This window comes from Physeter macrocephalus, chromosome 18 (genome assembly GCF_002837175.3).
Source record: "Physeter macrocephalus isolate SW-GA chromosome 18, ASM283717v5, whole genome shotgun sequence".
Lineage (NCBI taxonomy): Eukaryota > Metazoa > Chordata > Mammalia > Artiodactyla > Physeteridae > Physeter > Physeter macrocephalus.
In genome coordinates, this window is record NC_041231.1 from 84,636,995 (window position 1) to 84,766,389 (window position 129,395).

Genomic DNA, 129,395 nt, shown 5'->3' on the forward strand with positions numbered 1-129,395 from the left:
CCACCCCACACACACACACCCCACACACACACACACACACCACACACACACACACACCACACACACAAACACACGCACACCCCCCCACACACACACACCACACACACCACACACACACACCACACACACACACACCACACACACACACACACACACACACACACACACACACACACACCAGACCTGAGGGGACAAGGGGAGGACCCCGACACCGACAGGGAAGGAATGTGAGAGAAGCATCCCATCCTCTCTCCTTCCACAGCAGGTCTCCCCCTAGTGCCGCCCACTAGCCAAACCCAATGAGACGCCGCCGGCAAGTCCCCCCCCCCACGCCCCTCCCAGTGATCAATCCAAGGAGGTCAGTCCCCCAGGTTACAAAGCAGGGCAGGGAAAAGTGAGAAAGGATTGGGGGGCGGGGTGCAGATGGAGAGTAACACAACAAAGGACAAAGGGGCCTGGGGGAGGGGTTAACATGAGAATTCCCACCCTGATCTCTCTACCACAAGCACCTTCCCAGGTGACCCACCTATTGCTTCTGCCAGAAGACAACCCTCCCCCCACAAAGATATGGACATACTCGTTTCCCCAAATAGCTGACCCCAGTGAACTCCCAGGCTCTTCCCCATTTCTCTCTGCAGGTGTCCCTCTGTCGCCTGAGGACTTCCCTGCCCCACCTGCCTGCTCAGGGATGCCCAGTGCCTCAGCCCCCTGCTACCAGGTGTCAGGTAGGAGACCCAAAGGGGTACTAGAAAATTCTAGTTCACATCCAGAGGTTCAAGTTGTCCACTGCCCCTGGTCACCATTTCCCACTCTATCCCTTCCCTCCTCGGAAGTGATACCTTCTCCTTGGCTAAAAATGCAGGAGAGCAGGCTGCCTCGCCCCAAGGCGACCTGGCCTTCCCTGGCCTTGGTCTTTCCCATTTGCTTTCCTTACTGCAGGGTGAGGGTCCCGTCTCACCCTGGAGCTGCACCCAGCACATGTATGCAGCTCCTCTCCCAGAGGCCAGGCTCCACCATTGCTCCTGAAGAGCCACACTTCCACCTCCTGGCAGGAAGGGGTCAGCCTGCTCCTCCCTTCCCACAACCAAGACTTGGACGTCCTAGGTGGATGGAAGTCCAGCGTCCACACATCAAAGAGGCCTTTCCCCCAGGGACTGGGTGCCAGGTCACATTCACCAAAGGATAGGATGGGAATGAGGGCGGGAAGTCTTCTAGAACCTTCCTAGGGGTCTCCCCAGTCTTCCAAGTCACAGAAGGGGAGGGTCCTCGGGCTTCAAATGCATCCAAGGAGCTCCTGCACCCAGAGAAGCAAAATTCAGAAAACCTCTGCCCACGTCCAGCCTAGAGCACTCCTTTGGGGAGAAGGGGTCTCTCCACTACTCCCACCTCCTCTGTGGAGGGCTCAACGCCCCAGAGAGAGGCGGTCTCCATAGTAGAGACTTAGTCTTCAAAAACGGAGAAATGGAAAAAAGAGGTGGGGGGCAGAGCCAAGGGGAGACCAGCAAGGAAACATCTGTCTGTGGGAAAGACTTATAAAAAAAAATAAATTAAAGAAGTAAAATTAAAAGATGGGTGGAGTGAACCTAGAATTGTTTTTAAAAAATCTAAGGTCCCCAGACATATGAACCCCCATCCCACTCCCCTTGAAACCAGAACACAGGATGTAGAGGGTACTAATAATGGGATCCAGTAGACAAGCACAAGAATGCAGAGAGGAGCAGCCCTGGGCATGGAATCAGGAGACTCAGGTTCAAACCCTGGCCTTTAGCTCATTGCTCTAGGACCTGGTGCGAGAGCCGTGACCCTGAGGTGTCTCATTAGCACCCTACAAACCTTCACGGGGGAGAACGTGCTTTTCTTTTTCCCAGCATGTTTGGCCGTGGGGATCCCCAACCCACCACAGTTCTGTGCACACCCAGCCTCCTTCTCTGAAGAGAGCGCAAGCCAGTCAGCCCCACCAGCCCCACCAACCACACTGACAATGGTGGGAGCAGAGGGCCCAGGGCCATGACCTTAGTCTCTCTCCCGGGATCTGTGGACCCCAGACCTGCGCTTCCTTCACCAGCTTGTCCTTCAAGACCACCTCCGTCAGCTTCCTCAGGCTTGACTCTTGGACCCTCCAGCTCTGCATCAGCAACCAAATCACCTGGAGAGTTTTTGAAAAAACGGGTTGCTGGACTCCAACCCCAGAGGTTCTGATTCAGCAGGTCTGGGGCAGAGCCCAAGAATGTGCATTTCTAACAAGTTTCAAGGTGATGCTGGTACTGCTGGGCTGAGGACCACACTTTGGGGACCACTGCTGAAGCTTCCACCCACAGAGTTTCAGACTTAACTGGTCTGGGTGTGCCCCGGGCACAAAGATGGGGGCTTTCTACACCTCATGGCCTGAAGTTTTTGTCCTCAGAGAGATGGAGAGCCTTTTGAAGTTTTTAAATCAGATTTATATCATTGTACTGGATTGCTTTATTTTACCTTTATTATAAAATGTTTTAAACATGTAAAAAGTAGAAAGAATAGTATAAAGATGACAGTATAATAAATAGTCACTTACCCATCTCCCAGCTTCAACCATATTTACTCTCACCCACTTCTCCCTCCTACTGGATTTTTTTTTAATAATGTATTTCTTTTTTAAAAAAACTTATTTATTTTTTACTGCATTGGGTCTTTGTTGCAACATGCAGGGTCTTCGTTGAGGCATGCGGGATCATTTGTTGCACCACGCAGGCTCTTCCTTGTGGTGTGCAGGCTTCTCTCTAGCTGTGGCGAGTGGGTTTTCTCTTCTCTAGTTGTGGTGCGCGGGCTCCAGAGCACGTGGAATCTGTAGTTTGCGGCCCGTGGGCTCTCTAGTTGGGGCGCACAAGCTCAATAGTTCTGGCACGCGGACTTAGCTGCCCGGCAGCATGTGGGAAACTAGTTCCCCGACCAGGGATCAAACCCACATCCCCTGCATTGGAAGGCGGATTCTTTACCATTGGACCACCAGGGAAGTCCTGCTATAAACATTCTTGTACAGGTTTTTGTGTGAGTGTAAGTAAGTCTCCATTTCTCTGGAATAAATGCCCAGGAGTGCAATTTCTCAGTCATAATTACTTGTTTAGTTTTATTTTTAAAAAAAACAAAAAAACCTGCCAAGCTATTTTCACAATTTTTTAGTGTAAGTAAAATATTGCATAGAACATACATACTCATACTAAAAATTATTTATTGTTTATCTGAAATTCAAATTTTACTGAGCATGCTGTATTATTTGTTAAGTCTGATATTCCTGCTCCCAGGTGATGCCAATGCTGCTAGTTTGAAAACTATCTTTTCAGTATCTGGGTTCTTTCTAATCTGGTTCCCTTTTATAATTATGAAAAATTTTCTAACATAAAAATAGATAAAAACAATATAATCAACTCTTCATACCCAGATTCTAGAATTTTCAACTTTGTCACTTTTGCTTTATCCATCCCTCTTTTTTCCCTGAAGTATTTTAAAGCAAATCCTGGTCATTTTGTCATTTTACCCCCACAAACTTCAGTATACTATTCTAAAAAATAGTAAATTTTCTGACATAATCACAATGTCCAGATCACAGCATTAACAGTAACTCCTGTGTCATCTTATTCCCAGTTCATTGAAGAAACTGCCTTTTCCCCATTGTATGTTCTTGCCTCCTTTGTCATAGGTTAATTGATCACATAAGCATAGGTTTATTTCTGGTGTCTCTATGCTGTTCCATTGATCTATGTGTCTGTTTTTGTGCCAGCACCACTATGTTTTGATTACTGTAGCTTTGTCGTATAGTCTGAAACCAAGGATTATGATACCTCCAGCTTGTTCTTCCTTCTTGAGATTGTTTTGAATATTCAGGATCTTTTGTGTCTCTCTACAACTTTTAGAATTATTTTTTCTAGTTCTGTGAAAAATGCCATTGGTATTTTGATAGAGGTTGCAATCTGTAGATTGCCTTGGGAGTATGGTCATTTTAACAACATTAATTCTTCCAATCCATGAGAACAGTATATCTTTCCATTTATTTGTGTCTTCTTCAATTTCTTGTCATCAGTGTCTTATAGTTTTCTGTGTACAGGTCTTTTACCCCCTTAGGTAGGTTTATTCCCTGTTCGTGAGCTGGGACTTTTACCTGGGACTTTCAGCTCTCCATCACAATGTCACTGGAAACCAAAGGGAAGCAGTAATAATGTGTTTCACACTCTCGCAGCCAATGTGTGTTAGAAGAGGCCTAGCAGGGAGCCTGAACTCCCAACCCTATCCAGCACTAACAAGATGTCAACAGAAGCCAAGTGAGGAAACTGGGCTTCTACCTCCACCTGACAACAATGAGGCAGCACCCTCTTCCCCCACTGGCACAGCATCAGAGGATATCTGTTAAAATAGATTTAGATAAAATCCAGAGTCTCATCACGTAATACCCAAAATGTCTAGGATACAATAGAAAAGCACTTATACCAAGAACCAGGAAAATCTCATATTGAATAAGAAAAGACACTCAACAGACACCAACACTCAAGATGACATAAATGTTGGAATATACGACACATATTTACAACAGACAAGTATTTTAAAGTAAGTATTAAAAATGCTGCAACAAGCAAGGACAACCTCTCTCTTTTTTTAAAAAATATTTATTTACTTATTTATATATTTTACTTGGCTACATCAGGTCTTAGCTGCGGCATGCAGGATCTTCATTGTGGCATGCGGGATCTTTAGTTTTGGCATGTGGAATCTTTTTAGTTGCAGCATGCAAGATCTTTAGTTGAGGCATGCAAACTCTTAGTTGCAGCATGTAGGATCTAGTTCCCTGACCAGAGATCAAACCTGGGCCCCCTGCATTGGGAGCGTGGAGTCTTAGCCACTGGACCACCAGGGAAGTCCCTAGGACAAACTTTCTTGAGACAGATGAAAAAATTAATAGTCTTAGCAAAGAAATAGAAGTTATAAAGAAGAACCAAACAGAAACTTTAGAACTTAAAAATACAATAATCAAAATTTAAAACTCAATGGATTGGCTTAACAGGAAAGTGGAGAAGACAGAGGAAAGATTCAGTGAACTTAAAGGTAGATGAACAGAAATTACTCAATCTTGGCAACTGAGAAAAAATAGACTAAAAAATGAGCAGAGGTTCAGAGATTTATGGGACTGTAACCCATTTTTAAATTGTCATTATTGAGTTATGAGTTCTTTTTTTAATTTAATTTTTATTTATCTATTTTTGGCTGCATTGGGTCTTCGTTGCTGCATGCTGGCTTTCTATAGTTGCGGAGAGCCGGGCCTACTCTTCGTTGAGGTGCGCGGGCCTCTCATTGCTGTGGTTTCTCTTGTTGCAGAGCATGGGCTCTAGGTGTGCAGGCTTCAGTAGTTGTGGCACACGGTCTCAGTAGTTGTGGTTCACGGGCTGGAGAGCACAGGCTCAGTAGTTGTGGTGCACAGGCTTAGTTGCTCCACGGTATGTGGGATCTTCCCGGACCAGGGCTCGAACCCGTGTCCCCTGCACTGGCAGGCAGACTCCTAACCACTGCGCCACCAGGGAAGTCCCAAGTTATAAGAGTTCTTTATATATTCTGGGTACAAGTCCTTTATCTGATATGTGATTTTCAAATATTTGCTCTTATTCTGTTGCTTGTCTTTTCACCTTCTTGAGGTGCCATTTGGAGAGCAAATGTTTTTAATTTTGATGAGGTCCAATTTATTTTGTTGCTTGTGCATTTGGTGTCATATGTAAGAAATCATTGTCTGACCCAAGCTCTTAGGCAGAGATAAGGCACGAAGTGGGCTCTGCACCTTCCTGACATTGTCCTTAAACTTAGTTTCTGCCCACCACTCTCTGGATTCCCCTGCTACCTAACCACTCCTTCTCTGTCTCCATTACCATTTCCTCTTCTTTCTCTCAAGTCCCAGCCTAGTGCCCCAGCCTACTTTTCCACAAAAAGTGTGAGGTCAGGAAGATGGCAACCCTGATTCTCAGGGTTGCTGAGAGTAAGGGCATGTGCAGACACTACTACCAAGAATATAAAGTCCTGCACCGCTTTCTGGAGAATGACACTTAGGTACCAAAATCTTTAAAAATAAGTCTATCCTCACTTGGAGCCTCCTTCTGTAGGGAAGAGAATCAGTCTGGAATTTACTAACATTGTTTTGCTTCCACTGAAGTTTTTTGATGCCTACTCTCTATTTACAATCAGACAGAAGACTCCCTTTAAAATCTAAGTTTAAAAATGGGCGGAATTCCCTGGTGGTCCAGTTGTTAGGACTCGGTGCTTTCACTGCTGAGGGCCCAGGTTCGATCCCTGGTCAGGGAATTAAGATCCCACAAGCCGCGCAGTGAAGCCAAAAAAAAAAAAAAGGGAGTAGACTGTTAAAATATATAATACAAATTATAGTACTTGTGGTGTGCAGGTATGGTGTGGGTGGTCACGAATGACTGTAGTTTTAGAAAGATGTAACTAGTGCTAGACACTGTGTATTTAACTACAGTGAATGTTTAAAATATGTTGTATTGAAAAATGGAGGAGACTTACAAGTAGATATATGTCCTAATTCTTCTCAAAGCCAAAAAAAATTTTTAAGTCTATCCTTTGACTCAGTATTCTCTTCTAGGAATTAAGCCTAAGGAAATAACTAGACAACCACTCAAGTATGTAACTTCAAGAATATTTATTGCTGCATAGTTTCTCATATTTTTAAAGACTGAGAGCCACCTAAGTGCCGCCCTACGATAGGAAACTGGTTTCAGTGATCTAGAGTTCACCAAACAGTGGAATACTAGGCAACCATTAAGAATGAAGTTAGCTCCGACTTCCCTGGTGGTGCAGTGGTTAAGAGTCTGCCTGCCACTGCAGGGGACACAGGTTCGAGCCCTGCTCTGGGAAGATCCCACATGCCGCGGAGCAACTAAGCCCGTGGGCCACAATTACTGAGCCTGTGCTCTAGAGCCCACGAGCCACAACCACTGAAGCCCGCACGCCTAGAGCCTGTGCTCCGCAACAAGAGAAGCCACCACAATGAGAAGCCCACGCACCGCAACAAAGAGTAACCCCCGCTTAGCCCGTACATAGCAACGAAGGCCCAATGCAGCCAAAAATAAAATAATTAATTAATTTAAAAAAAAAAATAATGATGATGTTGGCTCACGTGTCTACTGGTGTGATGCACTGAGGACACAACATCACTTCTGTGGTATTCCTGGTCAGAAATGCATAAACTGAAGAAATATCAGACATACCTAAATTTAGGAACAGTCTGCAAAGTAACTGAACTGTATCCTTCAAAAGTATCAATATAATGAAAGACAAAATCTAAGAAACTGTATCATTTTATCTTATTAAAATAAAGGAGACTGAAAAGACATGACAAATAAATGCAATGCATAATCCTAGATTAGATTCTGGACCAAGAAAAAAAAGCTTTATAAAGGACATTATAAGGCAATTGGCAAATTTTGAACATGGACTGTAGATTAGCTAATAGTATTGTATCACTCTAAGTTTCCTGATTTTGATAGCTGTACTGTGGTTATGTAGAAGAAGATTCTTGGGACTTCCTGCTGCAGTGGTTAAGAATTCACCTGGCAACGCAGGGGACACGAGTTCGAGCCCTGGTCCAGGAAGATCCCACTTGCCGCGGAGCAACTAAGCCCGTGCGCCACAACTACTGAGCCTGCGCCCTAGAGCCCGTGAGTCACAACCACTGGGCCTGCACTCTAGAGCCCGTGCACCACAACTACTGAGCCTGCGCTCTAGAGCCCGTGAGTCACAGCTACTGAAGCCCGCGCGCCTAGAGCTCGTGCTCCGCAACAAGAGAAGCCACCGCAATGAGAAGCCCCGTGCACCGCAAGGAAGAGAAAGACCCGCTCGCCGCAACTAGAGGAAGCTCGCGTGCAGCAACGAAGACCCAACGCAGGCGAAAATAATTAATTAATTAATTAATTAATTAATTAACCTTCTTTAGAAAAAATAAAAATAAAATCTCTAAAAAAAAAAAAAAAAGAAGGTTCCTGTTCTTAAGAAATTCACACCGATGTATTTATGAGGAAAGGGATATATTGTGTGCAACTTACTCTCAAACGGTTCAGAAAAAAATACTAATGTGTATTTAGAAAAATAATGATAAAGCAAATGTGGTCAAATGATATCAATTGGTGAATCTGAGTGAAGAATATCCTGGAATAATTTTTAGTATTCTTGCCTCTTTTCTGTGAGTTTAAAATTATTTCAAAATAAAAAGTTAGTAATTAAAAACAATTGTGCTGGCAAAGTATACTTATTGGCGTGGAAAGGTACTCAGTGTGCACCAGGCTGGGCCGTGAGTGCCTCAGTGCTGGGGCTGTGCACAGCTGCTGATGACACCTCCAACCACCCTAGACTCTCAGTTCTCCGAGCTACTAGAGGAACTGGGTGTGTGGCTGACCCCAAAGCTGTCCTGGGTTGACTCAAGAAGGTTGAATGAGTCAGGGGCCTGCGTTCTCTTTTGTGATTTTATTTACTCCAATTTTGAATCCAATGACTGGCATTCCTTGCATCCCAGGGACCTCTGCGGTGGAGGGAGGGAGACATGGGAGGAGGGGAACCCACACAAATGCGGTGTTTGCTATGGATAATCCAGACTGCAAAATTGAGTGGAGACAATGTTCATTTATCATTGATGATGATCTTACACGTTCCCCTCCAAAAGAAGGCCTAGATTTCCCCCCAAACCAGCCCAGCATCTTCCCCATTTCCCAGAAGGAGAAAACTAACCGCCCAGCAAGGGCCAAGGGTAGACCCAGAGTCCCCCGTGTTCCTTCTGCCAAGATGAGTGGGTGGAAGCGTGCAGATTCTCTGAGAAGCATCTGTACTGACCTCGCAAAACAAGCATCCTCTCCATGCAAGAGGAATAGGAGATCTCTCATCACCCCACACCTCTGTTTCCAGGTCCTGACCCCACCCCACCCCCAGGGCATAGGGCAGCCACCTTGCAGTTCCCATCTCTAGAAAGGGGAGACCACCACAACAACAGAAGGACTGGGACTGCTCCCAGGGGGCCCCGTTCCCCCTTCTATCACTTGCACTCCAGCCACACTGTCCTTCTTCCTCGCCACCTCCCCAGGGGTTGTCAGGGACAGAAGGCCCCTCCCTCATCCCCCTCAATGTTCCTCCACCCCGCCCCCCCCATCACTAGGGTGTCCAGGACATTGTGTGACTCAGGAAACAGCTCAGACGTGAGGTTCGCAGCAGGCCGAAGAGGAGGAAGAAGGGGCCGTGGGAGCAGAGGGGGTGGTTATTGCCTCAGTGAGGGCTCTGAGGGTCCCACTGGAAGAGGCAGGGGGGGTCTGGGCTTGGGCAGGGGCTCTGGAATGCAGCCCCCTTCACTGCTGCTGCTGCTGCTGTGTCGGTCAGTCGTCCAGACCAGAGGTGAGGCGTGGGGTGGGAGAAGTGAGGGGACCCACCTTCCTTAGGAGGACGTCCAGCGCGTTGGGGACAGAGGGTCAAGCCCCATGCTTTGAGGCGACACTGGATGGAGAAGATTCTCACCTCCCAGATGGGACTGCCGGCAGGGAGAGACAACTCTGCCCCTGCAGCTACACAGACCCAGGCTGTGGGCCCCGTGCCAAGGGTGGTGACGGTGGGGGGATGGGTGAGAAGGTGCCCACCTCCAGGGAGAACCAAGCTGGCCCTGGAACTGGGGGACAGCGTGCTCTTACAGTCACGTTTAGGAGGAAGAGAGGGAAAAGAGGGACCACCTGCTAGGGGAAGAGATGAGAGGGAACAGGAGATGGAGACACGGGAAGGTCAAGGGCCCACCAAGTCCCTTTCCCGGTCCAGCTGTCCCCCCGCCACCCCGATGGCTCAATGCTGGGCCCTTCCGGGAGGAAATCCCTTCAATGTTTCAGCCATTCACCTCCCAGGAGTCCCCTCAGCCCCCCCTCCTGATCCCTGTTGTCTTGCTTCCGAGGGATGGAGCCTGAAGCTGGACTTGGGAGGCCAGAGAATAAACAGGAAAGGAGGGGTGGGGATTAGTAACTGAGAGGCCTGGGATCTAGGGGGCTGGGGAGCGAGCACCACGTGGAGACTAGGAACAGGAGTATCAAGGCAATGATGGTTTAGAGCACCTGTGCGGGGCTGCCGCAGGCAGGTCCCTCCGGAGCATCCAGGGCAGGAAAAGCGGAGCGTAACGCTCCCTGGTCCCATCTCATCCTCATCTCCATCTCTAGGGCTGCAGTGCGGGAGTTTCCCAGAACCCTGTGCCAACGGAGGCACCTGCCTGAGCCTATCTCAGGGGCAAGGGACCTGCCAGTGAGTGTACCTTGTGGGAGTGGGAGACTGGGAAGGGGAGTAGGGGAGGGGACGGGGAGAAATGGGAAGAAAGGAGAAAGGGAGGAGGTGAAGCAGATGAAGGGAAACAAATGAAGGCAAAGGACGGAGAGAGGAGAGAAAGCAGAGGGCCAGGAAGTAAGCTCTCCTGTCTCCTCTCCTGCCCAGGTGTGCCCCTGGCTTCCTGGGTGAGACATGCCAGTTTCCAGACCCCTGCCAAGATGCCCAGCTCTGCCAGAATGGAGGCAGCTGTCAAGCCCTGCTTCCCACCCTTCCCAGCTCCCCCAGCCCTCCCTCTCCCTTGGCCCCCAGCTTCTTCTGCACCTGCCCCTCTGGCTTCACTGGTGAGAGGTGCCAGGCCCAGCTCAAGGACCCCTGTTCTTCCTTCTGTTCCAAAATGGGCCGCTGCCACATCCAGGCCTCGGGCCGCCCACGGTGCTCCTGCATGTCGGGATGGACAGGTGAGGAGCGGCGAGGAAGGGGGACAGGCAGGGGCAACGGGCTGGGCTGTGTTGTAGGAAAGATGGAACTAGAGCCTGAGAGACTGCGAGCCCCTTGAGGAGAGAGGCCGAGAGAATCAACAAGCCGATTCTTGGTGAACCATCTACCCGAGATTGACATTCACCAATAGGATAGTACTGATCGCTAAGATGTTGAGGTATTTCCAAGCCAGCTGGTAAATAGCTACTGCCACAGCCCCCTTCGCACGCCACCCTGACCCCTTTCCCAGCCCCTCAACCTCCCCTCGGTCCACTAGCTAGAGGGTTAATGCCTAGCACAGCAGGGGACTTCCAGGACTCTGCATTCTGAGCACCGGAATGGCTTCTGTTCTGAGTGGTGGGAGCCCATACTGTCACCTGGGAAGACTGCAGGGGTGGGTGGTGTGCTGGGGAGCGGGTGCAGCCCTGGAGCGAGAGAGCAGGACACATGATGGGCAGGGTGTGCTACCCTGAGGAAGTGGTCAGGGGAGCCTGGACAGAGCTGCGAGGCCCTGGAGAGAAAGGTTCCATAGCCCCTCACCAAGATGCGGAGGGCTGGACCAGACAGCAAAGGCCACGCCATCAGAAAGTGCTTGGGATGTGGGTGCATCCAGGAGGGGGTGGACTAGAGACAAAGATTCTCAAACTTGGGTAGGCATAGCAGTCACCTGGAAAGCCTTAAAAATACCGGTGCCCTGTCCCAGAGAGCCTGCCCTAGTGCATCTGGGGTGGGCCCAGGACATGGAGATTTTTTAACTGACGAGGAAATTCTGAGGAAACTGGGCCTGAGACTGGGTGTGAGAGACCAGCGTATGTGACAACAAGAAGGATGGTCAGTGGCAACTTGCCAGGCCTTGTGCTTCAGAGTAGGGGCTCTGGGCGGCCCCCTCCTCGGGTCCATTGCCAGCTCTGCCACTGACTAGACATGTGACCTTGCATAAGATATTTAAGCTGTCTGGGTCCTCGGTTGTCAGCCGATGTCCACGCTTCATAAGGTTGCTGTGGGGAAGAAAGGGGGCGATGCTCAGGAAGTGCTTACTTAGTACCAGCGCCGCTGCCGTCACCACCACCATTCCCACTGGTGCACACGGCTGTGAAGTGAGTCTCTTTACCGTTATCCGGACCATCACACCCACCTGAAGATCAGGAAATCAGGATAAGAGAGGCAAGACGACTGCCCGAGGGCACACAGCTGGCCGGGGCAAGGCAAAGGGCTAAGTCTCCTGCTTGCAGAGGCTGCATGCTCTCTAATTCGCCGCCAAGGTCACCACTAAAGGAACCCTACGCCCCAGATTTTCCCAGGCAGGGCTGATTCACAATACTCCCACCACCAGCTACATGTTCAGTTTTCAGCTTGAAAAATGTGGTCACTCCAGATATAACCCTCCCAAAGAATGATAAAAGTGAGGGTGATGGAATAGGGCAGAGAGGGTATGGGAGGGAAGGGAAGAAAATATGGAAATTCGACACAGAGATAATCCAGAGTGAGAGCTGGGCCATCTCAGAGGAGCTGCGATTTGTGCAGCGCTAGGAAAATGCCCCCCCTGCCCTCTGCCTCAGGTGAGCACTGCCAGCTCCGGGACTTCTGCTCAGCCAAGCCCTGCGTCAACGGAGGGGTGTGTCTGGCCACATACCCCCAGATCCAGTGCCGCTGCCCACCTGGCTTCGAGGGCCATGCCTGCGAACGCGATGTCAACGAGTGTTTCCTGGACCCAGGACCCTGCCCCAAGGGCACCTCCTGCCATAACACCCTGGGGTCTTTCCAGTGCCTCTGCCCCGCTGGGTGGGGGGGTCCACGCTGTGAGCTCCGGCCAGGACCCTGCCCCCCCAGGGGCTGTCCCAATGGGGGCACCTGTCAAGTGGTTCCAGGGAGAGACTCCACCTTCCACCTCTGCCTGTGTCCCCCAGGTGTGTCCTCGCAGGGGTCTTCCTGCAGCCCCTCTCTCTGGGCACGGAGGTTGTCTCCCATGGGTCCCCTTCCCTCAGCTGATCGCATGACCCTGTCAGGTTTCACAGGCCCAAGCTGTGAGGTGAATCCAGATGACTGTGTCGGGCACCAGTGTCACAACGGGGGCACCTGTCAGGATGGGCTGGGCACCTACACCTGCCTCTGCCCAGAGGCCTGGGCAGGTGAGTCGTTTCAGCCAAGTTGATGGCACCAGTGGCCCAGATGGTCAGCCCCTGTTCTCCACTCCTCACAGGGCCCCCAGCTCCAGCACCTGTCCCCTTCCCCTTGGCAGGCTGGGATTGCTCTGAAGATGTGGACGAATGTGAGGTTCAGGGTCCCCCTCGCTGCAGAAACGGGGGTACCTGCCAGAACTCAGCTGGCGGCTTCCATTGTGTGTGTGTGAGCGGCTGGGGCGGCACAGGCTGCGAGGAGAACCTGGACGACTGTGTTGCCGCCACCTGTGCCCCAGGATCCACCTGCATCGACCGCGTGGGCTCCTTCTCCTGCCTCTGCCCACCTGGCCGCACAGGTGTGACACAGGGTACAGGGAGGCGGGAGGTGGGAGGTGGAGATGGTACGTGACAGAAGCACCAGGAGGGCAGCTGGGAGCTTCCAGCGGCCTCTGAGAGCCTCGCCTCCACTCTGCCCTCCAGGCCTCCTGTGCCACATGGAGGATATGTGTCTGAGCCAGCCGTGCCACCGGGAAGCCCAGTGCAACACCAACCCCCTGAGGGGCTCTACGTTCTGCGTGTGTCAGCCTGGCTACACGGGGCCCACTTGCCACCAGGACCTGGACGAGTGTCAGATGGGTGAGGCACCTCCACATGAGACCCTCTCTGAGCCCCCAGACAGCCTCTGCACTGAAGAGGGAGACAGGCAAACTGTTTTCCAAATTAAAAATATAAACATCTTGGGGCTTCCCTGGTGGTCCAGTGGTTAGGACTCCGCACTTTCACTGCCAAGGGCCTGGGTTCGATCCCTGCTTGGGAAATTTAAGATCCCGCGAGCCACATGGTGGCCACGTAAATAAATAAACATCTCTTTTTCCTGAATTTGTCCATTTTTGGCATCTCTGCCTTACACGGTCTTCTCACCAGTCCTCAGCCCTCGAGGACCCATTTAGTCCTCCTCCCTTTTAAAGCCACAATCCCTTTCCCCACTTTGATCTCATCAGCCACAAACCGGGTCCCCACACCTTCCCTGCCACTCTGGCCTCCTCGCCCTTCCACCACTGACCCCTGCGGACTCCCGGCTCTTCTCTCCTCCTAGCCCAGCAAGGCCCCAGTCCCTGTGAACATGGCGGCTCCTGCCTCAACACGCCCGGCTCCTTTGAGTGCCTCTGTCCCCCTGGCTACACGGGATCCCGCTGCGAGGCCGACCACAATGAGTGCCTGTCGCAGCCCTGCCACCCTGGCAGCACCTGCCTGGACTTGCTCGCCACGTTCCAGTGCCTCTGCCCACCAGGTACCAGCTGAATGGGCCCTCAGGTAGAGGAGACGGGAGACTGATCCTGAACCCATTGGACGTGACCCCTCTAGAGCACAGATAGCCTCAGGCCGGTTGGGGTCAGACAGCAAAGAATGCTTCTCCTCCTCTCCTAACCCCCCAGATGAAAACTCTGGGAAACCGACAGCCCCTGGGAGAAGGACTGCCACAGACGGTAGTGAGCCTGTGCACTGCTCAACTCTGCATTCATTTCATAGGCACCGCAGGGTACACAAACTGGTCCACTGTACACAGAGGCCCATCAAGGGAGAGCAGAGCAGCAGTTAATCAACTTTTCATGCTGCAGCCTCTGCTTATGCCAACCCAGAATGCTCCTCCCTAATCATAGAACCTCTCCCCTGTAGAGATTGAGAGTAAACCTTTAAAATCCCAAAGGGTCTGTGTGCTTGAATTTGGTACAGCGGGAAAGGAACGCTGCAAGCCTGCACCTACCTACAAGTTAGTGTTAAGGGGGGTAAACATCTCCCCAGGGAGACAGTGATAGAGCCAATATCAGGGAGCTGAATAAAACCAGAAAAATAACAGCTTACTTTGTGCCTGAGCATCTTATAAGCATTATTTAATCTTTACAATAACCCTATGAAGTCAGCGTTGTTACTATGCCCATTTTATAAATGAAGACACTGAGGCACAGAGAGGTTAAGTGACTTGTTGAAGGTTGCCCAGCTAGTAAGTGGCAGAGCCAGGATTCAACCCCAGAGTTTTGATAGTTTTACCCACTATACTACACAGCCTTCCTAAGCTGAGAAGCATCCGAAGAAAAAATGCTGAGAAAACTATCCACTAATCCAAGGGACAAGGTTGTAGATCTCAAGGAGCTTCAGAGGCAGGTTCCCCAGGCAAGAAGAGGGAGGCAGCCGAGGTCCACAGTCTGATCCAGCTTCAGTTCAGGGTGAGACAGTGGAGACCAGGAGGAGGCCGAAGAAGCAGGACAAGTATGGGAGTGACACAGGTCCCCAAACGCCCTTCAAATCCCCACCTTGGGGATCCCTGGTCTCCCTGGCACAGAGGTCTGTCCAGGTAGAACAAGAGGAGTGAATCACCTCCAAGCAGATGCCCATTTGTCACATTGGTACCTCGAGGACCTCCAGACTGATCAGCCCTCCCGGGTGAGACCTGCCTTCTGTGCACAGAGGAATGGCCCCAAAAGGCACTTCCCCGGAGCCCTCCCACATGTCCTGGCAGGTGCCCTGCTCCCTGAGCTTTCACACCTGAGGGGGGCAGAGCCAAACATAGCAGAGCAGCAGGGCCTCGGGTTCATCTCTCCAACCCACACACAGACGGCCCCCTGGGAGGGGCTGCCTGCTGGGGCACAGGGCAGGTCAGGGACAGGGCTGGTTCTAGAACCCGGGCCTCCTGGGCAGAAGGGGTGAGAATCTAAGGCAAGGCTGGCCTGGCTGAGCCTCGCCCTTGACCCCTCCTCAGGCTTAGAAGGGCGGCTCTGTGAGGTAGAGACAGACGAGTGCGCCTCTGCCCCTTGCCTGAACCAGGCTGACTGCCACGACCTGCTCAATGGCTTCCGGTGCGTCTGCCGGCCTGGTGAGTGCAGATTCCACTCCACGGTTCCAGCCTGGCAATCGCCCGTGGCCTCTTGAAGCTCTCTCGGGCCAGACCGAGGAGCGCCCCATTTCTCCAACTCCTTCTCTGTTCTCCAAACTCTCTTCTGTTACGTCCTCCAAATCTTCCCCTGCTTACTCACTCACCCTCATCTCTGTCCTGCCAAGTCACCCAAATATCCCTCCTCTCCAGCCCTCCTGAAGAGTCCTCTGTATTCTCCCCCTGCATGCCGGGGGTCCCCGGCTGGTCTTGGCACTGTTCGCCATGGATGCAGGGAAAGTCTCCCCAGGCCTTCCTTCTCCAGCTTCACGGGACATCCCTCTATTCCCTGTTATGATAATAACTGATGTTTATTGAATATTTACTCTAAGCCAGGCACTTGGCTATGTACTTTTCAGGCATTATCTCATTTAATCCTCTCAGTGGTACCATGAGTAGTTTATATTATCATTTCCGTTTTACAGTGGAATAAAGTGGAGCCTAGAGAGGTTGGGTAACTTGCCCAAAGTCACACGGCTGGCAGGTGGCTGTTTCACCTTTATGCATCACCCTCCTGTCATCTCCACCTGCCCCAGGTGTCTTCTCTGGAAGTCCTCCAGGTTCACCTTTCCTAGCAAGGGAAAGGGCCAGGACCTGTATTTATTCTTTTGATAAAATGTATTTTCAGCATTAGTACACATATCCAGTTATGCCTTATTTATATAAAGACTAAAGTTACCAAGTTATGCTCTATTTTGTCTTGAAATCCAAATCAGGATTTGAGAAGCCCCCATATTGGTGCCTTCATTATATAATGACACATTTAGACAAAACCCCAAACCAAACCATTTGAAACAAGATTCTCTCCCTTGCAATTTGTAGCAATGTTATTTCTGTATTTGTAAAGAGAAGGCTAAATACCAATGTTAACTCTTAATTTCTTGTTTGAATCCATGAAATCATGCCTGTAAAGCTCAAACATTTGTAACAAACTCCCTCATAAATCTAGAGAAAGTCAAGAAAAGAAAAAAAAAAAAGACCTTGGTCATCTCTCCCCTCTCACTCCCAACCCCATCAGGATTCACCGGCCCTCAGTGTGAGGAGGACATCAACGAGTGCAGAAGCTCTCCCTGCGCCAACGGTGGGCAGTGCCAGGACCAGCCTGGATCCTTCCATTGCAAGTGTCTCCCAGGTAAACTGGGGCTCAAACACTGGAGGCGAGAGTGAGGGCAGGGACAGACTTCTGTACAGGTCCCTGACCCTCCTGCTGTGCCATAGGCTTTGAAGGACCACGCTGTCAGGCAGAGGTGGACGAGTGTCTGAGTGGCCCATGCCCCACTGGAGCCAGCTGCCTTGACCTCCCGGGAGCTTTCCTTTGCCTCTGCCCATCTGGCTTCACAGGTCAGCAGGGGAGGCATTGGAAAGAACTGGAGGGGTATTTGAGTCCATTTTGGGTACAGTAGAGGTCACTGATGGGCATTTGAGGATTGGGATGTGAGAACAGAATGAGAATGGAATCCCTTAAATTTATGCAGTGCAAAACCTGCACAACCGTACAGGAGCTGAGGGTGAGTGTTACTGTAGGACCCACAACAGGCCCAACATGAGTGGTATGACTGGGGATCAGGAGCAGAGGATGAGGTTCAAAGGCAAACCATTTATTTGCTTATTTAGCAAACATTTATTAAGTGTCTACTATGCCAGACACAGACACAAAGTTGGGTAAGAGTTGCTATCCTCAAGTGGATTTAAATCTACTGTAGAGAGACCAACAAGTTGATTATGGCCCAGAGACGTGCTCTGAGAGAGGAATGCACAGGATCCTATAGGAACACAAAGGACTGGCCAACCCAGACTAGAGATGAGAAAGGATGGCTGAACAGAGTCTTAAAGACTGAGTAGGAGTTTGTCAAGACAGAATGCTAGGCAGCATGTTTTAACTGCAGATAACAGCATGTGCAAAGGCACGGAGGGAAGAAAAGCACACCCCGCTTAAGGGAGTGTAGGACATCCAGAGCTTAGGCTACAATGGGGCAAAGTTCAGAAACATAGCAATTGTAGGAAGGCCATGACTTGCAGGACCCCATGTGTCATTCTGAAGACGTTGATATCCTGAGGCATTAGGGAGCCACTAAAGGACAGGTTCATGGGGAGTGAGCAAGTCATGCATAAGAAGCGGCCTTTGGCCCCATCAAGGACAGGGAGGGACTCTGTTTTCTCTCTGACCCATCTCTCCACCCCAGGTCATCTCTGTGAAATTCCCCTGTGTGCCCCCAACCTGTGCCAGCCCAAGCAAAGATGCCAGGATCTGGAGGAAGAGGTCCACTGCCTCTGCCCCAGTGGAAACCCTGGCTGTGCCCCAGCTGAAGACAACTGCACCTGCCACCATGGGCACTGCCAGAGGTAACATCTTCCAGGCCCTCCCCATTTATAGTATCCTCTGTGTCCTCCTCAGCTAGGGCAGGAGAAAAGAGCCAGTGAGGGGTGAGTCTGTAGGAAATGACCAATGGGGAATAAGAAGAAGATGGCAAAGTTCTGAGATCACAACCAATGGGAGGGTTTGACTGGTGAGTGTTATCCAGTGAGGGGAGAGTTCATAAATAAAGAGGGGAAACAGAGGACTAGGGAGGTCAAGCAGAAAGAAGAGTATTAAATCCCAGGACCAATTCATCTCATCATTCATTAGACAAATATTTATTGAACATCTACTATGTGTGGATACATTTCCAGGCATTGGGGGAGCGACACAGAACAAAAGAGACAAAGTATCTACTCTCATGGAGCTTTGGTTCTAATGAGGAAAGACAGACAATAAACAAGTTATAGAAGGGATGGATGAATAGATGATAGATAGATAGATAGATAGATAGATTGATTGATAGATAGATCTAGTTGGAGAAAATGAGTGGGACAGGTAGGGCAGAAGGGGGACAATGCTGAGAGCAAAGACGCTGAGAAAGGGGCCAGAGTCTCAGGGCCAAAAAAAACAAGTCATAGGGGTCAGACCAATGGGGAGGGAAGAAGAGAAAACCCCCCTTTCTTTTTATGACCAGATCCTCGTGTGTGTGTGATGTGGGTTGGACAGGACCAGAGTGTGACACAGAGCTGGGGGGTTGCGTCTCCACACCCTGTGCCCACGGAGGGACCTGCCACCCCCAGCCCTTTGGCTTCAACTGCACCTGCCCCACAGGTTACACAGGTGAGGCTCTCCCTAAACCATATATACCCTGGGCTGACCACCATCTAAATCAAGGGCAAGGCCAGTGGAGACATGTGTCCAAAGGGCTCTGGGTCTCAGTCACCACCAAGAAGAACTGGGCACGGGCTGGGACTTCCCTGGTGGCCCAGTGGTTAAGACTCCACACTTCCACTGCAGGGGGTGCAGGTTCCATCCCTGGTCAGGGAACTCAGATCCCACATGCCCCACGGTGCGGAAAAAAAAAAAAAAGAACTGGGCACGGGCTACAGAGGGCACGGGTGACGTGCAGGAGGTGGTGAGAAAAGAAAAGACGTTGGGGGATGGGGGTGAGGAAGGGAAGGAAAGGGAAGAGGAGGAAAAGAAGAGAAAAGGAGGTTTCCCTTTCTCAGACCCCACCCGCTTCCCTCAGGGCCCACTTGCAGCGAGGAGGTGACAGCTTGTCACTCAGGGCCCTGTCTCAACGGTGGTTCCTGTAGCCCCAGCCCTGGGGGCTACTCCTGCACCTGCCCTCTGAGCCACACCGGGCTTCACTGCCAGACCAGCATTGACCACTGTGCCTCTGGTGAGTGCCCACCATGTCCTGGGGCTGGGCCACAGGAGGACGGAGAAACTGGCCAGGGTATGTTTGTACCACATTTAGAAAAAAATTAACTGGACACAGTGAGCCGTTGTTTGGGTGGGGAAGTGGCAGGGGGCGGGGGGGTGCCCCGTGTGTGGTGTGACTGAGGCCGCAGGCCAGGTTACAGGCAAGGAACCCAACCCCTCACAGCCTCCTCTCTCCAGCACCGTGCCTCAATGGGGGCACCTGTGTGAACAGGCCCAGCACCTCCTCCTGCCTCTGCACCACGGGCTTCCAGGGCCCACGCTGCGAGGGAAGGGTCCGTCCCAGCTGTGCGGACAGGTGAGCAGGGCACAAAGACCCCTGCAGGGAGGGAGGGAGCCCTCCCCACCCTTCCTCTCCATCTCCTCTAGGGCGCCTTGCTGCCTCTCATCCCACATCCCACATCCTTTCCCTCTGCCTTCCCTCCTACTTTCCCATCTCCCCAGTGGTTGCCTGCCACCACATCACACACTCCTTCCCCTTGTTGCCCTGGCCTTCCTCCTACTGTGCCCTCCCTCTTTCTTATCCAGCCCCTGTAGGAACAGGGCAACCTGCCAAGACGGCCCTCAGGGTCCCCGCTGCCTCTGTCCCCCTGGCTACACAGGAGGCAGCTGCCAGGTGAGGGGCACTGAGCCAGGTGTGCTGAGGAGGGAGGGGCAGGAGAGCTCTAGTGAGAGGGTCTCAGGTATTAAAAGGTGGCAGCAGGGAGCTTAGGAGAGGTATCCACGTGAAAGGAGGTTTGGAAGTCTAGGAGTTGAGGTCTAGCTTGAGATTTGTATGGTTCACTGAAAGGATTTCTGATCCCAGCAACTGTTCTGGGATGTGGGTATCCAAGGAAACCAGGGAGGGTGACCTAGTCCCAGACCATTCAGGAGAGAGTTCTCAAGGTAAGGGATTTTGAGACACTGGCAGAGGACCATCTCTAGGCCTGGGAACCTGATGCTCTTTCCTGCCTCACGCTCCCTCCTAACCCTCAGATGCTGATGGACTCATGTGCTCAGAAGCCCTGTCCACACAATTCCCACTGCCTCCAGACTGGGCCCTCCTTCCAGTGCCTGTGCCTCCAGGGATGGACTGGACCTCTCTGCAATCTACCGCTGTCCTCCTGCCAGAAGGCTGCTCTGAGCCAAGGTACTGACCCAAGGACCGACTATGGAGCAGATGAAGAGCAAAAGAGTGTCCTCCTCTACCCCACCCCTAAGGACATCCACACACAACATTTGGACAAACAGTGGACCAAGAGTCAAAGCAACACAGACAACCAGTTATTGATGCTGTACCTCAACACCCAGGACAGCCTAACACAACTCAACTCCTAGCACCACGCTCAACACAACACAAGCAACACCACCCAGCCCAGTCCACCAGACTCCAGTTTAACACAACCACCAGGGACATAACCCAGCGATCCAGTGTGGAACAACTCAGCACTGTCTTTACCATCATAACTCAACTAGAGTGAACCACGCTTAACCAACTACACTCAACACGCTGCGCCATGCCCCACTCACTTGGATGTTATGCCAACCCCCGGGTAAAGGAATACGCTCCTTGTTCCAATAAGCTTTGTTATGAGAAGAACTTAGGAAAGAGACCATTGTGAGGTTAGGGGATGGCTGATGGGAATCTCTATGAGAGAACATCAGAGGATGCAAAACCCAGGGGATGGACTTAGACCATTAGTTAAGCCATTTCAGGTGTCCCCACATGAAGTTTCTCTTGAGTTCTGTCTTGCTTGAGACATTTAAAGCCAAGAATATAGTTGCTTATAATGCCCTGATAAGCCAAAGAGGAGGTATTTCTCTCCATTCTGACAAAACAGGTAGGAGGAGGAACTTGATTTTTTTTTTTTTTTTTTTTAGTTGGAGTAGAGTTTATTTACAATGTTGTGTTACTTTCTGCTGTACAGCAAAGTGAATCAGTTATACATATACATATATCCACTCTATTTTAGATTCTTTTCCCATATAGGCCATTACAGAGTATTGAGTAGAGCTCTCTGTGCTATACAATAGGTCCTTGTTAGTTATCGATTTTTAAAAATTAATTAATTAATTTCTTATTTATTTTTGGTTGCATTGAGTCTTTGTTGCTGCGCACAGGTTTTCTCTAGTTGCGGCACATGGGCTTCTCATTGCGGTGGCTTCTCTTGTTGTGGAGCACGGGCTCTAGGCGCGCGGGCTTCAGTAGTTGTGGCTCGTGGGCTCTAGAGCACAGGCTCCACAATTGCGGCCCACAGGCTTAGTTGCTCCATGGCATGTGAGATCTTCACGGACCAGGGCTCGAACCCGTGTCTCCTGCACTGGCAGGCGGATTCTTAACCACTGTGCCACCAGGGAAACCCTAGTTATCTATTTTATATAGAGTAGTGTGTATAAGTCAGTCCCAGTCTCCCAGTTTATCCCTCCCCCACTTACCCCCTTGTAACCATAAGTTTGTTTTCTACATCTGTAAATCTATTTCCATTTTGTAGATAAGTTCATTTGTACCCTTTTTTTTTACATTCCACATATAAGCAATATCATACGATATTTGTCTTTCTCTGTCTGACTGACTTACTTCACTCAGTATGACAATCTCTAGGTCCATCCATGTCGGGAACTTGATGTTTTAATCTCTTCAGGGTCAAGAGTTACTGACTCCTCAGGCTCCGAGTGGCCTCCACCCACCCCAGGAATGTTAGTGGCCCCTCCATGGACCTCTCTGCTCATTGTCTGGAGCCCGTGAGCATCCTTCCACCCCACCTAGCTTTATCAATCCCTGTGTGTCTCTCTTCCCAGGCACAGAAGTCTCTTCCCTGTGCCAGAATGGAGGCATCTGCATCGACAACGGCCCCTCCCATTTCTGCCACTGTCCCCCTGGATTCCAAGGCAGTACATGCCAGGAGAGGGTGAACCCCTGTGAGTCCAGGCCCTGCCAGCACGGGGCCACCTGCATGGCCCAACCTAATGGTTATCTCTGCCAGGTGAGAGGGTCTAGAGGAGGTGGGGGAAGCCAAAGTTGGGCCGGATGTGGGAAACAGCAGTCATGGGGCAGAAAAGGGAGGGGGAGAGGGCATTTTCTTTTCATTTACCCCACACATCCAACCAACCACCAAGTCAAGTTATTTTACCTCCTAAATATTTCTCAACTCTGTCCTTGCCCCTTCACCCTCATCACCCTGCCTTAGTCCAGGGCTTCACTGCGTTCCGCCCAGACACCTGCATCAGCCTCCTAACTACCATCCCTGCCTCCACACTGGTCCCCCTAAAGTTCAGCCTCTACTCCATCACAAGGGTGCTCTGTTGAAAATATTAAGCTGGCCTGTCACTCTCCTGCTTAAAACCCTTCAGTGGCTGCCCACCTCTTTCACAATGAAGTCCCAAGCCCGGCACGCCCCAGCCCTGCCTGCCTCTCAGGCCTCATCTCTCCCCGCCAACCCCTAACCCTGCTCCAGCAACACAAAACTGCAGCTGAGGGCTTCCCTGGTGGCGCAGTGGTTGAGAGTCCGCCTGCCGATGCAGGGGACACGGGTTCGTGCCTCGGTCCGGGAAGATCCCACATGCCACGGAGCGGCTGGGCCCGTGAGCCATGGCCGCTGAGCCTGCGCGTCCGGAGCCTGTGCTCCGCAGCGGGAGAGGCCACAGCGGTGAGAGGCCCGCGCACCGCAAAAAAAAACAAACAAACTGCAGCTGACTTCCCTACACCCCAGACTGGCTCTCTGGGGGCTTTCCTCACCCCTCTTCCACTGGACGGTGCCCAGGAGGCGTTTGCCTCAGGGGAATGTCCCTAACTTCTCTCCAGACTGGGTCAGGGCCTTACCTTGGTGGTCCAGGTCACTGAGCAGGACGGGAAGGCAAAGCTGGGATTCAAGTCCAAGCAGCCTGGTCCCTGTACCCACGACCACGAGTCTGGATAGAAGGCATGATCCTTTAACAACCCTCTTTCTTTAACTTTTAAATTTTATTTTTTAAGTTTTTATTATGAGCGTTTTCTAACATACACAAAAGCAGCGTACTGATTAGTAGGGAACCCCCGTGTACCCATTACTCAGCTCTATTTCCTCTTTCATGAAACTCCTTCCTCCAGAAGTTTCCAAACACGCCCCTCGTCTGCTTCTTCCAGCCCGCTTCTTCCAGCCCTCTGGCCATTCCTCGGATGCTTTGTGAATCCTTTTTCCTCCATTTTTCTGAAGCCTTCCTGGTACTCCATTCTTGCATACTCTCCTTCCTCCTGCAAGAACTTGGCACATGATACAGACCTCATCAATGACTCTTCTCTCACTAGCAAAATGATATGAAATAATCAGAAAATGGTTAAGGTCATCAGTTATGGAGTCATAGACTTGCATCGAATTCCAGCTCTGCCACCTACCAGCTGTGTGGCTTGTGCAAGTCACTCATCTTTCAAGGAATCAGTTTCCTTTTCTGCAAAGTGAGACTCAAATGAGATGATCCATATAGAGGGTCGTTAGGAGGGTTTTATGAGGTTATGTATATAAATCATGCAATCAATGCCAGCTGTCTCTCCTTTGGTTGACTGAGAATTTCATGGAAGCAGGGATGAGTTCTAATTTTCTCTGTATTCCTAGAGCCTGAAAAGGTGCCTGGCACAAAGCAGGCATTCAATAAATGGTTATAAATTAACTAAGTGTGAGAGAACCCAGTGGGTGTGTGGTTAGGGGAAAAAGGTTTTTTCAAAAACGGAGCTATATCTAGTGGCAATGAATCAAAGAGATTGTCTGGGACTGGGAAGTGGTTAAGTTGCATATTATCAAATAATTGTGTATCATGTGGAGTTGAGGTAAAAGGATTAAGCTACACGTGGCTGTGATGGATGGTGAGTTGAGTGATGCCTTGAGATGGAAGGTGGGGTGCTGGCAGACTATCTGGGGCTGGGTCCCCTAGAGCGCCAGGATGGGCTCATTTACTGGTTCCCTGTCTGACCCTCTTTGCCTACAGTGTACACCAGGCTACAGTGGACAGAACTGCTCAAAGGAACCTGACGCTTGTCAATCCCAGCCCTGTCACAACCATGGAACGTGCACCCCCAAACCTGGAGGCTTCCACTGTGCCTGCCCTCCAGGCTTTGTGGGGCTGCGCTGCGAGGGGGACGTGGATGAGTGTCTGGACCAGCCCTGTCACCCCACAGGCACAGCAGCCTGCCACTCTCTGGCCAATGCCTTCTACTGCCAGTGTCGGCCTGGACACACAGGTAAGGTCTGAGAGAGGGGGTATGGGCATTTCTGGGCACAGCTGAATTGACCATGGAAACCCAGACTATCCCCACCCATGAGGCAGCCTAGCCATCTGGTCCATCCCCCTGCCTCTACGCCCCAAGCCAGAGAACATGCCCACCACCCCTTTGCCTGTGCGGCTAGTGCTGGGCCGTCTCCCAGGAATGAGCTAGGAAGGAGGCAGCGACTGAAACAGTGTTATGTTTAACCCCACCCCTGCCACAGGCCAGTGGTGTGAAGTGGAGCTAGACCCCTGCCAGAGCCAGCCCTGCTCCCACGGAGGGTCTTGTGAGGCCACAGCAGGACCACCCCCAGGATTCACCTGCCACTGCCCACAGGTGAGTGACCACAAAGCTGCTTTCTCTGTTGCCCCAAGGCTGACGTAAGGTGAGAATGCCTGAGCCAGGAACCTGGGGGAAGCACTAGAGTGGGAGTTATTGGAGAAAGCCATCTCATGTCCACAGTGGTAAGTGGCTCTCAGCAGGAGTCGTGGGGAAAGGCAGGATCAGGTGGTAGCATGAATGGAACTTTCAGAAATCATGGGCATTGCCTAAGGGAAGGTCCCCAAGGCCAGCTGGGTGAGCTTGGATAAGTTCTTTTAACTCCGTGTGTGTGTATTTGTTTATAGACCTCAGATGCATAAAAGTGGGTTAATCTTAAGCCTTGGTTCATGATACACTAACATACGAACTAACATTAGTTTATGTACTGCCTTCTTTTAATTATCCTTACAAGATAACACCCATGAACTTAAAACAAGAATTACCATATTAATAATAACTTTCATGTACTTATGTCCTCCTGTATCCTGTTCCCCTTCCAGAGGAAGAGAAAGTACATAATCCTGTCTCCAAGGATCAAGATAATATAGTATTAGTTCAATTACTATTACTCTATTAACAGTTTCATCTTCCAGGACTCACATCATGATGACAGTTCACCCATGTTTTGTTTGTTTGTTTTTTTAATTGGTGTATAGCTGATTTACAATGCTGTGTTAGCTTCAGGTATACAGCAAAGTGATTCAGTTATACATGTACCTATATTCATTCTTTCACCCACATTCTGGCGAACAGCTGTGGTTCATCCATTCTCCCCACTACGCAATATGTCACTGTGTGAAAAAAAAAAAAGGGGGGACAGGGTTTCAACTACTGTAAAATGATGAATTTGATGTTCTCTGAGGCCCCTTCCAGATATGAGCATCTAGGACCCTCTGAGTTATCTTAGTGCAGGGATTAGCTTAAGGGGAGGTGGGGAGAATAATACAAGGTCCTTCCCCCAATCTCTCTCCTCCTCTCCGCAGGGTTTTGAAGGCCCCACCTGCAGCCACAGAGCCCCCTCCTGCGGTCTCCATCACTGCCACCACGGTGGCCTGTGTCTTTCCTCCCCCAAGCCTGGATTCCCACCCCGCTGTGCCTGCCTCAATGGCTATGGGGGCCCTGACTGCCTGACCCCACCCGCTCCTCCAGGCTGTGGCCCTCCTTCTCCATGCCTACACAATGGCAGCTGCTCAGAGACCCCTGGGCTGGGGGGCCCAGGCTTTCGATGCTCCTGCCCTCCCAGCTCTCCAGGGCCCCGGTGTCAGAGGCCTGGAGCAAAGGGATGTGAGGGCAGAAGTGGAGATGGGGCCTGCGACGCTGGCTGCAGCGGCCCAGGAGGAAATTGGGATGGTGGGGACTGCTCCTTGGGGGTCCCAGACCCCTGGAAGGGCTGCCCCTCCCATTCTCGGTGCTGGCTTCTCTTCCGGGATGGGCAGTGCCATCCACAGTGTGACTCTGAAGAGTGTCTGTTTGATGGCTATGACTGTGAGACTCCTCCAGCCTGCACGTGAGTCTGAAACCCTGACGGGCTGGTTTCCACCCTAATAGCCATTGCTAATTAGGGGTATAAGAAGGCTAGACTCCAACCCAGAGGAATGGGGCAGCATGAATATTTAATGTGGGGACCAAGAAAGAGGGCACTGCCTCTTTCAGAGCTACCCTCTGAGAGCTGTGGGATCTCTGGCCTCAAGCTTCTCTCTCTAAACCCTGTTGCCATGGAGTATCTCCCCTAGCAACCAGCATCCCTGAGGGAAAAGCTTCCCTTCAGGCAGACAGGAGTTTGGGAGGGTAGAGAGTGGGGACAGTGTTAGGAAACAAAGGTGTCAGTAGACATTAGGGTGTCTGGATTACCTACCATCCAGGGTCTAAGCCCATTACTCTAGAGCTGCCCCCACTTAGCAACCAGAGCCCTAGAGGCTGTGGAATATCAGGAATCCTCTCTGGGATGAGGAAGTCAGGTTTCTTTTGGGGTCCTGAGTCCCCGTCTCCTCAACCCACAGTCCAGCCTATGACCAGTACTGCCGTGATCACTTCCACAACGGACACTGTGAGAAGGGCTGCAACACTGCACAATGTGGCTGGGATGGGGGCGACTGCAGGCCCGAAGATGGGGATTCAGAGTGGGGACCCTCCCTGGCCCTGCTGGTGGTGCTGAGCCCCTCAACCCTGGACCAGCAGCTGCTTGCCCTGGCCCGGGTGCTGTCCCTGACTCTGAGGGTAGGGCTTTGGGTAAGGAAGGATAGTGATGGCAGGAACATGGTGTACCCCTATCCTGGAGCCCAGGCCGAAGAGGAGCTAGGAGGAATCCCAGACCCCTCTCACCATGAGAGAGCAGCCCCTCAAACACAGCCTACAGGCAAGGAGACGGACTCCCTCAGCACCGGGTAAGAAGGCTGGGAGGCGGGGAAGAGGGGGCAGACATTAGTTTTCTAACCAGCAGAGGGAAGGGAACCAGGGACCAACCGAGGGGTCTCTGAGGTGCCTTCCCCACAGGTTTGTGGTGGTGATGGATGTGGACTTGTCCCGCTGTGGCCCCGACCATCCTGCATCCCGCTGTCCCTGGGACCCTGGGCTCCTGCTCCGCTTCCTTGCTGCGATGGCCGCAGTGGGGGCCCTGGAGCCCCTACTGCCAGGACCCCTGCTGGCTGCCCACCCTCGTGCAGGCACCAGTAGGTGGCCCCGTCATTTCCCCTGACTTTGCTTCCAGGCCAGCTTTCATGCCAGCAACCAGCAATGAAGTCAAATGAAACAGAAGCACTGGCACCCCAAATGTTCTTTGTGGAGACTTACCTTTGTTAACGTTCTTCTCCAGCTAGATCTCCTCATGGCCCATTTGCTCTACAATCTCCTTTACTTCCCTCAGTACTTTATTCTAACCTCTATCACAGACCACCCACAAACCTTGGGTTCTGGTCTATTCTACTAAGCTGAGTATCCAACCATCCCCATATCAAACAATTCATAGCACATGAAAGAATAATAGCTCTTATATACCACTTACTATGTACCAGGCCTTGCTCTAAGCATTTTACAGTATTAACTTATTTAATCCTCCCAATGACGCCTATGAGGCAAGTACTGTTATTATTCCCATTTTACAGTTGAGGAAACTGAGGCAAAAAGAGGTTACTGCACTTGCCCAAAGGTCTCACCAGAGTACCCAGCCTTACCAGGAATGGCCTCTTTTTCTGACTGTGTCTCTTCCACCAGAGCCCCCCGCCAACCAGCTTCCCTGGCCTGTACTGTGCTCGCCGGTGGCCGGGGTGCTCCTCCTGGCCCTCGCGGCTCTTCTCGTCCTCCAGCTCATCCGCCGGAAGCGCCGAGAGCATGGGGCCCTCTGGCTGCCCCCTGGGTTCACTCGAAGGTCTCAGACTCAGCCAGTTCCCCGCAGACGCCGGCCCCCCCTGGGCGAGGACAGCATCGGCCTCAAGTGAGAGTGAGAAAGAACTGGGGCTCAGGGAGGGGACTCTTTCCTGTGGAGATATTTATGATCAGAAGCAATAAGAGATGCTATGCAGAAGTTGAAGACACGGGAAGGGGAGAGGGGTGGGATGACTGCTGGAAATCTTAGGGACCCTGAAGGTCCTCTACCCACCCACCCCCTTCCAGGGCACTGAAACCAGAGGCAGAAGTTGATGAGGATGGAGTTGTGATGTGCTCAGGCCCCAAGGAAGGAGAAGAGGCGGACCAGGTGAAAGCACTGGGGCAGGAATGGTCCTAAAGTGATGGAGGGGTTGAAGGGACAAGTCAACCTTCCTTCACTGATCCTTGCTCTGATCCCCAAGGCTGAAGAAATGGCCTCACCCTCCAAGTGCCAGCTCTGGCCTCTGAGCAGTGACTGTCAGGAACTCCCCCAGGCAGCCATGCTGACTCCTCCCCAGGATTCTGAGATGGATGTCCCTGATGTGGACACCCGTGGACCTGGTATGTGAGCCAACCCAGACCAAGAAAATGAAAACTCCCTTTGACCCTTTTAGAATCAGAAAGTCCTTTGATATCAGAACTGGAGAAACTAATATTAGAGTGAGTGCTTCAAACAGCCATTCTCAAAGTGTGGTCCCAGGAGAGAAGAATCAGCATCACCAGGGAAACTGTTAGAAATATAAATTCTCAGGTTCTACTCCAGAGCTACTGATTCAGAAATTCAAAATATTGGGGAATCTGTGTTTTAACAGCCTTGCAGATGAGTCTGATCCAGGACTCAAGTTTGAGAATCACTGCCCTAGAATGTTAAGAGTATTAAGGCCTGATGCTTCCTTTTAACAGATGAGGAAACCAAAGCCTAGAGAAAAATAAAGTAGAAAGTCACTTGACTAAGGCCACACAAAATCAAGAACCCAAGCTGTGATTCTCCCTGAGCCTCCATATTCTCCCCCTTCCCCAGTTGTCTCCCATTCTTCATGTCTCTCACCCACAGATGGGGTGACACCCCTTATGTCAGCAGTCTGCTGTGGGGGAGTGGAGTCCAGGACCTATCAGGAGACATGGTTGGGAAGCCCTGAGCCCTGGGAACCTCTGCTGGGTGGAGGGGCCTGTCCCCAGGTTCACACCGTGGGCACTGGGGAGACCCCCCTGCACCTGGCTGCTCGATTCTCCCGGTCAACCGCTGCCCGCCGCCTCCTCGAGGCAGGAGCCAACCCCAACCAGCCAGACCGGGCAGGGCGCACCCCCCTTCACACCGCTGTGGCTGCTGATGCTCGGGAGGTTTGCCAGGTCAGTGCACACTGGGGTTGCTAAAGGAAACGGGGCAAACTTGCAAGTAAGGCTGGGCAATAGCATCCTCTAGGTTTGGCAGAGAGGAAGGTGATGTGAGACTGGGGACTGAAAGAGAAACAAGAACAGATGGATGAATATGGATTCGGAGGTGGTTAACAGTGTGAGGGACCTTAGCTAGCAGTCCAGATATACCAGGGGTCACTGGCCCTCTCTGCCGCCCCACCCCCACCCCGCCCCAGCTCTTACTCCGCAGCAGACAGACTGCAGTAGATGCGCGGACAGAGGATGGGACCACAGCCCTGATGCTGGCCGCCAGGCTAGCTGTTGAGGACCTGGTTGAAGAACTGATTGCAGCCCAAGCAGATGTGGGGGCCAGAGATAAATGGGGTATGGATCTGGGGAAGTTGATGTTGTGCAAATGGGGTGTGAGATAAGATGCAAAAAAAGGGGGGTCAGCAGAGGGACCAACTGGAAGCTGGGGCATTCCCTCCCACCCTGCTGTCAAGGTGGTAAATCTGCAGCGCGGTGGCAGTAGGCAGCAAGTGAGTCTTCCCTCATCATCCTCTCTCTCACACACACACACACACACACACACACACACACACACACACACACAACTACCCTAGTCCACTGGGAACTAGGATGGGGGAAGAATGTGAGAAGGGAGGGGGTCTCGTGGGAGGGACGTGGTCTGCCGGTCCCATCGACCCCAGAACAATGCCCCATTGTCCCTCCCGCGCGCCGGTGACGTCACTGGGGCAACGCTTCCTGCAAGCCGGCGGTCACCCGGGCAACGCTTCCGCCTTTGAGGGACCCTGCGGGCTGAACAGCCCTTCCCCCAAGTCCAGAATCCGTGGGAAACAGGAACCCAGGCGTCGGGCCCCCAGCCTCGGGGTAACAACCTCTCACGTGGTGCCCTAGGAAAAACAGCGCTGCACTGGGCCGCCGCCGTGAACAACGCCCGGGCCGCCCGCTCCCTTCTCCAAGCCGGAGCCGATAAAGACGCACTGGACGGCAGGGTTAGACCGGGTAGCGGGCCCCCCACAATTAAGCTGACGCACGAGAGGTGCAAAGCGCCGGAACTCCGAAAAACCTGAAGGGGGAGGGACCACCAGTCAAATAGGAGGGCCAGTCCTGTGGGCGTGGCCTTCCCTGACCGCCCCCGCTTGGCTGTTTCCTCCCGGGCAGGAGCAGACGCCGCTGTTCCTGGCGGCCCGAGAAGGAGCCATGGAGGTAGCCCAGCTGCTGCTGGGGCTGGGAGCCGCCCGAGGGCTGCGGGACCAAGCCGGGCTAGCGCCCGGGGACATCGCCCGCCAGCGCAACCATTGGGATCTGCTGACGCTGCTGGAAGGGGCGGGACCACCGGAGGCTCGTCACAAAGCCACGCCGGGCCGCGGCGCCGGCGCCTTGCAGCGCGCGCGAACCGCATCAGGAAGCGTGCCCCCGCGTGGGGGCGGGGCTCAGCCGCGCTGCCGGACGCTGTCAGCCGGAGCCTATCCTCAAGCCCGGACTTTGTCCGTAGACTTGGCCGCCCATGGGGGCGGGGCCTATTCGCACTGCCGAAGCCTATCGAAAGGAGCAGGAGAAGGCCCGCCCCTCCGCGGCCGTAGGTTTTCTGCAGGCATGCGCGGGCCTCCGTCCAACCCTGCAATAGTGCGAGGAAGATCCGGGGTCGCGGCCGGGAGCGGGGGTGTGGCCTCAGCTGTTGACTGGCCCTGCGATTGGGTGGCTCTAGGAGCCTGCGGCCCCGCCTCCAACACTCCAATCCCGCCTCCTTGCCTTACTCCGTCCCCTGAGCGGGGATCCCCTCAAGTTGCGTGGGGTCCCCCAGCCCACCAAGTAATACCCTTAAATGCGGGAGGCGAGGGTCAGAAATAAAAGGCTGCATGTCAGGGAGGGATTCTAAAATTCAGTACTCATTAAATGACAAGCAGTATGGAAGGCCTCCAGATTTTAAGATCCTTGAGCCTCAAAAGTGAGGGGTCATGAGTGTAGTGTCTCTCCCAGAATGGTGTATGCCACATCGTCTTCCACGTGGAGAAACTGCAGCCCTGGAAAGAGGGTTCGGGGTGCGGGGATGAAGCAGGCCCAGCCTCTCTCACAGAAAATAAGGATGAGGTGTTACAGGAGGATGGAGTGGAATGGGAGAAGTACCCCTGAACCAAGAACTGCAGACAGAATGTAAGATGTTCTTTCCTGTATATTGTTCCCAAAGGGAGCCTCTATCGCCTGTAACCCCCACTACCCACAAACAGCTGACAGATATTTATTGAGCACCTGCTGTGTGCCAGGCACTGTGTAGGCACAGAAGGCAGGGCCAAGGGTCACTCCAGCTGATGACTCCTTGCATTCTCCCCACCTCACCCCACCCCCAAACAAACCACTGCAGGGATGAAGTGCCACTCTTCTAGCCATCACTGTATCTAAGAACCCCAAATCTGTCACCCCATAATAAAGCTAATTTGAAGTGTTACCATCTTTTGGAGGGGTTGGGGAATGGAAAAAACACAAGGTTGACTGCAGAGTGTTTTCAGAATTTTGTGCCCTAGGTTCAACATTTGGATGGAAGCTTTGAGTATAGTTTTAAGAGCAGGAATAAGTAGATTTGGGGTCCTATGTTAACTTAGGGTATCATCTAAAGGCAAAAGTCTCTAGTAGCCCAATGAGAAACCACACACACACTAAACCATGCATACCCTTTGTCCCTCTTCCAAGGGCATTTTTTTGTAGCCACTTGGGAGATTCCTGAGGCCTCATGTAGAGGGAGATGGAGAGAGCATCTCAAACTTTAACCACCATTCAGCAATATGGTTATACCTCTTTCATGGCGATAGACCTGAGACACGGAGACATGAAGCATATTGAAAACTAATAATAACTACCATTTATGAGCATTCACTATGTGCCAAATGCTTTATCACATTTGATCTTCATATCAACGCTATTAAAAAGAAACCTCCATTTTACTCTTTCAGAAACTGAGGCACAGAGATGGTATTTGCCCAAGATTGCAAAGCATTAAGTGGCAGAACCTGATCTCTTCATCATATTTCATGCTCAAAGTCACTCAGCTAACATGACAGGCTGCCATTCAGAGGTCCCAAATGTCTCTGTCCTGTTCCCACCTTGGTGCCAGCCAGCCTGAACAGCATTGATCAAAGACCAAGCCAGGTTGTGGTCCTCTCCCTTTTCCATTTCATGACGAGAGGAAAGCTTCCCCTGCGTCTCTTACATTTGGTGCATGTTTTGTGCCCTAAATAGACTCTAAGCACGTATAGGGCAATGATAACTATTCAACACATATCTGTTAGACACAGTGTTAGGGGAATATGTATGTGTGAGGGCCTGACATCCTTGGATCTGAGTCCTCTGCTTCCCACTAGAAACATGCCCCTCCCCGACCCAGTAAGTCTGAGGGAAGCTGGGAAGCAGGGGGCAGGTCCTTGTTAGGGAAGGTACCTGGGGTAAGGAGTGGGGGGGTGGGGGGATTCTGAGGAGTGAAACCACTTCCTCTGTAGCTAGTTCCTGTGTTGACAGAACTGAAGGGGAGGAGGGGGGTGGAGGGAACAGAGCAGGGGTTTAGGGGGCTCCTGAGGCTCTGGAGGTGAGAAAGCCAAAAGTCCTTCCCCCTCTGAACCCCCATCCCTACTGCAGCTGGAGGAGTTTTTCCAGTCTCTGTGCTCCCCCGGGGCGAGAGAGGTCAAGCAAGCCGTTGGGTGGGAAAAGAGAACTGGAGGAAGTTGACAGGGATGGGCGGGGCCCGGGGGGGTTGCTGACCAGGAACCCAGCTTCCTGCTCAGTACCCAGGCATCCAGCCCCCGGCTCACCCCCACCCCTTTCAGCCCCTACTCCCCTCAGGAACTCGGGGTTCCGTCCCTCCTCCCAAATCCGAGCTACCCCTCCCCCATCGGTTTCTCCCCTCCAGGGGATGGAGGCTGAGAGACCCCAGGAGGAAGAGGATGGTGAGCAGGTGAGCTCCGCACCGGGTTGGGGAGGCTGGCATTGGGAGAGAGGGAGGTGAGAGGACCTGAGGCAGAGACTGAGTAATGGTGGACTAAAGGGACTTGGACAGGCTTGGGCACAGAGGCAGGAACAGAGACGCAGAGAGAGGAAATGGGCTGCTGGCCTAGCCCTCTGCCCACCCCACCCCCACTTGACTGGAACGGATGTCTCTCAGCATCAGGGCCCCCATCAGGATGAGCCTGGCTGGCCCCCTGTGAACACCAGCAATCGGCCTTGGCGATCTGCTCCTCCGTCCCCTCCTCCTCCAGGGTCCCGCCACACAGGTACCCCGACCCACCCAAGGAGCTCCCTGACCCTGGTGCCCACATCCTTCCTGATCCCGTGACCAAGGCCCAATCCATCATGGGCTCTCTCCCCACCTCCTCCGGACTCCCCATCACACCCCCTTAGCTCTGACCCCCCATACACACACACCCACCACTGCTGTCTGCCAAATTCTCTGGGTCTCTGAGCCCTCCTCCCTCCTCTCCCCAGCCCTGGGGCCCCGCTCGGCCTCCCTGCTCTCCCTGCAGACTGAGCTCCTTCTGGACCTGGTGGCAGAGGCCCAGTCCCGCCGCCTAGAAGAGCAGAGGGCCACCTTCCATCCCCCCCAGAACCGTCCAAGCCTAGGCCGAGCCCCGCCCCGGCCCCTTGAGGACAGAGAACAGCTCTACAGCACCATCCTCAGTCACCAGGTGAGACACCCATCCCCTCCCCACCAGGAGGCAAGACCCAGGCTTCTTGGTCTCTTGGCCCCTGTTCTCTTTGGGGGTCCTACCCCTCCTTCTCCTCAGGCATCTGCCCCCCTGCCCCGCCAGGTCCTACTCCCCCTACCCCCATCACAGGTGTCCTATATGCCCCTCACACCAGCCCTGGCTCCTTTCAAGCCCTGCTCCTCTTAGAACCTCACCAACAACCTCCCCTCCCTCCACTCCTCCAGAGCCAGCGGATGGAAGCCCAGCGGTCAGAGCCTCCCTTACCCCCAGGGGGACAGGAGCTCCTGGAGTTGCTGCTGAGAGTTCAGGGTGGGGGTCGAATGGAGGAGCAAAGGTCCCAGCCCCCCCCACACACCTGCTGAGACTTGAGCCCCACCAGCCCCTCTGCACTCCTGGGGCTCAAAAGCTGGGCAGCCCACTGCATGCCCTCAACCCTGCCAGGCAGGGGCACCAGAGACTGGAAGACCCAGCAGAAATCTCAATATTCATCGCCCTCATCCACCTTTTCTGGGAACTGGAGCGGGTGAAAATCCTCAAACCCTGGGAATAGTCAAGGTAGGATGGACATTTAACTCCCTCCATGACCAAGTATGTAGGAGCTTGAGGCCATGAGAGGATCCTAGCCACAGTGGGACACCTCACCCTCTCCTCTGATCTCAGGGAGTGGCTGGGAGTCTTGGTCCTGAACTGTGGGGACACCCCCAGTAGTCAAGCCACCAGGCAGGATCTGAGGGGCTCATTTCCCAGAGGAAAGGCAAATCTCCCAAGGTTTTCACCTGAGAGACAGTTCCACCCTCCTTCTCAGTAAGAAGAAGGGAAGAGAGGGCACAGCAAAGACATAAAGACTGTTCTCCCACCTCCATCACCGGCACACCCAGCCCCTGGACTGAGGGGCCTACAGGCTGTGAATGGACATTTAGCCCTGCCCACCCTCCCTTCCCACTGCTGTTCTGACCTGTCTGATGTTTGGTTATATGAATAAATGTAATTCCCCTCTGGACTGAAGACTGGTGTCTCGGGTGGTGGGGTGGAGGGTAGGAGGGTGAGGCCGGAGGCCACCACTCTCCCCAGTCTGGCCAGAGGCCAGCTTCCCTCCCTGGCTGGTTAATTACTGTCTCATTAAGCAGCGGCTGGAGACCTCCCTAATTATCCCCCCCAGCCCCCCTCTCCTGGTTTTAATTAAGTAGAACAGGGAGGGGAGTCATTAGGATAAGAAATATGAACTAAGCTGTCTGGGAACCCAGGCATTCCAGCGGCCAGAGTCCTCATCAGCTAGATCCCGGATTCAGAACCCAGGTGCAAGGCCCCCCCAGCCTCCAACACGCCCCCGCTTCAAGGCCAAAGAAGTCCAGCTCCTGGGACCTTCCCTTATTTTCCCCACGGGCTAGTCTCCTCCCCTCGTCCCCTCTCCCCTCCTCCACTCGTCTCCGATCCTCCGTTTCTGTGTGTCTCTCTCCGCCCCCAGCTCCTCCCTGTTCCTCCTCTCTTCTCCCCTCCTCTTCCTCCCCGGCTCCCCTCCCCCAGCCTCCCTCCCTCGCTCCCCCCCTCCTCTCTCCTCCCTCCTCCCTCTCTCTCACACACACCCCCGCTTGGGCCTCCTCTCTCTCTCTCTCTCTCTCCCTCTCTCTCTCTCTCTCCCTCTCCGGCTCCATTTTCTCCGCCGCCGGGGGCCGGGGTCTCCTGTGGGGGGCCCAGACGGTACCCCAGGTCTCCCTTCAGGACCGGGGTGAACCCCCGGGAGAGCCGGGAGGGGGGTAGACGGGCGGGGGTTGGGGCGGAGGGAGCAACGGCCCCAGCGAGTTTGGGGGGGAAGTAACCAGGCGCGGGGGGGAGGGGCGGAGCAGGGAGGGGGCCTCAGGGCCCCCCCCAACTATGGACGAGCGGCTGTTGGGGCCGCCCCCTCCAGGCGGGGGCCGGGGGGGCCTTGGATTGGTGGGTGGGGAGCCTGGGGGCCCTGGCGAACCTCCCGGTGGTGGAGATCCCGGTGGGGGTAGCGGGGGGGTCCCGGGAGGCCGAGGGAAGCAAGACATCGGGGACATTCTGCAGCAGATAATGACCATCACCGACCAGAGCCTGGACGAGGCCCAGGCCAAGTGAGTGCCCCCAACTCGGTCCCCACACAGACCCAGCAGAAGCCCCATTCACAAGCTCTGAATCTTCTGGGAGCCCCCCAACTCCAGGACCCTCCCCAGGATACTACAGCTCTTCTCTCCTCTCCTTACTCCCGGGAGCCCCAAGATAAGTGATCCCTCTCAAACCTTCCTTGACCCCCAGTCCCTGAAACCTTCAAAAAGGGGAACATTAGGTGGTCTCACTCCTCACCCCACCCCCCGGTCTCTCACTGACACCCCCCCCCCACACACACACACACACACATACTCCCCTGGAACATCTTTCCATCTCCAGAGCCCTCTTCTGGCTTCCAGACTAAGAAACAGCTATGCTGTCTTCTCCCCTAACTCTCCAGCCCACCCTCATCCTAGGAGCCTCCACACCCCTTCCCAGGGCTGCGACCCTTTCTCTCCATGCATGGCCCAGCCTCCAAGGGTCCTCGCTCACCCTTTGCCCCTGCTCAGCTGACACTAGGAGCATCAGAGCCTCCCATCCTGCTCAGTCCCAGGACCCTTCACACACCTCTATACCGAACTCCCCACTTTAGCTCAGCACCCCTAACCCCCTCTGGCACCTCAAACTCTGACTCTTCTCCCCAGCCTCCTTCTGTCTTCCGCTGAAATTTACCTAGTCACTCTCATTTCTGCAGCCATTCCCCAAATCCCCTCTGTACCCTTCTAGACCATCTCCCACAACCTCCACCCGGCCATGGTGCCTTTAGCCTGCTGCACCTTCCCTCCGTCCAGCCAAAGCCAAGCAGCTTCCCTATGTCTCCACACTCTGGGAGCTGAGCTCTTCCCAAGAAACCCCCAACTCCATTCGGCCTCCAATCCTGCTTTCTCCCGCCACAGATTTACCCACCACCTCCCTTATTCCCAGGCTCCCCTCTCTTACCCTCGTGGGTGTTTCGTTTTGTGGTTGTCTTTCCCACTCCCCCATTTCTGTAGCCTCTCAATTTTTCTCTCCCATCCCTCCCAAGGAAACACGCCCTAAACTGCCACCGAATGAAGCCTGCTCTCTTTAGCGTCCTGTGTGAAATCAAGGAGAAAACCGGTACGTGGGTCCCCCCTTCTGATTCCTCAACTCCGGGGACAGAACCCTGCTCACTATCAAACTGGGGTTACGAGTTTGACAACTTGGGGCCCTGAGGAAAGTGTGGGTCAGGAAGATTGCTAAGGGGGCCCTGGGAGGGAACCCAGGCCTGGAGACTTGGGTGTCCGGGAGGCACCAGGAGGGCTGAGAGCTGGGTGTGGGGTCCCTGGGTCCCTAAGTCCACTCGCCTGCACGCTAGGCCTCAGCATTCGAAGCTCCCAAGAGGAGGAGCCTGTGGACCCACAGCTGATGCGCTTGGACAACATGCTTCTGGCAGAAGGTGTGGCTGGGCCTGAGAAAGGGGGTGGCTCAGCGGCAGCAGCTGCGGCCGCCGCAGCCTCCGGAGGCGGCGTGTCCCCTGACAACTCCATCGAACACTCGGACTATCGCAGCAAACTTGCCCAGATCCGCCACATTTACCACTCGGAGCTGGAGAAGTATGAGCAGGTGAGGAGAGGAAGCTGGAGCGGGTGGAGGGAGAGGCCCTTAGGGGGAATCCCAAGGCCAAGGGGCTCCTCCTCACCAGGCCACGGGCCCCCACTGCAGGCATGCAACGAGTTCACAACCCACGTCATGAACCTGCTGAGGGAGCAGAGCCGCACGCGGCCGGTGGCGCCCAAGGAGATGGAGCGCATGGTGAGCATCATCCACCGGAAGTTCAGCGCCATCCAGATGCAGCTCAAGCAGAGCACCTGCGAGGCCGTCATGATCCTGCGTTCCCGCTTCCTGGATGCCAGGTGGGGCCCAGGGCCCCAGGCCAGCCCCCAGCACCCAGCTCCTTCACGTTCTTCTCCAAGCCTCTGGGCCACCAGGTTGCGCAACACAGCACTATATACTCCGTGACAGCGGTGCTCTCTGGAGTTAATCAACGTGGTGGCCCTGCCGGGACACCAGCATCCTCCTCACCACCCCCTCTCTCCTCTGTAGACGAAAACGCCGTAACTTCAGCAAACAGGCCACTGAGGTCCTAAATGAGTATTTCTACTCCCACCTGAGTAACCCATACCCTAGTGAGGAGGCTAAGGAGGAGCTCGCCAAGAAGTGCGGGATCACTGTCTCTCAGGTACTGGGGAGGCGTGGGGAGGGGTTTTGGGGGCACAGCGCTCTCCAATCCTGTTGACTAAGGTGTTTACAGAGGGACAGGTTCCCACCTGACCCTCCTTTCTGCCCCACACCCCGCAGGTCTCCAACTGGTTTGGCAACAAGCGGATTCGCTATAAGAAAAATATTGGAAAGTTCCAAGAGGAGGCAAACATCTATGCTGTCAAGACCGCTGTGTCAGTCACCCAGGGAGGCCACAGCCGCACCAGCTCCCCGACGCCCCCTTCCTCCGCAGGTGGATCCCCCTGCCACCCTGGCTGGCTGTTCTGCACGCTTCCTGCTTTTGTTCCAGCTTCCTGTCTAGGCAGGATCATAGCAGAGAGGGGGCCTTCTGGGGTGAGAGGGACCAAGCTGAGATGGGGTGGGGATATCAGGGGACAGAGGCCACTCTAGTGAATTTACTTCTGCCTTTCTTCCAGCAAGTGGCCAGGGGAGGCTCAGCAACAGCCTGCTCCGTCTGAGTGTTGCAGTGTTGTTTGGTGGAGAATTTGTGTACGGTGGCCCACCCCCAGAGAGCTAGTTCAGGGGGCTTTTTGAAAACTGAGAGCTGTGGTGAGTCTCCCGTCTGCCATCACAGGCTCTGTTACACTCTTCCCTAATTCCCCCTCTGCTCCCCCAAGGCTCTGGCGGCTCTTTCAATCTCTCAGGATCCGGTGACATGTTTCTGGGGATGCCCGGGCTCAACGGAGATTCCTACTCTGCCTCCCAGGTCAGGTGGTCCATCTCGCCTTGAGTAGGGCTTTCCCAAACTCAGTTTCCCTACTTTAGGATATGAGACTTTTTTTCTTTTGAGGCTTCTCACTGTGTCCTATCCTCCTTTGTTGCCTGCAGGTGGAATCACTCCGACACTCGATGGGGCCAGGGGGCTACGGGGATAATCTCGGGGCAGGCCAGATGTATAGCCCTCGGGAAATGAGGGTGAGTACCTGAAGCCCCTCTCTCCAGCTCTCACCAGGATGGGAGGGCCTTTTCCCTGGCAGTGCTGTCCCCTGTGCTGGGTTTCCTAAAGCCTTACCCCAACTGTCTGCCTCTTTTTCCAGGCAAACGGTGGCTGGCAGGAGGCTGTGACCCCGTCCTCAGTGACATCCCCGACAGAGGGACCAGGGAGCGTTCATTCTGACACTTCCAACTGATCTCGCCCCTCAGGGCCACAGGGCTAGGGGCTCACAAGGCACCTCTCGAAGAGGACGCAGGCATCCAGAGGACAAAACCCAGACAGAGGAGAAGCACAAGATAGAGAAGGGCAAACGGGGGTCATCCCCTCCCTGGCCAGACTCTCTCAGTGCTGGGGGTGCTGACTACATGGCAGGGAAGATGGGGCCCCTTAAGGGGAAAGTGGGGTGTGTCTCCCCTTTTTTTCCCTTTTCATTCTTTTTGTTGCTCCCCCTTTTTCTCTCACGTAGAAACACACGCACCCAGACTCCTATTTTTCAGATTTTTCCTCTCCTCCTCTCATACACGCACGTACAACTATTCTGTTTCTCTCTCTCTCTCTTTCTCTCTCTCTCTCTGGGATCCCCCACTCTCCCTCACCCCACTTATCTGCTCTGGGATCTGTGGAGATGCCAGCCCTGCCCAGCCAGAGATGCCAAAAATGGGGACATGACTTCTGGACAGAAGACATGGGTCACGCCCCCTGTGCCTCCCCACCCCCTGCCCCTCCAGACGGCTTTATTACCTCATACGCAGCTCATCTTAAACCAATAGAATCGCTCGGTGGACGGGAGTGTCTGACTCAGATATCTACCTCGGAGGGAGTTTCTGCTACTTTAGGGAATTGTTGACTGGGCTTTGGGGTTGAACTTTTTTTTTTTAAGGAAAGAAAAATTAACCCTGGGATCCATCTGTATTTTTTTTTAATTTTTATTTCGGGGATTTTTGGTGGTGGTGGTGGTTCTTAATTTTTAATTTAGTTTGGGGAAGTAGATGTTTTTATAAATATGTTGATTTTTTTTTTTTTTTTCATTTCTTGCTTTCCCACATTAGGGGTGATAGCCAAAGGGGTCATGATAAGAGAAAGGGGAACAAATAGAACTGGTGAAGAGGCCTGCCTGCCTCCACTCCTGTTCATCAGGAAGTACATTTAGCAGGGCACCAAACCTGCCCCCCTGAAATCACTTAGGTGTTCTCCTTTGCTTCCAAGGTCACTGAGGTGTTCTTTGCTTGTGCAGGCAGCTTTCTGCTGCATTTGGTGTGGAAGCAGTCAGGGCTTGCTGTGCCAGCCTGTTCCCCACCACCCTTGGGCAGGGCTAGACTCGGTAATTTTGAGCAAATGTCACCTTCCCCTGTGAGTGACACATCTAAAATCTTTCTTTTAAACCACTATTTGCAGATTGGAGGGGGAAGAATGGGGAGGGGGTTTATTGCCAAATATGTTAAATATGGGTTGGGGTGTTTGTGTATGTATCTCCCTCCGTTTCCCCAGAAACGAGGTATCTTTTTTTTTTTTTTCTCAGTCCAAAATCGAGAGGGTGGGGAGAGAGAGGAGGGAGGCTGCAAAAAGCCAGGTATGAGGGAAGGTAAAATCACCACTGTCCCACCCTCGGCCCTGAACCCTACTATCTGAACCCCTCAAATATCCTCAGGATTTCACAAGACTGTCAGTAGGGAACCCCTCCCGTCAAAGATCCAGGCAGGACTGGGGGGGCAGGTTGGGAGTGTGATGGGTGGGGGAGGCATGGGCCGGGGGCAGTTCTCTCCTCACTTGTAAACTTGTAGTTTCACAGAAAAAAACAAAAAACAAAAAATGCAGTTTTAAATAAAGAAATTTCTTTTTTCCCTGGGTTTAGTTGAGAATTCTTTTCAAAAACATGGGAACTTTTTTTCTCTCATAAATCCCCAAACGGGTTTTTTCCCCCTCGAGTTCCCCGGCCTTGCCCTCACCACCCAGGCCCCAGGTTTCACCCCTGCCTCCTCTCCATGGGAAACAGCAGACCTGAACCCTGTTGCCTAGCAACCTCGCCTAGTCGTCCAGTAGCCCTGGGTGGTCTGGTGCAATAGGTTGGGGGTCCTGAGGGGATGAGAGACCCTAGGAGATGCACTCCCCACCCCCATGGATGTGGCTGTACCCAGAGGCTGGCAGTGCCCAGGGGTGGGGTGACAGCTGTTTCTCCCAGTACCTGAAGGACTCTTGTCCGAGAGAGGCATGAATTCCTAGCATTCCCTGTGACGGGACAAGACTGGGGAGATGGGGGCAGGGGAGAGGGTACAAGCCCCACCTAGGGTGGTGGCCACAGCAGCAAGGGGCAGACAGAGCCAGGAGCCTGGGAAGGAAGCAGGATGGCAGCAGGGGCAGCAGCTGGAGCCTGGGTGCTGGTCCTCAGTCTGTGGGGTGAGCCCTGCCCCCCACACACCAATCCTCCCCGCAGAAAGCACTCTGCCCCTGTCCCCGAAACTCCCCACAACTTTCCAGGAAACTGGGTACTGCTTTTCAGTCTCCCTCATCCACGCTGTTCTAGTTTTATTAGCTCCCATCTCCCTTCCTGCCCCTCCATTGTGGTGCTGTCTCCCAGGGGCAGTAGTAGGGGATCAAAACATCACAGCCAGGATCGGGAAGCCACTGGTGCTGAACTGTAAGGGGGCCCCCAAGAAACCACCCCAGCAGCTGGAATGGAAACTGGTAAGTGGGGCTCCTGTCTCCCCACTTCCGGAGAGACCAATGACGATTCGCATCCCCTCCTCCCCACCTCCCCACCTCCCTACCTCATCAGCCCTTTCCCAAAGGGCTTGCACTGTTGAGGCCCCTCTCCTCTGTCCCCAGAACACAGGCCGGACAGAAGCTTGGAAGGTCCTATCTCCCCAGGGAGGCCCCTGGGATAGCGTGGCTCGTGTCCTCCCCAACGGCTCCCTCCTCCTGCCGGCTGTGGGGATCCAGGATGAGGGGACTTTCCGGTGCCGGGCAATGAGCCGGAATGGAAAGGAGACCAAGTCCAACTACCGAGTCCGAGTCTATCGTAAGGGTTCCAGGGCCTTGTTCACAGCCCACCTCTCATCTAAGGAAAAGCCTTCTACCCCAGCCCTTGACTCCTGGGCCCTGGCATGTGAGAACTTGACTTCAGCTGCCCCCATTCCCACAGCTGGGGTGTATCTTCAAAGCTGCAGCCTCTGATTGGAATTTTCCCTCCTTCAGAGATTCCTGGGAAGCCAGAAATTGTTGATCCTGCCTCTGAACTCATGGCTGGTGTCCCCGATAAGGTAGGAGAAAAGGCGAGATTTGGAAAGGGGTCCTGAGAATGGGAGGGGAGTGTAGCTGTACGTATGTGTATGGATTCTCTTATTTTCAAAGATGATGAGGTCACTTTTTCCCCAGGTGGGGACATGTGTGTCCAAGGGGGGCTACCCTGCAGGGACTCTTAGCTGGCACTTGGATGGGAAAACCCTGATACCTGATGGCAAAGGTGAGTCCCAGCGTCTCCCCTCCTGTCTGCCTTCTTTCTGATCGCTCTCCCATACCCACCCTGGAATGTCTTGCCTTGTCCTCCCCCCACCATAGGAGTGTCTGTGAAGGAAGAGACCAAGAGACACCCTGAGACAGGGCTTTTCACACTCCGTTCGGAGCTGATGGTGACCCCAGCCCGGGGAGGAGCTCCCCACCCCACCTTCTCCTGTAGCTTCAGCCCTGGCCTTCCCCGGCGCCGAGCCCTGCACACGGCCCCCATCCAGCTCAGGGTCTGGGATGAGCGCAGAACTGGGGAGGGCCCCAACTTGGGTGAGCACCTGTCGGAAGGTATGACCCTCAGGAAGGAGAGGGTTAAGCCCATGGCCACTGGGACCATAGACAGGTGTAACTCTCAACCTCATGCCCCTCCCCACCCCCAGAGCCTGTGCCACTGGAGGAAGTCCTGTTGGTGGTGGAGCCAGAAGGTGGAGCAGTAGCTCCTGGTGGTACCGTGACCTTGACCTGTGAAGCCCCTGCCCAGCCCCCTCCTCAAATCCACTGGATCAAGGATGTGAGTGACCTGGAGAGGGGGCTGGCAGGTAGCGAGATACGTCATTGGCAACTAGGAGGGCAGGGGGTTCATGGAGAGCGAGGCAGGCGAGGAGGTACAAGGGTATCTGATGATGTGGAGGCAGAGACAGCAGTATGGGATGTGTTGGCAGGGGTTTTCATAGTCTCCTGTCCCCTTTTCCCCACCAGGGCGTGCCCCTGCCCCTGCCCCCCAGCTCCGTGCTGCTGCTCCCTGAGGTAGGGCCTGAGGACCAGGGAACCTACAGTTGTGTGGCCACCCATCCCAGCCACGGGCCCCAGGAGAGCCATGCTGTCAGCGTCAGCATCATCGGTGAGGAAACCTCTCTCCAAATCCCAAGGGACCCTGGGGGCGGCTGAGGGACAGTGCAGGCTCCAGTTCCCTACCCTATGCTAACACTGTCCCCGAGAGCCACCCCACGCTTCCCTCAGTTCAGCCACACCCAGGGCTTCTCTGCCCCACACAACCCAAGAGAACAGCCCAGCCTGTCCCCTCTCCCCTCTAAACTGAAGAAAGGGAAAGGCTCCACCGGGGCTCCCACTAGCCTTCTCCCAGCTGAAGCCTTCCCTTCTGACTTTGTTTTCCAGAAACAGGCAAGGAGGGGCCAACTGCAGGTGAGGGGCTGGATAAAGTCAGAGAGAAGCAGACAGACCTCAGCATGACTGAGGGGATGGTGAACAAGAAAGGAACTGTGAGGGCTGTGCCCTCAATTCTCCCCGTCTCCCTACAGGCTCTGTGGAAGGGCCGGAGCTGGGAACTCTAGCCCTGGCCCTGGGGATCCTGGGAGGCCTGGGGACAGCCGCCCTGCTCATTGGGGTCATCATGTGGCAAAGGCGGCAACGCAGAGGAGAGGAGAGGTGAGTGGAGGAAGCCAGACACCTCAGACTAAGGGCTTCCAGGCAGCAAGCAGGGGTGTGGGGGGAGAAATGACGGAGTGCTGGGAACCATGTGCAGAATTCTCCCCAATCCTCCTCCCCAGGAAGGCCCCAGAAAACCAGGAGGAGGAAGAGGAGGAGCGCACGGAGCTGAATCAGCCCGAGGAGCCTGAGGCGGCAGAAAGCAGTGCAGGAGGGCCTTGAGGAGCCCACAGCCAGACCCCATCCATCAGCTCCCTTTTTTTTTCCCACCCTCTTTTCTGGCCCCAGACCAGTTCTCCCCTGTATAATCTCTACCCCACCTCCCCAAACTTTCTTCCACAACCACAGCCTCTCACAAACAGTGATGAGTAAACACCTGACACACTTGCTCTTGTGTATGTGTGATGCCCTCACCCCCTGCACCCTTGAGAGCCCTGAAGGAGAGGGTCTCACCCCATGCTTCGCCACACCACACCAACATCTACTGAAGTTGGAGAGAAATGCTCCTGTCTTGGAAGGAAGGAGGGATGGACAAAGGTGGGCAGAGTTCCCGTGAATACATCTCACCTTGTTTATTGAATTTGTAATAAAGGAGGTAGTGAGGGGAAGGAAGCACTTAAGAGTCAGGACCCACATTAGACACCGGGGAGAGAAAAATTAAATTAAATCAACAAGGGGAATATGGGGGAGAGTCAGAGGAAGCCTTGCCCACCTTTCAACATCAAATCGAGAAATGGGTGGGGGAAGCAAAGGATCAGGAGAGAGGGGAGACAGACCTTGTCTTCAGTCCATCCTCCTCTCCCAGAGCTGGGAGTTACGATGCTACTGAGCGAGCAGTTCCGAGCAAAGGTGCTCCCATTCTATGCACAGGTGTCACTCCTCCTCCCCACACTCTCCTGGAAGGTGGCCAGGGTTGCCCTTAGCCAACAAAAATGGAGGGCTTACAGGGGAGGGTCCGGGAGTAAGGAAGGGTCAGCAGGGACCCCCAATACTGATGTTCCTCTGGCTGGAGGTGGGCAGGAAGGAGACACAGCTCAAATACTGAGCAGCCAGAAAAAGAAGAAGATGGCAAGAAACAGGAAGAGGGAGTCCTGCCAGCTGGAGGCCGGGTGACCCTGTCCCAGATCCACACCTGTGGAAGAGAGGAAAGCTGTCGAAGAAGTATCCACTCGTAGGCTGGAAGCGGGGCTGAGGAGATTCAGAGGGCTGGCTGGTAGTAGCTGAGGGAAGGCTCTTACCTGTACCCCGACGGAATGGCTCGTGGGTATTGAAGACGGTGGTGAAAAAGCCAAAGGGAAAAGCACCAACACCAAATGAGAAGTGAAAGCCCCCAGTATCGCCAAATGGCTGGAATCCCTAGGGAGACGAAGAAAGTCAGTGGGGAACGGGGCAAGTCTTTGGCAAGGAAGGAATACAATCAGACAAGACTCACCCCTCTGCTCTCTGGAGCGGGTCGCTGGCCCTGGGGGCGGGGTGGGGTTTTCAATCTGAGGAAGAAGAGAGGGACTATCAGCAGGAAATAGTCCCTCCTCTTCCATACCCCACTCCCCAAGCAGAACCTTCCACCTTTCCTCAGCACCACCTCCCCTCTCTCACCTGGGATCCCGGGGCTTCTGGCTCCCTCGCCCGTAAAGGGGGACAACCTTTTCTCTGCTGATCCCAGCTTTACACACTGGGCACTCTTGCCGCTCTGGCCGTGCCTCCAGCCACTGGGGGAAAAAAATGTAGTGATTTCCAGTATACAGAAGGGTCTTCCAGCTCCTCAGACCTCCCCATCTCCCTCTTCATCTCCTCTGCGTACGCACCTGATGGAGACAGGGCCAACTGGAAGGGGAACGAGAAAGGTCAAACCAGTTACACAAAAGAGAGACACAGACCCAACCTCAGAGTCCCATCTTTCCCCCTCTTACCAGGTGTTACCTGCTGTTTCTTTTCATATTTTCCACAACTCCTACCATACTAGCCAACTTGGCCTTGCGGCTTCTCTGATCTTCCAACACCTAAAGCTACATCCATCCTCAGCATGCTCAACCCTCTCCTCTCTCCTCTCCCCCAGCAAACACACACACATAATCCTCACCCCTACCTTCTCTGCCTTTCGACTTAATTTCCAGTCCTGTTCAACCACCCATTTCCAGGTCTCCTCTTTCAGCCCCAGCCCCATCCTTGCCCCCATCACTCCCAGACCAAACCCCCTTTACCAGCACCTTCTCCTGCTACTCCTTTTCCTCTCTCCTATGCCCAACAAAGTCCCTATTTCCACAACTCCTTAACCTTTGGGGGCTACCCCTCCACAGTGCCCTTGTCCCCAAGTTTCTCATACCACCCCTTGCCATATCTCACCTGCATGTGATCCCACCTTCCCTAGGTCTCCCCCTACTCAACTGATGCGTGCCTCCCCTAACCTTTGAGTCTAATCCGATCCCACGTGTACAGCTAAGACCCCTCCCTTCCCTGGGGTAAGGTGGCTCCCGTCTCGCCTGCACAGATGTGCAGTGCCCACCCCCTGCGCCCCACTTCCTCTTAACGCACCTCTTAACACAACTAGGTTGGCTCCTAGTTGCTATGACTTTCCTTTCCACAGTCCTCCTCTGTACAGACGTGACCCTCTCGCCCACACATACCCAAAAACACGTAAGAACCCGCCTCAGGCCTCACCTATGAGAATGTGCCCTCCTATTAGTATGACTGTATGGTCCCCCCCGCCCCCAGCCTCCCCAGTATAAATCTAAACCCCACTCCTTTTGGCACCCCTCTCAGATTCTCACCAGTACAGGTGGCCACACACACTGACCACAGCTTCCCGAGCAGTCTCCAGACATATATTACATTCGAAGGTCGCGCCCGCCCCGCCCCGCTCGCGGTTTGGCCCTTCGGGGCCCCCGTCCTCCTCCTCCGCTGCTGCCATGGCCGGTACTGTTTCGCCCCCCGCGTGCCCCTTAATCCCCCGAAACACACATACAGGCGCCGCAACAATCGAGAAACCGCCTCCTGCCCACGATCTTTCGGCAGGCTTCAAGGTTTTCTAATCACTATTGGTCTCAGTGCCTGCCAATCATACAGAATCGAAAGAAAGGACTGGTCCAAATGGCGGGGGAGGAAAGAGGTTTACGCGGTCCCGCCCTTGCACAATGACTATTGGCTAATACAGTCACAGTCAGTTTGCAATGCCATGGGATTGGTAAATATTCCATACGTCCAGTCGCCCCGGCCAGGGAGGGCTTTATTCGTCTGAGTAGCTGCCAGTCATAACCAAAGGCCAGAAGCAATTGGCTCAAGACTACTTAGACCTCGCCCACTACAAGCCCCTGTCTTTCTTTTACTTCCTCTTTCAGAGAACGTCCGGATTCCTTTGGACTTTGGAGCGTATAGCTCCAAAGCAACTAATTGGCTAGAACTCGACGGAAAATGGAGGCCAGGTAAAGCGCGCGTGCGCAGTAGGCGGAGGGAAGGGGTGGGCCAATCCTATGAGAGTTGCGCTTTCTCTGGTCCCACCCCTTCACCGCTATACTGTCGCCATGGTGACCGCTCTACAATTGGCGGGGTTTAGGGTTCAAAGGCCTTGTCTCGGCCTCATCCGGGTCCTCCGACTGCGGTCTCTCTCGACTGATTGGGCCGTTTTTTTCGCCCCTGATTGGCCGAGGTCGGAAAAGACGGCGAAGAGCTCGGAAAAGAGGACAAATGCTAGGGTCGCAGGGTTCAAAATGGCTCCGGCCTCCTTCGGTGACGTAAAGAGCAGAACTTGGGTCCGCCCCTCCCTCTTAGTGAAGAAGGGAGCAGAACTGGGATTAGCCCGACGTTTGGATGGTGCGAACATCGATCTGCGGCGCTGGTGTTAACCCATCTCCCCCGGCTGGACGACTCAGCCCGCCCTTCTTTAGGTGATTTACAGAGCAGAAATGAAGTAAAGGCCCATCCCCTTTTTAATGTGACACAGAGTAGAACAGAGTTGCCCAAGACACCGTTTTAAACCTTAAGAGCAGAAAAGATCTAGCTCCACCCCTTTGTGAGGGGGTGTAGAGGCGAGATCCACCCCCTTTTAGGCGACCCGCGGCGGAAAGGGGTTAGGCCCGCCTCTTCCTTCTTGTACTGTGCCCCACAGAACTGGGGTCTTCCTCCTGGGCTGGGCCCCTGGGACTTGGGCAAGCTGCTTCAGAGTTTGGGTCTTTCGTACGAGTTTGGGCCTTTTCTACAGTCAGTGGCCCTCACTGTGGCTCAAGGAGCAGAACTAGGTAATAGTCCTCCCATTACCAGTGTTCTTTACATCTTGTTCCTCAGGGCGTGTAAACTCTTTCAGGGCAAAGGTGCCTAGTGGGGGTGGAGGCCAGACACAAGCTGAGGGTTCTTCAACAACATCCTGATAAAAGGTCCCACGTGACTCAGTGAGGAACGGTGAGAAGTTAGGAGCTGCCTACGGCAGGGGAGGTTAGTATGGAAGCGTGTAGAGGTTTAGGGAAAAACCCTATTGAGAGGCAGAAGTGGAGACCAAGAAGGGAGGCGTGATGGAATGATCCTGATAAGGGGATGATGGGAGTATGGGGGAGAGGGCAGCAGGGGCTGGAGAGAGAGCTAGGTACATACTACAAAATTAAGGAGGCATGCTTATCCCAGAGGAATCAGCATTCTTCCTCACTTATTTTTTCAAGAAAGCAACCCTAATGCCCAGTTTCCATTGGAAGAAGAATACATTTTTTCTATGTTGAGGAGAGGGGTAGTCTCAGCTTGGGTGAATAAGGAGACTGATAGGAAGGAAGGAACTAGAAAAGAAAAGGTACTGAGGTTAAAGTACATCACAGAAGGAAAAGGGCAGGGAGAGGGCCTGAGTGTCCCTTCTCTCCAAAGACCAGGAAGGGGGGGTGGGGGTGGGGGGGAGGTCAGTGGAGGAGGGAGCTGGACTGCTGGGAGATAGTGGCAGGGACAAAGGGCAGAAACCAGACAAGAGGGCTGGAGGGTGAGGTGGGGTGAGATGGAGTCCTGGAGAGGAAAAGAAAAGAGGTGAAGAACGCAGAGCTTGGCATTTAGTAGGTGCTTGATAAATATTTGGATTTGAATGGGGGAACAGGAAGAGGGAAATGGAAAAGGGTTGGAGTTGGAGGGAATAAGCAGCAGATGTGGGAGTTAAGGAGAAAAAAAGAAACAAGTTGACAATAAGAGGAGAGCTGATGGAGAATGAGAAGGAACGGGCCAAGGAAGGAATACAGCACCAAGGGACACGCAAGCCATGTGTTTTGAAAGGAAGTTGGAGAAAAGAAGATGCAGCTGGAGCCAGAAAAGGCCGGAGAGACCGAGACGGAGCCCAGCTGAGCTCTCGTGGGGTGGAGCTAGCAAGAGGAGACTGAACGATGTGGGGAGGAGACGCCTGGGTCCCCGGGAGGCGATTGGCAAAACAGGGCGCCCATCACCGCCCCCTACTTCCTGGCCAGCCCCGGAAACCAGCGGGCGTGGGGAGGGGTGGCGGGGGATAGCGGCAGCAGCAGCTCCAGCCCTCAGAGAGACAGCAGGGAGGGAGGGAGGGAGCTGGGGGGACAACCCCCCACCATTCCTACCGCTATGGGCCCAGCCTCCCACTCTCACCTCCCCTCCATCGGCCGGGGCTAGGACACCCCCAAATCCTGTCGCCCCCTTGGCACCGACACCCCGACTGAGGCAGAGACACAGCCACCCGCCACCACCGCTGCCGCAGCCTGGCTGGGGAGGGGGCCAGCCCCCCAGGCCCCCCACCCCACTGAGGTGGGGGCAGGAAAGGGATGGGAGGAGGAGGGAGGAGGGGGCTAAAAGGGATGTGGAGGAGGGGATGGGGGAAAGATTGGGTCTGGGAGGGCGGGCTGGGGAGAGGCTTGGTGGGAAAAGGATACGGGCCGACTTGGGAGAGGGTTGCTGGGGAAAGGAGAGGGGGCCTGAGAGGGAGGAAGGATGGAAGAGACACGAGGGAGGAGAGATGGAGACCCTGTGAACTTGAGATGGGGGTGTGGACAGGGAATCTTGGAGAGGAAAGCCCCAACACCTTCCCCAGTTCCTTTTCTTGCCCTTTGGCCCCACGTGACCCTTGGGGGGTAGTGGCAGGCAGAAGGCAGTTTAGTGCCCTCCTTTCCCCAGCAGAATTTGCTTCCTAGGGATGCCCTGAGACACCTGTTTCTCTCAAGGCACAGGACCTCTTGTTTCTCAGTGGCCTTCCATGCTGTGTTCGACCCTTACTGACATACAGATGCCTTGTGGGGGGCCATGTTTTCTACATTGAGTGGGTGTGCCTTTGATGTGTTTAATGGCTTGTGTGCGGCAAGTTTGTCCTGTGCTCTCCATGGGTTGTGGAGAAAAGATGTGTTATCGTCCATCAGAATTGCCTGTTCTCATATCTTATGTCCGTGTCTCAAGTCCAGTCTTGACGTGTTCACATGTGTGTGTTCTCATCTGTTGCATCTGTTATGTGGTTTCATGTTTCTTGCACATCTTATGTTTACTTTGCATGTTTACTTTAGCATGCAGAGATCATACCTTATTTTGTTTGGGCTCACAGGTTATGTGCACAGTCCTACCATATGCAGTCATCTTCGTGTGTGGGATCTCGTGGCCTAGCTGACTAGCGTACACTCGTGTTGTGATCGGATTGGCCTGTTTATTGCATGCATTTTCCCAGTCCCAATTCACACCGCACACGTGTGCCCCTTCGCATGATGTGCTGATGTGACACGTCCACAGCTTGTGTACTTCTGGTTACATATACTATTTATTTCATAATTTTATTGCCAATATATTTTGTGAGCCCGTATGCTCATTAACTCACTTGGCACTCCATTGTGCTTATAAATCCTCGGACATCTCTGCTCTGGAGGGAGTCACTTAATGTCACATATTAGAGAAAAAGGTAACTGGGCCTCCATGTCCCTAAAGAACCATCCCCATATGCCTTACCTTGCTGATCCCGCTGGCCTGTGTCTCTTCATACACGTTACATCCGGTGCCTGTGAACAGTCTGTGTCCATGGAGCTCAATGCATAGCACGGCGTCAGCTCTGCCATGTACATTATCTGTCCCCCGCTCTTTGCACTGTTGGCATGTATTTGATGACAGCGGCATCTTTCCCCTGTGGCATGTTAATCCCCTTTCTGTATGTTTCTCTTGTGTGCAAGATGGTATGTGCCATCTTGTCTAGATTGCTGTCACTCTGGCTTCACCGTGACCCTGTATTGTGTATGTGTATCCAGAGTAGGTTACTGTTAGGCCTGCTGTGTTCATTGCTTTCTTGGTGGCTTTTCTTTTCATAGTTAATAGTCCTCAAGAGGGTAGCTATCTGATTGGTGTTCAGAACTGTTGTCTCGTTAATTATGGCTATGTGGGTATGTACACAGCCTTAGAATCTGTTCAGCAAATGTTTATTGAGCATCTTCTCTGCTTCCTTCGTCCTGGGCATTGGGAATAAGACAATCCCTGTCCTCAAGCTGCTTACACGTTAGGGAGGGAAACAAAGGTAACCTCAAGTGGTTACACCCTGTCTAGTGTCAAGATGGGTGGTTCTCAAACTTATGTGCACATCAGACTCACCTGGATGGCTTGTTTAAAATAGTATACAGATTCATGGGCCCAATGGCCTAAATTTCTGATTCAGTAATCTGGGGTGAGGTCCAAGAATTTATTTTTCTGCACTTGGAGAATCAGTGATCAAGGTAAAAGTGTAATGAAAACACAGGCCTGGAGGGGTTCAGGAAGACCTCCAAAAAGTGACACAGAACTGTATAAGGCAAGTGAAGAGGCGGAAGAACATTCCAGCCAAAGGGAACAGCATGTTCATGGCACAGAAGCGTGCAAGATAATGGTGTGTCTGAGGAACTGAAGTAAATCAGTTTGACTAGAGCGAAAAGGCTTTTGTCGGGAGGTGGCCAAAGGTGTAAGCAGAAGTCAACTTGTCAAGAAGGGCCTTTGGGCAAGAGAGATGCTCAAATTTGTGTCACAGAAACATCTGTGGTTGCCATGTGGAAGATGGATTGAAGGGGAAGGGTTAGGAGCCTGTTGCAAATAGTCCAGGGGAGAAACGCTTTTTCCAACTTGCAGGGGCCGTAGGATGAAGCAACTCAGAAAGCCTATTGTCCTAGAGCTGGCAGAGTCCCATTTCCTCTATCACCTGTTACCTTCACCCTTGGCAATGGACTTACCTTGGAGCACAGCCCTTCTGTCACTGGAAGGCAGTGCCTTTGGCCTTGATACGAGTGACAGATATTTGCCTGAACACCATTTTTGTGAATTGTGACCCTGCCCCAAACTGTGGGGCAGAGTGGAGGAAGGAGGAAGAGCCTGAAGAGCAGATTCTGCATGCCTGTGCCTCTTCCTCCTGAGCTCTTTCCTCTCCCAGGGCAGGTGGTGTGATGACCCTTTTACTCTCTGCCCTCCTTTTTTTGCTTGGTGAAGCCTTACTCACTGCGTGTCTGACCACATTGCCTGCAGTATTGCTGGGAGGGAGGGAAGTGGGTGGTGGGATTTGTTTGCCTGTTTGTGGGAGCAGGATTAATAGATACAGGTATGTCCATGGGTTTATCTGGGAACAGTGAGCCTGCCGGGGTGGAGAGGGGTTTTACTGGGTATGAATTTCCCATCCTTTATCGGTCATGGGTGTGATTGTAAGTTTGCGTATGTGTGTGAACAGGTCAGTCTTTGTATGACTCTGTGTGTCTGAGTTTGCGTTAGTGACAGAGCCTTTATTCTTGCCAGTCAGCCCCTGGAGAATGTCTGTGAGTGTTTTGTCATTTCCACTGTATCTGCTGCGTGCTACATGTGCCCTTGTGTGTATATATGCAGGCAGCAGGTTAGGAGCGCAAGCTGCTTAGCTTTAAGCTAGGAAGTGCCTCTTAGGAGTCATATCACCTCAAGTAAGTTTTTTAACCTTTCTGGGCTTATCTCCTTTAAAACGTAAATCGTGTGTTTCATATTTAAGGACTTAACATAGTATATAGACCAGCCCTGTCCAACAGAACTATAATGCAAGCCACATATGTAATTTTTAATTTTCTGGTAGCTACATAAAAAAGGTAAAAGTAGCAGGGTGAAATTAATTTTAGTGTATTGAACCCAGTATGTCCAAAAGGTTATAATTTCACAATGTAATCAATATAAAAGATTTTTTTTTTTTTTTTTTTTTTTTTGCGGTACGCGGGCCTCTTACTGTTGTGGCCTCTCCCGTTGCCGGGCACCGGCCCCGGGCGCGCCGGCCCAGCTTTTTTTTTTTTGCGGTACGCGGGCCTCTTACTGTTGTGGCCTCTCCCGTTGCCGAGCACAGGCTCCGGACGCGCAGGCTCAGCGGCCGTGGCTCATGGGCCCAGCCGCTCCGCGGCATGTGGGATCCTCCCGGACCGGGGCACGAACCCGCGTCCCCTGCACCGGCAGGCGGACTCTCAACCACTGCGCCACCAGGGAGGCCCTAAAAGATTATTAATGGGGTATTTTACGTTCTGGTTTTCATTCAAAGTCTTTGAAATCTGATGTGTATTTTATATCTCTAAGCACCCCTCAATGCAGACTAGGCCACATTTCAAGTGCTCAGTTGCCATATGTGGCTGGTGGCTACCATATTGGACAGCAGAGGAATAGACCATTATAAGATCCTTACCAGCTACAAGAGTTAGCTATTATTACTGTCCTGTTGTTGTCATGTGTCTGTGAGTTGTGGATGTCCATATCTTGTGTCTCATGTCTGAATGTATCTGGATCCTTCAGGGAGAGGGGTGGGAGAACAGTCCTGAGCTCCCATCCCCACCGCCCCCATCCTGGAGAGGCTTTCTGGACAGGTTTTAATGGGAGCCCTGGCCCCCAGAGCCCCCCCAAAGCCTGCCTTCTGCACCTCGCCCGCCCCGCCCCCAGTCCAGGCACCAGGCCCGCCGTCCTTCGCCCCGTCCCCTGCAGGTGACCAGAATGGAGCTGTGGCCGGGGCTGTGGACTCTACTGCTTCTCCTCCTCCTGCTGCCCACTCTGTGGTTCTGCAGCCCCAGTGCCAAGTACTTCTTCAAGATGGCCTTCTACAATGGCTGGATCCTCTTCCTGGCCGTGCTCGCCATCCCTGTGTGTGCCGTGCGAGGACGCAACGTCGAGAACATGAAGTGAGGGGCAAGGGGTTTTGGGTGATGAGGGAACCTTAGGGTCAGAAGCAAGCAGTGGACGGGGAGGGCGCTGAGTGTGTAGGAGACACTGAGCGAGCCCAGGGACAAGGAAGCGGAGAAGACTGCAAAGATGCCCAGGAAGACGGGCGGGGGAGGGGGGCGGAGGTCTGCAGGTGGACGTCAGCAGGTCCCGCTGGAACCCCTTGCCATGTGGAACCTCCACAGGATCTTGCGTCTGATGCTGCTTCACATCAAATACCTGTACGGGATCCGTGTGGAGGTACGAGGGGCTCACCACTTCCCTCCTTCACAGCCCTACGTTGTCGTCTCCAACCACCAGAGCTCCCTCGACCTGCTGGGTGAGCAGCCTCCCCTAGCCACGCCCATCCTCCTGCAGCCCTCCCTGGGATCTCCTCCCCTCGAGGTCCTCAACCCTTGCTCATCTGTGGCGTCGCCCCCTTGCTCCCTCTGCCGGCCTCTTGCCCTGGGGTAGAGCTGCCCTCATAAGCAAGATAATACATCTTTAGTCACCTTTTCTTACTTTCTGGGGCTTCCCCCACCCCTCGCCCCCAGGTCTGCATCTTCCTTTAGCTCTAGTCCCTGGGTGATGACCTGGGTGAGGTATCCTCACCCCACCCCCACCTCTGCCCTAGGGATGATGGAGGTACTGCCAGGCCGCTGTGTGCCCATTGCCAAGCGCGAGCTACTGTGGGCCGGCTCTGCCGGGCTGGCCTGCTGGCTGGCAGGAGTCATCTTCATTGACCGGAAGCGCACTGGGGATGCCATCAGTGTCATGTCTGAGGTCGCCCAGACCCTGCTCACACAGGATGTGAGTCACCCTGGGGAAATGGGGGTCATGGAGTAGAATAGTTGTAAATAAACTGACTGCAGGGCCACCAGGCCTCAGAAGTCCCGTTATAGCATCACAACCATTTTCTGATCCCTCCATATGTGTGTCTTCCTTGACTCTCTTCTTTCCCAGGTACGGGTCTGGGTTTTTCCTGAGGGCACGAGAAACCACAATGGCTCCATGCTGCCCTTCAAACGTGGCGCCTTCCACCTTGCAGTGCAGGCCCAGGTGATTACTCCTTCCCGTCTACTACTGACCCTCAAGCCCCCACCATCGCTTCCTCTCTTGGCGGAGGCTGGTCCTGGGGACCTCAGGAGGGAGCCGTGGGCTGATCGCTTTTCCTCTCCCTCAGGTTCCCATTGTACCCATAGTCATGTCCTCCTATCAAGACTTCTACTGCAAGAAGGAGCGCCGCTTCACTTCAGGTGAGGGCTCTGTGCAGATCTGGGGTTGGGGGGTGGCCAGAAGGGCCATGGGAGAGGCTAGAGGGACATCCCCGTGGGGCAGGAGCTTCAGTCAGCGTCAGCACTGAGATGTCCACAGGATCGTCTAATGTGACCCCCCATCAGCCAATAAGTATTTATTATTTATTAAGCACCAAGCACCCCCTGTACCCTGCTAGATGGGTAACACTTGGTCCCTCCAAGAGAGGCCATTACTGTCTAGCCGGAGAGATAAAGCCTGTGTGTGCAGTTACAGCATTCGGCGGTGAACACTAAACCCAGACAGTGGGGCTGGCAGGGTGCTGAGGTGTCTGGACTGGGGCTGGGGAAGGCTTTGTGTGGGAGGGCCTCAGAGAACAGGTGGCAGCTGGTAAGCTGAGGGGGAGCTGTCCACGGCAGAGAACTGAAAGGTTGAGGAGGGGAGTAAGTATCAGGAGAGCTCAGAAACCAGGCTCCACCTGTGGGCAGAGTCCCGGTAGACAGGCCATGATGGTGCTCACCCCCCTCCCAGGGCGATGTCAGGTACGGGTGCTGCCCCCAGTGCCCACAGAAGGGCTCACACCAGATGACGTCCCAGCTCTGGCCGACACAGTCCGACACTCCATGCTCACCGTTTTCCGGGAAATCTCCACTGATGGCAGGGGTGGTGGTGACTATCTGAAGAAGCCTGGAGGGGTGGGCGAGGCCCAGCTCTGAGCTCCCTTCCCATCTACCCCCCACCGTCTCCACACCTACCAGCCCAGTGGGCCTGAAGCTGGGCCAAGCCCTCTTCCTCATTTCCCCTCTCCCCACTTGTTCTCTTCTTTGGAATCTTCAACTTCTGAAGTGAATGTGGTTACAGCACCGCTCCCTGCCCCCTTCCCAGCACCGCCCCTCAACAGACTCTTGCCTAGGTGCAACCTCCACTCTGAACCCCACCTTCTGTGCCATCCTGTCTGTGGGACAGTTGCCTCCCCCTCATCTTCAGTGGTTCAGCCTACACAAGGGTAGGAACACTCCATTCTGTCCCCAGTGGACCCTCTTCCTTTGTGGTCTTCTCTACCTCTCCACCCCACACTGGCCAGTGGATTCATCCACTCTGTGGAACAATTTCTCACTCCCATGTCCACGGATTCAGTGGACTCATCCATTTGTGAGGTCGACTCCTCACGCTGTGGCTGGAAGCTGATGCCTGGAATACTTCTCCCAGGCTCATCCTGGAAACATTCCTCAGCACCTTCTCTCTCCTTCCCTTGGAGCCTCCTGCCAGTGGGGGCTGGACTCTGTCACTCAGAGGTCTCATCCCTGCCCTTGTCCAAGTGCCCAGGGTTGAGCACACTCTCGGATGCCACATTTCTGCTTCCCCTCATCCCCTGGGTATAGTTGTTCAGTGGTCCTGGCCCCACCAAGCCCCCTACGGCCCCGCTGTACCATTCTAACCAGACACAAGGGGAAGAGGCAGACATCAGGTGCTGCACTCACTTCACCCTGGGGAGTTGGGGAAAGGAACTGAACCCTGGCTGGAGGGGATGGGAGGGCTTTTAATTTATTTCTCTTTCTTTTGAGGCTTCCCCTCTCTGAGCCAGTTTTCATTTCCTCCCTGTGGCATTAGCCACTCCCTGCCTCCCACCCCAGACCTGTGCTCACAACCACGGAGGTGGGCTGGGAGCAAAAGGAGAGGGTGGGACCCAGTTCTGCGTGGTTGATTTTTATTAATTATCTGGATAACAGCAAGAAACCGAGAATAAAGATTGAGAGAGATCTGGGCACTTTCTGGCTGCGTTTGTTAAGGAGTTAAAAAAGCAGTTCTCATCCAGGCCTCTGCCCCAGCCGGAAGACTCGGGCAGGCCAAGACAACCCTCCTTCCTCCTTTCTTCAGCTTTCCAAAGTTTCCATTGTTCATTGCTCCTTAGTGGCAGATAGCCTTATCTGCAGCTCCCCAGCCGGCCAATCCCAGAGGATTAGTGGGTCCAGTTTCTGTATAAATCAGTGGGGCAGGGGCGCTCTGCAGAGGCTCCTTAGCTCTGCCGATTGAGGCCTGGGCCCAGGCTGTTGTCCTCACAGGAGCCTGGTTAATGACAAGGAGACAGGCAGACACAGTGACTGTGGACTTCTTGGATGCCTGGAGTGGGCCCTGGACACTGAAGGATTGACAGTCTCACTCACCAATAAGTGGAACCACCAAGTTGGAGACAGACCAGGAGAAGGGGTGGTAAAGTGCGGAAATCTGGGGAAGGTATGGGGTGAGTGAGTGGAGGAGAAGAGATTTTGGACAAGAGAAAACAGTTGGGAAAAGCTGTCTGGAAGAGCTGGGGGCAGCTGTTGGGAGATGGGGGTCCCCGCAGAGAGGAGTATGGGCACTCACAGGCACCTAGCCTCTCCTCCAGCAGCAGAACCTGGTCACTGAGAGACTCAATCCTGTCGCCTCGGCCCCACAGCTCTGCCACCTGTTCGGGCTGCAGCTCTTCTGGGGGCATGGGCAGCACTGCTCGCACCCAGGCCCCAGCCTGACTGGCCCACTACAAAGGAAGAGACACCTCAGGGTGTTGGGGGTGGGGTCTGCCACCCAGACTTGGCCCCAGGCATCTCCACTCACCTGCTCCAGCCGCTCCAGGCGCCCTCGCAGCTCGCGAATCTCCCGCCTCAGGGCACGCTCATCGTGTCCAGCCTCCCGAACTGGGACAAAGGAGCGAGCCGATCGTGACCACTGCCCTGGCCCCGCCTCTGGTCCGGCCCTCCGCATGCCCCAAGCACCCACCCACTCACCGGCCACGCTGAGGATACTGGCACTGGTTGGGGGCTCTGGGGCCCCGTCTGCGCAAGTGCGCCCGTCCGGGCCCAGCAGCAGGCCCAGGGGGCAGCCACAGGTGAAGCTGCCCGCTGTATTGAGGCATCCGTGCGAGCAGAGAGTGACGCCAGTCCTGCATTCATCCACGTCTAGTTACCGGAAAGAGGAGGGGGCTGAGGGGGGCGGGGCGGAGGTGGGCGCCACTGCGGGTAGGGAGGTCCTGGCGCCACCCCGAGGGAGGGCGAGGCAACTCACCCACGTGACAGTGCTTTCCACCCCAGCCCGGGGCGCACTCGCACTGGTCTGGCCGAACGCAGACGCCTCCGTTCTGGCAGGGCTTGGCGCAGATGGCTGCGGGCGCAGGAGGCGGGGTTCAGAACCGAGCGGAAGCCCTGGCTCTCCAGCCCGGCGGGGCGCACCTCCCCCGAGGCCTGGGAAGACCCAGCCTCACCTTCATCACAGGTGAGCGCCCCAGGATGCCGCTTTTTCCAGCCCTGGCAGCACACGGCGTGGGTCTGCTGCACCTCCCTCCTCACCTCCCGCCAGGCCACATGGTACGTGGTCCTGGAACACAGCGCCGGGCTCTGGACATCGGCATATGGGTCCTGGTCCCGGTTTGGGGGGGTTCGTCCTCTTGAGAGACCCCAGAGCCCAGGCTCCCCACCCCTCACCTGTAGGTGCTGCAGACACGCCTTCCAGAGCAGAGAGTCAAGTAGGGCTTGTATACGGGTTGGCTGTAGGACTCGTTGTAACGGAGTGGGACCACCAGCGTCTGCTTGGAGCAGACCCCCTGACTGTACCCATGCAGGGGAAAGTGAGAGGCATTGAGCGGGCCAGGCCCTGGGGAGCCAGGAGCCCCACTTCCCTTCAGGCTCCACTGAGGCCCCACCCTCCCTAAAAATGACAGCCTCCCCGCCCTTCTAAGCTTTGTTTTGCCACCTGTGAAGCCCCAGCCCCGGCAGGTTTCATGAAGACCTCACCCCTGGCCCTGTCCCCTCTGTTATCACCTCTCTTTGAGGGATCCACCCTTGGCCCCCTCGCCTGTCATCAGTAGCAGGAGGAATGAGAGTCCGCCTAAGACAGTGCACAGCTCAGCCCTGGACCCCATGTTTCTCCTTGACTTCAGACTCTGCCAGCTGCAGGCAAGAAGAGGTTAATGGAGGCTCTTCCCCTCTCCTGTTAACTTCTCCAGTTCCAACCCTTCCAAGAGCAGTCTGCTGGTGCCCTTTAAGTGGGGCAGGACATTCATTTGCACACTTGCACTAGCCACCAGGATTGTCTACACCTGCAGGTACATTTAACAAACACCTCCCTTCCTTTAAGCACGTCATGGTCCATGCAGCACCATACAAACTCACAGCCCGACACACTCCCTCCACCTCCCCTCATGACCCTCCTGTCTCTGACGTGCCCTCTTCCATCCTAATCCTCCTACCTTCAAAATATCAGATATGCACCATTACACCCCTTTACACCTTATACACACCCACACACCTGGAAACCCCACCTTAAACACATTCCTGCTACCCGCACGCACCCACACCACCACATACACCCTGGACCCACTCCCCTCACTCAGACAACACACCCAATTCACACTCGAAGACTCTGAGTGACCCCCAGTCTTTCCCCATTGACGTTCTCTCCCCACCTGTCTTTCCCCCAATCCTTGGAGACTTCAGGCCACCAGCCTCAGAAGCAGCAGCTCAGACTGGTGGGCGGGCTGGGCGGGCTGCAAAGGAGAGGAGGGGCGGGCCAGACAAGCCCTCCCATTCCTGCCCCCTCCCACAAGCCTCCTCCACAGCTGGAGCTTGGTCAGTTCAGTGGGGTCCAGATCCCACTACCTTCACCACCCCAGCCAAGCGAAGGGCCCCTTAGAAGTCTCTTCTCAACCGTATGAGGCCCCTTATTTTTGGCACTCCCCCAAATCAGCAGAGACTACTAGCTTTAAACACCAGCAGCACCCCTGGCCCTTGCCCTCCACCCTTCAACCCAACACAGACTAGGGAAGAACTGAGGGGCAGGAAAAGGCAGAGCTGGCAGAGAACAAAGTGGGGTCAAGTCATGGGAGAAAAAGCAAGATCAGATGAGGAAAGAAAGAAGGGTGTGGTGGAGACTGCCCACGGCAGTAAAGGGAAAATTGCGAAAATTGCCCCCGTTTCTTGATGACATTTGTTAGGGCCTGGTGGGGGGTATGCAAAGTTGAGTCAGCCACCGCCCCCCATGCCAGAGCAGACAGGGCCTTATTGTCTCCACCAAGATTCCTTCTTTCAAGGAAGAGGAGGCTCATTGTCCAGCCCCTCACCCAGCTCTGGCCTACAAAGGTCAAAAGGGGGCACAACAAATGCCCACCCTGACCCTTAGCCCCCTCGTCTAGCCTGGGGGTGGCTGGCGCATTCCACCCGTAAGGCTGGGGCCCAAACCACTAGAGCCCTGGGCTCAGCCCCCCAATCACAGGCTGGGACAGGAAGAGAATTGTCCTCAGCAGGAAAGAACCCGCAGAGAATCAGGAACCCACACAGAATGGGCATTGAGAGAGCGGAAACACCAAGGGGGTCCCACCCCAGACCAGGCATCCGGGCACCCGGGCCTCAGGCTCTCCATCCCCACCCTCCTTGGGGAGCCAGGTCTCCCTCACCTGGAAATGAGTCAAGCCAAACTGAGTAAATGGAACTTTATTTCCATAAATACAGGGGTAACACCCATTCAAGGGTAGCTAAAAGAGGGGCTGGAGCCTCAAAGAAACTGGGCTCCCCAAGGGCACCCCAATACTGAACATAGGGACTGGGGGATCCCCAAACCTGAGATGGGCCTCACAGGCCACAGATATTCCCCAACACTGACACTTCAAGAACGGAAATGTCCCCATAGGGGAGCCTCAGAACCCCACTCTCATGGGTGGTCCTTCCTGGGGGATGGGAGGGCTCACAACAGGGGAGTTCAGACGAACAGGGAACATGGGGAAAACAGAAGCTACAAATGTCCTGAGTGGCCTGGAAGGAGACCCGTGTGGCGGGCAGGGGCTGGGTTCTGCGTCTCCAGCCAGAGACGAGGAGCAGCCACGAGTAAACCCGGCTCCTCACTTCCCAAGCTTGGCCTTAAGAGGAGGGGGGAGCCCGCAGCGAGCCCCAAACGAGAGGACACGGGATGGCGGAAACCAGGATTTGCCAATTTCACAGAGGAGCGGAGGAAGGGGCCCTGGGAGCCCTGGTTGGTGGGGGCCGTGGGGGAGCGATGAGGTGGTCACGGGCACACCAGGGCCTGACCTCCAAGGCTACCACTTGGTCTCTGGGCTGGGGAGTTCCTGAGGGACCCCTCAGGAGAGCCAAGGTTCAATGCAGGTCTCATAAAGGGTACGGTTGGAGTGCCAGGCCGTGTGGGAGATCTCAGCCATCGGACACCTCACTATGGCCCCCCGAGTCAGGAGAGTCTTCAACCCAAAAGAATCCCGCAGATAAACCTTCAAGGTGGGCAAAGGAGCATGGAAGAAAGACATAGGGAGGACAAAGTAAGTTCCTGCTGGTGTCCCAGACCCCCTCCCCACAGGGTGAACCTTTCAATTCCCATGTCAGTGGCAGAGAGAGCCACAGACAGCTGGGACGGTGCGCGCAGAAAGGGAAAGTAATTCCAATGAACTCACCAGTTGCTCCTCCATCTCCAGGACCGTCTCATTTGCATCATAGAAACCAAAGAAGCTACAAAAAGATTGGGGGGTAAGGGGGAGGTTATCAGGAGAGCTGGAGAAAATCAAGGTGGGCTAGGGTCCTTCAGGAACTCATGGCCTGTTAAGGACACAAGCAGCAAGGAGGACACTCAAAATACCAATATTTAACTGGATATCATGTACCTCATGAGGTGACGCACTGAGGGTACAGCATCACTTCTGCAGAATTCCCACCAAAAATGCATAATCTGAATCTAATCATGAGGAAATAGCCAACAAACCCAAACTGAGGGACATTCTATAAAATAGCTGGCTCATACGCTTCAAAATATCAACGTCGTGTACAAAGACCAAGGAAGTATTCCAGATTAAAGAGACTAAAGAGACATGACAACTAAATGCAACACAGGATCCTGGGTTGGATCTTGCACTGGATATTTTTCTAAAAGGGCAATTGGGAAAATTTGAATAAGGTCTACAGAGTACTGTATCAATGTTAATTTCCTGATCTTGATCATTGTATTGTGGATATGTAAAAGAATGTCCTGTACGTAGAAAATAGACACTGACATACTGAAGTTTTCAAGGGTGAAGAGATATCATGCAACCTGCTCTCAAATGGTTCACACACATACTCCGTACATATATATGTGTGTGTATATATATATATATATATGGAGAGAGAGAGGGAGGGAGGGAGGGAGAGAGAGAGGATGCTAAGATAAACTCGGTAAGATGTTAACATTTGGGAAATCTAGGTGAAGAGAACACAAGATTGCTTTGTACTACTTTGGTAATTTCTTGAGTATGAAATTATTTCAAAATAAAAAGTTCTTAAATTTTTTTAAATTAAGAATATTTAACTGGCATGGGCACTTGAGTGGACACAGGCCATAAATAACTGAACACATGCCGATATGGGCTATGGGAGCAAAGAGGAGAGTCTACTACCCTAGTTTTAGAGCATCACCAAAGGCTTCCCAGCGTTTACCCTGGACTAAGGAAGGCTGTCCCAGGAAAATGGAACACCAAGAGCAGCACAGAGGTAAGGCACAGCTGGGTGCGTGGGGTGCTGGGTTGGAGGCCTGGAGGCCTTGTTGAAGGGCTGGATTTCATACGGTAGGAAAGCAGTAGGGGCACAAAGACCTGGATTTAAACTCCAGCTCTGCCACACAACTCCCCACTGTGTGTGGTTGATCATGTAGCTTATCTTCTTTGCCCTGTATAAGAATACCTCCTTTGTAGAGAGGAAGCAAAACATTGTGGTTAAGTCAGACAGCCTGACTTCACCACTTACTAACTATGAATGTAGGCAGGTTTTTTTTTTTTTTTTTTTTTTTTTTTTGTGGTATGCGGGCCTTCCTCTGTTGTGGCCTCTCCCGTTGCGGAGCACAGGCTCCGGACGCGCAGGCTCAGCGGCCGTGGCTCACGGGCCCAGCCGCTCCGCGGCATGTGGGATCCTCCCATACCGGGGCGCGAACCCGGTTCCCCTGCATCGGCAGGCGGACGCGCAACCACTGCGCCACCAGGGAGGCCCTGTAGGCAGGTTTTTTAATCTCTTTGTACTTAAGTTTCCTTATATGTCAAAAGAGGATAATAGTAATTACCCTATAGGTTGTTGTGAGAATTAAATGAGCTTTGTTTGAAAAGTACTTAGAATAATGCTTTGGGACATAAAAGGTGCTATATAACCTTGAGCCATTATTATCTTCACAGGATTGTTTGAAATGAGATAAAAATAAATCCCACCTCTTAACTATTACAAGGCATGTTACTCATTCACTTAAAACCTTCCAAAGTGTTGCTGTCTCAGAATTTTCAAAGATCAAGGGCCATGGTTGCCAGGGGCCAGGGAGTGGCAGGGATGAGGGAGTTACCATTCTTTAAAGGGTATGGGGTTTCAATTTGCGAAGGAAAAAAAGGTTCTGGAGATAAATAGAGGTTATGCTTACACAAGAATGTGAATGGACTTGATGCCACTGAACTATACACTTAAAAGTGGTAAAGTTTTATGTTGTGTATATTTCAGGAGAAAAAGGGGGGGCTTACTTTGCCCCACAAAGGCTCTCTGTAACTGGCTCCCTGCTACCTCTTTCACCTCCTCTCCCACCCTCTCCATAGCTCCCTGCACTCTAGCCACATGGGCCTTCTTATTCCTCAGACCTGCCCCAGGGCCTTTGCAGGTGCTACTCCCCTCCCCCGGGTTGTTCTTCCCCCAGTTTGATGCACAACTCTTTCCCTCACTTCCTTCAGTCTCTGCTCAAATGGCAACTCTTCCAGTAGGACTTCTCTGGCCACCAGCTAACATAGGCCCTGGCCATCCTCTAATCCCTTCCCCTGCCTTATTTTATCACCACTTGGCATATAGATTTACATTTATTATCTGTCTCCCCCACAAGAATGTAAGCTACATAACACCATGGACTTCTCTTTCATTTACTGCTGCAGCCCCAGGACCCAGAACAGTGCCTAGGCACACAGAGTATTTGTTGAGTGACTAAAGTAGATCAGGTGACATTTCAGATCACTCATGATGCTCAAAGGCAGGCACAGAGTGCCATGAAGCCATGGATTTTCCTGAGGAATAGGATAGAGGGGACGAGGCTGGAGGCTATTACAGTAGTCCAGGTAAGTAAAAGAGGTGGTAGGAAATGTGATTACATGGCATATGGAACTATACACACGTACCAATGTCACAGTCCTGGTTTTGATATTGTGCTATAGTTACATAGGATGCCACCATTGGGGGGAACTGGGTGAAGGATACACAGGACCTCTCTAAACTATCTTTGCAGCTTCCTACGAATCTGTAAGTATTTCAAAGTTAAAAGTTTTTACAAAGGGGGGTTGGTAGGGATGGAGAGCAAGCAGACTCTACCTAGTAGAGTCAGCAGGGCTTAGTGACTGGCTACATATAAGAGGCTAGGAGATGACTCCCAGGTTTTGGTCTTGGGTGACAAGATGAATGGAGGGTAGGGGTATTAACTGAACAGTGGAAGGAGCAGGCCAGTTTTAGAAATGAGACAAAGATTGGTGGGGGCTGGGGTGTCCTTAGCCAATCTTCAGGCCACACAGTCCCTTATTACCTGGACTGCCAGGGGGTAATGACACCATCATCAGGGCCCCCAATCAGCACCAGGCGGCCCACACGAAGAAAGTTCTTCCGCCAAGCTGCAGGGTGGCAAGAAGAGAGCCTGAGTCAGTCACAGGAGTCAGGCCAGGTTGGAGAGGGGAACACGGGGGGGTCAGAGAAGCAGAAAATGGGACCAGGGTAGGAGACTGGGGTCTTACCAGTGGCATTGGGATGGTCTCTTTCCCCATTGATCAGGGCCAGGAAGCTGCTGGCATTGAGGTACAAGTCATCATGGTGGGGGTCTGGGTACAAACAGCAGTTAGAAAGGTTGTCAGAGTAGCAGGGAGAAGAGGCAAGACCAGAGGCTGGAAGACCAATCAGGAGGCTAAAGTAATAGACAAGGTGAATAGTAATATAATAGTAGCCATGATAATTGTAAACATAATAGCAAACACCTTTTTCTAACACCTACTATGAGCCAGATACTGTTCAAAGTACATTACATTCATTAATTTATTTAATCCTCATAACCACCCTATAAGGTATGTACTATATCATTATACAGATGAGGAAAATTGAGTCACAGAAAGGTTGAGTAACTTGCCCAAAGTCATGCCACAGGGCCAGGCTTCAAACCCAAGCAGTCTGGACCCAGCAGCATCCATGGTCTTAAAAACTATACCAGGCGTTTGCAAACTATGACTCATTAGCCAAATCCAGTTCACTGCTTGTTTCTGTAAATAAATTTTATTGCCAACACAGACACACTCATTCATTTACATACGGTATATGGCTGCTTTCACATCACTGTGGCAGAACTGAGTGGTTGTGTGACAGAGACTGTACGGCCTGCAAAACTCAAAATATTTACTATCTGGCCCTTTAAGGATACAGTCGGCCAACCCCTGCAGCAGGCTACACTCTCTAAGGCAAATAAGGTGATACACATAAAGCATTTTGAACAGTGCCTGTTCACATAGTAAGTGCTCAATAACTGTTAAGTTCATCATTATCATTGCTGTTGGTTATGGTAGAGGTGGGAGCAGCAGGCCCTATCCTCCAGGATGCCCTTTCCATGGAGGCCCCAGTTTGGCATGTCCTACTCACCATGCCAGTAGTTGCAGATGGAGAATTCCTGGCCCCAGGGGCTATAGCAGATGCGGTAGAGGTTAGACCTCATGGAGGTGGGGAACAGCCACTTCAAATAGTCCGTGTCTGGCAAGAGAACAGCAGTGCCAGGTGGCTCCAACCTTGTGCCCTCAAGACTCAGGGCCCCCCCTATGGAGCCCACAGTGCCCACTCACCTCCATACTGTCCCATCTGTGGAGAGGAGAGAGAGATGAAAGAATCCACATTGTGTTCATCCATCACAGACAACAGTGCCCGGCATATCAGGCCCCCTGCAGGCAGAACACCACATTGGGCAGGGACTTAGGGACAGCCGGGCCAACACTGCCCCCCGTCCGCACCCCCCCCCCACAGTGTACCTAAAGGAAACTGAGGCCCAGAGAAGGCACACACCCTGTGTCAAAACATCCACGTCATGTAAGTGACAGAGCCAGAATTCGAAACTGGGTGTCCTGACTAACTGTAGGGTGCTTTTTACTGTCCCACTACCTTTTATGTCCAAGAACCATGGGTAATGGGCAAAGAAAGGGGCAGCACTGCAGGGAGCCTTCCTCCCACTCAGGATACACACAGAGATAAGACCCAGGTACTGAGGGAAGTCAGAAAAGGAGGGCTCAAGTGTCAAGGGCTCTGGCTGAAGCAATGTGGCTCCAAAAAGGGAACACTAGGCAGTGTCCCTCAGATAAGGATCAAGCCTCAGATAGGGCTTAGGAGCTGGGGTGGGGGAGGGTGCCTACCCTGCGAGTAGCAGATGAGATGCACCCCTTGAGGGGCCTTTGCCATGATGGGGGCCACAGCCTCTCGGAACCCTTGCACCTGTTCCCACAGGGGCCGCAAACTCTCTCTCCCATCGAAGAGATCGAGCACTGTCACCACAGTCCCAGGGTGTGTCTGTGGGAAGGGGGCAATGCCCCAACCGGGGATGGACAATGAAGCCCCTCCACACCGCCCCCTGGCCAGCGCCCACATGCCTATTGTGCCCTGCTAGAACCAAGGATCTCTCGTCCCCAGACTTTCCCCACGCCAGCACCAGCTCCCTGAGGAAGTTGGCAGGCCCAGCATTCAGTTCCCCATTCTCCTTCCCCAGCCTCTGTAGACGCCACCAACGCCCCACAACCCGGGGTCCCCTGCCAGACCTCGTTGATGTATTCCAGCAGGTGGCGGAAGCTGTACGAGCTGTCAAAGAGCCCATGCACCACGATGACCGGCTTGTAGGAAGCCCGATGGGGCGCGGGGGCTGCGGGCAGCAGCAGCAGGAATGGCAACAGGAAAAGGAACCCCGCCGGGGGGAGCCGCAGCCCCGGGAGCCCCAGCATGCTCCCGCCTGAGGAGGGGGCGATGAGGGCCTGTGAGAGAGATGACAACACCCCCTGCCTTCCGAACAGACGCCGGCAATCAAGCCTCCCCTGCCCGTTCCCACACCAGGTCCTTGTCCCCAAATATCCTACTTTTACTCTAGTCCTCTCCCCACAAACACACCCCCCAACCACACTGTAGACGCACTGACGCTCACCCAAGCCCCTCCCCTAACTCAGCGGGGACCCTGTCCCCAGGCCAGCATCTTCCTAATGCATCATCCCAGCCATGCAAGACCGGGGTTTTGCAAGCAAGACCCCTGAGCAGCAGCGCAGGACCCCTGGAGAGTGCAAACTCCCACCTGGCCTGGGTCCGTGAGCCTCGCTCTGCCCGCTGTTTACTTCCCTGCAGCTTGGAACCCACGTGGGGGAGGGGAAGGGTGTAAGGAGAACGCGCGCAGGGGAATGACGGATGGGAGAGGGGAGGCTGCTCAGGGTCGCACTCAGCCGTCACGTCCGGGGCTTTCCCTACCAACCGTGCCAGTGTCCCCCGCAACGCAGGCCCGAGACTGGAGGGGCAATGGAACAATCCATCGCGCCCAAAGAGCGGGGGAGGACATAGGTGGAGCGATCCACTTAGACCGGCGGGGAGACGCAGAAGCAGCAAACAGGTCCTGGGAATTGAGAGACTGCCTCTTCAGTCCCTGCGGCAGCAACGACCCAAGGGTCCCATTTCCCGGCCTTGATTCGCTCTACCTCCCAATTCAGGCGTCCGGCTCCGCAGCGGAACACGGAGTTCTCCTCTCCTTCCCCAGGGAGGCGCTGGGAGAACAGACGGGAAAGGCAGTCCTTCGCATTTCGTCGTCCGTCTGATAAGGGCTGAAGGTAGCCCAGGCGGACCCTACTCCTAACCCCTTCCCTCCCGGCCGCGCCGGATCTGCGTCTTACAACTCTTCATCCTTCATCACTACATCCTTGTAGTGCCCTTGTCTCCAGAGACACGGAGAGCCCTCGAGGCCCCTCGAGGTAAAAGTGCAGCTTGGCCCAGTTTCTTCTGCCCTACTCGACTCCGGGGCCCATCTGTGACACCCCCCCGCCCCCCAGGGGTGGAGGGCCCCTAGGGCAGCGCTGACTCAGGCTCGTTTGCTTTCGGATGAGTCTTTCCACCAGAGCGACTCCACAACCCCGCCCTGAACTTGGAGCTCCTTGTGGGCGGCTCCTTACTCAGACCTTCCCACCCGGTCTGGACTTCTGAACTCCAGGCGTCCCGCACCTCTCCACCTGTGACCCCTACCGATACGCAGGTGCCCGGGTTAGGGCTTTTACTTAGCATTTAAAGACGTTTCCCTTGATTTAAAAAAAAAAAAATCGCAGCTTCTCTGAATTCCTCTCTCTATTCACAAGGTCTTTGCCAGTCTAAGTCTCTCCCAATAAAACCAACTTGCGCCCCGAGCCGTGTGGAGGATGGGGTGGCGGTAGGGGGTTAGGGGCTCACGCGAACGCCTTAGAAGCCAAGTGAGCGGTATGGGGCTGTGATCTAAATCTCTGGGGCCTGGGAATCGCCCTGGCAAGCGCCTCTCTTACAGCTCTGTAGTTTCTGCCTGGAGTCGGAGGGGAAGGACAGAGCTCCGGAGAGCGACTGCCTCAGACGGGGGCCAGGAAGTACTAGTCTAAAGGGGGAGGGTGGGATGGGTAATAATGACTCCCAGTTACGTTTTTGCAAAAAGCCCAACTCTGGTCAGTCTTGGCTGACTGCTGATCTTCACCCCCCATCCCCACGTACAAGCTCCCAAGATACAATAAGCAAAATAAAAAGACTGCAGTTACCGCTGTGCCCCCAGGTCGACTCAGGCAATGGCTCTGTGTCTTGGCGGGGGTGGTGGGTGGGTGGGATTTCAGGAATGGAACTGAACACTGAGGCCCTGGAAACTCTAAGAAGCCCAGTAAGTAAAGGGGGGAAGGGGGACCAAGCACGTATTCCCAAACCGAGCTGCCAGCAATGAGCAGTTGATCCATCCCCTCCTCCCAGCGGGCTTCAGCTCCTTCATCCTGAAGAGGAAAGGTATCTATATATCCCCCAAGCTTCCGCTTCGTCCTACCCTGCAACCCCCAGCCCCCAACACACCACAGGCCTCCTACCTCTGAACTGCTATAGACCAGAGCCTCTCACTTTACCTCCCGATTCATCCCAGGCCAGGGTGGCAGGTCGAGGTCATAACCCTGGAAACTTTTCAGGCCTTGGCCGGCCTCAACTCTGCACACGGTTTTTTCTCTCTCTCTATTTTGTTTTGTTTTGTTCTGTTGTTTGGTGTTTGTTTGTTTTTGGTTTTGTTTTTACCGTTCTCTCTCATACAGTCATCTCTCCTACAGAGGGGAAAACTAAGAGCCAAGCATTTGGGAGAAGATCCTGAGATCTTACAGGGACTCAGGGAAGCTGAGGAGGGGCAGGCCTGACTGGGGTGAACAAGATCCAGAGGGAACTGGGGTATTGAATCCACTGAGCACCTGCTCGATGCCTCCCACAATATAATCACTACGACCATTCTTGGAGGGGAAGACTCTAGAGAGTTCTTTCTCCCTCCTTCCTTCCCTTAGTACCACCCGCCTTGCCTGGTCTTGCTTGCCTCCCAGTTTCCATGACAACTCCAAAGGAGCCCAAACTGGGGGCTTGAATGCCGGGGTGAGAGGAGGCGAGACGTAGTCCAAAAGCGGAGAGAGACCGAGTGGGGATACGTCTGGAGGATTCCCCCTCCCTCCCCTCGGTCCCTTTAAGCCCCCCCCCCCCCCCCGCTTTCCCTCCGCCCCCCGCCGCCACAGTCTTCATCTCTCCATCTCTGCGCTGCTGCCGGCTGCGCAATCTGCGCACCCAGACTCCGGTGCTAGCCAGGGACCCTGACTCCAGACTCCGGTTGCACGGATCCTGTCCCAGCGAGACAGCAGGCATGTCATCCGAAAAGTCAGGTAGAAAACAACAACAAAACCTCCAGCCCTCTCCAGTGTCTCCTGACTCTCCCCCCCCACCCCCTCCCTTACCCCTCCCTAGCGGTTGGTTCTGTTTCATTCCCCTTGTATCCAGCTCTCCACACCCCGACCCCCAAACCCCCTCCTCTTTTTATATCCCTCCCTTCTCTTCCTTTCCTCCTGCCAGTCTCAGCCTCAGTCCCTTGCCAACAACATGGGTTAGGGGGGCAGGTTGAGAGGGTGAGGGAAGTACAAGAGTGACTTAGCATCAGCCAGGTACTGCATGGAGAGCATCATTGCAAGTGACAGATGGACAGATGACACTGGCTCGCATGGAGACATCCAATGGGGAAACATGGAGAGATGGGGGTTGCCAGGGGAGTAAAATCCAGAGGACCCTTCTTTAATCTGTCCTAAAAGTGGTACTGAGACTCCCAAAGAGACTAGGGCACCCCCTCCCCACTGAAGGAATCGCAGAGAGGAACATGTTATCCTACATGTGTTTATACAACTGTTGAACTGAGCACATGTTAACACAGTGTTGCATGTCTACACACGTGCACACACAGGACTAGCTCGCATAGGCTAGCCCAAAGGCAGCCATGAGCCAAGGAGCATAGGAGTTTGGGTCTGCAGGTTAAAGCTGTGTGCCCACTGCTGAAGAAGGCAGAGGAGCAGAGAGAGTTATGACCTCAAAACTAGATTGAAAAGCGGGGGCGGGGGGGGGGGACCTGATGGCCTAGATACAACCTCTTTGCTGCCCCAGGAATGAGAGACGGCTTCTCACCCATCTCCTCTCCGTCTCTCCCATTATCTTCCTCCATCCCTGACCCTCTGTGTCTCCCCCTGCCCCCCACTAACTCATCTGTCTTATCTCTCCCCACACCTCTGCTCACCGCCCCCAGGCCTCCCCGACTCAGTCCCTCACACCTCTCCACCACCCTACAATGCCCCCCAGCCCCCGGCTGAACCTCCCGCCCCGCCCCCACAGACAGCCCCTTCCTCGCACCATCACCACCACCACCACTACCACCAGTCTGGCACTGCCACCCTCCCGCGCTTAGGGGCTGGGGGCCTGGCTTCCGGGACTCAGCGCGGTCCCTCGTCCTCCGCCACCTTGCCTAGGCCTCCGCATCACGTCCCGCCCGGCCCGGCCGCTGGGGGACCCCCACCCGGCTGCGCTACCTTGCCCCGCATGCCACCCGACCCTTACCTGCAGGAGACTCGCTTCGAGGGCCCACTACCCCCGCCGCCGCCCGCCGCCGCCGCCCCGCCCCCGCCGCCGCCCGCTCACACTGCCCAGGCCCCGGGCTTCGTGGTGCCCACGCACACTGGAGCGGTAGGCACGCTGCCACTGGGGGGCTACGTAGCCCCCGGTTACCCCTTACAGCTGCAGCCTTGCACTGCCTACGTGCCAGTCTACCCGGTGGGCGCGGTGAGTACGGGGCGGACAGGGGCCTGGGGGGAGGAGGGGATGGAACAGGACCTGGAATTGGGGACACACTGGGGGCTGGTGGGGTAGAGAAACAGGGCCAGGGGACCAGGCGGCGTTCTGGGGCCAAGGGAGAGGAGACACTAAGGAAAAGCCTGGGAACGGGGCGGGGCGGGGAGGGAGTGGTCTGGTGGTCAGCTGGAGTCAAAGATCAAGGCCTGGCAGGGGAAACAGCCTAAAAGTCCAGAGGAGGTTTGAAAGAAGGAAACAAACCTCTTTCTCTGCCAGACGTGGAAAGTTGGTGGGCTCAAGGAGGGTAAGAGTGACGTCCTCTCCCCACAACCTTCCTTCCACAGCCCTATGCCGGCGGGACCCCGGGGGGAACGGGAGTAACCTCCACGCTTCCCCCGCCGCCCCAAGGCCCAGGGCTGGCCCTGCTGGAGCCGAGGCGCCCACCCCATGACTACATGCCCATCGCGGTGCTGACCACCATCTGCTGCTTCTGGCCTACGGGCATCATTGCCATCTTCAAGGCAGTGCAGGTGCGTGGGGGGGGAGGGGGGAGGGAATGGAGGCGGAGCATGGAGAGGAGGGCTCACTAGGTCTTTCTTAGTTCCAGGGAGTGCTGGACGTTTTGGGGAGCACCTTAGAGGGAGGCTGAGGCGTGCGGCCGAGGTAGCAGCTCTCTGATCTGCTCTCCCCCCGCCCTCCCCCGCAGGTGCGCACGGCCTTGGCCCGCGGAGACATGGTGTCAGCCGAGATTGCTTCACGCGAGGCCCGGAACTTCTCCTTCATCTCCCTGGCCGTGGGCATAGCAGCTATGGTGCTCTGTACCATCCTCACCGTAGTCATCATCATTGCTGCACAGCACCACGAGAACTACTGGGATCCGTAAGGACGCCTACGGCCCGGCCCCACTCTGCGCCCCTCGACCTCCCAAGCGCGTTTTGCCGTCTAGCCGCGGATCCAGCGGGCACCCTGCACACCCGCTTCTGGGGCCACCGGACTTGGTTACATCCTAAACTAGGCCTCTGCGGAAACTCTCGCCTTGCGGGCACGCTCCGAATCCAGTTCCTCAGGAACCCCGCCAAAACCCACACTAACAGAGACGCCGCTTCCTGGGATTCCGGCCAAATGCCGGGCCCCTCAGTCGCTCCAGGCCCCCACCCCCTCTAAATACAGCGCCCCCGGCCGAACTCCCTCGGTCACTGCTCCCCAGCCTGGAAACTTGTCCCTAAAGCCCCGCCTCCTGTATAGGCTCCGCCCCGGCTCTGATAAAGCCCCGCCTCCAGGTCGGCAGGCTCCGCCTTCTTTTCTTCCCTGCGGGGTGATTCAGTCCGGTGATTGGGTTTGTGGCGCCAGGCCTCGCCCCCTTACTGACAGACTCCTCCCCTTCGCCCGGCGCAAGAGCCGAGCCCCAGGGTAGCCACGCCCCCACGCTCACTCCCATTTTTGCGAGTACAGTTCCGTTTCTCCTCCACCTCATCCCGGCCTCTTGCTAATCCCGGAATCTCTGTCTACTTTTGATTTTTTTGGAATGAGATTTGGGAGGTTACCGGTTTCAGAACCTTCACCCTGGGATGAAGATTACGTCCCCTTTCTCTGTAAATACTCCCTTGCTCCTATCCCAACTCCTGGGCAGTCGGGCAGAAGGGAACCTAGAGTACAAACCTTCCAGTGTCCGGAGGGAGCCGGTCCCTCCCCGTCCCCTCGGTAGTCCTCACCTTGTTCTGATCCGTGTGTGCGTGTGTGTGTGAATTTCTGAAAGACAATATTAAACAGATTAAGTGGATTTATCACATGCAACTCCGGAGACTGCAGCCTTGCAAAGACCCTGCTTTTTTGGTTTCCCCTTTCACCTCCCCTCATCTCCCCCTCTGGGGGGCGTGGGGAAGGTGGGGGAAGAAAACTGACAGAGACAAAAGTGAGAGGAGACAGATTCCCGGGACACCAGAGAGACAAACACAAATATGGGGGGAAGGGGCCTCCCTGGGAATCCTACTGGGGAAGACCTTGAGATCCATCCTTGGTAGGGATTTCTTTACCCAGCACACCTTTTCCAGTCCCTGCCGACCCTGCTTTTTTGGTTTCCCCTTTCACCTCCCCTCATCTCCCCCTCTGGGGGGCGTGGGGAAGGTGGGGGAAGAAAACTGACAGAGACAAAAGTGAGAGGAGACAGATTCCCGGGACACCAGAGAGACAAACACAAATATGGGGGGAAGGGGCCTCCCTGGGAATCCTACTGGGGAAGACCTTGAGATCCATCCTTGGTAGGGATTTCTTTACCCACACCTTTTCCAGTCCCTGCCAGACTGGGCTTAAGGCTTTGGAGAGGGAAGATTTACAAGCAGACCCAGGGATCTATCCCCAGAACTCCAGGAAGTCAGGAGGAAAAGAAGGCAGACCATTCTGAAAAAGTTGGTCAGGGATAGGGTGGTATGGGGCAGGGAAGAGATGCCAGCTGCCCACAGCTGTTCCTGCTTGCAGGCTGAAGGGTGGCAGACAACTTGGATTAGCCCTATGTGGTGTGTTGTACCAGTGTAGGGAAGGCAAAGGGAGCAAAGAGCTGTGGGAGTCGGGCTGCTATAACAAAAATGCCATTACTGGATGGCTTATAAAGAACAGAAGTTTACTGCAAGTCTGAGATCAGGGTGCCAGCACAGTCAGGTGCAGGCCCTCTTCCGGGTTGTAGACCTCTCACTGTATCCTCACTTGGCCGAAAGGGCTAGGGAGCTCTGTGGGGTCTCTTTTATAAGAGCACTAATCCCACTCATGAGGGCTCTACTCTCATGACCTAAGTACCTCCCAAAGGCCTCACCTCCTAATACCATTGTACTGCACATTATATTTCAATATATGAATTGGGGGAGAGGGGAGGGCACACAAACATTCTGACCAAAGCTGAGTACCAGGGAGGAAGTCCATAGCCTCTCAAGTCTGCCTGAGGCTAGTTGCTCTCTCCTATCCTGAGGTCAACCAGGAGACCTCTTGGGGAGGGGGAGGAGGCACAAGCGGTGGACTTGGTATCTTCAGTTGTACACCTGCAGGACAGGGTCCTATCCTGTATTCCATGCAGGATACTGGTGAGACATCGTCCGAGACAGCAGGTGTGAACACTGAAGCTCATGAAGTTTATAATCTAGAAGGGAAGCCATGCACTGTGATAGGAGACATGGGATGAGGATGGGATGGAGTATGGAAATCATGGGTTCTCCTTTGGATGTTTCAGGTTTCATGTGCCTTCCTTGCCCAATTTCGTGAAAAAAGAACTGACATCTGCAGCTTGCATTTCCTCACTACCTACTCACTTTTCCCCTGTTGAATAGGGTGTATTGTTTTCAGAAATGTCTTTCTTTCATACCCACTGCTTCTTAACCCTTTGAAATACACTTCCATTCCCAACTCTACTGACATTGTTCTTTCAAACAGTAAGCAATGACCAAAAGTTACCAGGAGCCAAAATCAATGGCATTTTCACAGTACACTGCCTCTCTGAACCCTCCCATGTTTGTCCCTTGACCCTGGATTCCCCACTTTCCCAGGTTCAGGGACATGTTATCTCCTCCCCCTCTACCTATACGCACACCTCAAGTCATCCCTCCTCCTCTCTCCTGGCCCGTTTTTTCACCTCCTGTGCCCGAAGTATCTATATCTGGATTTCTTTTCCCTTCTCTGAGAACTTCCCTTGAAAAAATCTCATCCACTCCAAACTCAGACGTCATTTGTAACCAGATGCTTCTTTGCTACAGACTGAATGTTTGTGTTTTCCCAGAATTCATATGTTGAAGCCTAATCCCCAATGTGATGATGGGGCATTTGGGAGATGATTAGGTCTTGAAGGTAGGTCCTCATGGATGGTATTAGTGCCCTTATAAAAGAGACTCCAGAGAGCTCTCTTGCTCCTTCCACCATGTGAGGACATAGCTAGAAGAAGGCTGTCTATGAACCAGAAGGAGCTCTCACCAGACACTGAATCTGCCAGCACCTTAATCTTGGAATTCCCAGCCTCCAGGACTGTGAGAAATCGATTTCTGTTGTTTATAAGACAGCCAGTTTATGGTATTCTGTTACAGCAGCCCAAGTTGACTAAGACATTCTCCAGCCTATGTATTTATAGGCAGACATTCTTCTGGTGCCTGTGGAACACGGATGGTTGGACAATGCTGCTGGTTCTCTAAACTCAGCAGGTTCCAAACCAAACAGATGAAATGCCACTGAAAAACTGCTTCCCTACCTTTGTAGACAGCACCATTTCCCGGGCGCCCTTATCTGAAAACGTGACGCCTCTTCAACCTCCTTCCTGCCTTTACTTTTGGTGAGCTGTCAAGCCCAGTCAATCCTGCCATCACAATGTCTTTTGAATCCGTAACTTTTTCCCAACTCTTGCTGGAAAAATGACCTCATCTAGGATTGTTGCAACAGCTCCCCTAACAGGTCTCCCTCTTTCCTACCTCTCCCTACCCCAAGTCTCCCTTGACACTGCTGTCAGGTTATCCTCCCTAAACACACTTCTCATAACCCCTTAACACACCTCTCAAAAGCCCTTCAAGATTCCCTATTGTTTACTCACCTGTTTACAAAATTTTAGTATGGCCTTCAACCTCTTCCATAATTTGAAATCGTCCAGCTTTCTCTGGAACCAAACTGTTTTATTCACCATTCCCACTTCAGGTCTTTACCCAGCTGTTCTTCAAATCTAAGACCTCTTACTCCAATCTCTGCCTGTTACAAACCAAATTGTTTGCTGCTTGTCATGTGTTTCAGACCACATCTAAGCTTTTGCTCATGATATTCTCCTTCCCTTCACATCTGCTTCTTCACTTGGCTAAAATGTACCTATCCTTCAAGGCTCAGATCAATTGACCCCTTCACTCCAGCAAGAAGGAGTCTCCCTCTATTACGGTTTGGACTAAAGCAGTGGGTTTCTAAACATAGCTCCAGGCATTCCTTGGAGCCATGATTTTTACCCCTGGCTGTACATTATAGTCATCTGGGGAGCATTTAAAAATCCCAAACCCCAGGTCGAATCCTAAACCAATTAAATCACAATCTCTTGGGACTCAGGCGTCAATATTTTTAAAGACATCCCCAGGTGATTCCAAAGGTAGGGATCCCAGCCAAGGTTGGGAATCACAAGCTTAGAGGCTTGTGATTAGGGACCACGGCAGAGAGGAGAGGCCGAAAGGTGTGGCTTCAACCAGAGCAAATTTCTTTAGGAGAAAGTATCTGGGTCTAAAACATACCCACTGTTCACTTTATCTGGATTTTTTCCCATCTCTTCCCACTGAGATCTTGATGTACTCACCTTACCTTGTCAGCTACTTGAAGGCAGGAGCCAAATCTGGCTTATCTCTGGTTTGCAGATCCTCACACATAAAACCTCTTCTACCAATCTTTGAACTCAATTGAATGGAAAGGAATTAAGCAGAGAAAGAAGTGAATGAAAATGACTTCTCCAAGATCTCATCACCTCACTCAGATTCCTCCCTTGGGAGGCGTATTCCAATTCATTTCTCCTCCTACCTTACCTCAACTCCCTCCAAGAGCAAGGATGCCCGTGGCTCTTGTCCTATCAACAGAGATTCCATCCTCCAGGAGGAGAGTCTTTGGACCCTCTAACAGCTATTGGGAGCTCTGATTCCCCCATGATTCGATTCTGGATCATCACTCTCCTGTTGAATCCTCGTTGAAGATTCAGTATCTAGCTTACCGCCTTTCTCTCTGCCATCTACTCTCTACCATCTACCTCTGACATTTCATTACTTTTGGTGGCTTCAATATCCATGTAGATAACCATACAGCACCCTCGTCAGTTCCTTCCCTTCCTCACCTTCAATGATGTTTCCCCCCTCCCCAGCCACTGTCTCCCTGTGTCACATCTTTGACTTGGTTACCACAAATAATTGCCTCCCCTCCAAAATCTCTTCAGTCTTTTCATGTCACCCCTCCTCCTTCACCCAGTACCCCGTTCCAAAAATTCTTCAACCCCACCTGGACCTCCCATTCATTGACTCTCTCACTCTTCTTTGCCGCTAGATACCCTCATTTTTTACTTACCTCAATACCTACTGCAGATCCCAAGCTTCAACACTGTAATTGCCTCTCAGGCCTTGCACTGTATTCTTGGTCCCTCTCCCTTCAACACATTTTATCCCTGGTGAAATCCAACTCTGCCTGCACCACACCTGCACCCAAGAGCTGAATGTGTCTGGGGAAAAAACACACAGTCATACCGACTGGTCTCGCTTCCTTTCAGCCTTCAGTGTGGCCTGCAAGCCTGCATTTTCCCACATTCCCCAAATCTGAGACCGCAATTTCATAAGATGACAACCTTTCTCCCTATCTCAGTTAGAAAATTGAAACTCTCAGAAAAGAACTTCCTCATGGTCCCACCCCCAAATCTCCCAGGCCACCTGCATCTCTGTTGAATTCAATGCCTCCCCCTTGTCACTGCAGAGAAGCTGACCTGCTCACAGTCCCCGCCCCACCTGTGCACTGGGATCCCATCCCTTCTCACCTGCACAGAAATGGGACTCTTGACATTATCCCCTATCTCTCCCACATAATCAGCTTTCCCCTCATTACTGAAACATTCCCATCACCATACAAACATGCTGCAATAACACAGCTCATCTTTGAGAAGAAGGGAAAAAAACTCTTTTAAAATATATATATATATTTATTTGGCTGTGACGGGTCTTAGTTGCCACGTGCGGGATCTTCTTTGTGGCATGCAGGATCTAGTTCCCTGACCAGGGACTGAACCCAGGGCTCCTGCATTGGGAGCGCAGAGTCTTAGCCACTGGACCACCAGGGAAGTCCCAAAAACTCTTTTGCTACTCACCTATGTAGTAAAAGCACAATGTTCAGAATAGTGGTTACCTCATGACAGGAGGAGAATTCTTTTGTTTTTCAATTTTTTAATTGAAATATAGTTGATTTTGTGTTAATTTCTGCTGTACAGCAAAATCATTCAGTTATACATATATATACATTCTTTTAAAAATATTCTTATCCATTATGGTTTATCATAGAATACTGAATATAGTTCCCTGTTCTATACAGTAGGATCTTGTTGTTTATCCATTCTATATATAATAGTTTGCATCTGCTAATCCCACACTCCCGGTCCTTCCCTCCCCCACCCGCTCCTCCCCCAGGAGAATTCTGAGTGGAGAGGGATACACAGGGAGCGTCAACAATAGCAGAAAGATTTTATGTCTTAAGCTGCAAGATATTCATTTAATTACTTTGGAATATATACGTGCCGGGGTTGAGAAACTCTGGTCTAGAACCATTAGTAACATTTGACACAGTTGTTCACTCCCTCCTCCTTGAAATGCTTTCTTCACTTCTACTCTTTCTGGATCCAGCTTAAGAAAGTTAATTCCCTAGTTCCTTATTTGCTGCTACTTCTCAGTTTTCATTGACTCTTTCAGGCTCCTAAATATTAGGGGGCCTCAGGACTCTGCCCTTGGCCCTCTCCTCTACCCTAATCCAAGTTCCTGTGCTACCATTGTCCCTTGGCTAGCCAAGGGACAATGGATTGGATTTTCTGCTTAATTGGGGTTTTGCCTTATACAGTCCTTCCTTCATGAAGAAACCACAGTAATCTTTTAACTTACCAGACGATATTACTCACCTTGCTCAAACCCTCTGATGGCTCCTGATCACACTTAGAACAAAACCCTTACCTTGGCTCATGAGGCCGACCTGACCTTGCTTCTCCCCATCTCTCTGACTTCATCCCCTCCTACTCTTTCCCTTGCTTACTCTGATTCACCCACTCTGGCCCCCTTGCTGTTCTTCTAGCTGCTATGATTTAGCATAAAAATCTAATTCCTTCCTGCCTCAGGGCCTCTGCACTTGTGTTTTTCTCACCCTGGACACTCTTCCTTCAGATATCTGCATGCCTGCTCCCTTACATCATTTATGTCTTTGCACAAATATCACCTCCACAAGGAGACTTCCCCTTGTCATATGATTAAAAACAGCACCATGCACACCTGGGGGCGTTTTCTGTCCATTCCCTTACCCTGCTTCATTGTGTTCATAGCACTTGCTACTTTATTTTTTCTTTCTGGTGTACTTATTTATCTAATACCACCTTGTACAAAATTGACATTATATTTTATTGGTTGATTTTTTTTTTTTTCGGTATGCGGGCCTCTCACTGCTGTGGCCTCTCCCGTTGCGGGGCACAGGGGTTGATTTTTTTTTTTTTCGGTATGCGGGCCTCTCACTGCTGTGGCCTCTCCCGTTGCGGAGCACAGGCTCCGGACGCACAGGCTCAGCGGCCATGGCTCATGGGCCCAGCCGCTCCGCGTCATGTGGGATCTTACCAGACCGGGGCACGAACCCGTGTCCCCTGCATCGGCAGGCGGACTCTCAACCACTGCGCCACCAGGGAAGCCCTATTTGTTGATTTTTATTGCCTATTATCTTCACTAGACTATAAGCTACAAGAGATCCAGGGCTTTTTTCCACTGCCTTATTCCCAGAACCTAGCACAGTGCTTAGCACAGAGGAGGCCCTCAGTAAAGATTTGCTGAATGACTGAATAAGTAGCTCATGGAGTTGTGTGAAGAGAAATGAGGTAATATACATAAGACACTTAAAGAAATGTCTGATACTGTGGTCATAATGAGTGGTCAGGGGTTGGTAAGGACCAGCTCTTATAATTAAACATTTCACTGTGGAAAAGGCTGCCTTTCACTACCTCATCCTGCCTGAGAACCCTGCCAATAAGGGAAGCACAAGCAAAATGGTTTGGGAACAGAGAGGGGAGAGGAACTATTTTGACATAAATCCCAGCAGAACTAAAAACCACAGAAACCACCAAAGCTAAACAGAAGGGGAAATTTATTTAGCCTTTGGAAAGTTAAATTTTTGTCTCTTATGCTGATGATAAATGGCAGAAAATAAGTGCAGCATATGGTTCCATGTGGTGAGTATGGAATTCAGGGGAATGTGAGGGTGTTAAAAGTTCCAACCAGCTTGATGCCTGGTGACAGGGCAGCAGGAATGGGTATAGGAGAAGCTGAAATTGACAAGCCAGAGATGAATAACATGGGTGTAAAGTGGCTTTCCTTTCCTTATATCTCCTTCTTTGTGCTGCTTCCTCCACCTGCAATAAATCCCTTCAATCTCTACATGTCAAAATTATGGCCATCCTCCAAGGCTCAACCCTTTGGAGTCCTTTTCAGATCACCCCCAGTTGGAAATAGCTTCCCTTCCACTTATCACTTTTGCCCTTGCATCTGGAGTTTTGTTAACTATAACTCTTTACCCTTGTTAGCCTACTGATGGGGAGTTCTGTATTTATTTCCATGTCTCACTGACTAATCCTGAGTACTCAGTAAGGGTTACTGAATAGATAAGAAATGAATTATTACCCCCAAACTGGGTTCACCTCTTGGTGTGTCGAGCCAAAAGACACAACCAAGCCAAGAATAGGTAGAAGGAAGGATTTCTTACTTACAGCAAGTAAGGAGAACACCAGGGATCTTTCCCAAAGCAGTGTCTTCTCAAACAGCAAAACTGTGGACGTTTTCAGCTAAGGGTGCATACTCATGAAGGGGCTTGGGCATAGTATGCATATTCTTGAAGGGGCTTGAACAGAGGAGCACAGAAATGGGGCAAAGGTCGACAGAGTCCAAGCCTTAGTTTGAAGTCATTAGGGTCAGAAACATCAGCATCCTTCAGGTTCTAGTTGATCCGGTGGTTGAGCGCTTATGAGGGATGTTAATTTCTGCAGAACGTCTCAAGAAAGTGCTTCTGGCTAATTCTTATCATTGAAACAGAACTGGGAGTCTTTACAACTGATTTATTATCTTTGCTATTGTTACTTCCTTTTTTTCTTTCTTTCTTTATTTATTTTGGGCTGCGTTGGGCCTTTGTTGCTGTGCACATGCTTTCTCTAGTTGTGGCGAGCGGGGGCTACTCTTCATTGTGGTGCGTGGGCTTCTCACTGCGGTGGCTTCTCTTGTTGCAGAGCACGGGCTCTGGGCGCGTGGGCTTCAGTAGTTGTGGCTCGCAGGCTCCAGAGCGCAGGCTCGGTAGTTGTGGTGCACGGGCTTAGTTGCTCCGTGGCATGCGGGATCTTCCCGGACCAGGGCTGGAACCCGTGTCCCCTGCATCGCAGGCGGATTCTTAACCACTCGCCACCAGGGAAGTCCAAGTATTGTTACTTCTTAAGATCATTAATACTGAGACCTGTTCAAGGGCAAGCATTGTGGCAAGGCTTAGATCACAGAATGGCTTAGGCCTAAAATGGCTTCTCTTACGTTAGAAAGCTATTATCGGGGACTTCCCTGGTGGTGCAGTGGTTGAGAGTCCGCCTGCCAATGCGGGGGACACGGGTTTGATCCCTGGTCCGGGAGGATCCCACATGCAGCGGAGCAGCTGGGCCCGTGCGCCACAACTACTGAGCCTGCGCTCTAGAGCCACAACTGCTGAGCCCATGCACCACAGCTGCTGAAGCCCGTGTGCCTAGAGCCTGTGCTCTGCAGCAGGAGAAGCCACCGCAATGGGAAAAGCCCACGCACTACCATGAAGAGTGGCCCCCGCTCGCCACAACATCCTTCGCGCAGCAACGAAGATACGACGCAGCCAGAAATAAATAAATTTTTTTTAAAAAAGCTATTATCTGGTTCTTTTCTTCTGGGGATCCCCTCCCCTACTCTATCTACTTACAGAATGCTACTTCGCCCATTTAGAGGGCAAGTGTCATATGCTCTGTGTATGCTGAGACAACATGGAACAACCACCAGCTCAAATTACCTTGCACCAGCTCCTGAACCTCTCCTTGGGTTCTGCCATCAGATTAGGTCTTCCTTCCTTCCTTCCCTCCTTCCTTTCTTTCTTTCGGCTGCACCGGCATGCATGTGGGATCTTAGTTCCCCGAACAGGGATCGAACCTGTTCCCCCTGCATTGGGAGCGTGGAGTCTTAACCCCTGGACTGCCAGGGAAGTCCCCAGATTCGATCTTTAATGAAGGCAAAACAATGCCTTTATGGGGTAGGGCAAGGAGAGCAGCAGAATATGGCCAGATCCTCTGAGATCCCATGTTCTCTAGACAGGCCTGGTGATATAATCCTCCAGGCTTATTTCCTTTCTTTTTTTTTTTTTGATTCCTTGGTGACTATCTCCAGAGAACTGAGCTGTAGAATACTAGGACTCAGGGGCAGGGAACTGGGAGAGAGCAAGCAGTGTGAGTCAGTCAACATTCATGCAGTTAACACTTTGGGGGTACAGCCTATGCTATTTCCCTTTCCTGAGTTTTCACATCTTGGCCCCTCCTAGATGAGACCCGGGGGAATCTACAGATCCATGAATGTCATCTCTGGGGACTTTTCAGTCCTCTTATAAAACTTAACTTTCGTGTTTTCATTTTAATGGGTCCTCTTTTTATTGTTTGTTTGGTTTTATTTATTTATTTATTTGGCTGTGACAGGTCTTAGTTGTGGCACTCAGGATCTTTGTCGCAACGTGTGGGATCTTTTAGTTGTGGCCTGTGGAGTCTTTAGCTGCGGCATGTGGAGTCTTTAGTTGCAGCATGTGGGATCTACTTCCCTGACCAAAGATCAAACCCGGGCCCCCTGCATTGGGAGCGTGGAGTCTTAGTAGCCACTGGACCACAAGGGAAGTCCCTGGGTCATCTTTTTAAAAATAAAAATATTTCCATTCTAGATGATTTGGATTACTGTCTTCCCTCTGCCCCCCTTTCCCCCCACACCACATGGCATGCTTAGCACTGCACAGTCATGTGGGATCTTAGTTCCCCAGCCAGGGATCAAACCCGCGCCCCCTGCATTGAAAGCATGGGGTCTTAACCACCAGGGAAGTCCCTGGATTACTGTTTTTAGGGGTTTGGTGCCTATGTTTGTTTTTATATATAGTCACAAATGGTGACAAGGGGTTACCTAAGGAGACAAAGTTGATCATTTAATTCAGCGTTTCTCAGTATGGGGTCTATTGGTGTGTTCTCAGAGGTTCAGTTCTAACTCATTCTTTATTTTTATTTTTATTTATTTATTTTTTTTTTAATTTTTTTTTTTTTTGCGGTACGCGGGCCTCTCACTGCCGTGGTCTCCCCCGTTGCGGAGCACAGGCTCCGGACGCGCAGGCTCAGCGGCCATGGCTCACAGACCCAGCCGCTCCGCGGCATGTGGGATCTTCCGGGACCGGGGCACGAACCCGTGTCCCCTGCATCGGCAGGCGGACTCTCAACCACTGCGCCACCAGGGAAGCCCCTAACTCATTCTTTAGATGGCAGCAAAAATGTCTCATCCCCAGGGGATATTCCCTCATCCTTCATTCACTCTCATAGCACCTCACGCTTCTTCATACCACTGTAATTACTTATTCTCCATGGCCAAACTATAAGTTCCACGAGAGCAAGGACTGTCTCTGCCTCATTCGTCTATGTATCCCCAGTTCCTAACATCCTGCCTGGAACATAGCAGGTGCTCAATAAATATTTGTTGAATGAATGAATGAAGAAGGAGATAAAACACAAAAGAAGTAGAGGCAAGGTCCTTGCCTCTTCAGTTCAGTTGGAACTGAAACATACACACACAAAAGAGTAAGAGACATTACAAAGCAATACATTTGTAGCAGAGTACAGTTTCTTTTAATTGAGAGAAGCTAATCTTTGAAGGGTCATTGGAGTGGACCTCTCCTTTAAGGCACACATAATACAAATTAGCAATCTTTGTCCAGGGCTTAGGATGTAATCAAATCTTTTGTGACTCATTCTAGACTATCTGCCTTTCCCAGAAATCCCTGAAATGGAACAGGGAAAAGGGAGGGAGAAAAGGTAGACTAATTTTCAATAGGAATATAAGGATTCTAAGAATCAGAGTATTTAGCCTTAGTTGCAGTGGACTAAGGTTACTAGAGTGCAGAACCTAGAAATAAAACTTGAGAAAAAAAAGTTTAAGTTAGTGATCTGAGACGCAACACAAAACGGAGGACTGTTTTGACACAAATCTGTGGCTAATGATGAAATTACCTCCCCTCCTGGCTGTCCTGGCATGGTCCTTGTAGTCTGGGTGTTAGAGAGCAAACTGAAGAGGGAGCCAAAGTGAGGACAGAGAGTGCCAGCCTGTGCAGGGAGCTGGATGAGCGAGCCTGAATCACAAAGGGGACCTACATCTTTTATTAGGAAGAGAAGGACAAGTTTTCCACAGGTATGCCCAGTGGAGCAGGTTATACCAGTTATATGTACAAAATATATGACAAACTAAAGGGGCACAGACCAAAGGTTGAAGAGAATGGGATGAGGTTATTCTAGAATCATACTATGCAAACTGTGGTCCATGGACCAGCAGCAGCAGTAGCCAAGAGCTTGTTAGAGGGCTTCCCTGGTGGCGCAGTGGTTGGGGGTCCGCCTGCCGATGCAGGGGACACGGGTTCGTGACCCGGTCCGGGAGGATCCCACATGCCGCGGAGCGGCTGGGCCCGTGAGCCATGGCCGCTGAGCCTGTGCTTCCGGAGCCTGTGCTCCGCAGCAGGAGAGGCCACAGCAGTGAGAGGCCCGCGTACAACAACAACAACAACAACAACAAAAGAGCTTGTTAGAAATGCAGAATTGCAGGGCCCACCTTAGATCCCCTAATCCAGAACCTGCAATTTAACAAGTTCCCCAGATAGTGTGTAGGCACATCAAAGTTTGAAAAGCACTGTCTAAGATTTCTTGAGGAAGAAGAGCTCGAAAGGCATTAATGAATATGAGGGGAAAGGTAAGGCAAAGCTTCAGGTGGTCCCCTAAGGGAATAGGGCCGGTTGGGGAGAAAGGTTTTACTTTGAAGCACCCTGGATTGAATGGGCGAAGAAGCAGGCGGGTTGACTCTGGCTGGGAACCCCGAATGTAGGAATAAGGAGAATAGCACAGGTGGGCCTGAGGTCGCCAGATACAAGGACTGGTCGCTGCCGTGTGACACCAGCTCCACCATTCCCCGCTATATTCTCATTCGCCCCTACCTCCCATTCCAGGTCTTCTCTAGATTTTCACTCTCAGTAGCCTGACCAGTCGTACCTCGCCTAGTTAGGTTTGACTTGGCCTAGCTCGGTTGCTAAGGCCTGGAGCTTCCCGGTTGCGGGGGTGTGGCGGGTGAGCTTGTGGGGGAAATGACGTCACGTCCAAAAGGCGGGCTAACCAGACTTCTCCCTCCTCCCGATTGGCTGCCACGATTTTAACTAGATTCGCCGTCTCGCGGGCTCCAGGGTTAGCCGTCAGTGTCTCTGTCCAGCTGTCCCCTGCCCACCCCCTCGACCGTCCTCTCCGCCTGGGGCAAGACTCCGAGGACAGTACCTCAGTAGCACTTATCTTCGGAAGGAGAGGTGATTCCAAGGGTCCGGCTATTGCCGCCAGGCGAGGCGCCTCGACCGCCCAGGTACTTTTTGACTCGATCGGTGTTCGTAGTTGGGATGGCTACCCAAGCCGCAGGGAATTGTGGAACTTATAGTTTTGGGTTAGTTCGGGGTTGGAACGGAGGCTCGAGCCGGGAAAGGAATCTAAGTAAGATTCCTGCCAATGACATTGTTTTTATTTATTTTTTTAAATCAGGTGCGGACCTGAACCTGGTCCATCCCTTTCTGACCAAAACTGTTTACCCACATTGGAAGGGACCAGGCATCTAAATGGAGACGCCACCAGTCAATCCAGTGGGAGAGAAGGACACCTCTCAAGCGCAACAACAATGGGAAAAGAACCTTGATTTAACTACTCACATTAGGCAGCAGCCCCGAGACCCTCCTACTGAAACCCTTGAGCTGAAAGTGAGCCCAGATCCAGACAGCCAAATTCTAGAGAATCCTCAAGAAACTGAAAAACTGGCCACTGGACTTGAAGGAGACTCTGATAAGTCTCATGGATCAGCCAGTGAGGTGCCAGAGCCCTTTCAAGACTCTGATCTCTGGTACTGTCCGGATGGGAGCTTTATCAAGAAGATCATAATCCGTGGCCATGGCTTGGACAAACCCAAGCTGGGCTCCCGCTGCCGGGTACAGGCTTTTGGATTTACTTTGGGGTCAGGGCTGCCAGAGGGCTGGACAGAGCTAACTATGGGGTTAGGCCCATGGAGGGAAGAAACCTGGGGGGAGCTCATAGAGAAATGCTTGGAGTCCATGTGTCAAGGCGAGCAGGCAGAGCTTCAGCTCCCTGGGCGCTCTGGACCTCCTGTCAGGCTCACACTGGCCTCCTTCACCCAGGGCCGGGACTCCTGGGAACTGGAGGCCACTGAGAAGGAGGCCCTGGCCAGGGAAGAACGTGCAAGAGGCACAGAATTATTCCGAGCTGGGAACCCTGAATCGGCTGCCCGATGCTATGGACGGGCTCTTCGGCTGTTGCTGACTTTACCCCCACCTGGCTCTCCGGAACGAACTGTCCTTCATGCCAACCTGGCTGCCTGTCAGTTGCTGCTAGGGCAGCCCCATTTGGCAGCCCAGAGTTGTGACCGGGTTCTGGAACGGGAGCCTGGCCATTTAAAGGCCTTGTACCGAAGGGGGGTTGCCCAGGCTGCTCTTGGGAACCTGGAAAAAGCAACTGCTGACCTCAAGAAGGTGCTGGCGGTAGACCCAAAAAACCGGGCAGCCCAGGAGGAGCTGGGAAAGGTGATCATTCAGGGAAAGAAACAGGATGCAGGGCTGGCTCAGGGACTGCGCAAGATGTTTGGCTGATTAAAAGTTAAACCTTAAAAGAAACAGGAACCTGTCAAGTGTGGTCGATGCTGTGAGATTTGGGGGGTGGGGGTGGGGGGGCCCAGAGGGAGGGTTTCACCCATATCCCACTCCCAGCTTTTGCCTTCCTAAGGAAGGTAGCAGTGGTCTCAGTGTCCCTCTTTACCCTTTTACCATTAAAAAGCCATATGGTCACGTGTGCTATGTTTTGGGGGGCTTATCCATCTCCGAAGATGAATAGAAGCCGTCTACACTTCTAAATTTAGGACACGCTGGGGGAGACGACGGAACTTCAAAACCTGGGAGCTACATTTCCTAGGCGCTTTCTGGCTGGGTCCTGTTTGGCGCACGCGCAAATTTCACTGCCCGGTGCTGCGAGGGTGCTAGCCTCCTGCCGCACTCCCATTGGCCCGGCCTGTACAGCCTCCTCTTCTATTGACTCACGTGCTCAGTGCCCAGGTCTCTTACTGGTCGGTAGAGCTTCCGGGACGCCCCCTTTTTTTAAAGAGCCAACTGATTAGTTGATGATGGGGAGAGGCGGGCCTTGGGAGCCGTCTCATGGTTGGGGGGGCGGGGGGCAAGATGGCGGAGCTGATGCTCCTCAGCGAGATTGCGGACCCGACGCGCTTTTTCACCGACAATTTGCTGAGCCCGGAGGACTGGGGTGCGCAGAGTGAGGCCTCGGGGAGGGGAGAGGGCTGTGGCGTACTGTGACCCTGAGGCACGCAGGAGGAAGCGGAGGCCCAAAGAGGAAGGCTGGGCAAATACGGAATGCACCACCTGAAGGAGGGCGGAACGGGAGGCTAGTTGTGCTTTCGGGGGATGCGGGAGTTGGGGAAGACCTCCGCTCCTGCGGAAATATGGAGTTGTTCCGGGGTCGGGGAGGGAGGGGCTGAAGTTCTTTGGCTATATCACTTTTCAAGTGGGCGGGCGGTGGGTCTGGCCGAGCCGAGCCAATGAGGGATGGGTCGAGGGCTTTGTGTGGATACGAAGGCTGCGCTACCGGAAGACCCCCCGACCCTCCGCACCTCTTGCAGACAGCACCTTATACGCCGGCCTGGATGAAGTGGCCGAGGAGCAGACGCAGCTCTTCCTTTGCCCGGAGCAGGATGTCCCGGTATCGCTCCCCAGCCTGGTCTTTTACGCTTGGTGGGTGAGGGTGGTCGAAGAACCAGGACTCATCCCCAGGCCTGAGCTCATCTGGAGCCACCCCTTCATCCTCACACTCCTGCCATCTAATATCCTCCCTTATTCAGTTTGGCAGCAGTTCCCTGGACTTGGGGATGGATGTCAGCCCTCCTGAACCCCCCTGGGACTCTCTGCCTATCTTCCCAGGTAAGCTACCCTGTGTGTGTCATTCCCTCATCCAGAAACCCTGATCTTCCGTTGTTTCCCAGAAACTGCAATTTCTCTTATCCTCACGCATCCTCCACCTGATTGCCTGTGTACTCTTCTCCCTCTTTGATTCTTTATATGTGTTTGTTCCCCCTTGCCCTAGTGAGGGGTCCTTACCCCATAATCTTGGGCACTTTTTGGACTCTTGTCAGGCTCTGCTTCCAGGTTATTTTCTAACCCCTTTCTCTCCAGATCTTCAGGTGAAGTCTGAGCCATCCTCCCCCTGCTCTTCCTCCTCCGTCAGCTCTGAATCGTCGCGTCTTTCTACAGAGCCCTCCAGCCAGGTGAGTGTCATCTCCCTCCTACTGTCTGTGGCAGGGACTCAGCTCCCTTGACTTCACCTACAGATGCTGAGGGAATGATTTGTGTGCTGTGAGTCATGAGGTGTTGGTGGGGGGCTTCTTTTCTGCCTTTGCCATTTCTTTTGTATCCTCATTTTTCACATTTCCATTCTTCGGTTGTCTAGAATTGAAGGTGGAGTTTTTTGATATACAGAGAAATGTGGCAGCCATGGGAGGCCTGGGAAGAAGAGAGTTGTTAACTGCTGAGAATTCTGGAACTGTTCTTTTCCAAGTTGTCCACTCTAAGGCAATATTTGAAATCATGAGACTTCATCACCCCTCCCAGGAATAAAATAGAAAGAGAGAACAAGGGGCCAGACACAGCCTAGGGAGATGCTGAGTATGAATGTCAAGTAATTGGTGGTTTGTAAGCTCGAAAGCTTTTGTTCTTGCTCTTACTCTCAACACGTCCTTTGTTTTCGTTCCTTGTTTCTGTCCCCCCTGCTTTACCCCCACTCTTACCCAGGCCTCTGGTGTAGGGGAGGTGCTGGTCGTGAAGTCAGAGTCCTTGACACCCTCACTCTGCCTCCTGGGAGATGATCCAACATCCCCATTTGAAACCATCCAGATCAATGTGGGCCCCACCTCTGATGATCCCTCAGGTAATAACAGCCTGCACCATCCTCAGGCTTTACCAAGGTAGAGTGTATGTATGCGTGTACATACGTGGATGCGCATGTGTGTATGCGAAGCGGAGTGCAGTCAGCAGGACGAGGAGGAGAAGGTGGGGAGGAGAAATGGCGGATAACCAGGAGAGAGGCCAGGAGCAGGAGGGAGGATTTCAGGAAATCACAGCCAGGGAAGCACGGAAGAAATGGGGATGATTTTTCTTTCTTTTCTTGTTCCTATTCACCTGTTGTGTGATTTAACTTCCTGTTGCTTTGCATAAACTTTCAGACAGTTTAGGGCATTTTTATCTATGTGAGTTTTCCCCTGAAGGTTTTATTATAATCATTTTCAAACATACAGAAAAGTTGGAATACCATATACCCAACTTCTGGATTCTACAAGTAACGTTATTTGTGCTATTTTGAAAAGCGTTATTGAGTTTAGTTACTCTTATATGTTTATTGAGCAGCTACTCCATGCCAGATACTGGACAGGGTGCTGGAGTTGCAGAGGTGAAGAACACGTTACCACCACACTGACTTGAGGCTCCTGTAGTGTGGCGGGGGGGAGAAAGCCAAGCAAGGTGTGCTAATTCTAGGGTAGAGACTGTCACAGGCGCCCTGAAAGCTCACAAGAGGGGGCCTCTCACCCGATTGGGGCTGGCTCAAGGGTGTACTCTTGGCGGACAGGTTTCCTGAGCCGAGTTTCAAAGGACACATAGGAATTAGCCAGAAGAAGAACGTGGACACTGGTTATGTTTGTAAGGAACCTGCATCTCTTTAGAGAGGACTTGAGGAGGGGGAGTAGAGAAGGGCCAGGAGATGCAGAGGCTGCAGGGCCAGGTAGGAACCCTGCTAAGGGACTCTTAGCTTTTCTCCTGTGGGCAGTTGGGAGCCTTTGAAGAGCCAAGCAGGAGAGCAATATGATTAGGAAGAGGACTCTGGTGGCACAGTAGAGAGCAGATTACAGAGACACAGGGCTGGAGGCAGAAGGAGGACCAAGAAAGAGGTTCACGCGTTTAATCAAGTAAGAAACTCAGCTGCTGAGAAGAAGGCAGACTTGAGGAAGCATGAATTCGAATGGATGAGTGCAGTGACCCACCCTGGGCGTTGAAGAGAGATAGGGGTGAAAGAGTGTGCCTGGGTTTCCGGCTAGGGCAGCCACCCTGTGGGTGAGGGTACTGATCACTGGATAGAGACTGCAGGAGCAGGAGCCCCCTGGTCAGGGAGCATGGTGAATTCAGTGTGGGACATGTGGATTATTGATTTCAAAGCGACTTCAGGGTTTCCTAGCACCACCTCCCTTTGGTTGAACTTTAACCAGAAGCTAGAAGGCAAGAGAGCCCCATGGTGCGCTCCATTCATGTTTTCCCCCGGGCCTCAGAGTAGGGCAGGGAAAGATGGAGAGTGGGTTTGGAGGGACAAACAGCTCATATCCAGCATACGATTAAATGTTACAAAGAGGACAAACAAAATGGGGATTGAAAAGTCTGTAACAGCGAAAAGAGTATTGATGATTTTGCAAAGGATAGTGTTTTTGGAAAGTCAGATTCTCCCCCGGTATTATTTAGGTATTTTTTGAGGGCCTGTACTTTACCCATCACTTTGATAGACATGAAGCATGAGACACAGTCCTTGCTTTTGGAGAGTTTCATGAGGATTATAACACATGGTTAATAGCTCAAACAGTGGTCACCTCTGAGGAGGGGATCTGGGTGTTTGGTTGACAAGGAAGGGAATGAAATTCCCTTTTCACTGAATTCCCCTTCCTTCCTTTGGGATTTGGTATCATATGACTGTATTACCTATCAAAATATATAAGTAGATATGAAATTTTGAAATAGCAGTATTGGCGATCATATAATTAAGTATCAAAATGCATGCTGTGGACCAGAGGTAGTAGCGGGCCACTGACCTCGGGGCTGAATCTGGCCCTCAGACGGGTTCACCTCCATGAGGCAATCAACAAGTCTTACAGGTAGGTTTTGTTTGTTTGTTTGTTTGGGTTTGTTTTTTTATAGATAGGTTTAACAGAAGCCATGAAGGCTCAGAGGTGACTGAGCTTTGAAGGCTGACAGTAGGAAGAGAATCTGTATGAAGGGACAAGCAGTGAGCCCTGTTTAAGGCCAGTTGAATTTGGGTGAACGGGGAGGCACGAGAACGGAAGTGACCAGCAGGCAGCTTGGGAGTCAGGGTCAGGGTGCAGGGGAGCAGTCAAGGGTAGAGATGCAGACTGGGCGGGTGTCAGTGTGGCGATGCGTGATCGCGCTGGGCCAGGATGAGGTGGAAATCCAGCCGGACGGGAATCTGGGCCCGTACGAATGCTGACGAACGCCCCTGATTGGGCCTCTTCCATGTGAAAGGACCAGGTGTGTGAGGAAGAAAGAGGGAGAAGCGCAGGACAGGCTTGAGGGAAACTGAGCCGTGGTGAAAGCGGCTGCTAGGGGCCACGGAGGGAGAAAGGGAGTCCTGGGTAAAGAGGTAGGAGGAGAGGCAGCAGATTAGCAGCTCCACGGCACCCCTCCTCTGGATTGCCCTCCTGGGCCAGAAGAGTTCTCCTTGCAGGTACAAGGAGAAATGACCATGTCTCCCATTTCCCCATCTTAGCCCTCTTCTCCTTCAGTGTTTGTCTGATATCCAGCTCTTTGTCTCATCCCACTGTCCCGCAGATGTCCAGATTAAGATAGAGCCTGTCTCTCCATCTTCCTCCATCAACTCGGAGGCTTCCCTGCTCTCTGCGGAGTCCCCCAACCAGGTGAGCATCCACTTCCTTCCTCCCTCCAGCACGCCGGTGCGTTCCCTCTGACTCTCAGAGGTGTGAGAGCTTTCTCTTCTTCAGCTCCGTCTCCTCAGCATTCCTCCTGACTCACATATCTTCTGGAATGCCCCACGTAGGCTTTTATAGGAGAGGAGGTACTGGAAGTGAAGACAGAGTCCCCATCCCCTCAAGGGTGTCTCTTGCGGGATGTCTCAGGCCCCCCACTTGGAGCTGTCCAGATCAGCATGGGCCTGTCCTCTGATGGCTCCTCAGGTAATGAGGCCTCCTGACACCTGGAGTCCCTCGCAAGAGGCCTATAGCCCTGACATTTCTTCTTCCTTCCTTCCTTTCACCTTCAGGCAAACCCCTGCCAGCCCGGAAGCCACCACTGCAGCCCAAACCTGTGGTGATAACCACTGTCCCGATGCCACCGAGAGCTGTGCCTCCCAGCACCACTGTCCTTTTGCAGCCCCTTGTCCAGCCACCCCCAGGTACTAAAGAAGGAGAGAAGGAGGTGGCCTGGATTGACCTTCTCAGGGGGCTCACAGCCATTGAGCCTCCCGACGCTTGGGTGCTCAGGTGTGGGTGTGCACACAAGGAACCCACCTGACTTCCAACTCTCTGACCTCCTTCTCCTGTCCGCTTGCCCCAGTGTCCCCAGTTGTTCTCATCCAAGGTGCTATTCGAGTCCAGCCTGAGGGACTGACCCCCCCTGCTCCACGGCCTGAGAGGAAGAGCATTGTTCCAGCTCCTATGCCTGGGAACTCCTGCCCGCCTGAGGTGGATGTAAGCGTTTACTGGGGAGGAGAGGAGTAGGGCTAGTAATGGGAAGGGAAGAGAACTGTCGTGGCAGAGAACTGTGGAGTGAGAAGGGAGCAGAAAGTGAGGAAGCAGGCCCGTAACATGATCCTGAAGGTTAGAGTGGACCTCCTTTATGTATGAGTATCTACTTCATGTAGTTTTAGGATCCTTGGCTTTGCCATCCCTGCAGATGGAGAAGTGGGCGTGGTCTTAGTAAATCAAAGGCAGGGGAGTCATACTGTGTTATAGAAGAGGGAGGCTGCTTCCTAGGGGAAAACCAGGTAAACTGTTCTCTAATTTTAGCAAGCTTCAACTTCGGGTCCTAAAAAGGAGAATTGAGAAGAAGGAAGACCACCCATCAAGGAGAGGAACTGAGGTTCCACCAAGAACCAGGATGGGGGAAGTTCCTCCTATAGTCTGACTTCTCTCGGCTCTGAGGAACAGGATTAGGGAGTGGTTGAGAGAAGGGCCCCTTCCCTGGAATGTTTTGGCAGAGAGGAAGAACCTCTCTCTGGCTCTGTAGGTAGAGGTTAGGAAGGGAGGAGAGGGGCCCGTGTGAGCTTTGGGTGATGGGTCCCTGGAGTTGGAGGGTGTGACGCCCCTCTCCCGCCCCTCTTCCCCTCTCTCTCTGACCCTTTTGTGCCTAGGCAAAGCTGCTGAAGCGGCAGCAGCGAATGATCAAGAACCGGGAGTCGGCCTGCCAGTCCCGGAGGAAGAAGAAAGAGTATCTGCAGGGGCTGGAAGCTCGGCTGCAGGCGGTGCTGGCCGATAACCAGCAGCTCCGGCGGGAGAATGCTGCCCTCCGCCGGCGCCTGGAGGCCCTGCTGGCTGAGGTAAAACCCGGTGTCCTTGGGAGACCCATGGGAGTATGGGCTCCTTGGGATGACTCCCCCTCTCTGGCTTCTCCCCTTCTCTGCATCTTAGAACAGCGAGCTCAAGTTAGGGTCTGGAAACAGGAAGGTGGTCTGCATCATGGTTTTCCTTCTCTTCATTGCCTTCAACTTCGGGCCTGTCAGGTGAGACCCTCGTTGCCTCCCCAGAGCCTTCTGGGTGGATCCCACTCCCCAGCTGCCTGATTGCCTGCTCTGGCACAGTGACTTTCATTACTCGCACACAGACAGCTCTGGTGTCCTTGGCACTGATGGTGGGTGTATACAGTCAGTCCCTTCTTTTTCCCTCATTGTTCTCATGTTATGTCCTGGAGGAGATGGTGGTGAGAACATTGATAAAAATAGCGACTGTTAAGTGCTTAGTGAGTTCTGGGCCCTCGGTTAAGCACTCTCCCTTTCTCATGTTTTCTGGCTCGATGAGTAGGGACTGTTCTCATTCCGTCCTACAGATGAAGAGATTCAGTCTTGTAGAGCAGATCGGAACCAGGTGGGCTATCTGTAGAGCCCTCCCTCTTAACTGGCCCCTCGGTAAAGCTGGAATTCTTCCTCGTGCTCTGTCCTTTCCTATCCACAGCATCAGTGAGCCTCCTCCAGCTCCCTTCTCTCCTCGGATGAGCAGAGAGGAGCCTCGACCCCAGAGACACTTGCTGGAGTTCTCGGCGCAAGAGCCAGTTCACGGAGTCGAGCACCCCCAGCATCCCTCCCAGGGTCCCAGGGAGACCCAGCCCAGCTCCACGGGCCAGCCAAGTTTCAGGTGAGGAGAGGGCCCTCTCTCTTTTGAGTGTGTCTTCTCCCCCAGAGTTACCTTTCCTTTTGAGGGGAGCTGGAGTTGCTCTCTTGCCAGCATGACCTTCTCCGTTGATGGGAGAGCACTGGGCAGCCTCAGGTCATTGCCTCGTCCCTGCCTCACTCCAGGAACCTGACAGCCTTCCCTGGGGGCACCAAGGAGCTGCTGCTGAGAGACCTGGACCAGCTCTTCCTCTCCTCTGATTGCCGGCACTTCAACCGAACCGAGTCCCTGAGGTGTGGCGCATTCACAACTGGGGCGTCTTCCCTCTTGTCCCGAGGCCCCTCCGCAGACGGCCTGGCCGTCCTTGTGTGCTGAAGGACCAGCTGTCCGTGCCCTCTCTCTTCCCTTCTATGTGTGGGCGAGGAGAGTGGGAGTCTTGGCCTGGCACAGAGGTTTTACCCGTCCTCTGCTTCCCCAGGCTTGCTGATGAGCTCAGTGGCTGGGTCCAGCGCCACCAGAGAGGCCGGCGGAAGATGCCCCAGAGGCCCCAGGAGAGACAGGTAGGAGGGGGTGGGGCTGGTTCAAGGAAGGCCACTTGAAAACAAGGGCTGAATGTCCTGGGGATGTTAAGCGGGCATCTTGTTATGGGACTTTGGGGGCAGTAGGAGGGCGGGTGTGCGGCGGCGTCAGCTCCCGGGGGCTGTCTCTTTTCCCTTTTCCCTCCACCCTCTTCAAATCCTCAGATACTTCTCCTTCCAGAAGCCTCAGCTATGGAAGAAGTCGCCTCCAGTTAAGGCAGTCCCCACCCAACCCCCTGGGCCCCCAGAAAGGTGAGTCTTTTTTATTTAATAATAAAAAAGAAGATATGCACATACACACACCTGACCTCCCTCCACCTCTCCTCCTTGACTCTCAGGAAGTAGCTCCAAAATGTAAAAAGTTCTAAAGAGCTATACCCTCAGGAGCTGTCCTGTGCTCATCATCTTTGCCACCAATGGCATGATGCTTCCCTTATCCCCTGGGGGTCTCCTGTCTTTCTCTCATCCTTTCCCCCCTTCCCCACTGGGAACTGGGTACCGGGCTTAGTTCCTCGCCAATCCCATTTCCCTGCCTGCCTAGGGATTCTGTGGGCCAGCTGCAGCTGTATCGCCAACCAGACCGTTCGCAGCCAGAGTTCCTGGATGCAATTGACCGACGGGAAGACACATTTTATGTTGTCTCCTTCCGAAGGGTGAGTTTCTCCTCCTGGCCCCATCCCCATCACCCTGGGTGGGTTCCCCAGCAGTCTGCCTGCAGGTTGAGGCTGTAGAGTAGGGCCGGGGAGCCTGTCAACATCTCTTCCTCCACCCTCCCAGCCTGGCCCCTCTTTTTCCCAGGACCACTTGCTGCTCCCAGCCATCAGCCACAACAAGACCTCTCGGCCCAAGATGTCCCTGGTGATGCCCGCCATGGCCCCCAATGGTAATTCTTCCTGTGCCCGTGTGGGGAGGGGTCCTGAAATGGAGGAATAAGGAAGTTCCAGTGGGGAGACCCAGCATGAGGAGTTGAGGGGGGAGATGGGGACGGGAGCGGTAATTCTAGAGGGATGCTAGATGCATGGGTGAGAAGAAGCCAGAAATGACTGGAGAGAAAAGCGAAATGCAGGAGACTGCTGGGAGGAAGATGAGGGTGCGGGTCCTCCCTAGGTGAAGCTGCTTAGGGTGTGCTGGGCAGAGGGCTGTGGGCTGGGAACCTGCCAGACTCTTCTTTTTTTTCTCTTGCTGTCCTCTCCTCTGTGACCTCACACTCATCAATGCCATTTTTTCCCCGACTTCCTTCCTTCTCCCGGCACCAACGCCCTCCCTCCCCTCTCATCCAACTCCCACTGGGGCTCTGCCTCCTCATCACTGCCCTTCCCTCCCTGTCCACCTCCACCGTTCTGACCCCTCCTCTCCGTCTGCCTCCCCCTCTCCTCTTCCTTGACTCTCCGCTTCTCACAGAGACCCTGTCAGGCCGGGGGCCCCCGGGGGACTATGAGGAGATGATGCAGATCGAGTGTGAGGTCATGGACACCAGGGTGATTCACATCAAGACCTCCACGGTGCCCCCCTCGCTCCGAAAACAGCCGTCCTCAGCCCCGGGCAATGCCACAGGTGGCCCCTTGCCAGCTTCTGCAGCCAGCCAGGCCCACCGGGCCGCCCGTCAGCCCTCTACCTCAATCATCCCCGACCTCTACGACTCACACTGACTTAGAACTGGGGGGCAGGGGGCGGGGGCGACCAAGTGGGACTCTTTCGAATTTTCCTGATCCCTGGGCTGGGGGCAATTGGTAAAGGAAAGACAGGGTATGGGGGTTAAGCACTTATTTGGAGGTGGGGGGAAGTTTCCCTCTCTTCTCACCCCTTCTTGGAATATAGGGCTCCTCTCATTTCTGTGAACCCCGTGTCCCTCCTCCTTTCTTTGAGGGTGTTGAATGGGCTTAAGTTTTGGGGTAGGTGGGCTCCCGTACACTCTTTATTCTTTTGTTTCTGTTTGGGGGGGCAGAGGTGGGAATTTAATCCCCCGGTGGGACTAGGGAACTTTTTACATTTTGGAGCTACCTCCTGAGAGTCAAGGAGGAGAGGTGGAGGGAGGTCAGGTGTATGTATGTGCATATCTTCTTTTTTATTACTAAATAAACAACTTGGAGGGAGTCGAAGGAATGGTGCCTGCCTAACTGGCTCATGACGGCGGGGAATTTGGGGGAAAGTGACTTGCGTAGGGCCAGTGTTCAGAGAATCAAGTACTGAAGACATGGCTGGCTCTGGGGTGGGGTGGGTGTGCAGTCGATCTCGCAGAGCTCACATCATCCCCTTATCCCCACCCCTGCAACGCGGGTGTGTCTGGTGTCTAGCGGGGGAGTGGGGGAGGGCTGTCCCATGGCGTGACAGGCTGGAGGATGCAGATCCCGGAATGTGTCTGAGTAAACAGGAAGGACAGGGGCCCCCATGCCCTCGAGGGTGAGCGTCCTCCCTGGGTCCTCTGCGTTCTTGCAGGTTCTCCCCCATCTTGCTTTCCAAGACTAGCAGCTTGGACTAACAGTGGAGCTGGGGCCAGGGGCTGTGAGCCCAGAAAGGAGGAGCCACAGGGGAGAAGGGGGCAGCGTTTGGAGGGAAGGGGCACGTTGAGGAGCACCTCCTTAGCCCTAAACTGGAGGAAACTGAAACTTGAGAGTCCAGTTGAAAGAAAAGGAGGAGCACGGGGCCAGCGGGAAAGGCTGGGTTTTCTAATTAGGAGGAAGGGGAACAGGGCGACGGGTGAGGAGCCGAGAGTCTCACTCGGCCTGGGGGGGATCCCCATCAGCAGCTCCTGTCCAGCAGCACCACGGGCCTGGCCCTGCAGGAGTGTCCTGGGTCAGCGGGAGGGTGTGGGCTAGGCCTGGGCTCAACGCCCAGGTGGCTGGACAGGGGCTGCCCGGGCCACAAGCCGAGGGCTGAGAGCGGGAAGAACCTCACGTGTTCAGCCAGGCTCCCCCGCTTCCCCATTACTGTGTTTGGGGTGAAAACAGACCAAGTAACTATGGCAACCTGGAACCTAGGGCCCCCAGGAACTAGGCCCCTCCTCCCTCCAGAGGGCAGCCCTGGCTCCTCCGCCAGCACTTCCTGTCCCAAGGTCCCTCGAGCCGTTTCCAGCCTTATCCAGGCAGTGAGTGCAAGGAGAACAGGGATTTTGGAGGCAGAGCACCTGAGTTGGGAGTCCCTGCTTTGCCTTTTGTTAGTGGGTGTCCTTGGTAGGTGACAAACACTCTGAGCCTTAGTTTCCTCATCTGTGAAATGGGGTACTCCTACCTACTTCTCAGGGTTGGTATGGGGAGGAAAGATGATGTGCAGGGTGCCTGGTCCTTAGTGGACACACCTTTCTCTCCTCCCCTGCTTCTTTCTCCCCCCATTTACATTGTCCTTTTCTCCTCAGTTCCGCTTTTCTCCCATCTGGGTCCATCACTGTTTCATTGTCCCATCGCTTTTTCTCTTTCCTGACCCCAGCTCAGGAAAGTGCTTGAAGTACTGGCATCTCAGACTGGGGGCTCTGGGGTGGGGCATACAGCTCCTCTGGCTTAGTGGCAAGGGGCAGCTGGCACTGTGGTGTGAACCGGGAGTCAGACTCTCTTGGCCAAGGGCGTGGGTGGTGGGAAGGATCAAGAGAGGTGTGGAGAGTGGGTGTGCTGTGGAGGGGGAAGGCAGGTCAGTCTGCCGCCCTCCAGGCCCACGTGGATCTCCAGCTGCAGCCCCATCGAAGGCCACCGCAGCATGCTGGCCATTTGTCACTCCTGCACCTCCTGTTGGCCCCCTTCTGGCTCAGACCCTCTTTATCTTTCAGTTCTGCTGCTTTCCTTCCTCAGAGTCTGCCCTTCGTTCCTCTTATCACCCCTGACCCACTGTCTCTCCCTCTTCTTTTTCTCTAGACTCCATTCCTGCCTTTCTTTGCCCTCTACCCACCACGAGTCATCACCTTCTCTTTCAGACCCTTTATTCTTTGTTCACCTGTTTGTTTCTCCCGGTTTTTGTATTTTTCCCTTCCTCCCCCTCTGCTTCACTGTCTGCTCCCTTTCGTTTTTCTGGGTCTTCTCATCTCCTCCTGCTGCTAACCCTGTGTGCGCCACCCCGTTTCCATGGCCCTTTCCACTCCTTGGTCCACGTTCCCTGTCCCCTTCCATGACTTCCTCTCTTCTCCCCCGCCTCAGCCCTCTCCTCCTCCTTCTGCTCCCCCTTCTCCCTTCACCTCCCCACTCCAGTCCTCTGTCCTCTTCCCAGCTGTGGGGCCAGCACTGGAGAGCCTCACACGTTTGCCTCATCGTTCTGCTATGGCTTCTGGATATAGCACATCTGGATTCCGGGGCCCAGATGTGTGGTTGCTACAGCGACCTCGGTCCCTCTGGTAAATATGGGCGCCCACCCGCCCCAGAGCAGAGAACAAAATAACTGTGTGATTTTCTTTTGTCATGAGATAGAAATGTCCTCCCCCCTCCCTTTTCCCTACACCCATGTCTCCAGGCAAAGGAAGTTTTAAGGGTCCAAACCCTTCCTCCTGTGGCTCTCTTGCCCCCTTTTCAGCCCCAACCTCTTAGTTCTCTCCCATCTTTCATCTCAGGCTCAATCTTTTCTCTCCACATTCCCCTTCCTCACCACCTCCCTCCCCCCAGATCTCAATAGTGGAGCGTTGCCCGCCCCCTGACTTATACTTGGCAATTTCTTCTGAATCTACATAATAACTGGATGCGGAAAGAAGTTTCAAAAATCCACATCACCCACCCTTTCTTCTCAAGCAAGTCCACCGTAAGCCCCTTCATTTATTTCTTCCGTAAGTCTTCAGTCTCTCTGGGGCTGTTCTTGTGGGAGGGGGAGAATACAGGCTTTGAAATCAGAAGACCTGGGCTGAGGCCCACCTTCACCACCACTAGTAAAGTCCCCAGGACAAGTCCCTTAATGTCTAAGAGCCTCTGTTTCCTCAGCACAGAGTGGGATTAATAAAGTGCTGCGGTGTAGGAAGGGCTTTGTAAACGGAAGCCCAGTACAACTGTTTTCTATCTTCCCCTGTCTGGGACTGCTTCCTTGGATCGCAGCCCCTGGCCTCTCTTTGCTCCCTCTCTCTATCCTTCAGGCCCTTGCCCTCAGTTGCCCTTACTCTTCTGTGTCTTCCTTGGCTTTCCCTTTCCTTCCTTGCTGTACCTTTTATCCCTTATCCTCCTGAGGGTAGGACAGGAACTTGGAGCTTCATTCAAGGATGGAGGCCCAGAGCTGAAGACACCTGGACTGAGGATTCAGAGACTAGCCAGAGCATGCAGACAGCTCTTGATAAGACCCCAGCCTTTCTTTCTGCCCATCGCCTGGGACACCTCAGTGAAGGCAAGCCGGCTCTGACCACTGGACTTCCCTGCCTTTGCCCTGGGGCTCCCTGCCAGACACTTGCCACACCCTCCTCTCCCAGTCATTTCACAACTCAGTATTGACAGGCATTTATTTATTTATTTTAGTTATAAAATTTTTGGCTGCGTTGGGTCTTCATTGCTGCGCACGGGCTTTCTCTAGTTGTGGAGAGCGGGGGCTACTCTTCCTTGCGGTGGGTGAGCTTCTCACTGCGGTGGCTTCTCTTGTGGCGGAGCACGGGCTCTGGGCGCGCGGGCTTCAGTAATTGTGGCGCACGGGCTTAGTCGTTCTGCAGCATGTGGGGTCTTCCCAGACCAGGGCTCGAACCCGTGTCCCCTGCAATGGCAGGTGGATTCTTAACCACTGCGCCACCAGGGAAGCCCTTGACAGGCGTTTATGAAGCACCTGCTCTATGCGAGGCCCAGTGCTTTTCTGATAAAAATGCAAACATATATAAGACATAAGCTCCTCCAAGAGCCTGAAATCCAGGGTGTGGATGACATTTTAGATAATGATTATCTCAGAACCTGGAATTATGTCTGTCAGGCCTCCAGTGGCTTCTTCAAATGCCCTGTGAGCTTGTGAATGTCTGGAATCCCACCCCCTTCTCTGACTCTGGCATCCCGTCTCTCCCCAGAAGTGGACTTCCAAAACACCCCGGGGCCATCCTTTCAGCTCTTGCTTCTTTCTCTCCAGGGTCTTCTGGCCACTGTCTGGGCCAAGTATACCTATGGTGACCATACTTCCTAAATAATAAAACCAAGGGACTTCTCTGGCGGTCCAGTGGTTAAGACTCCATGCTCCCACTGCAGGGGGCGTGGGTTCGATTCCTGGTTGGGGAACTAGGATCCCACATGCCGTGTGGTGTGGCCAAAAAAAATAAATAAAATAAAAATTTAAATAAAAATAAACAAAAAATAAATAAAACAAAGACAGGGTGTAGGACCAAAAAGAAGAAAAAATAAGAAATAAGGGTATGACCATTAGAATTACTAGAATCTGGGGATATCAGAGAATATCTGTTCTCTGCAGTCTGCTCTCTCCACGTAATGCTGTTTCAGACCCTCCTTCATCCTTTCATCTCCTTTCCCCCAACCCCTGCCTGGAGATCTGAGGGAAGCTGTTACCTATTCCAGGCTCTGGGGGCTTCCGGCCAAGTCAGAGGAAGGAAGCTGAGCCCAGCTCTATCCAAGAAGCTGACTTCATCCTCCCCATCAAAGCCAGTAAAAAAAAAAACCAGCCACACACACACCCAGACACAGGGACACACGGGGACACCCACGCGAGGGAGCACGCGAGCCTTTGCCCTCAGCCCCTGGGAGTTCACGGGGCATAGGGCGCAGCCAGGTGCTGGATCAGCGTGCCCTGACCCAGGATCACCACACCCACGACCCTGGGGACCTGACCAGGGTACGGACACCTGTGCCCCAACACAAGCGGCAGAATCGGGCGCACACAGGCTCCTGCACGTCCCTTTCACCCATGACCTGTGACTTGACCAAGCTACTCCTCGATGGTGAGGATTGTAGCTGGGTGGCAAGAACTTTATCCTCAGTGTGAAGCCTGGGGCAGGGTCTCCCTCAGCCTGGATATTACTCATCTGGCCAAAGTCTCCTTTTCAGCCCCTTGTCAGGGTGGCAAAGGACATGGGGAAATGAGACCAGAGAAGCAGCCCAGCAGCCTGATGTGGGTGTGTCTGCCGCCCTGCCTCTGGTCAGTCTTCCTGTCTCTGCCCAATATCAAAGTGACCTCTTCCTCCAGCCCATGACTCTCCCTACCCCTGCTCCTGCTTCCCTGCAGCACCCAGACATTAGCCCTCTTCTGCTTTCCAGAATGTCGCCTCACCATTTGTGCCCCCGCCCCCATATCTGCGCCTGCCTTTCACTCTTTCTCCATCCCTAAACCTCCTAACTTTCAGGCTTCCCTTCCTTGTCTCCCCTGAACCCCACCTTCTTTCCCAAGTCTCCTATGTCCTGGTCTTCAGCCAAGCCCTTGTCCAGCCAGTGCCCAAGCCTCATCCCTCATTTCTCTAGGAATTTGCTGAGGTGAGAGAATGAAAAGGGGTCATTGATCCCGAGCTGAGAACCAGAGATTGACTGAACAGTACAGATGGGGAGAGCCATCACGGGGACAAGACAAGAAAAGGGGAGAGTGCAGGTGGCAGCAGTGGGGCCGGGCAGGGGCAGAGGTGGGGACAAGGAGAAGGCCACTGCTGGAGAGAGATGTAGGCTTGGGAGGGAGGTTTCCTCCTGCCACCCATCCCCTATGCTCCCTGCCCTGCCGGGAGGTAATTGGTTGGGGGATGAAGGAGTGGGTGCTGGGCAACAGACAGATGGGGCAAGATCCAAGCTGCAGCAATGTGGCATCTGGGGAGAGGTGGGGAGGTGCAGGAGGGAGGAGGGAGAGGGCCTGGACATGGGAAAGGGTGTTGCAAGAGAGGAGAAAACAGGTCAGAGAACAGGGGCAACAGGTGGAGAAATTGCATGAGGATGGGGCTGTCAAGTTGGACAGAAATTAGGGTGAGGAGAAGGGTAAAAATGGGATAAGGAGAGGATGTGGGAGGTTGGACGAGGGCTGGAGGGGGTGAGATGAGGGTATTGTGGGACCAGTGATCCCAGATGGGGGGGGTCGGGGGGGGGTCGGGATGACGGCGGGAGGAGAGGAGGGGTGGCATGTGATGACGTTGGGAGGGCCTGGCAGGGGCGGGAGGGTGGGAGGACCTGCCCTATCTCCGCTCCCCTCCCTGACCTCATGCTGGTCCTCCCCTTCTCCTCCCCCTGCTCGCTGCAGACTCCCTCCTTCTCACTGTCGCAGCCCAGATCGACGGTCGGGTGGCGGCTCAGTGAGCCCCTGCTGCAGGGAACGAGCAAAGGGACGTCCAGGAGCCCAGGACTGCCAAGGGGCGCCCACCCACCCTGCCCCGAGAACCCCCTTCCCAAGGTCGGGGACAGAGCAGGTGCAGAGACAGCGGAGTCGCTGGTTACTCAGGTAAGGAACAGCACTCTGGGAGAAGGAAGGAAGAGCCGGGAGAGGCGGGGACTTCTATCCCCACACCCCAGGTGAAGGTTGGCAGGAGAGCCTCCCAGGAGATCCTCCCAGAGCGGGGATTTTCCGCTGGGGCAGACGGAATAGGACCATGTGCTGGGGACTGGACTCCCTGTGGAGGGTGTGTCTGGGAGGATGAGTCAGTGTGGGTGTTGGTGAGGGGTGGGGGTGGATGCTGGGGTTTGGACAGGACCAGGCGTGGCACCAAGGTGGAGGTGGTTGTCGGTGAGCCGGGGCTCTGGGCCCTGGAGTTGCTGGGGCTGGAGAAGCCAGGGCCCAGGCGGAGCTGGTGGCCAGCTGAACCTCAGGAGGAAAGTGCTGGTGGAACCCCAAGTGCTCTGGCTGGAGCCGCTGAGCCAGATCTCCAGGAAGGTGCCCGAGGGAGCTTCTTTGAGCACCCAGATGGGGACTCCCCAGCTGGCAGCATGTGGATTGCAAGGCCCGGGAGGGAGTTCTGGGGGGTCTGGAGCCTTTAGGAAGTGCTGAAATGAAGCAGAGTCAGGACTCTCAGGTCTGGGAAGGGCACGGAGTCTGCAGAGAGAATCCTAAAACTTGTTTTTGGCAGAGAGCTTTGCACCCATGACTCACGGTTCAGCGGGGCAGTGATGACTGAGAGATGCCTCCAGGGGCACAGGGGCTCCGTCTTCGCTCCATCCCCCTTCCAGGCTCTTCTGCTTCTGTTCGTCTGAACCTCCCCCCTACACATGACACACCCTGGGTGGGACAGGCGGGACCCTTATCTCGCCTGGAAAGAATTTAATGGCTTGGAAACAACTGGAAATGGAACTGAGAGGAACTACTGGGAAGCAACTCGGAAACTGGAAACACCGCAGCTGCTGTCTGTCGGCTTCCAATCCCCGCCCACTTCCCAGACCCTCGGCCCCTCCCCTCTTTCCCTGGCCCTGCCTCCAAACCCCTGGGGACCCAGCACCTCAGTTCCTCAACCTTCCTTTCCCTTTAGTCCAAGTCTCTCAGTGCAGGACCAGAACCCACCATCTATCTCTCACTGCCCCCAAAACTCTTTCCCACTGGGGGTCCGGAAGTCCTTTCTTTTAATTTTCCCATTTCTCTGGCTCATTAGCTCCCCAGAATAAGGGGCCTCTGGATCCTCCAACTCCCCCCTCTCCCAGTATCTCCTTGCCACCTGGTTCCAACCCAGTATCTGGAGCCCGCCCTCATCTCCCTCCTTCATCTCGCAGTCCTGGAATCCTTCTACCTTCACTCCTCTTGCACCATGAGGAGCAGAGAAAAGCATGGGGATGGGGCCAAAATCCCCCACTTTTGGAACATCCCTCACGGAAGCCAGCCCCTCTCCCCACTTCTTGGGACCTACAGTCCCTGATGAGCGAAGTGTCAAAGTTGGCCACAACATGAATAGCCTGCACGCTGAGTCATAGCTTGGGAAGATGCCCCCCATCCCTGCCAGCCCTCCAACTCTGGGGAGGATGCCGAGAAGATGAGGCCACGTGCTCCCTCCTTCCCCACAGCACACAGGCACCCCAGATGCAGCGGTAGGGGAGGGTGATGAGGGGGAAACACAAGGGACACCCAAGTTTTCTGCTTTCCTAGTGCTGAGAGAAGAGCCGGATTCTTCCAGGACTTGGGAATGGGGAGCTGGGGGGTGGTGGAGACCCGGCCAGAGATGGGTACTGGGAAGGAGGCTCTGGGGGTGTGGCCTGTGGGGGCCACTCCTCTCAGACCAGCTTCACTACTTTCCTGCTTCTTTCCTTCCCGCTGCAGAGACCCTCCCCCTTCCCCCCACCACGTGGGGAGAGATGCAGGATTTGATTGTCGGGGAGGGGGGACTGGACAGCTCCCAAAGGCCTCCAGGGGTGTGGGGCACCCTGTATCCTCTGCTCCCCACCGGAGAAGGGCCTCCTGTGTGGTTCCCCCTCACTCCAGCTAAGTTCTTTGACTCACGTAGCTGCCCTCTGAGCCAATGAGAAATCAGCTTTTTTTAGGCATCACCCAATGACTAGGTGTGGAGGAAATGTGAAGAGAAGATGATGCGTGTGTGCCCATGCACGTGCTCCAATGTGTGTGCCTGCAGAGATGCAGGCTTCTTTGGATCAATATGAGTATACGTATACAAGAAGTGTGTGTTCATATTTGTATCTGTGGAGGAGCGCACATGAGTACATTTGTCTGTGTACGTGTATTTGTGTGTGCACGCACCCGGTGACGTGCCCGGCCTTAGACACAGGGCAACAGGATTTGAAGGTAGGTCAGAGCCCACCTCATGCCCAAGGCTACACTCCAAGCTGAGAGAAGGGCTGAGGGGCCGAGGGAAGGGCAGCTCTCTGCCTGCCAGGTCTCTCTGCCCAGGCTTTGTCGGGCAGGGAGCCTCTCAGTGTCGAAACTCTCTGTCCCTTAGTCCAGCTCCCTTCCATCTCTCGTGGGGTGGTGGCGGGGTACGATGGCTGGTAGCCCCGAAAACTCCTTTTTCTCAGACTCAGAGGAGAATTTTAAGTGTAGGAAGCCAAGAAATGTGCGCGTGTTGCAAGGAGGTGCCCGTCACACAGTCCCTTCCCTCCTCACCAGTCAGCATTTTCCCGCCACTCCCCCTGCGCTCCTTCCCACTCCAGCCTCTCTGGTCTGGAAGAACTGGGCACCTGCTAACACCTCTCCTTAACCCTTCGCCTGAACCTGCCCCCTGCACACTCCTCTGTTCCCACAGCCCCCTCTCCTGGTTCACCCCGAGTGCCCCACTACCTTTGCTCTCTAACCCTTGTCTCCCTGTGCCCCCCAATCCTTGCCTCAGTGGATTCCACAAACAAACACAACTTGGTAACCAGCACTGAGATCGAGAAACAGGATGTTCTTAGCGCCCCAGAATTTCCCCACCACGCCCCTTCTGGTCACTACTCCCCCGAGAGTGCCACCCTTCTGACTCGGAACCCTACCAGCGTTGTAGTTGGTAGATTAACGTTGTCTAGACTCAAACCTCACATAAATAGAATGTTTCCGCACATTCTCTTTTGTGTCTGACTTCTTTGCTCCACCCCATGCTAGTGAGACCCATCCATGTTATTGCATGTAGTTGTAGTTTGTTCTCGTTGCTTTATTTTATTCCACTGTGGGAACACACCACACTTTATTTAATCCATTCTACCAATGTGAGACATTCGGGTAGTTCCCAGTTTGAGGCTATTATGAGTAGTACTGCTGTGGTGGGTATATTCCTCGGAGTGGAAGTGCCAGGTCGTAGGGTTGGCATATCGCTCTAGTAGAGTTGGTAGATTGTGCCAAATGGTTTTCCACAGTGCTAGTACCACGCAGCCCTGCCAGGATCCACACCTGGCCTGCTCCCTGGTCAGCATCTGCCCCAGCTGCTCTTTCTAACCAGCTTTCAGCCCCAGACACTGTCCGTGGTCCTAGCCCTGACCTTGGTCCTGTCCTTGGTTCCAGTCCTGATGCTAGTCCTGGGCTTAAGTTGAGCTATGTAAATTGACTAAATATTTATATAGTCCATAAGTATTTATCGAGCACTTACTGTGTGCCAGATGCAAGGATATAGCAGCCAAGAAAAGAAGCAGGTGCTATGCCTGCCCCCATGGACCTTACAGTCTAGCAGGCAAGACTGAGTGTGGGCAAGAAAGTAAGAAAATAATCCCGCAAATAAATATATGATTATAAATTGTCATAAATGCTACAAACGGGAGTTACACAATGCTGTGACGTCACGTGATAGGGGGAACCTGACCTGGGCAGGAAAGGTTTCCTGAGGAAGTGATGTGGGGTTGAGACCTGAAGGATGAGGAAGCCAAGAAAAAAGGGAAGAGCATTCCACATAGAGGAAACCATAGATACAAAGGTCTGGGGCTGGGAAGAGTGTGGGGGACTTAAGGCCAGTGAGACTGGAGTGGAGAGAGGGAGGGAAGTCTTATGGAGGATGAGGTGGGAGAGGTCAGCAGAGGCCGAATGATGCAGGGCTGTCTCTCAGTGTTTGAAGAGTATTCAGAAGGGAGACACTGAAGAGTTTTAGGGGGAGAGGGATATTCTAGTTGCCTTCGCATGGTTATAAGGGGTCAACAGTGGAAGCAGAGCGACCAGCTGGGAGGCAATTGCAGTTGTCAGGCAAAAGGTAGATAGTAGCTTGGACTACAGTGATGCTTAGAGGGAGAGATATAAGCAGATTCAAGAGATGTTTACAATAAAATATGGGTAAATATGATGAAATACAGTGGTGTTGAACAGGCTGCTGGGTTTCTGGCTTGTGAGGCTGGATGGCTGATGGGGCCGTGAGCTGCAGTAGGGAACACTGAGAGGGGATGCAGTACAGGAAGGGTGAACGTTGAGTTCAGTTTTAGACATGTTGAATTTGAGGTGCCCAAGAGGAGATGCCAAATAGGAGGTTGGATATATTGCTTGGAGTTAAGAGGAGAGAGTTTATATGTTGGGGTATAGTTTGGAAATTAAAGTCATGGGTCTGGATGAAGGTACCTGGGTGGACGACTACTGCAGTAGGTCTCAACTCTGGCTGCACATTGTAGTCACCTGGGGAGCTGTTAAAAATACTAAAGAAAATTCAGTCACTCTAGCCACACTTCAAGTGTTCGAGAGTCGATGATCTCTCCTGTCTACCTTATTGACAGCACAGATACAGAATGCTCTAAAATGGAGGATGTGGTCAACAGTATCCAGTGATTTTGAGAGAGATCAAGTAAGGTGAAGACAAACGTCTTTTAGATTTTGTGACACCGAGATCACTGGGAGACCTTTGGGAGGGCTATTTGGCAAGCTTTGGGTTGAAAGGAGATCGGGAAGTCAGGTGGGAACAGATTGAGGCATGCATGGGATATGGGGAAATAGAAATAGCGAGTACAGATAAATCTTTTGACAACTATGGCCATGAAGCAGAGAAGAAAAATATGTGGTGGTTGGAGGGAGTGTGAGATTGGGGAAAAATATTTTTAAGTATATTTTTGTATATTTTGTGTATTAAGTATATTTTTGTGCATATAGTGAAATGCACATATCTTAAGTGTATAGCTCAATTAATTTTTGATTATGTATACGTATGTTTAACTACCACCCAGTTCCAGGTACAAAATATTTCTAGTAATTCTATTGTATCTTGTATTAGCTCTGCCTGTTTTTGAACCTCATATAAATAGCATCATTCACAATGTTCTTTTTTTGTGTATGGTTTCTTTTGCCTAGCGTTATGTGTGCGAAATTTGTCCATGTTGTTGCATGTAACAAGAGGGTGTTTTTTCATTTTGTTTGTTTGTTTCTTTGTTTTGTTTTGGTTTTGGCCTCACCGTGCGCCTTGCAGATCTTCCTCGACCGGGGATTGAACCTGGGGCCCAGCAGTGAAAGCGCTGAGTCCTAACCACTGTACCACCAGGGAAGTCCCAAGAGGGTGTTTTTGTATAGTATTCCATTTTATGACTATGCCCCAATTTATTTATCCATTCTACTATTAATGGACACTTGAGGTGCTTCCAGTTTGGGCTATGAAAAAAATCTCATGAACATTCTACTCTTTGAAAAAAATCCCATGAACATTCTTGTACATGTCTTTTGGAGGATGTACACAGTCGTTTCTGTTGGATATTTACCAAGAAGTGGAATTGCTAAGTTATAGGCTGTATGCCTGAGTAGAAACTGCTTACCGGTTTTCCAAAGTGGTTGCACTAATTTCTTTCTTTTTTAAATTTTATTTATTTATTTATTTATTTATTTATTTATTTATTTTTGGCTGCGTTGGGTCTTCATTGCTGCACTCAGGCTTTCTCTAGTTGTGGCGAGTGGGCTCCGTAGTTGTGGCTCGCGGGCTCTAGAGCGCAGGCTCAGTGGTTGTGACGCACAGGCTCCGTTGCTCCACAGCATGTGGGATCAGGACTTGAACCCATGTCCCCTGAATTGGCAGGCATATTCTTAACTACCGTGCCACCAGGGAAGTCCGGTTGCACTAATATCTGCTCCTGCTTGCAATAAATGTGAGTTCCAGTAGCCTCACATTCTTGCCAATATCGAGCAACAGCAGTTCCTTTAATTTTAGCCATTCTGGTAGATATTTAATGGCATCCTGTTGCGGTTTTCATTTGCCTTTCCTTGATTACTGGTTTTGTTCTACACATACATATGTTTATTTTTCATATATTAATTGGCCCTTTGGCTATATTCTTTACCGGAGAGCCTGTTTCTTTTGCCACTTTAAAAAACTGGGTTGCCTGCCTTTTGTTTGTTGTCTTTGTTTTGAAGGAATTCTTTAGTTTAGATTTTAATCCTCTCTCTCACTCTCAATAACTGTGTCCTACTCTCTCTCCCCTTCATATATAATTTATATACATATATATTCATATTCTGACATATCTCACCTATTTTCTCCCACTCTGTAGCTTGCCTTCTTATTCTCTTCATGGTGTCTTTTGATGACCTCTGTGGTTAAGTTGTGCGGTTAGGTTTTAAGAAATCCTTTTTTTTTTTTTTTTTTCATTTTGGCTGCATTGGGTCTTCGCTGCTGCTCACAGGCTTTGTCTAGTTGCGGTGAGTGGGGGTTACCCTTCGTTGCGGTGCGCGGGCTTCTCGTTGCGTTGGCTTCTCTTTGTTGCGGAGCACGGGCTCTAGGTGCGCAGGCTTCAGTAGTTGTGGCGTGTGGGCTACAGTAGTTGTGGCTCACGGTCTCTAGAACGCAGGCTCAGTAGTTGTGGCGCACAGGTTTCGTTGCTCCACAGCATGTGGGATCTTTCCGGACTAGGGCTCAAACTCGTGTCCCCTGCATTGGCAGGCGGATTCTTAACCACTGCTCCACCAGGGAAGTCCCTATACATTCATTTTAAATTAATTTCTGTAGGTGGACATAAGGTAGAGATAGATTTTTTTCCCCATATGGATCTTCACTTGACCCAGGACCATTTATCACAAAGACAATTCATTCTCCTCTTAATTGCAGTGGTACCTTTTTCATTAATCAGGTGACCACATATGTGTAGGTCTGTTTCTGGACCCTATTCTGTTCTCTCTATCCTTGCACCTTTGTAATGTTTTGATATTTGGTAATGTAAGTCCTGAGGAAGAGGGGTTTTTTGTTTTTTGTTTTTTTGTTTTTGTTTTTGTTTTTGCGGTACGCGGGCCTCTCACTGCTGTGGCCTCTCCTGCTGTGGAGCACAGGCTCCGGATGCTCAGGCCCAGAGGCCATGGCTCACGGGCCCAGCCGCCCCGCAGCATGTGGGATCCTCCTGGACTGGGGCACGAACCCGTGTCCCCTGCATCGGCAGGTGGACCCTCAACCACTGCGCCACCAGGGAAGCCCTGTTTTTTGTTTTAAACAGGAGCTTTTTGATCTCATATGGGAAGCTGATGGGAAGGATCTAGTTGAGAGTAAGGGGCTGAATAAAAGAGAGAGAGGATAATCTACACCTTAAGGTTTCTGAAAGACAATAGGTGCTGGGATCCCGGTGCTTGTGGAAGGATTAGTCTTTTATATTCATCCACTGATCCATTCAACAAAAATGTGTTGAATAGGGCTTCCCTGGTGGCCCAGTGGTTTAGAGTCCGCCTGCCGATGCAGGGGATACGGGTTCGTGCCCCGGTTCGGGAAGATCCCACATGCCGCGGAGCGGCTGGGCCCGTGAGCCATGGCCGCTGAGCCTGCGCGTCTGGAGCCTGTGCTCCGCAACGGGAGAGGCCACAGCAGTGAGAGGCCCGCATACCGCAAAAAAAAAAAAAAAAAAAAAAAAAAAAAGTGTTGAATAGCCCCCGTGTGCCAGGCACAGGCGTACAGCAGTGCCAGGACAGATGAGGTCCCTGTTCTTATGGAGTTCCCATGCTTTCTCCAAGCAGTGGGAGAAAGATAACAAACAAGTAGCCACACAAACAGTTGATTCAGGCAGCAGTAAATGCCATGAAGAACGTAAGCAGGACCCTGTGCTGGAGAGTGATGAAAGACTGGTCCAACTGGGCATCAAGGAAGACCTTGGGGGTCAATGACATGTGAGTTAAGATTTGAACAAGAAGGAGACAGCCTCCGAGAGCTCAGTGAAGAACATCCCAGACAGAGGAAACATATAGTGCAAAGGCCCTTTAGTCTAATGTAATCTTGTAGTGTCTGTGGAACAAACAAAAAAGACCAGTGTAGGTGGAGGGGGTGGAGCAGGGTGACCAAATGATATCAGAAAGCATGGTGGAGACAGATCTGCCCAAGGAGGGTATCCGTTAGGGTTGGGCTGAATGTGGATTTTCCAACATGTGAGCTGGGTAGATTAGTTGTGGGTGGTGGGACTATGGGTGTGTGTGTTGGGGAAGGAGGGCATTCATCTTGTCTCCTTCTCTGTGAAGCTGCTCTCATATGTGCCCTCTCTCCCTGCAGCCTCCTGAATGATGCCAGCCCAAGGTTCCCTAACCTCCAACCTGGCCCTCCTGGTGCTGCTGGGCACAGTCAGAGCAGGCCCTTTCTCTCCACGGTCCAATGTGACGCTCCCAGCCCCACGGCCTCCTCCCCAGCCAGGAGGCCGCACAGAACAGCCAGGAGGGGGAGGCCCTTCTTCTCAGCTTTATGAGCACACCGTGGAAGGAGGGGAGAAGCAAGTGGTGTTCACCCACCGCATTAACCTGCCCACTTCAGGTAGCTGTGGCTGTCCCCCAGGCACTGAGCCCCCCGTCCCTGCTTCAGAGGTGCAGGCCCTGAGGGTCCGGCTGGAGATCCTGGAGGAGCTGGTGAAGGGGCTCAAGGAACAGTGCACTGGGGGATGTTGTCCTGCTGCTGCCCAGGCTGGCACAGGTGAGCGGATGATCCCAGGAAGGGGCACAGAAAAAGAGGAAGGTGGAGAAGTGGGTTAGCGTTGGGTGGGCATCGCTAGTCCATAAAGGACCTCGGTATGAGTTAGAAAAAGGCATGCCTGCCTCCCCCTTGTGGGCGGTGAGTGCAGCCCAGGGCACAACTCTGAGAGAGGAGCCACGTGACTAGATGTCAGCCCTCTCGTCCCCAGCATATGTTAGGGCACTGGGAGGCCACATATATTGACAAGTTGCAGCTGGAAACTAAGATGGCCTTAGGAAATGAGGCTGGCTCTGCTGGAGAAGCTGACTCAGGGGAGCACTATACAGGGTCAGCCGCTCCCCCAGAGAGACTGAGGCCCACCTCCCGCTCTTACTCCAGGCCAGACGGACGTGCGGAGCCTCTGCAGTCTCCATGGCGTGTTTGACCTGAGCCGCTGCGCCTGCTCCTGCGAGCCAGGCTGGGGTGGGCCCACCTGCTCAGACCCCACGGATGCCGCGGCGCCCCCCTCCTCTCCCCCCTCAGCTTCCCGGTCCTGCCCAGATGACTGCAATGATCAGGGTCGCTGCGTCCGTGGTCGCTGCGTGTGCTTCCCTGGCTACACCGGCCCCAGCTGTAGCTGGCCCTCCTGCCCGGGGGACTGCCACGGCCGCGGGCGCTGCGTGCAGGGCGTGTGCGTGTGCCGCGCGGGCTTCTCCGGGGACGACTGCAGCCTGCGCTCCTGCCCTCGGGGCTGCAGCCAGAGGGGACGCTGCGAGAACGGGCGCTGCGTGTGCAAACCAGGCTACACTGGCGAGGACTGTGGGGCGAGGAGCTGCCCCCGAGGTTGCAGCCAGAAGGGGCGCTGCGAGGACGGGCGCTGCGTCTGTGACCCTGGCTACGCTGGCGAGGACTGCGGCTCTCGGAGCTGCCCGTGGGACTGTGGCGAGGGCGGGCGCTGTGTGGACGGCCGCTGCGTGTGCTGGCCCGGGTACGCGGGCGAGGACTGCAGCACGCGGACCTGCCCCCGCGACTGTCGGGGCCGAGGGCGCTGCGAGGAAGGCGAATGCATCTGCGACCCAGGCTACAGCGGGGACGATTGCGGAGTGCGCAGCTGCCCGGGCGACTGCAACCAAAGGGGCCGCTGCGAGGACGGCCGCTGCGTGTGCTGGCCTGGGTACTCGGGGCCCGACTGCGGCGCCCGCGCTTGCCCGCGCGACTGTCGGGGCCGCGGGCGCTGCGAGAACGGCGTGTGCGTGTGCAACGCGGGCTACAGCGGCGAGGACTGCGGCGCGCGCAGCTGTCCTGGGGACTGTAGCGGCCGGGGCCGTTGCGAGAGCGGCCGCTGCGTGTGTTGGCCCGGGTACACAGGCCGGGACTGCGGCACGCGCGCCTGCCCTGGCGACTGTCGCGGGCGCTGCGTGGACGGCCGCTGCGTGTGTAACCCGGGCTTCACAGGCGAGGACTGCGGGAAACGACGGTGTCCCGGGGACTGCCGCGGTCGCGGCCGCTGCGAGGATGGCGTGTGCTTGTGCGACGTGGGCTACGAGGGTGAAGACTGCGGCGCGCGCAGCTGCCCCAGGGGTTGCCAGGGTCGCGGCCAGTGTCTGGAGGGGCGATGCGTGTGCGACGACGGCTACGAGGGTGAAGACTGCGGCGTGAGACGGTGCACGCGCGACTGCAGCCAGCGCGGCGTGTGCCAGGATGGTGTGTGCGCCTGTTGGGAGGGCTACACGGGCGAGGACTGCAGCCTCCGTACCTGCCCCTCCAACTGTCACCGGCGCGGCCGCTGTGAGGACGGGCGCTGCGTGTGCGACTCCGGCTACACCGGCCCCTACTGCGCCACCCGAAGCTGCCCGGCGGACTGCCGGGGCCGTGGACGTTGTGTGCAGGGCGTGTGCGTGTGCCACGCGGGCTACAGCGGCGAGGACTGTGGGCAGGAAGAGCCTCCCGCCAGCGCCTGCCTCGGGGGCTGCGGGCCTCGGGAACTGTGCCGCGCAGGCCAGTGTGTATGCGTCGAGGGCTTCCGAGGCCCCGACTGCGCCATCCAGACGTGCCCCGGGGACTGCCGCGGTCGGGGAGAGTGTCGTGAGGGCAGCTGCGTCTGCCAAGATGGCTATGCAGGGGAGGACTGCGGGGAAGGTGAGCGGGCAGCCTTTCGCAATGTGCTGGGTCAGGGACTGGAAAACTGGAGCCAGTGGGAAAGCCTGAGTCTGAGGCCTAGGAGCCCAGGGAATTGGAGGAAGAGTGAAGGGGGGGAGGGTCATAGTCAGAGGAGCCAGGGAGCCAGTGTCCACCAGGGGCTGCAGAACCGTGGGGGCACGCCTGCAGGTGAGACCTGCCTTCAGATCTCTGATGAGCAGATTGGGGGCCCCTTTAGTTGCTTTTAGGCAGATTTCGTGTTCCTGGTGATGGGGGGCAGTAGAGGAGACCCAAGGTCTGTTCAGGCCGCTGCCGGCTTTGCCCCACCCCCAGAGAGGAGTCAGAGCTTGGGTGGATCTCTCAGAGCGGCCCTGAGTAGGAGGAGCCTGTGATGGTGGGGGTCTGGGTGCCTTGCCCTAAGCAGCTTCTCATATCCTGTTCTCCTGGGCAGAGGTGCCAGCCGTTGAGGGCATGAGGATGCACCTCCTGGAGGAGACGATGGTTCGGACAGAGTGGACCCGGGCTCCTGGCAATGTGGATGCCTACGAAATTCAGTTCATCCCCACGGTGAGAGCCGAGCTCCAAGAGGGGGCTGAGTGGGCAGGACTGCGGGGAGGGGGGTCCCTCCTGCTCACCTCAAGCAGGAGTCCCAGGCAACCAGCGGTTGCATCCAGCTGGCTGATTCCCGAAGCTGTTCTAAAGGCCTGCTCATCTGCCCCACACCCGGTGCAGAAGCCTTTGCAGCATTGGCCCACTGCTGCTGGAACACCTCTGGTGACCTTGAGCTCAGACTTTCTGAGGCTGCCGACTCCATTTTTGTTCATCGCTGTAGTCAGTTCTTTTTGTTATTGCTGGATCCAAATCTGCCCCATTCTAACATCCATCCATTGGCCCTAGCTGGGCCTTCGCCAGCCGTCAGAACGTGCTTTTTGCTTTCCCTGTGTCTTACACCATAGGCTTTCAAGTATTTGGAGACATCAGCCATCACGTCACCCTTCATTCCCTCCAGGCCAAACCCACTGGTTTCTTCTCCCCTTTTCCTTAATGCTTTGTTCTCTGAATCCTTCACTTTTTAGTTTTCCTCCTCTAATGCCTCCTGCTTTTTGCATGTGCCCCCCCACCATCAAAACGTGGGAGCAATGAGGAGCCCAGTGGTTCCCCCGGCTAACTCTGGCTACCCTGGCACTTTTCTCAGAGTTGACATATATGAACTTGTGGTCAGTTCATAACTGACAAACTGTCAGTTATTTTGATCACATTTGATTTTTTAAGTAACTTTTAATGATAAAAGTCTTATAGGCTCAGTGTAGAAACTTTAGTAAATATAAACAAGGAAAGAGGAAAGAAGGAAGGAAGAAAAGAAGGAATGAAAAAAGAAGACATTCAAATACATACTCTTTTTTTAAGCCTAAATATAGGCCTTTGCATTTAGCTGTCTTCAGTGTTACCATTTTTGCTTTGGGCCAACCTGTCCAGGCTGTTGCAATACTTTGAGTCCGTGAGCTGGTTCCCCTACCTCCGTGTCATCGGTGCATTGCAAAGCCTCCTTTCTCTGTCTCTTTCCAACTCACTCTTAAAATATTTGGGGGTACCCTAAGGACAAAGACTGTGGCCTCTCATTAGAGATTTCCTTTTATGCACATTGGGCTTTTATGATGCGTTTGGTCTCCTAGTTTCAAATCATCTGACATTTCTACTGTCCAAATGTTTTCCTGCATCATTCCACAAATGCCATTGGTGGGTAGGCCATGTCATTCTCATCTCTACCCAGTCAGGACTCTGGAAAAATAAATAAGTCCCAGGGCCTAAACCTAGGAAGCCTCTAGGACAGAAGGGACAGCTCAGAGGTGCTGGCTGTCACCCCCACCCCAACTGGCCTAGTCATTCTAAGTCTTCTTATTATCCCCTCAAGCCCAGACCCCTGCCATGTTCTGTCTCTCCTTACCCCCTGGTAGGAGCAGAGGCAGAAATCCCTACTTTGCTGCACAACCAAGAGAGCTTGGATTTTTCTTCTGTTTAAAAAAAAATTATTTTCAGTTATAAAAATAATGTAATCACAAGACAAGAATTTGGCAACTAGAGAAAAAAACAAATAATTCTTGGCTGTTTCACACTAAGACAAGCACTGTTAACATTGTAAAGTGTTTCTCCCACTCTCTTCTGTGTGTATATTATTTACATAGTTTTCATCTCGAGAGGGTAGGACTTTTAAACAGAACTTTCCTAAGGAACTTCAAGGAAAGAAGAAGTAAAATAAACACTTGAGGTAGAAGGAGCTTATAGGGTAGCGTCATCTCCTGCTCTTAGTAAATATGAACTTATCCTTGGTGTTCTCAGGGGGTGCAGCCTCCCCGCTGCAGCCCTAGGCTTTCTCCCTCTCCGTGGGGCCGGGCTGGTGTTGAGCTGGCCTGGGTCCAGCTTGGCCATGCTCTTAGCTCATCTGCTTTGCTCTGGGTACGGGCCTCTGTCACATTCTGGGTTCTCTCTGAGCCTGGGTGTGGAAAATGCTCCCATAAGATTGGCCCCCAGACTCCTCCATTGGACTCCACATCAACCTGTGCTACTGGCCCTCTGACTATGCTTTCTATGCTTTTTGTGGCTGGCCCCTAGGATTGTGCCTCTTGCCTTGGCCAGCACTCTCCATCCATTTCTGTTGGCACAGAGTACATTCAGTAGCTGGCTGTCCTCTGGCCACTGCCATCTCCCTAGAAGCCTCTCTCTACCTTATCCCCTCCCCTTTTCTAGAACCACTTCTCTCTCAAAGCCCAAACTCTACTATCCCTGGCTAAGGGACACACCTAGTTTTTGGAATGATTTTCAGAACACAGAAGAGGAACATTCCTCCTTTCCCTGCATATGTGGCATTGTTCTTCTGACTCAGTGGTTCTCAAAGTGTGTTCCCTGGACCTACAGCATTAGCATCACCTGGAGCACTAGACATGCTAATTGTCAGACTCCACCCCCAGATCTACTGAATCAGAAGCTCTAGGGTGCAGAGCCCAGTAACCTGTGTTGTAACAAGCCCTCCAGGTGATTCTGATGCACCCCAAGCCCAAGGACCACTAACTTAAGAAATGTTGCTATTTTGCAAAAGGCAAGGTCTTCTATGAATGTGAGAGAAAGCATGAAGAAACTGAGGGAGGCGAACCCCCGAACAGAAAGACGTTCAAGTATTCCCTGTCTGGGTGCATTCTGCAGTCTGGAAACTGGGGCTATGCCACGTTTTCACTGGGACACAGGCCCTTGCAGCCTGAGAAAAGTTTGTTTGGTCTGGTCTGAAAAGCAGGGTGAGGATGAGGTAAGCTCCAGGGACCAGCCAAAATGGAGTCGCCCACCTGGGGCCATGAGGTTGATATTGAGAGTAGAGTTAGAATCTTGCCAAGGACATCAGTGAAGCAGCCAAAACTCTCACCAAGGGGCAGAACCAGCTGCTAGCATCTGGCTAGAGAGCCTGCCTCAGACCAGACAGATGGTGCTGAGAGTTGTGGGTTAGACTGACAGTGGGACTTTTCAGGGGACTGTTCCCAGATGGATCTCAGGAGGGACTACAGAGCGTTGAAAAGGTTCATGTAGGTGGTCTGAAGGGAGAAGGAGAGCTCTGGGGATGGGCTTCTGTTGCTGAAAGGACCAGATATCATCAGGGAGCACTCAAAGTGTGCGTGTGTGTGTGTATGTGCGTGTGTGTGTGCACGCGCGTGTGCGTGCGTGTGTGTATTCGTGTGTGTGCGTGTGTGTTCGTGCGTGTGCGCGCGTGTGTATTCGTGTGTGCGTGCGTGCGTGTGTGTGCGTGTGTGTATGTGTATTCGTGTGTGCGTGTGTATATGTGTATTCGTGTGTGCGTGCGTATTTGTGTGTGTGCGTGCATGTGTATTCGTGTGTGTGTTTGTGCGTGTGTGTGTGTGTGCGTGTATTCGTGTGTGTGTGTGTGCGCACGTGTGTTTGTGCGTGTGTGTGTGTTGGGTTGGGGGAATAAGGGGACAGAGAATAAGTTCTGGGAAGGAGGAGGAGCACACAGGTCTTGAGCTGAGACCAGTCCAGGGCATCCCAGGATGGGGTATCCTAGGGCAGAGTGAGTAGGAGAGGGATGGGGATCCTGTGTGCCCACGAAAACTTTTCAGCCAAGAAAACTCTGACAAAGCTTTCCTGCATCCTCAACCCAGAAGTCTCTACATGGACTCTCATCTGGTTTTATACTTTGGTATTTACTATGCCAATTTCCCCACAATTCTCTTGGTTCAGGAGAGTACCTTTTGAAATTTCCAATCCTACTTGGCTGAATGCAGGTGTCCCCATAACTGCCAACATAGCTAAACAGAACAGAACGTCGTTATTAGCTGTCCTAGATAGACAGCCCAGCGAGATGCTGCTGCTCACAAATGTCCCTTCCTCCTGTTTCCCCAGTGGCTGGCACTCCAGGAGACCCTGCCTGGAGCAGGGGCTGGCAGATTTTCTATGGGGTCACCACAAATAATCATAATACTTTACCCGTATACTTGAAGGAGGGTTGTTTTCTCACAGGCACGTACTACACATAGAGATTTGGGTTAGGGATCTAATAAAACTTAAGACGTGGCCACACATTTAGCTACTAGGGCATGAGCTGTCTGAGGACAGGGATCATATCTTTTATTTTTATGTCTCCAGTGCCCAAATGATGCCAGGCACAACATCAGGGGACATATTTGTGGAACTCTGAGCAGGTGGGCCTTGTTTTTGAGGGGCCTACAACCCAGCTGCGGATACAAGAAAAGTACCTGAAAGGAAATGCCGTGACGTGGGTCACACCCAAGAAAAGTACCTGAAAGGAAATGTCGTGACGTGGGTCACAGGGGCGGGTGTCTGTGGGGAGGCTCGGGCTGGGGCAGCTGCTTGAAGGAGGAAGTGAGACTTGAAGTGGCATCCCTCATCTACTTCATCTGTTGTGACAGGAATGGGCTTAGGAGAAGGCTCCTCGTGTCCAGGGAGTCAGGGTTGCCGGGGGAAAGCCAGAAGAAGAGTCCTGGCATGTGTCAGAATTCTGGCAGACAGCTGATGAACAGGCTAAAAAGGTAGTACCCATGAGAGGGGACTCTGAGGTCACACTGCCTGGGTTTAAATTCCTGCTACTTCCTTGGTGTTGGTGACCTTGGGCAAGCCACTTAATCCTTCTGTACCTCAGTTTCCTCATCTGTCCGTTGCGAATAATACGACCTACCTCATCAGATTCTTAAGCAGATTAAGTGAGTTCATATATATAAATCGCCTTGAACAGTACGTGGCATGGAGTAGGTGTTCTAGACGTGTTTGCTGATACCACCCACGCTCCCCAGCTGTATAGGGCCAAGTTCTACACAGTCCCATGTTGACCCTGCCGGGAACTAGAGAAAGAAGGGATAAGGGGGCTTGAGCGGCAGGGGTGAGAGTGGCAGCCCTGATCCACCTGGTGCTTTCTCTCTTGCAGACAGAGGGGCCGAGCCCCCCATTCACAGCACGGGTGCCCAGCTCTGCCTCAGCCTATGACCAGAGAGGACTGGCCCCCGGTCAGGAGTACCAGGTCACTGTCCGTGCCCTTCGAGGGACTAGCTGGGGCCCTCCTGCCTCCAAGACCATCACCACCAGTGAGAGCTGGGGCTGTGGGGTGGGGTCCTGGGTGGAGATCTGGATTTGAGAGGGGTGGCTGGGAATATGCCCTCCAAGAGGGCAGAGGGGAGGGATTGGCTGGGGGCAAGGCTCGTAGAAGGAAAGCTGGTGACTGCAGATCCAGACTCCCACCTGATCCCTCCTCTCTCTGACCTGGCTAGTGATCGATGGCCCCCAGGACCTCCGAGTGGTGGCTGTGACACCAACCACGCTGGAGCTCAACTGGCTGCGCCCCCAGGCTGAGGTGGACCAGTTCGTGGTGTCCTACGTCAGTGCCGGCAACCAGAGGGTGCGGCTGGAAGTGCCCTCTGAGGCAGATGGGACGCTGCTGACCGGCCTGATGCCAGGCGTAGAATACGTGGTGACCGTCACTGCCGAGCGGGGCCGGGCAGTAAGCTACCCGGCTTCTGTCAGGGCCAACACAGGTATGGCTGGCCAAGGGTTAGGGAAGTTTCCGCGCATAGGAGCCACTTCCTAGGGAGTCCACATGTCCGGCTCCCAGGCTGCTCTGAACGCACTTGACAGGGTGTGTGGCAGTCCCAAAGCACGTGCTGGGGGGCCTTGCTGTGCACCAAGGGCTCTGCGGAGATGGAGTTCTCAGGTGCTTGGAGTACTGTAGGAAGGCTGTGGGCTGGAGTTTGGGAGGAGCTGCCTCATGGAGAGAAGCAGTAAATAGGAGGTGCTGTCCGACCCACCCAGATGGGGGAGGTTCTGATCCAAACTTGGACACAGGGACAGCCCTTGAGCTCAGTCAGTGGTCAGATCTTGGAGAGATTGGAATTAGGCAGATTAGAGATCAGCACTCCTGTTGACTTTAGGATTGGGGATTGGGGGATTTAGGTCTCAGCAGTAAATTTCCACTAACCCTCAAGGTCTCTTAACAGATGCCTGGATCTTTCTTTTCTTTTCCTGTGACAGAGGGACGCCCACCTCGCTGTAGCTCACAGTCTCTCCTCCCACGCCCCTTTCTCTCCGTCAGACACAGGGCCCCACCCGCCGGTTTCTTCTCTCTAGGGCACCAACAGTGGCGGGCTTGGAGGGCAAGGGGTGAGGGAGTCCTGGGACACTAACTCCTTTCTCTCGATTCTCTTTCCAGGTGGGGCTGGGGAACAGGAAGAGGCCTCTGGCTCCGGTGGGAGGGACGGTGGGAGGAGCTGCCTCGGGGAGGAGTGCAGGGATTGGTGGGGGGCTGCCACTGACCGGCTCTCCCCCCTCCCCCTTTTTCCGCCCCGGCAGCACCAGGCCACTACAGTCACCCGGAGGCGCACGCCCCAGCCCCGTCCCCCAAGCCCCGGCCCCGGCCGGTCCCGGCCACGCGGCCCCCGCGCCCACCAGTCCCCCCTCGGCCCTCGCGGCCGGCGGAGGAGGGAGAGGCGGAGTCTCGGCCAGGGTCGAGCCTACCCCAGCCCCCTCGGCGGGCGTGGGGCAACCTGACGGCCGAGCTGGGCCGCTTCCGCGGCACCGCGCAGGACCTGGAGCACCACCTGCGGGCTCACGGCTACCCACTGCGGGCCAACCAGACCTACACGTCGGTGGCGCGCCACATCCACGAATACTTGCAGCGGCGTCGCCTGGCGGCGGCCGTCCCCACCAGCTCCCCCGCACCCCCGGCCCGTCGCCCCCACCCCACCTCCAGCCCCGACTCGGGCACCTGGAAGCGGGACTCCAACCAGGGCACCTACGGCCTCTCGCCCGAAGGCGTCGACCGGGTGGCTGCGCCCCGCCACCCCAAGCCCGAGGTGCTGGGCAGTTCCGCCGACGGCGCACTACTCGTGTCCCTCGACGGGCTCCGCGGCCACTTCGAGCGCGTGGTGCTGCGCTGGCGGCCCCAGCCGCCCGCAGAGGGCCCCGGCGGGGAGCTGACCGTGCCGGGCACCAAGCGCACCGTCAGCCTGCCAGATCTCAAGCCCGGCACCACCTACCACGTGGAGGTCCACGGGGTGCGGGCAGGGCAGACCTCCAAGTCCTACGCCTTCATCACCACCACAGGTAGTGTGGGTGGGGCCGCGGGACCACCCATCTCCTGCCCAGTCTCACCTGCCACTGGAGTCGGCATCCATGAGTTCCTCCCGCTGCCTCACTGCTCGGGCTGCCACCCCACCGCGTGCTCTGTCTTCAAGCCCTACCTGGTTCAGGCTCCAAGAGAACCCCCCAACAAAGCGCACTTTCTCGTGTCCCTAGATGCCACCTCCACCCTCAGGGTCCTGGTGGATACCCAAGGTCAAGGAGACCTGTTCTTTGAGACTGTCTGATTTTCACTTGGGTTCCTAGGACACTTCTGCCAGGAATCCTGTTCTAGGCAACAGAGGGGCATTTGGTGGGAGGGGCAGTGCCTGGAGCAGTTTGGGTGGGGTAGGGAGAGAAGCTAGTGGTTCCCCACTCTGACTCACTGTGGTGACGGTGGCTGAAGACTGTGGTCATGGTTACTATCTTCCACAATTTGGCCCCAACCTCAAAGGGACACATCGGAACTGCTTGGAGGTTGCCTTGAAGCCATCAGGCAGCATGTGTGTGTGAGAGGTGAAACCACTGCTTCTTGAGCTGCCTTTCCAGACCTCCTGGCTCACTTCACACTTGTCTCTCCCACAGGAACGATGTCCCGGCTCGGGGAAGGGGCTCTCTGTGGCTGTCACGGGGAGGGTTCTGGACCTCTTCTTCCCCCATAGGGCCCAGATGCCGCCTGAGCTGGATGTCCACCCCCCCATCCCCTCTTCCCTCTCTTCTCACTACCCACTCTCTCTGTACCCTCCTCCCCTAACACCACCATCTCCTCCTTTCTTCCAGGCTTGTCTCTGCAGCACTATTGGAAGTCACGACCACCACCCAGTGGGGAAGGGGTTCCTGTGGGGAGGGACATGGCAGTCTGTCGGGGCTGGAGGTCACAGGAGCCTTGTGGGACGAGGGATGGCAGACTTTATTTCTTTTATTTATTACCTGCGGGCCTGTCTGTGCAGGAGTGTGGTGCACCTTTGGGACGATGAGGTGACCCAGGGGGTGATCCAGGAGCAGAAAAGGGAGGGTCTGTAGGCTCTTAGAGGCTAGAGGGCTGAGCCTGGGGGCCAGGGTTTCCCTTCTGACTCTCATACTCCACTCTCCTGTTTTTCTCCCCCTGCTTCTTCCCAGGGTCCTCCCCCTCAGACCTCCTGGGGGCCACTGATGAGCCTCCTCCCTCAGGCCCTTCAACGACTCAAGGGGCTCAGGCCCCTGTCCTGCAGCAGCGACCCCAGGAGCTGGCAGAGTTGAGGGTGCTGGGCAGAGACAAGACAGGGCACCTCCGCGTGGCCTGGACCGCCCAGCCTGACACCTTTGCCCACTTCCAGCTGCGCCTACGGGTGCCCGAAGGGCCTGGGGCACATGAGGAACTACTGCCAGGGGATGTCCGTCAGGCTCTGGTGCCCTCACCCCCTCCTGGATCCCCCTATGAGCTGTCACTTCGTGGGGTCCCCCCCGGGGGCGAGCCCTCTGCCCCTCTCATCTACCAAGGCATTATGGGTACATCCTGGATTCTGCTCAAGACCAGTGTCCTGAGGTTGGGGGAGGGGCTGGGCCATTAGGATTTCAGAGGTGGGGTGGAGATTGAAGGGCAGGGCTGGCGTTTGGGTCAGGGTGGTAGGAGAAACAAGGAGAGAAAAGGAGTTGAGGGTTCAGAGGCAAGAGGGATGGGGGGCGTCTTAGCACAATGGTAGGGTGGGCCGGGGAGGGGAGTACTCCAGGCAAAGTAGATGAGAGGACAAAAGCCAAAGGATGGGACAAGGATTCAAGGAGAGAGGCTGTTGGCCCCCTGGCTCTCCGCTTACAGCTTTCTTTGTGCAGAATCGCCCTGCCCCCACTTCCTGGTTACTCCTCTGCCCCAGCCCGCCCACTGTGTCTCTCAGGGTGGGCGTGGGGCCCTGAGGATCCTGACCCTCAGCCCTCTCCTCCCTTTCCCTTCTCCCAAGCCCCTGCCATCCCCTCACTGGACAGGCTAGGACAGTGGTGCTGCCCCTCACCCTGCGAGCCCAGCCTGCAGTGGACAGCACCCCACGGTCCCATTAGCCATTTCCAGGAGGGGTGGAGGTTCCTTGTGGTAGGGCGCTCCACGGCCATCAGGACTTCAGAGACGGCTGAGGTTTGTGGAACCAGTGCAGGAGCCTGGGCTTCCTGGCTCTCACATTTCCTCCTGGTCCCTCTTTATGGAACTAGGGTAGCCAGCTCTCCCTGCAACTCCAGATCAAGCTCACCACTGGGGAGAGGGCGGTAAGGGAGAGAGAAGTTCAGGTGGACCGAGGCGTCTTCAGACTGCTCTGAAACAGCAATGGCAAGGTTCTGAACTCTCAGGGAAAACCACAGGAGACCTGAAACTCCCCCAGAGACCTTGGTGTGAAGAGGGACTGGGACCTTTGTGAGTGGGGAGGAAGTTATCGCAAGGGAAGAGCCAGAGCTCTCACTCCAGAGCAGAGATTGGGGAGAAATGCCCACCTTCTTACAAAAGCTGGTCCCAGAGAACAGAGGGCAGGGAATGGAGGCTTCCAGGAAGGGAGCTGTCCAGGATGGAGTGAGCCAGTGGGCAGGGGAGAGGGAAGGAGACTGGGGACAAGGCAGTGCTTGAGCCCACGTGCTTTGCTTTTGCCCCACACCCCAGACAGGGATGGGGAGAAGCCTGGGCAGCCTTTGGCCCCGCCACGCCTGGGCAAGCTGACAGTGACGGACATGACTTCCAACTCCCTGCTTCTGCACTGGACGGTCCCTGAGGGCGAGTTTGACTCCTTCGTGATCCAATACAAAGACAGGGACAGGCCCCAGGTGGTGCCTGTAGAGGGACCCCAGCGCTCAGCCCTCATCTCCAACCTGGACGTCGGCCGCAAGTACAAGTTCATCCTGTACGGGCTCGTGGGCAAGAAGAGGCATGGCCCCCTGGTGGCTGAAGCCAAGATCTGTAAGTGAGAGGGGTCACATTCACCCCTGCCTCCGCCCTCTGCACAGTCCTGAAGGGGGTCTGCACAGTGCTTCGGCAAGTCCAGGAAGGCTCCCTGGAGAAGGTGGTGCCGGAGATGAATCCCGAAGGGAAAATTGTGGTGGTCAGGCAGGGAGGTTGAGGAGGGTAGAGCACACAGAGAGAGAGTGAGGCAGGAGAGAGTGTGGCCCTGTAAGAGAATCAAAGCCTCTTTCCTCTGGGCGAGGGGCAGGGCACCTGGGAGCTGAGGGCACTGATCTCACTGATCTCATGTGTCCGACTGAGTCACTTGGACCTCATCTGAGGACCCTAGGGGGCCGCCAAAGGGCTTTACGTGAGAGAGTGACATAATTCAATATTTATCTTACAAATAACACTGAGGCTGCTGCAGAGGATAGCTGGAGAAGGCAGTCTTATTCCCTGAGGCAAGGAGCAATGGATGTGAGGGGCAGTGCAGCGGGGGACACTTAGTTAAACATCTTTCGAGCATTCGTTAAGTGTCAAATGTGTTCAGGATGTTCTAAGTGTATCATCGCACTTAATCCTCATAAGCAGCCCTGTGAGGCAGGCTCATTTCACAGATGAGGAGAACTGAGGTGCAGAGAGGGCAAGGTCACTCAAGCAGAAAGTGATGGGGCCATAGGGTCATCCTGCTGCCCTCATGGGCCTGGAGAGCAGAGGAAAGGCCTGAAGAGGGGATGTGGGTGTCCCAACAGGCAGAAGCCAGGGTGGGGGGCAGGGAGAGGAGACATGGCCACTGGAACCCTGGAGATGGCTAACACTCAGGGCAAGAGCAGAGGAAGGGGTGCCTGCAGGGTGAATTGGGGAGAGGGATGCCAAAATGAAGGGCGCGGTCAGACATGTCAGATTCCATAAGAGTGATTCAAGGCTACAGAGTGTCCACAGAACTTAGCAATGGCGAGGTCACCACTCACCCTGGTGAGAGCAGCTGGTGGAGGGTGGAGCTGGGTTGGGAGGGTGATGTAGGTGAGGACATGACTACAAGCAGTGTAGACATCTCCTGGAATCTGGGCTGGGACTAGAGAGCAAAGAGGGAGGGTGGAGGCTGGAGGGTGACGCAGCTGAGTGGAGGAGCTTGTGTAAATGCTCATGGCACAGCCGAGGGAGTGAGGGTAGGAAAGGACGAAGTGGGGCCCAGAGCGCAGGTGTGGGGGGCTCTCCCGCGTAAAAACGCGCCAAGGACCAAGCTTCCCTCTCTTGGAGGAGAAACCAGCTAGTTGTTAGGCCTGGAAACAGTAGAGGCCGTCCTGGAAGACTTCCCTGGCCATGGAGATGTGGAAGGGGCTGGCTGGGCTCCCTTCTCTCTGAAGCCCTTTCCAGGCTGCGGAATGAGTCAGGGCCACACTAGTCCATACGGTGCTTTTGTGCCCCATCAAAGAAAGCACCCCTTCTTCCAGGTGGGCACAGCCCTTTGCCAGGGGACACAGCTTGGCAAGCAGAGTGCTGGCTGGATTTCAGTCCCTCAGTGCTCCCTCCGCCATGCACCTTTTGTGGAGTGAACAGCCTGCACAGCCTCACACAGCATCCCCAGGTGGCAGATGGATTCCTTCTTATCCTTTGACCTGTGTCCCTCCCTTCTCTCTACCTGCTCTTCCTAGTGCCTCAGACTGATTCCAGCTCAGTGACTCCACCCCGCCTGGGAAAGCTGTGGGTGACAGATCCCACCCCAGATTCGCTGCACCTCTCCTGGACTGTCCCTGAGGGCCAGTTTGACTCCTTCGTGGTCCAATACAGGGACAGGGATGGACGGCCCCAGGTGGTGCCCGTGGAGGCTCCCGAGCGCTCGGTCATTGTCTCCCCGCTGGACCCCGACCACAAGTACAGATTCACTCTGTTTGGGATTGCCGACAAGAAGCGGCACGGCCCCCTCACGGCCGATGGCACCACTGGTGAGTAGCAGCCACCTAAGCCCCCATGTGACCCCTCCCAGTCTTCCACGTGGCTTGCCCCCAGCCAGGAACCAGCTGGGGCCCCCCAGCGAGATGGCTGACTCCGAATCCTGGCCCTGCTTTTGGGCTCAGGGCCAGCCAGCCTCCCCCGCACTGCGGGGACCCTTTCATCCTGTTCAGCTGCTCCCCAAGGCCCAGAAGGTGTGTCACACCCTGGTTGTGCCAGATTTCTCAGAGTTCATCACTCGTGCTAATTGCGTAGAGACTCCCACAGGTGTGACAACCTGTCCGAACCCCAGGCCCCAGTCCTGGGGTTCTGCCGGTTCAGCCCTGCCTGGATCCTCTTATTTACAGCCGCAGAGAAGAGAGAGGAGCCCCGCCACCCAGAGTCCCCTGAGCAGCCCCTGCTGGGGGAGCTGACAGTGACTGGCACCACCCCAGACTCCCTGCGCCTGTCCTGGACGGTGACCCAGGGCTCTTTTGACTCCTTCATGGTCCAGTACAAGGATGCGCAGGGGCGGGCCCAGGCAGTGCCCATCAGGGGGCATGAGAATGAGGTCACCATCCCCGGCCTGGAGTCCGACCGGAAGTATAAGATGAACCTCTATGGGCTTCATGGCAGGCAGCGCGTGGGGCCTGTGTCCGTGGTGGCCACCACAGGTGAGTCAGGGCTGCGCGGGGCTCCCTCCCTGGCCAACCCCCAGCCCTGTGAGCAGGACCTGACCCGGGATCCTTCACACTTCCCTCCACCTTCTCTTTCTCGGCTCCAGTTCTGCCAAACCTCCACAGTCTACTTCCCTACATCCCAGGACTTTGCGTCCAGCCGCCAGCCCCTGACCAAACTTTCTTGGCCCTGCTTCTCCATCTCCAAGAACAGACCCCATTTCCCACATTCTGAGCACTGGGAATCACCCCTTCATCCCGGGCTGTCCTCCCCATGGATGTCCTCAGCCACTGTGTTCTTTCCCCGCGGTCTTTGCTGGCCTTCTTCCCCTGGCTCAGGCTGTGGTCATTTCTGAGCTTCTGTTGCCAGCTGCCCACACCCTCCTGCCATAGCTGCTCTGTTCAGAGCTGGCAAATCCAAGGGACATGAGCTCCACGTTTCCCCAGCCTCCTCCCAGCCCCCTGACTCCCTGACTCCCAGCCAGCTTGGAGCAGGGCAAAGGGCTCACTTTCAGCCCCCCTGCCCTGCATTCCTCCATGGGCCCAGCCTCCCCCATCCAGCACCATTTCCATGGCTGTGTAGCATCGCGGTTGGGAGAGTGGGCTCTAGAGCCAACTGCCTGGATTTTAATCCTATCTCTGGGATCTTGTGCAAGTTACTGAACCTCTCTGGGCCTCAGCTTTCTCATCTGTCAAATGGGGATGATAATGGTAACAGCTTCACAGAGTTGTTAGAATTAAATGAGTTAATATACATATGGCACCTAGAACAGTGCCTGGCACATCAAAACTGCTATTGAGGGCTTCCCTGGTGGCACAGTGGTTGAGGGTCCGCCTGCCGATGCAGGGGACACGGGTTCGTGCCCCGGTCCGGGGGGATCCCACATGCCGCGGAGTGGCTGGGCCCGTGAGCCACGGTCTCT

At 53.7% G+C, this 129,395-nt stretch overlaps 12 protein-coding genes across 30 annotated transcripts in view; 9 read left to right on the forward strand and 3 right to left on the reverse strand.

Moving 5' to 3' along the window:
- Positions 1 to 9,211: 9,211 nt before the first annotated feature.
- Positions 9,212 to 32,298, forward strand: NOTCH4 (notch receptor 4). Of its 4 annotated transcripts, none has more exons than XM_007118599.2 (30): positions 9,212 to 9,402; positions 10,203 to 10,284; positions 10,471 to 10,763; positions 12,342 to 12,689; positions 12,789 to 12,911; positions 13,022 to 13,258; positions 13,383 to 13,538; positions 13,999 to 14,193; positions 15,661 to 15,774; positions 16,850 to 16,963; positions 17,050 to 17,172; positions 18,015 to 18,174; positions 18,825 to 18,970; positions 19,380 to 19,532; positions 19,754 to 19,871; positions 20,102 to 20,189; positions 20,549 to 20,702; positions 22,352 to 22,536; positions 24,512 to 24,764; positions 25,012 to 25,124; positions 26,093 to 26,616; positions 27,110 to 27,493; positions 27,603 to 27,778; positions 28,320 to 28,539; positions 28,719 to 28,800; positions 28,895 to 29,033; positions 29,527 to 29,822; positions 30,065 to 30,212; positions 30,747 to 30,844; positions 31,014 to 32,298. In XM_007118599.2, exons 1-30 carry the CDS (start codon positions 9,345 to 9,347, stop codon positions 31,701 to 31,703), a joined length of 5,970 nt encoding a protein of 1,989 aa, XP_007118661.1. In that variant the 5' UTR covers positions 9,212 to 9,344; the 3' UTR covers positions 31,704 to 32,298. The 4 variants fall into 4 exon arrangements, 3 of the variants coding, with proteins under 3 accessions (XP_007118661.1, XP_028335348.1, XP_028335349.1); XM_028479547.2 differs by having other exon boundaries at positions 9,234 to 9,402; positions 30,747 to 30,891; positions 31,014 to 31,161; XR_003676987.2 differs by lacking the exon at positions 31,014 to 32,298 and having other exon boundaries at positions 9,234 to 9,402; positions 30,079 to 30,212; positions 30,747 to 30,830.
- A 1,366-nt stretch (positions 32,299 to 33,664) lies between these two features.
- On the forward strand, positions 33,665 to 36,888 carry GPSM3 (G protein signaling modulator 3). 2 transcript variants are annotated; one of them, XR_003677076.2, is made up of 5 exons: positions 33,665 to 33,795; positions 34,003 to 34,111; positions 34,323 to 34,522; positions 34,768 to 35,098; positions 36,667 to 36,888. XR_003677076.2 is itself a non-coding variant. In XM_007118603.2 (4 exons), exons 1-4 carry the CDS (start codon positions 33,754 to 33,756, stop codon positions 34,903 to 34,905), a joined length of 489 nt encoding a protein of 162 aa, XP_007118665.1. In that variant the 5' UTR covers positions 33,665 to 33,753; the 3' UTR covers positions 34,906 to 35,543. The 2 variants fall into 2 exon arrangements, 1 of the variants encoding a protein (XP_007118665.1); XM_007118603.2 differs by lacking the exon at positions 36,667 to 36,888 and having other exon boundaries at positions 34,768 to 35,543.
- Positions 36,148 to 41,739, forward strand: PBX2 (PBX homeobox 2). 2 transcript variants are annotated; one of them, XM_024121960.3, is made up of 9 exons: positions 36,148 to 36,636; positions 37,635 to 37,708; positions 37,947 to 38,194; positions 38,294 to 38,484; positions 38,675 to 38,810; positions 38,930 to 39,083; positions 39,469 to 39,557; positions 39,680 to 39,766; positions 39,889 to 41,739. In XM_024121960.3, the coding sequence occupies exons 1-9, from the start codon at positions 36,416 to 36,418 to the stop codon at positions 39,979 to 39,981; spliced, it is 1,293 nt and encodes a 430-aa protein (XP_023977728.1). In that variant the 5' UTR covers positions 36,148 to 36,415; the 3' UTR covers positions 39,982 to 41,739. The 2 variants fall into 2 exon arrangements, with proteins under 2 accessions (XP_023977728.1, XP_023977729.1); XM_024121961.3 differs by lacking the exon at positions 39,469 to 39,557 and having other exon boundaries at positions 36,416 to 36,636; positions 39,889 to 39,999.
- A 307-nt stretch (positions 41,740 to 42,046) lies between these two features.
- AGER (advanced glycosylation end-product specific receptor) lies at positions 42,047 to 45,047 on the forward strand. Its single transcript, XM_028479843.1, is given in 10 exon segments — positions 42,047 to 42,195; positions 42,197 to 42,801; positions 42,978 to 43,042; positions 43,158 to 43,245; positions 43,341 to 43,574; positions 43,667 to 43,797; positions 43,986 to 44,127; positions 44,403 to 44,429; positions 44,546 to 44,672; positions 44,795 to 45,047. Coding segments are annotated over 10 exon segments (1,587 nt in total). The 5' UTR covers positions 42,047 to 42,127; the 3' UTR covers positions 44,895 to 45,047.
- A 178-nt stretch (positions 45,048 to 45,225) lies between these two features.
- RNF5 (ring finger protein 5) lies at positions 45,226 to 47,799 on the reverse strand. 2 transcript variants are annotated; one of them, XM_007118605.3, is made up of 6 exons: positions 47,441 to 47,799; positions 46,478 to 46,496; positions 46,269 to 46,381; positions 46,105 to 46,159; positions 45,911 to 46,028; positions 45,226 to 45,804 (listed from the first exon to the last, which is right to left on the reverse strand). In XM_007118605.3, the coding sequence occupies exons 1-6, from the start codon at positions 47,578 to 47,580 to the stop codon at positions 45,707 to 45,709; spliced, it is 543 nt and encodes a 180-aa protein (XP_007118667.1). In that variant the 5' UTR covers positions 47,581 to 47,799; the 3' UTR covers positions 45,226 to 45,706. The 2 variants fall into 2 exon arrangements, with proteins under 2 accessions (XP_007118667.1, XP_028335657.1); XM_028479856.2 differs by lacking the exon at positions 46,478 to 46,496 and having other exon boundaries at positions 47,441 to 47,542.
- A 140-nt stretch (positions 47,800 to 47,939) lies between these two features.
- Positions 47,940 to 57,791, forward strand: AGPAT1 (1-acylglycerol-3-phosphate O-acyltransferase 1). Of its 6 annotated transcripts, none has more exons than XM_028479853.2 (7): positions 47,940 to 48,091; positions 54,561 to 54,754; positions 54,980 to 55,113; positions 55,408 to 55,583; positions 55,737 to 55,832; positions 55,957 to 56,029; positions 56,559 to 57,791. In XM_028479853.2, the coding sequence occupies exons 2-7, from the start codon at positions 54,570 to 54,572 to the stop codon at positions 56,741 to 56,743; spliced, it is 849 nt and encodes a 282-aa protein (XP_028335654.1). In that variant the 5' UTR covers positions 47,940 to 48,091; positions 54,561 to 54,569; the 3' UTR covers positions 56,744 to 57,791. The 6 variants fall into 6 exon arrangements, with proteins under 6 accessions (XP_028335654.1, XP_028335652.1, XP_028335653.1 ...); XM_028479851.2 differs by lacking the exon at positions 47,940 to 48,091 and adding an exon at positions 48,438 to 48,553 and having other exon boundaries at positions 54,641 to 54,754; XM_028479852.2 differs by lacking the exon at positions 47,940 to 48,091 and adding an exon at positions 48,823 to 48,904.
- Positions 57,727 to 61,447, reverse strand: EGFL8 (EGF like domain multiple 8). The gene is made up of 9 exons (XM_007118606.3): positions 60,466 to 61,447; positions 59,822 to 59,950; positions 59,486 to 59,608; positions 59,266 to 59,378; positions 59,070 to 59,165; positions 58,793 to 58,963; positions 58,623 to 58,702; positions 58,392 to 58,545; positions 57,727 to 58,094 (listed from the first exon to the last, which is right to left on the reverse strand). The coding sequence occupies exons 2-9, from the start codon at positions 59,920 to 59,922 to the stop codon at positions 58,045 to 58,047; spliced, it is 888 nt and encodes a 295-aa protein (XP_007118668.2). The 5' UTR covers positions 59,923 to 59,950; positions 60,466 to 61,447; the 3' UTR covers positions 57,727 to 58,044.
- A 26-nt stretch (positions 61,448 to 61,473) lies between these two features.
- Positions 61,474 to 74,059, reverse strand: PPT2 (palmitoyl-protein thioesterase 2). 8 transcript variants are annotated; one of them, XM_028479847.2, is made up of 10 exons: positions 68,923 to 69,799; positions 68,731 to 68,796; positions 67,816 to 68,003; positions 67,417 to 67,570; positions 66,856 to 66,951; positions 66,659 to 66,766; positions 65,770 to 65,853; positions 65,565 to 65,649; positions 62,455 to 62,509; positions 61,474 to 62,274 (listed from the first exon to the last, which is right to left on the reverse strand). In XM_028479847.2, the coding sequence occupies exons 1-10, from the start codon at positions 68,930 to 68,932 to the stop codon at positions 62,131 to 62,133; spliced, it is 990 nt and encodes a 329-aa protein (XP_028335648.2). In that variant the 5' UTR covers positions 68,933 to 69,799; the 3' UTR covers positions 61,474 to 62,130. The 8 variants fall into 8 exon arrangements, with proteins under 8 accessions (XP_028335648.2, XP_007118671.1, XP_028335650.1 ...); XM_007118609.4 differs by lacking the exon at positions 68,923 to 69,799 and adding an exon at positions 68,511 to 68,648 and having other exon boundaries at positions 67,816 to 68,025; positions 68,731 to 68,903; XM_028479849.2 differs by lacking the exons at positions 68,731 to 68,796; positions 68,923 to 69,799 and adding an exon at positions 74,039 to 74,059.
- PRRT1 (proline rich transmembrane protein 1) lies at positions 68,943 to 74,160 on the forward strand. Its single transcript, XM_007118611.4, has 5 exons — positions 68,943 to 69,000; positions 70,792 to 70,935; positions 71,841 to 72,370; positions 72,724 to 72,909; positions 73,086 to 74,160. The coding sequence occupies exons 2-5, from the start codon at positions 70,917 to 70,919 to the stop codon at positions 73,260 to 73,262; spliced, it is 912 nt and encodes a 303-aa protein (XP_007118673.1). The 5' UTR covers positions 68,943 to 69,000; positions 70,792 to 70,916; the 3' UTR covers positions 73,263 to 74,160.
- Positions 74,161 to 86,565: 12,405 nt separating this feature from the next.
- Positions 86,566 to 88,073, forward strand: FKBPL (FKBP prolyl isomerase like). The gene is made up of 2 exons (XM_007118615.2): positions 86,566 to 86,766; positions 86,940 to 88,073. Exon 2 carries the CDS (start codon positions 87,014 to 87,016, stop codon positions 88,049 to 88,051), a length of 1,038 nt encoding a protein of 345 aa, XP_007118677.1. The 5' UTR covers positions 86,566 to 86,766; positions 86,940 to 87,013; the 3' UTR covers positions 88,052 to 88,073.
- A 555-nt stretch (positions 88,074 to 88,628) lies between these two features.
- Positions 88,629 to 98,245, forward strand: ATF6B (activating transcription factor 6 beta). Its single transcript, XM_007118612.4, is given in 19 exon segments — positions 88,629 to 88,715; positions 89,089 to 89,168; positions 89,308 to 89,386; positions 89,639 to 89,730; positions 90,254 to 90,389; positions 93,065 to 93,150; positions 93,291 to 93,426; positions 93,513 to 93,644; positions 93,806 to 93,939; positions 94,602 to 94,787; positions 94,879 to 94,970; positions 95,419 to 95,598; positions 95,760 to 95,867; positions 96,053 to 96,134; positions 96,334 to 96,404; positions 96,694 to 96,805; positions 96,951 to 97,035; positions 97,554 to 97,760; positions 97,763 to 98,245. Coding segments are annotated over 19 exon segments (2,124 nt in total). The 5' UTR covers positions 88,629 to 88,633; the 3' UTR covers positions 97,807 to 98,245.
- Positions 98,246 to 104,219: 5,974 nt separating this feature from the next.
- The window catches only part of TNXB (tenascin XB), a 76,722-nt gene continuing 51,546 nt past the window's right edge, over positions 104,220 to 129,395 (forward strand). The window contains exons 1-11 of the mRNA XM_055079501.1: positions 104,220 to 104,444; positions 112,819 to 113,229; positions 113,608 to 115,347; positions 115,799 to 115,914; positions 120,788 to 120,944; positions 121,128 to 121,391; positions 122,203 to 122,955; positions 124,090 to 124,458; positions 125,588 to 125,881; positions 127,519 to 127,809; positions 128,164 to 128,469. Coding sequence (XP_054935476.1) covers positions 112,827 to 113,229; positions 113,608 to 115,347; positions 115,799 to 115,914; positions 120,788 to 120,944; positions 121,128 to 121,391; positions 122,203 to 122,955; positions 124,090 to 124,458; positions 125,588 to 125,881; positions 127,519 to 127,809; positions 128,164 to 128,469 — 4,693 coding nt within the window. The 5' untranslated portion in view covers positions 104,220 to 104,444; positions 112,819 to 112,826. The remainder of the gene's footprint in view (positions 104,445 to 112,818; positions 113,230 to 113,607; positions 115,348 to 115,798; positions 115,915 to 120,787; positions 120,945 to 121,127; positions 121,392 to 122,202; positions 122,956 to 124,089; positions 124,459 to 125,587; positions 125,882 to 127,518; positions 127,810 to 128,163; positions 128,470 to 129,395) is intronic.

Excerpts from the sequence above, each read along its gene's own strand:
- EGFL8 (XM_007118606.3), bottom strand. The coding sequence starts at position 59,922 with ATGGGGTCCAGGGCTGAGCTGTGCACTGTCTTAGGCGGACTCTCATTC. Across the intron at positions 58,964-59,069 it reads TGGAAAGCACTGTCACGTGG|ACGTGGATGAATGCAGGACT; the intron begins GTGAGTTGCCTC and ends TCCGGTAACTAG. Across the intron at positions 58,703-58,792 it reads CAGTATCCTCAGCGTGGCCG|TTCGGGAGGCTGGACACGAT; the intron begins GTGAGTGGGTGG and ends CCTTTGTCCCAG.
- PBX2 (XM_024121960.3), top strand. The coding sequence starts at position 36,416 with ATGGACGAGCGGCTGTTGGGGCCGCCCCCTCCAGGCGGGGGCCGGGGG. Across the intron at positions 38,195-38,293 it reads AGCTGGAGAAGTATGAGCAG|GCATGCAACGAGTTCACAAC; the intron begins GTGAGGAGAGGA and ends CCCCCACTGCAG. Across the intron at positions 38,811-38,929 it reads GCGGGATCACTGTCTCTCAG|GTCTCCAACTGGTTTGGCAA; the intron begins GTACTGGGGAGG and ends CACACCCCGCAG.
- PPT2 (XM_007118609.4), bottom strand. The coding sequence starts at position 68,594 with ATGTCCTCCCCCGCTCTTTGGGCGCGATGGATTGTTCCATTGCCCCTC. Across the intron at positions 66,767-66,855 it reads ACAGATGGGACAGTATGGAG|ACACGGACTATTTGAAGTGG; the intron begins GTGAGTGGGCAC and ends TTCTCTTGCCAG. Across the intron at positions 65,650-65,769 it reads AGACCATCCCAATGCCACTG|CTTGGCGGAAGAACTTTCTT; the intron begins GTAAGACCCCAG and ends GCCACCCTGCAG.
- NOTCH4 (XM_007118599.2), top strand. The coding sequence starts at position 9,345 with ATGCAGCCCCCTTCACTGCTGCTGCTGCTGCTGTGTCGGTCAGTCGTC. Across the intron at positions 9,403-10,202 it reads GTCAGTCGTCCAGACCAGAG|GGCTGCAGTGCGGGAGTTTC; the intron begins GTGAGGCGTGGG and ends CTCCATCTCTAG. Across the intron at positions 20,190-20,548 it reads ACACAGGAGGCAGCTGCCAG|ATGCTGATGGACTCATGTGC; the intron begins GTGAGGGGCACT and ends CCTAACCCTCAG.
- RNF5 (XM_007118605.3), bottom strand. The coding sequence starts at position 47,580 with ATGGCAGCAGCGGAGGAGGAGGACGGGGGCCCCGAAGGGCCAAACCGC. Across the intron at positions 46,029-46,104 it reads CCGCTCCAGAGAGCAGAGGG|GGATTCCAGCCATTTGGCGA; the intron begins GTGAGTCTTGTC and ends TCGTCTCCCTAG. Across the intron at positions 45,805-45,910 it reads GCCATTCCGTCGGGGTACAG|GTGTGGATCTGGGACAGGGT; the intron begins GTAAGAGCCTTC and ends TCTCTTCCACAG.
- PRRT1 (XM_007118611.4), top strand. Across the intron at positions 72,371-72,723 it reads CAGTCTACCCGGTGGGCGCG|CCCTATGCCGGCGGGACCCC; the intron begins GTGAGTACGGGG and ends TTCCTTCCACAG. Across the intron at positions 72,910-73,085 it reads CCATCTTCAAGGCAGTGCAG|GTGCGCACGGCCTTGGCCCG; the intron begins GTGCGTGGGGGG and ends CCTCCCCCGCAG.
- FKBPL (XM_007118615.2), top strand. The coding sequence starts at position 87,014 with ATGGAGACGCCACCAGTCAATCCAGTGGGAGAGAAGGACACCTCTCAA.
- GPSM3 (XM_007118603.2), top strand. The coding sequence starts at position 33,754 with ATGGAGGCTGAGAGACCCCAGGAGGAAGAGGATGGTGAGCAG. Across the intron at positions 33,796-34,002 it reads AGGAAGAGGATGGTGAGCAG|CATCAGGGCCCCCATCAGGA; the intron begins GTGAGCTCCGCA and ends GATGTCTCTCAG. Across the intron at positions 34,523-34,767 it reads GCACCATCCTCAGTCACCAG|AGCCAGCGGATGGAAGCCCA; the intron begins GTGAGACACCCA and ends CCACTCCTCCAG.
- AGPAT1 (XM_028479851.2), top strand. The coding sequence starts at position 48,477 with ATGGTGCGAACATCGATCTGCGGCGCTGGTGTTAACCCATCTCCCCCG. Across the intron at positions 54,755-54,979 it reads CGCAACGTCGAGAACATGAA|GATCTTGCGTCTGATGCTGC; the intron begins GTGAGGGGCAAG and ends GAACCTCCACAG. Across the intron at positions 55,584-55,736 it reads AGACCCTGCTCACACAGGAT|GTACGGGTCTGGGTTTTTCC; the intron begins GTGAGTCACCCT and ends CTTCTTTCCCAG.